This window comes from Pseudophryne corroboree, chromosome 1, assembly GCF_028390025.1.
Source record: "Pseudophryne corroboree isolate aPseCor3 chromosome 1, aPseCor3.hap2, whole genome shotgun sequence".
Taxonomy (NCBI): Eukaryota; Metazoa; Chordata; class Amphibia; order Anura; family Myobatrachidae; genus Pseudophryne; species Pseudophryne corroboree.
Genome location: NC_086444.1, coordinates 88,041,460 through 88,185,638, shown reverse-complemented (window position 1 = coordinate 88,185,638; position 144,179 = coordinate 88,041,460). Strand labels below are relative to the sequence as shown.

Here is a 144,179-nt window from a genome sequence, read left to right as displayed (position 1 = left end):
CCAGTGGAGTACCCCAGGGATCTGTACTCAGACCAGTTCTCTTTAATATCTTTGTTGGTGACATTGCAAATGGTATTGAAGGGAAAGTATGCCTTTTTGCAGATGATACAAAGATATGCAACAGGGTAGACACACCAGGAGGGGTAAAACAATTGATGACCTAGCTAGGCTTGAAAAATGGTCAAGAACATGGCAACTACAGTTTAATGCAAAAAAATGCAAAATCATGCACTTGGGTCTCAAAAACCCAAAGGCTAAATATAGTATCAAGGGTACTATAATGGAAACTACTGAGGAGGAAAGGGATTTAAGAGTCACTATTTCAAGTGACTTAAAGGCAGGAAAGCAATGCAACAAAGCAATGAGAAAGGCAAGTCAGATGCTTGGTTGCATAGGGAGAGGAATCAGTAGCAGGAAAAGAGAAGTAATAATGCCACTGTATAGGTCATTGGTGCGGCCTCATCTGGAATACTGTGTCCAATTCTGGAGACCATATCTCCAGAAGGATATAAATACATTAGAGAGTGTACAAAGAAGGGCAACTAAAATGGTGCATGGCCTACATCACAAAACTTACCCGGAAAGGCTAAAAGATCTTAACATGTATAGTATGGAGGAGAGAAGGGAAAGGGGAGACATGATAGAAACATTCAAATAAACCAAAGGTTTTAACAAAGTTCAGGAGGGAAAACATTTTTCAAAGAAAGAGAAGTATTAGAACTCGAGGACATACACTGAAACTGGAGGGAGGCAGGTTCAAGGGAAATTTAAGGAAAAATTATTTCACAGAAAGGGTAGTGGATAAGTGGAATAGCCTCCCATCAGAGGTGGTAGAGGCTAAGACTGTAGAGCAATTTAAACATGCTTGGGATAGGCATATGAATATCCTTACAAAGAATTAAGGTTCAAAAAGGGTTGCGATTACCTAAAGGATAAAAAAAATGGGCAGACTAGATGGGCCAAGTGGTTCTTATCTGCCGTCAAATTCTATGTTTCTATGTTAATCACTGGGAAAATGGCGCAGCGGACATTTTCCTGGTGTTGTGCGTATGCGCAGTAGGAAAATGGCTGGGAAAATGGCCACCATGCCATTTCCCTGGAGACATGCAGTAATGCGCTCCGTGCTAGAGAGGAAGGTCCCGGACTGCACATGGGCCCCCTCCTTTCTTAATACGCCCTTGCTGTAACTTGATATATTTTTTATTATGAGCAGTATATGGTGGTAAGGCTTAAAGCTGCACTCTCACCTAGTAGAAGGTTTGACTAATACCCTCACCTCCTTCCCAGCTGGAACCTGAGGCCTCCTTACAACAGTTACTCCTGGCGGTCCTTTGCACTGGGGGGAGTTATTGAGCAGGAGTACCAATCATGAGCCGTACTCAGGAGTATTCATGTTTTAATTGGTTGCACTGGATGGCGAACAAAGCTCATTTCCTGTTTCCTGTTATATACAGTCCCCAAGGCTCGGGCTAGGAGTAGAGGCAGCTTTATCAAATCTTTTACCTAGGGGGCAGGGCAGCTTTAACATTCAGTCAGTTTATCATCGTTAAACTTTCACCCTTTAAAACATACATTACTTTGTGGCTGTGTATTGTCCCCTAGTTCCACATAGTAAACCAAAAGATGACTTTATTTGGATTGACCATGAGTAAAATGTTAAACTAGACGTGAATAATTCCTCACACAATGATACAATGTAAGAGGCCCATTGCATGGTAATAATCCTGTCTGATCGCTGCTTGTACTGTAATGAATGATGCCATTAAACTCTAGTACTTAGTGATTTCTGTACAGTATTGTCTGTGCAGGTCAAGGCCCGCATAGGAAAATATTAATGTGCTTTTGTGTAATAAATTCCACTTGCACTTTCCCTGTGCAGAGGGTCTCTGTAAGCGGAACTGTTATGCGGCAGGAAAGGCAGTGTATTATGCGTTCTAGTAATATAAGCTGGTATACAATGCTGACATACACAGATATAATGAAAGTGTCAGGGCACCATGAAAAATGACCTCAGTAGCTGTCCTACTCTGCAGGCAGCCGTCAGCGCCACCTCTCCTCAGTTACTATAATGTCCCTTCTGCAAGATGAAGTCTATTCCAAATTCTCAGCAATGGCAGTGGAAAGTGAGTCACGCTCCCACCCTTCCTGATTATATTGCCTGGCTTTTCACGAGTAATGAAGAGGAACCTCTATTTTTAAATGTCATTCGTGAGCAATCACATTTTTGTAGGCTTTCTACTGGTACTTTACAGAGGACCTGTTCAGGTTTCTACTTTTGGTTTATGTAGATTATGCTCCTCTTAATGCTGTATGTAATATTGTTTATATTCCATTTAACTCACTAAGGGCGGGATGTATTAAAATACATCTCAGCCCCTCGTCGCCTACCGCAGCTATGTACTAACATATGCTATTAACATCGCAATGCGGTGATGGAGGCCCCCTACGATACCTGTGAGAAGGTGTGCGGGGGTCTCCGTCACCTCTCAGGCTGGAAAGCAGGCAGCAGTCAGTCCCAGGCGCCTCCTCCTCCTCCCTGCAGCAGAAAGGATCTCCGACTGTGTTGCTAGGGGAATGAGGAGTTTGGGTTCCAGGACCAGGGTGAGGGGGGGGGGGCGTGAGCGGGGCGGCGGAGCCAGCGGGATGCAGCGGCCGGCGGTAAGAAGCCCATAGGCTTCAACAGGGTATCACCCTCGGTGGCAAAAACCCGGTAGCCGGGGGTTGGTACATATGAAAATGCAGTAAAACCCCCGAAAATGGGGGTTTTACCGCATTTTCCCTTTAGAACATCCCACCCTGATACCTTTATTTTAAGATGAATTAGCAAGCCTCGATCTCTCACAGCATTCTTCATCAGTCATACGGTTCCTTGTAGACCTAACTGTATTTTCTCTATCGTCCTAGTGGATGCTGGGGTTCCTGAAAGGACCATGGGGAATAGCGGCTCCGCAGGAGACAGGGCACAAAAAGTAAAGCTTTAGGATCAGGTGGTGTGCACTGGCTCCTCCCCCTATGACCCTCCTCCAAGCCTCAGTTAGATTTTTGTGCCCGGCCGAGAAGGGTGCAATCTAGGTGGCTCTCCTGAGCTGCTTAGAATAAAAGTTTAGTTAGGTTTTTTTATTTTCAGTGAGTCCTGCTGGCAACAGGCTCACTGCATCGTGGGACTAAGGGGAGAAGAAACGGACTCACCTGAGTGCAGAGTGGATCGGGTTTCTTAGGCTACTGGACACTAGCTCCAGAGGGACGATCACAGGTTCAGCCTGGATGGGTCACCGGAGCCGCACCGCCGTCCCCCTTACAGAGCCAGAAGAGACGAAGAGGTCCGGTGAAATCGGCGGCAGAAGACATCCTGTCTTCAGACTAAGGTAGCGCACAGCACCGCAGCTGTGCGCCATTGCTCTCAGCACACTTCACACTCCGGTCACTGAGGGTGCAGGGCGCTGGGGGGGAGCGCCCTGAGACGCAATATAACGGAATACCTTAGGTGGCAAAACAGAATACATCACATATAGCTCCTGGGCTATATGGATGTATTTTAATCCCCTGCCATTTTACACAGAAAAGCGGGAGATAAGGACGTTGTGAAGGGGCGGAGCCTATCTCCTCAGCACACAAGCGCCATTTTCCCTCACAGCTCCGCTGGAAGGACGGCTCCCTGACTCTCCCCTGCAGTCCTGCTTCAGAATCAGGGTAAAAAAGAGAAGGGGGGGCATTTTTGGCAGCAAATAACGATAATAACAGCAGCTATAAGGGAATAACACTTATATAAGGTTATCCCTGTATATATATATATATAGCGCTGGGTGTGTGCTGGCAGACTCTCCCTCTGTCTCTCCAAAGGGCTAAGTGGGGTCCTGTCCTCTATCAGAGCATTCCCGGTGTGTGTGCTGTGTGTCGGTACGCGTGTGTCGACATGTATGAGGAGGAAAATTATGTGGAGGAGGAGCAGTTGCCTGTGTTGGTGATGTCACCCCCTAGGGAGTCGACACCTGACTGGATGATTGTATTTAAACAATTAAGTGATAATGTCAGCAATTTGCAGAAAACTGTTGACGACATGAGACAGCCGGCAAATCAATTAGTGCCTGTCCAGGCGTCTCAGACACCGTCAGGGGCGCTAAAACGCCCGTTACCTCAGTGGGTCGACACAGACCCTGACACAGATACTGAGTCTAGTGTCGACGGTGACGAGACAAACGTAATGTCCAGTAGGGCCACACGTTACATGATCACGGCAATGAAAGAGGCATTGAACCTTTCTGACACTACAAGTACCACAAAGAAGGGTATTATGTGGGGAGAGAAAAAACTACCAATATTTTTTCCTGAGTCAGAGGAAATAAATGAGGTGTGTGAAAAAGCGTGGGTTTCCCCCGATAAAAAACAGCTAATTTCTAAAAAATTATTAGCATTATATCCTTTCCCGCCAGAGGTTAGGGCGCGTTGGGAAACACCCCCTAGGGTAGATAAGGCGCTCACACGTTTATCAAAACAAGTAGCGTTACCGTCTCCTGATACGGCTACCCTCAAAGAACCAGCTGATAGAAGGCTGGAAAATATCCTAAAAAGTATATACACACATACTGGTGTTATACTGCGACCAGCAATCGCCTCAGCCTGGATGTGCAGTGCTGGAGTCGCATGGTCGGATTCCCTGACCGAGAATATTGATACCCTGGATAGGGACAATATTTTGTTAACTATAGAACATTTAAAGGATGCACTACTATATATGCGTGATGCACAGAGGGATATTTGCACCCTGGCATCTAGAGTAAGTGCGATGTCCATCTCTGCCAGAAGAGCGTTTTGGACGCGACAGTGGTCAGGGGATGCGGATTCCAAACGGCACATGGAAGTATTGCCGTATAAAGGGGAGGAGTTATTTGGGGCTGGTCTATCGGACCTGGTGGCCACGGCAACGGCTGGAAAATCCACCTTTTTACCCCAGGTCACTCCACATCAGCAGAAAAAGACACCGTCTTTTCAAACTCAGTCCTTTCGTTCCCATAAGTACAAGCGAGCAAAAGGCCACTCTTTTCTGCCCCGGGGCAGAGGAAGAGGAAAAAGACTGCACCATGCAGCCGCTTCACAGGAGCAGAAGCCCTCCCCTGCTTCTGCCAAGTCTTCAGCATGACGCTGGGGCTTTACAAGCAGACTCAGATATGGTGGGGGCCCGTCTCAAGAATTTCAACGCGCAGTGGGCTCACTCGCAAGTGGATCCCTGGATTCTACAGGTAGTATCGCAGGGGTACAAACTGGAATTCGAGGCGTTTCCCCCTCGTCGTTTCCTGAAGTCTGCTTTACCAAAGTCTCCCTCCGACAGGGAGGCAGTTTTGGCAGCCATTCACAAGCTGTATTCCCAGCAGGTGATAATCAAGGTACCCCTCCTGCAACAAGGAAAGGGGTATTATTCCACGCTGTTTGTGGTACCGAAGCCGGACGGCTCGGTGAGACCAATTTTAAATCTGAAATCCTTGAACACTTACATAAAAAGGTTCAAATTCAAGATGGAGTCACTCAGAGCAGTGATAGCAAACCTGGAAGAAGGGGACTATATGGTGTCTCTGGACATCAAGGATGCTTATCTCCACGTCCCGATATACCCTTCTCACCAAGGGTACCTCAGGTTTGTAGTACAAAACTGTCATTATCAGTTTCAGACGCTGCCGTTTGGATTGTCCACGGCACCTCGGGTCTTTACCAAGGTAATGGCCGAAATGATGATTCTTCTAAGAAGAAAAGACATTTTAATTATCCCTTACTTGGACGATCTCCTGATAAGGGCAAGATCCAGGGAACAGTTAGAAGTCGGAGTAGCACTATCTCAGGTAGTGTTACGTCAGCACGGGTGGATTCTAAATATTCCAAAATCGCAGCTGATTCCAACGACACGTCTACTGTTCCTAGGAATGATTCTGGACACAGTCCAGAAGAAGGTGTTTCTCCCGGAGGAGAAGGCCAGGGAGTTATCCGAGCTAGTCAGGAACCTCCTAAAACCAGGACAGGTCTCAGTGCATCAGTGCACGAGGGTCCTGGGGAAAATGGTGGCTTCTTAAGAAGCGATTCCATTCGGAAGATTCCATGCAAGAACATTTCAGTGGGATCTACTGGACAAATGGTCCGGATCGCATCTGCAGATGCATCAGCGGATAACCCTGTCGCCAAGGACAAGGGTGTCTCTCCTGTGGTGGCTGCAGAGTGCTCATCTACTAGAGGGCCGCAGATTTGGCATTCAGGATTGGATCCTGGTAACCACGGATGCCAGCCTGAGAGGCTGGGGAGCAGTCACACAGGGAAGGAATTTCCAGGGCCTGTGGTCAAGCCTGGAAACGTCTCTTCATATAAACATTCTGGAACTAAGGGCCATTTACAATGCCCTAAGTCAAGCAAAACCTCTGCTTCAGGGTCAGGCGGTGTTGATCCAATCGGACAACATCACGTCAGTCGCCCACGTAAACAGACAGGGCGGCACGAGAAGCAGGAGGGCAATGGCAGAAGCTGCAAGGATTCTTCGCTGGGCGGAAAATCATGTGATAGCACTGTCAGCAGTATTCATTCCGGGAGTGGACAACTGGGAAGCAGACTTCCTCAGCAGACACGACCTTCACCCGGGAGAGTGGGGACTTCACCCAGAAGTCTTCCACCTGATTGTAAACCGTTGGGAAAAACCAAAGGTGGACATGATGGCGTCCCGCCTCAACAAAAAACTGGACAGATATTGCGCCAGGTCAAGGGACCCTCAGGCAATAGCAGTGGACGCTCTGGTAACGCCGTGGGTGTACCAGTCAGTGTATGTGTTCCCTCCTCTGCCTCTCATACCAAAAGTACTGAGAATCATAAGAAGGAGAGGAGTAAGAACTATACTCGTGGTTCCGGATTGGCCAAGACGGACTTGGTACCCGGAACTTCAAGAGATGCTCACGGACGAACCGTGGCCTCTACCTCTAAGAAAGGACCTGCTACTGCAGGAGCCTTGTCTGTTCCAAGACTTACCGCGGCTGCGTTTGACGGCATGGCGGTTGAACGCCGGATCCTGAGGGAAAAAGGCATTCCAGAAGAAGTCATCCCTACTCTGGTCAAAGCCAGGAAGGACGTAACCGCAAAACATTATCACCGCATTTGGCGTAAATATGTTGCGTGGTGTGAGGCCAAGAAGGCCCCTACAGAGGAATTTCAACTGGGTCGTTTCCTTCATTTCCTGCAAACAGGACTGTCTATGGGCCTAAAATTAGGGTCCATTAAGGTTCAAATTTCGGCCCTGTCGATTTTCTTCCAGAAAGAACTGGCTTCAGTACCTGAAGTTCAGACATTTGTAAAAGGGGTCCTGCACATACAGCCTCCTTTTGTGCCTCCAGCGGCACCTTGGGATCTCAATGTGGTGTTGAGTTTTCTAAAGTCACATTGGTTTGAACCACTTTCCACTGTGGACTTAAAATATCTCACATGGAAGGTGTCGATGCTGTTAGCCTTGGCTTCAGCCAGGCGTGTGTCAGAATTGGCGGCTTTATCATATAAAAGCCCTTACTTAATTTTTCATTCTGACAGGGCGGAATTGAGGACTCGTCCTCAATTTCTACCTAAGGTGGTTTCTGCATTTCACATAATCCAACCTATTGTGGTACCTGCGGCTACCAGGGACTTAGAGGACTCTAAGTTGCTTGACGTTGTCAGGGCCTTGAAAATATATGTTTCCAGGACGGCTGGAGTCAGAAAATCTGACTCGCTGTTTATCCTGTATGCACCCAACAAGCTGGGTGCTCCTGCTTCTAAGCAGACGATTGCTCGTTGGATTTGTAGTACAATTCAGCTTGCACATTCTGTGGCAGGATTGCCACAGCCAAAATCAGTAAAAGCCCATTCCACAAGGAAAGTGGGCTCATCTTGGGCGGCTGCCCGAGGGGTCTCGGCTTTACAACTTTGCCGAGCAGCTACTTGGTCAGGGGCAAACACGTTTGCTAAATTCTACAAATTTGATACCCTGGCTGAGGAGGACCTGGAGTTCTCTCATTCGGTGCTGCAGAGTCATCCGCACTCTCCCGCCCGTTTGGGAGCTTTGGTATAATCCCCATGGTCCTTTCAGGAACCCCAGCATCCACTAGGACGATAGAGAAAATAAGAATTTACTTACCGATAATTCTATTTCTCGGAGTCCGTAGTGGATGCTGGGCGCCCATCCCAAGTGCGGATTATCTGCAATACTTGTACATAGTTACAAAAATCGGGTTATTATTGTTGTGAGCCATCTTTTCAGAGGCTCCGCTGTTATCATACTGTTAACTGGGTTCAGATCACAGGTTGTACAGTGTGATTGGTGTGGCTGGTATGAGTCTTACCCGGGATTCAAAATCCTTCCTTATTGTGTACGCTCGTCCGGGCACAGTATCCTAACTGAGGCTTGGAGGAGGGTCATAGGGGGAGGAGCCAGTGCACACCACCTGATCCTAAAGCTTTACTTTTTGTGCCCTGTCTCCTGCGGAGCCGCTATTCCCCATGGTCCTTTCAGGAACCCCAGCATCCACTACGGACTCCGAGAAATAGAATTATCGGTAAGTAAATTCTTATTTTTGGAATCTCTAGTTTCATGACACAAAGGGGGAGATGTATCAAAGCTTCAAGGGGGATAAAGTGGTTAGAGATAAAGTACTAACCAACCAGCTCCTAACTGTCATTTTTCAAACACAGCCTGTAACATGGCAGTTAGGAGTTGATTGGTTGGTACTTTGTCTCGCTCCACTTTATCTTAGGCTTAGTAAATAGACCCTTTTATATCTCTCTCCACTTTATCACTCTCCAAGGTTTGTTAAATCTCCTCCCCGTAAACAAAATAAGTAAGAGCCATTAAAATCTATGACCACATGTGAGTTTTATGAATGTTCTAGTAAGAAATGATCCACATAAAAGCCAGATATTTAAAGTGACAATTACAGTGACAAATTGTGGTGGCGACGGCATCCTCTCCTTCTGGAACTGGGTTTCTGGTACTTGGCTATGACATTATGTCAGTGTTCTAGACGCCATCTGACTATTGGTGTCAGAGGCAACCTCCTAGGTAGCGCCAGCCCTGCCTGCAGCATCTGGCACACTGCAGCTGGGCATGAATAATTACTGACTACCCAGTAATTAAACAGCATTATAGTTTTGTGACACTGCAGCTAAATGGCAGCTCTTCTTTAAAAAAAAAAAAAAAAAAATTAATATCAAATATTCTGTGTGATCTAAGACTAACTGGGAAGAGCGGACATTCAGCTGAGGTCTTTCTAGTAGGTGCATTGTACGCTGACAGCATCTGATAAGGGAGGAGGGACGTTTTGTGTTCCCTGGGAATGCGTCTATAATTTGCACACAGGACACGCTGATGTCAGCTATTTACATGTCTTACTGTACCTTCCTGCCAAGTGTATTATCGTCATTTCCAGCTATTTACTAAATTAGGCACTTTAAAATAAGCAAGAATGCAGAAAAATATGCTGCAAATGTGGAAATTACGTACAAAGGAATTGGTTTGGTTTCTGTTTTCCTTGTGTTGTGTTCACGTTCACGGCATAATAAGATGCAATTCTGGGTGTGTGCATCTTAATAGCACCTCACAACTCCCAGCATTCAGAATCATCAGAACATTCTTATTTTCAGAATTTATTATCTGTATAGCACCGGAAGAGTTCCGGAGCGCAGAATACAGGGATAGAATGTACCATAAAAATGACAAAACTACAAACTCTTATGGATAAGGGCACACATTTCTAGATATATATCTGGGATGCAGTTAAGTTCCTGACAGTCGGGATCCCGAAGGTCGAAATACCAATGCCGGAATCCCGACAGCAGCCAAGATGACGGCGGTCGAAACCCCAACCGCCACCCGGTATTCCCACTAGGGTGGTGGTCCACGCCTCCACCCAAGGGGGAATATATTAGTGTGGCGAGTAAACCTTGCCACCGGAAGCTCGCCACCGAGCCATCGAGGGGACATGCTGCACTTGATGTCGGGATTTTGACTGTCAGGATTCGGGCTTGGGCCGGCATAGCTTGCCACACTATTTTATTCCCCCCCCGGGTGGTGGTGTGGACCACCACACGAGTGGGAATACCGGGCTTCTGTCGGGATTCTGGGCGTCGGCATTTACACGTCTGTCGGGATTCGGGCGTCAGGATCCTGAACGCTGGGAGAGAGGGCCCTGCTGGAGTGAGCTTACATCCTAGAGGCCTGTGTAAAGAACTAATTAAATTAAAGCAGACTGAAAAGAAATGAAAATCACAACAGCATTTACTGTACGTTTCTTTTATCTCAGTTTATTGTTTGTCTCTTCCATCGTCTTCTCCCTTATATTTTATCTGTTATTATCACATTTACTGTCATTCGTCAGTCTTTCTTGTTATTGCTGTGCTATTGAACATCTCATTGTAAATGTTCTGTATTGATCCCTGGGTGGAGTTTGTATATTCTCCCCCTGCTTACATGGGTTTCCTCCAGGTACTCCTGTTTCCCCCCACACCCCAAAAAATATACTGGTAGGTAAATTGTCTCCCACTAAGAATTTACCCTAGTATGTGTGTGTACATGTGGTAGGTTATGTAGATGGTAAGTTCCACTGGAATATGTGTGCACTATATAAATAATAAATAAAATATTCACCATTGTTGTGTATTATATTTGGTTGGTAGAGGTAACATGGAAAGTGGAAGACTGGGTAACGGAGGTGTTTGCGATAATTTAGTAATCTTTGTGGCTATTGATTCACTTATTAACAGTATTTATACATAATGTTAACTTAGTAATGTTAGTCATCACATTTTAGCAAGTCTTCTGCTGACGACGAGTAAAACGGGGGCACAGCAGGTTAACCATGAAAAAAACAGAGCTGTTTCCTGGATATAGGATACATTGTAACACCGGATAATCAGCACTATTTTTCAGCACCATGCAGGCAAATCTGACGATGGGATGTACTGTAAGTGTTCTCCAGCTGTCAGGTGACCTGTATCATAAATCTTCTTGTTTGTAGATGGAAGTCAGTATGTGCTGTGTGTTCATTGTGCTGTATTGTGATAATAGTAATTACTAATGAGAACAGATTCAGTTGTCCGCAAAAACAATATCAGTCCTGTATTGTGAAATTAGAACACTCTGAATGCGGAGAGTAGATTTTCTCATCATATTAGTGTAGAAATAGGAGCATTTTATTCTGCACTGTGGCAAAGTGGTTAGTAACACCCCCCGCCGCCTCCTCCAGCTTCCCCTAGTACCTAACCCTTCCTAATGCCTAACCATAACCACACACCATCTCCACCCCACCAATATCCACAACCCTAACAGTTACCCTGATACTTACCTTAGGGACGTTGGCTGTCTGTGTTCCGGCGCCGGTCTCTCGAGTGGTGTCGGGATTCTGGTGTCGGTCACTGAGCTGGTTACTGGACGCCACTTTGCCTAATCCTTGTCTGCTAAGCTCTGCTGCTTGTGTTTGACCCTGACACTTCAAGACAGGTGATCAGCATCTCTCTTTTTTTTTTTGTATCTGTTTGGTTGCTCACTTCATATTGACATATTTTAAAGTATGTCCCTGCCATTGGGGGTCTACCAAGGTAGTGCTACTTGCCTGTGCTGTGACTCATTCGATGGAATGCTGTCAGTAGTGCTTGTGTGTCAGCACTGAGTAAAAACAGCGACAATAATCTGTTCTGGATTTTACCTACCTTCTTGTGCACATTTCACCCGCAGGGTCTCTTAAAAGTCGTGTTAGGAGCCTGGGTCAATAATCTATATTTCACAGCTGTTTAAGCCTGTTCTGAGCCTGCAATGCCGCGCCTGGTGTTAATTGCTGCTAGCGTTAATAGATTTTATTGATTTTGTCATCTCTGAAAACTAACAAACCCTCTAAAGCAGGCCTGGCCAACCTGTGGCTCTCCAGGTGTTGTAAAACTGCAAATCCCAGCATGCCCTGCCACAGTTTGAGCATTCCCTAATAGCAAAACTGTTGCAGGGAATGCTGGGATGTCTAGTTTCACAACAGCTGGCGAGCCACAGGATGGCCATCCCTGCGCTAAAGAGGTCAAGTGGAGGTGCTGCACTTAGCAACCAATCAGATTCTAGCTACCATTTAATAGAACGTAGTAGATAAATAATATCTTGAATTTGGTTGCCATTTGTTCTCTTTAGAAGGTGGTCTTATAAATCTCCCCCTTTGCACTAGTTTGGGCACAAAATAAAAGGTTTTCATTCCACTATGTATTTTCTCTGTGTCCAAAAGAAGAGATAATTGCTGAAAACTGTTCGACACGGTGCTGACATTGTTATATAGGAACCGGTGGCTAGACTCCTGCACAGGGCACACTTATTCCTTGTTAGCGTGGGCTACTGTAGTTACACAGTGTGTGCATTTATGACTTCAGTTAGAGCAATGGATTCAGGCTTTTATCTTCTGGCTGTCCTTCATCCCTTCAGCACTGGCCCCTTATTGTCATTGTTTCAGCTGAAAGCTTGGCCAGCCTGAATTCAGTTCTGCGTAGTCATGAGGATATTGATGTGCACTGCGTTATCTTTCAGAGAAGCAGAGTGTGGGGGTTGCTCTGTGGAGGAAACTGCTTAGCGGTCGGTCTATACACTTCTTACTGTCTTTCGGACACCCGGTGTATTTATTAGAGATGAGCGGGTTCGGTTTTATTCGGTTTTACTCGGATTTACTCGGTTCTCAAAACGGCATCTTATTGGCTCACGGATGTCACGTGTTTTGGATAGCCAATAGAAAAAATCCGGATAAAACCGAACTGGCGTTAATTCTGGCGTTAAATCCGAACCCGCTCATCTCTAGTATTTATGTCACCTAGCTGGCAACATTGCTGGAGGCTGGTGGCTCCTTCCATCTCTGATCTATTGTCTTCTTTCACCAAGTCCATGTTTGTCATCAGGTATAGACAAACATGAACTCAGGATTTCTGGTATGTACAGCCATACCTGGGGACATATTTATGAAGCTAATTCTGACCTTAAACATGCAGAACCGACGTTCTTCGTATGTTTGAGGACAGAATTAAGTGTTGCTAGAAAGTAGAAAAATAGAAAGCAGAAGATATCTCCTGTGTTCTCAATGCCAGACACTGCAAGGGGATGCGGTCACCGACGCCACTCAGAATCCCGGCGTCGGAACAGTATCGGTATACCTGTTAGGTATAGGGGGGTTAGGGTTAGGCACTAGAAGTGGTGGTGTGGGGGGCGGGGAGGGGGTGGGTGAAGGTTAGTCATATCCGCCAACCCATGTGTCTGAGACCTATTATCTGACACTCCCTGCGTCTTAGCCCTAGCTGACAGCCCCGGTATCTTAGCCCTAGCTTCCACACCCACTATCTTAGCCCTAGTCACCAGACACACTATCGTAGCTCTAGCGGCCACCCATGGCAGGTTAGGATAGGGGGCAGGGGAGGGTAAAAATAATAATAAAAAAATAATAATTACCCCATCCCCTGTTGGCATTCTGAAGGGATGCCAGTTTTGGTCATGTGACCACCGGCATCCCGACCGCTGGCCACATGTATCACAGCCATTGCAGGAACTATACCCATAGTTATCTATGAGGATGACATTAAGAGGCTGTTTCCTGAGCTTGCCTGCGTTGGCTAACGCCATGTTTAGATGGTCTGAGACCGTTTACTTTAATGGAACAGTCTTGCCAAGGAGGACCGGAGCTGATCGCAGTGCCCATCGCAACTTTATTGCATTGCACACGCGTGGTCGGACGATGCATACCCATGAAAACATTCTTTATTGCTGCAATTTGAGGCAATAACCAATTTTCATTATCTGGGTCACGTTGCAGTTTTTAATAATTATACCCCATGGGCAAAATATTTTTCGGCACATACAATAGGTGTCTAGTGTGTTACATAGCATTCTCATCTTTTTGTTGTTGTCGATTTTCAACTGACACACACAAAAAATAAACTACTGTAATAATAATTCTAAAAGGATTCAGACATTCTACGTTCCTGATTATCCATGGTAAATGAGTCAGGATCCGGTCTGAAGATCGACAGTGTATAGGTCGACAATGTTTAGGTCGACCACTATAGGTCGACAGTCACTAGGTCGACAGGGTCAGAATGTCGACAGGGTCAGAAGTCGACATGTTCTAGGTCGACAGGTCAAAAGGTCGACATGAGTTTTTTTTTACTTTTTCATACTTAACAATCCACAAGGACTACGATTGGAACGGTAATCTGTGCCGAGCGAAGCGGTAGCGGAGCAAGGCACCTTGCCCGAAGCATGGCGAGCGTAGCACTAATTGGGGTTCCCGGTCACTCTACGAAGAAAACGACACAAAAAATAAAATTAAAAACTCATGTCGACCTTTTGACCTGTAGACCTAGAACATGTCGACCTTCTGACCCTGTTGACCTAGTGACTGTCGACCTATAGTGGTCGACCTAAATATTGCCGACCTAGACACTGTCGATCTAATGATCCACACCCAAATGAGTCGCCTCCTGGGATAAAAAAAAACAAATGCACTTTTGCTTGTGTTCATGCGCACGATTTGCCACATACAAGTTGACGTTAAATCTTTCTATCGTAAAAGGTAAAATCACTACATAGCTCTAAAACGAACAAACATGTAATAGAAGGTGAATTATCTTTTATTGGGAGCCAGTGGAGGGATTTGTGCATAATTATTTATACATGGAACAAAAAGGAGACATTGGGGTAGATTTATCCAACCAGTGATATACTTATATCACTCGTTACAAATTATAAATGGTCCTCCAGCCAATCAGCTCCTATCATGTGTTTGAAAACTGACAGGAGCTGATTGGCTAGAGGCAGTGTCGTGTACGCCTTGGTAAATATATAATAAACCATATTCTTGTGAAGCATAATGTCATACCCTCCAATATTTTACACATAAAAATCGGTACAAATTAGAAAAAGGGGCATGGCCACGGGTAAAGGGCGCCCCTTTTCCTATACTTTCAATGGAAGTTTGGAGAGCCAAAAATCGGTACAGACCATAAAAAAAGGTACTGTACCTATTAAAAAGGTACAGTTGGACGGTATGTAATGTAACATAAGTATAATGTATAATTCAAGTGCACAAGGATAGTCTGGAACCTGATCCCTAGAGGAGGAGGAGGGCCCACAGGACGTGCGGCCCACCAGTAGTTTCCCCGGTTCCCCTGTGGGCCTGTCCAACCCTGGCTAGAGCACCATTTATCGTTTGTAACGAGTGATAAAAAAAATATCACTCATTGATAAATCTGCCCCATTGTTTTTAAGGAAAGATCGTTATAATAGAGAGATGGACAGTGCAAAATTGAGACACTGCATGCAATGGTTTGGAAATAAACTGTTGAATGAAATATTGTGCAGGACATCTACTGGTGTGAGTTGATAACAGAGAGCAGGAAACTAGAATCACATTTGCTAGTCCTTTCTGTAACCTGTCTGTGCAGGAGAAGTGCCCCCCCCCCTGCCTGTGTCCCTGGCCAGCTGCCATAACATCTTCTGACCTCTCTTTCTGGTTTTAGCACCGTTTGTTCCCAATTTCCTATTGAACTAAAAGCTCCTGTTGAGTGACTGTCAGGGCTTGCCATATGGCCTCTTGCATGTTTATTAGTGAGCTGGCCCACCAAGCCTCTGGATGGAGAATGATTGTCTTGCAGAACTGTACTGTACACTATGTTACACTACAGTATTGAAGTATTTCATGTTGTTCTTGTTTGGTTGCCGTAAAATGTGCTTTTTCTAGGCGTTACACACAGAACTCAAGACAAGGATTTACTCAACAATCTTGAAAAAATAAAAACTAGACAGTTAATTTCCTTAATCAGCAAAGCCTAAAAATATCCAGACATATAGACATCTGGAATATTTACAGCAGTACAGAGTATTTCAGGAGGTGGATGTGCCGATTCTTGGAGACAGTGACTTCTCCACTTATGTGCATTGTTAGCGAGGACAGGTCTGCATGTGACAGGAGCAGTACAGTAACTTCAGGGGGATGAATGTATGTCATACCTGCTGCTCGGGAACGTCAAAGATACTCCAGAATTTAATAGAAATCCATCTGGACTCCTAGAGTGGCATAATACACTCCCCTGCATCTTTCCTTCCCTAGTGGTCGGGCATGATGACACCATCACCCACACCCCTGCAGTCACCACTCAGCAAGTACAGTACATATTTCATAAGAAGTCACAGACTTATTGTTGCAGTTAATCAATATGTCAATGGTCCAGGTAAGCAATACTCCCGCAGACCAGAAACATATTGATAATTTACTTGCAGTTGTGTTTATGTGGTAGATAATATAGGATGTAAGTAATCTAGAGGGGCAGATCTGAATGATGGAATATTCTCTGTAAATCAAATTGGAAGACGCAATTTGCATTGATTTGCGCCATAGTGTCCCTGTAAAATTATGCAAATTGCAGCATTAAACGGTTGAGAGCAGGACTATAAGCAAGATCCGTGCAACTGCTTTCAAGTACACATCGAGGGTCGCAGACCCTTTGGTAATCAACTTCCGGTAACCCTATGGTCATGCAGAATGGGCGAGGGAAATGAGAAGCTGGCACCATGTTTTCTGTGGATGGAGTGGCAGTTGTAGGCCGTCACTCCCTGATAACAGCCCCGATGGGCCTGCGTTTTTTGCAGCCGCTCCCCGCTACCTCCACAAACGCTCCCTAAATATTAATGACTTTGCATATAAATCCTCAGTGCGACCATCATCGCTAAGGTACCTTGGTGCGCAGTACAGTGGTAACGCATAAACAGCCAGCCAATAATCGCTCAACTCTGTAAATATTGGCATTGCATATATATCCCTGATTCAGCCCCCAAGCTCTAGAAGCACTGTATAATATAGCGGCACTTAAAAAATAAACAAAAATATTCATAGGTAGCAGGCAAAGATGAGCAACTTGGCTGTGAAATTTGCGATTTTCAGAACAAACAGTTCCAGTGAAGCGATCTCCAAGTTCCCCATTCGGCTGTGTATTTGTAAATGCACATTCTGCGGAATGTTTAGTCTATGAATAGAAGCTGGGTACGACAACCGTCAATTAATTCTTCTGTGTGGTGCAGTTGGGGTAGGACTGGGCACAAATTCCGCTGGTGAAAAATGAAGAGCAAGGTGAATATTTTGGAAAATGTCGCTGATGTCCTGCAATAAGTATGCATTAACTCTAGAAATTATCTTGAACTTAGTCCACATGTAAAACAAGTCCTGCAGCCAATAAAAGTATACGCTTTGAACTAAACCCATGTAGGTAGGCATGACTTACTGCCAATGGAAAGTCTTTTATAGTTTTGATTGAATTAACATAATTTAACAACATTGTGGTTTGTTCTCAAGTCAATAACTACACTTTACATCACGTCTTCTGTAAGTTTATAAGTTTATAGATGAGTCAGCCTTTTTCTTTTTAAGAAATTGCTGAAACCACTGTGAAGAACCAGATTCTGTGGTAGAAAACAGTCATGTACAGGGCACTATCACAGGGCTGAACTTGTACAACAATCTGCCTGCTACTACTACAGTGTTTAAAGACCACAGGTTCTCAAACTCGGTCCTCAAAACCCCACACGGTTCATGTTTTGCAGGTCACCTGTACATTTTTAAAATGTGACAGTTGGTGATACACAGTGCACCTGCTGGGTGACATGGAAAACGTGAACCATGTGGGATCATGCGGACCGGGTTTGAGAACCACTGGTATAGGCACATAGGAAAACGCAGGGAGGGGGGTTTCGGTTGCCAGGAAACCTTCCTCCTCTTGGCGAGTAGCTCAAATTATGACAGTGGTAAGTTTAAGGGACAGAGTAGGGGTTCACTACGATATGCCGGCGGCCGGGCTCCCGGCGACCAGCATACCGGCGCCGGGAGCCCGACCGCCGGCTTACCGACAGTGTGGCGAGCGCAAATGAGCCCCTTGCGGGCTCGCTGCGCTCGCCACGCTACGGGCACGGTTTTTATTTATTTTATTCTCGCTCCAGGGGGGTCGTGGACCCCCACGAGTGAGAATAAGTGTCGGTATGCCGGCTGTCGGGCTCCCGGCGCCGGTATTCTGGTCGCCGGGAGCCCGACCGCCGGCATACTGAAGACCACCCCAGAGCATAGCTGCTGCACATGCCCAGTGGTAGCAGCTTCGTCTACCAAGTTTGCTGTGAATGTGGATCTAAGTTCTCAATCAGTGCACTGGACCAGAGAGTAGCTACCAGGAAGAAGAGACAGGACCCTTATCATGAGGTGGGAGAATGTGATCTTAGAAAGTGCAGTACTGGTTCTATTATGTTTGTGCATTCATTTATTATGGTATGTTTAACTTTTCCTGACCACTTATTTATATTATTTAAATGTTTGATACAGCCTATACTAGAAGTCATCTATAGTGTAAAATATTAATACTGAATTCCATGCAGTATCTAGTGTATAAAAAGACCAATGTGTACACTAATGTTAAGGGTCGTTACTAGGTTCTTCTAAACCTCCCCCAGAATCCTGCATTTACTCTAATGTTCCACAGAGTGGGAGATTGTAGCTTTCATTTGGATAACCCCCTTCTAGAAATCCTGCGTATGATACTGTATAGACGTACATACTGTATCTTACGGGGGTCATACACTGAAGCATACCTTCCAACATCTTTAGGAGGAAAAGCGGGACCTTATCACGCACTGAAGCCGCACTCATCCGGAAGGGGCGTGGCCTGTGGAGAAGGGGCGTGGCTTCACTCTAGTGCTGCGATCGCGAGCCGAGCCCCGTTTTCATCACTGAGGGGCATGTCCGGCGTTCTGCGAGCTGCTGGCATGCCCCCAGTTCTTCTCTGTCCCGTGAATAGACACTGCCCGCACGGGACAGCGGGACATTCCCAAGAAAACAGGGCAGTCTCGCGAAAATCGGGACAATTGGGAGGTATGCACTAAAGTATGCCTACTATGTTATGAGGTTCCTTCATCAGTGCTGTGCTGAGAAATATGCAGTAGGGGGATATTTCCAGAGCCATCAGCTTATTACTACCAGAAGACTAGACTGCACTGGTATGATGTGCCCTGTGGTGTCTGGGTCATTTCTTTTTATATTCCTTCTAATTGGTGAAGAGCTACATTATTCTGGTTTAAATGTTTGTCTATAAATACCCTGCACCCATCAAAATGTGTAAATACCCAGTGTGTGTGATGACCTAAACATAAAATAGTTGGTATGGTCAGGACTTCCCATAGGGGGGAACAGGCTGGACACATGTCAAGGAGGTCAGCAGAATGAGGGGCTTTGCCTGCAGGCCCATTGACAGGGACATACTAATGTGATACATGTACTGGGCTTCTGAGCTTTCAGGTGACCCTGGGGCAAACACCCCTAACCACAACAGGGCCATATACCAACCAGCTACCTGCACCCCATAGGCTTTGCTTTACTACGGAGCGACACCACTATCACAGGAATAACTATAATTGCCATTGCATAGCTTGCAGAGCTGTTGGGGTATATTTGTTATAGTGCGGATTTTCAGAAGTGGAAATCTTGCCAATAGCAATCAATAATATTCGACTTATTTTTCTAGCACCTTCTAAAAGGTAATAGCTAGAATCTGATTGGTTGCTATGGAAAACATCTTCACTTTGGAAAACCAGCACTGTAGTAAATATTCCCCCTAGTTTCAATTCAGTTACCACTGCAAGAAGATGGAGCTAGATGGGACTTGATGGGCAGATGGATGAGTGAGCCAGCAGTTTAAATATGATTGTTATATGCAAATAATGAGGGCATTACTGTTAGCATATCAGAAATGGAGCTCTTTCTGTTGTTATAGTATTAATTGGAGGCACTAGTATTTGGTATGATATAAAACGGTGGCACCATGTGAATTGAGGGAATTAGTGTGTGTCAAAAATGTAACATACTGACACTACTGGGCATAATGTGAATTGGGGGCACCACTGCATGGCTTAATGTGAATTGGGGGTACCACTGTCTGGCATATTGTGAATTGTGGATACCAGTATGTGGTATAATGTGAAATACTGACAATGCTTGGCATAATGTGATTCGGGTGCACAACTGTGTGGTATGATGTGACATTGGAGCATGACTCTGTGGCATAATGTGAATTAGGGTCACCACTGTGTGGCATAATGTGACTTTTGGGCACCACTGTGTGCTGTAATGCAATATGGAAGCACCACTGTGTGGCATAATGTAACTTAGGGGCACCATTGTGTGGCATAATGTGACTTAGGGGAACCATAATGTGGTATTCTGTGACTTAGGGGAACCACAGTGTGACATGATATGACTTGGGGGCACCACTGTGTGGCAAAATGTGACCTAACAAATCTGCATTGCTTTTAAATTGTTTTGTACTCTTTCGGACATCGGGGGTAATTCTGAGTTGATTGCAGCAGCAAGAAAGTTAGCAATTGGGCAAAACCATGGGGGTCATTCCGAGTTGTTCGCTCGTTATTTTTTTCTCGCAACGGAGCGAATAGTCGCTAATGCGCATGCGCAATGTCCGCAGTGCGACTGCGCCAAGTAAATTTGCTATGCAGTTAGGTTTTTTACTCACAGCATTACGAGTTTTTTTCTTCGTTCTGGTGATCGTAATGTGATTACAGGAAGTGGGTGTTTCTGGGCGGAAACTGGACGTTTTATGGGTGTGTGTGAAAAAACGCTACAGTTTCTGGGAAAAACGCGGGAGTGGCAGGAGAAACGGAGGAGTGTCTGGGCGAACGCTGGGTTTGTTTGTGACGTCAAACCAGGAACGACAAGCACTGAACTGATCGCAGATGCCGAGTAAGTCTGGAGCTACTCAGAAACTGCTAAGAAGTGTCTATTCGCAATTCTGCTAATCTTTCGTTCGCAATTTTGATAAGCTAAGATTCACTCCCAGTAGGCGGCGGCTTAGCGTTTGCAAAGCTGCTAAAAGCAGCTTGCGAGCGAACAACTCGGAATGACCCCCTATGTGCACTGCAGGGGGGGCAGATATAACATTTGCAGAGAGAGTTAGATTTGGGTGGGTTATTTTATTTCTGTGCAGGGTAAATACTGGCTGCTTTATTTTTACACTGCAAATTAGATTGCAGATTGAACACACCACACCCAAATCTAACTCTCTCTGCAAATGTTATAGCTGTCTCCCCTGCAGTGCACATGGTTTTGCCCAATTGCTAAAAAATTTCCTGCTGCGATCAACTTGGAATTACCCCCATCATTGCTACTTTAGAGTGGGGGTTCAACAAACTTTTACAAATTCTGGGGCAGATTTGTTAAGCCTGGTGACGTGATAAAGTGGAAGATGATAAAGCACCAGCCAATCAGCTCCTAACTGTCACAGGCTGGTGCGTTATCACCTTCCACTTTATCACTTCTCCAGGCTTAATAAATCTGCCCCTAAAAAAACACTTCAGGTCCACATTAAGACAAGAAAATGTTACAACTTGGCAGTATTATCTACAGAACATAAATTAGCACAGTTGCAATAGAACAATCTGTCTCCTCAAAGAACTGATCGTTCAGCACGCCTGCTCCTACATCTTCTGCTGCACCTGCTTCTTGACCAGCCTTCAGTTTTTCTGTTTTTCATATTCTATACTTTATGGGGTATATTCAATTAAAGTAAGATCTATTCCGACATGCGTTTGTCGGAATGGATCCGACAAGGGCTATTCAATGAGCGGGCAAATCCGACTGTCAGATTTGTCCGTTCCCGGTGTCCCTTTCGCGCTGTTGCTGACAGCACTTAGCTGCTGTCCCATCCTCCTCCTAGCTCGTCCTCATCATCACTGCCGAGAGAGGAGCCTGGCCGGGGGGACGCCCATCGGAGGTAGTGCCCTGCAGCCTGCTGCCCTGCTCCCCCATCTCATGTCCTCAATCCGACTTTTTTTAAAGTCTGATTGAGATTGTCGGAAAGGGGGCCAAAACCTGTCGGATTTGCCCCGTTTCCGACAGACCACGTGCTTTCCGACAAGTCGAATTTCCTGATTTGTCAGAAAACTGAGGAGGGAGTTGAATAGGTCGGAACCCCTTCCGACCTGAAAAAGTCGAAACCTGGCGTCTTTCCGACAAGACGGCAGGTTTCGACTCTAATTGAATATACTAAAAAGCTTTGTGTAAATGGTAATGTTTTGCTGCATTTGTTTGCTTTGTTCACCCCAAAGCATGATAAAAGTGTTCTAAACTTTATTATTTAGTATGATCCCTACTATGTGTATTATGTGTATGGTTAGTGCGATCCCTACATTTCCTTATAACATAGCAGCTCTCCACTTAGACTGTGCTAGATACACAGCTTGCAGCATTATACACAGTCGACTTACATTATTATGATCACCACCTACATTTGATGTCGGCAGCGCGTAGCCCATGAAGTAGGTCACGTGTTGTGCGCTGGCTTGGTGGGTGTATAAGGTGCGATAGGCCGTCTGCACACATATCACTCGTTACTGTCATGGGTAAAAGGGGCGATTTATCAGAGTTGCAAAAACAGATGATTATCGGCTTTCAGGCCAAGGGTGGCAGTATTTTTGAAGCAGCGCAGTGTGTGGACTGCTCGCGTGCTGCTGCGGTGAAGGTGTATCGTGACTGGACAAATGGCACCATTGCAAATAACCGACGTGGAAACTGTGGAGCACCGCGTGCCATTGATGTGAGAGGTGAACGTTGGCTACGAAGGTGCATGAGGGCCGACACGCTACAGTGGAGCAGCTCACCTTCACATGGAACCTGGGGGCTTACAGACGGGTGTCTAAAATGACAGTTCAGTGAACCCTGCTGCGTATGGGGCTCCAAAGCGGTTACTCTGGATATTAGCTAGTGGTCATAATAATGTGACTCCGCCGTGTTTAATATATTTTGTTTTCTATCTGTAAATAATTTAATTTTCATGATGTTTTATTTTTTTTACATTTTTTTTTTTTGTGTGTGTACAAATGTACAATTAGAGACCCATAACTGGGTGTCCGGGCTTCCGGCGATCTGGATCAGACACGTGCGGATGGGACCAGGACTGGCTGGCTAAGCAGTGTATCCCTGCCGCTGCCAGTCAGCAACGCTGGCGAGTTGAGTATCGCTCTCCATCCAGGACAAACACTTCTGGAAAATAGGATCAATAGAAGATGTTCTTTTTCCACAATAAGCAGCCATAGAAAAGTCTTTGCTATTGGCTCTAATTAATAATTAGACCTCGTAAGTGCTTCTTTAAGAAATTAAAGCGTTACTGCAATCAAAATCATTTCATAGGGGTGTGGCTCAGTAGGTCGACATGAGTTAGGTTGACATACTTTGGGTCGACCATGTTTGGTTGACATGCATTAGGTCGACACGATCACTAGGTCGACATGGTCACTAGGTCGACATGGTCATTAGGTCGACATGTGCTAGGTCGTCATGGAAAAAGGTCGGCGTGAGTTTTTTGTCTGTTTTTGGTGTCGCTTTCTTCGATAAGTGATGGGGAACCCCAATTAGTGCACCGTGACACCTCGCATGGCGAGCGAAGGCACGGTGCCTCGCTCCGCTACCACTGCGCTCGGCACAGGTTACCATTCACAATAGTAGTCCACGTGGATCGTTAAGTATGAAAAAGGTAAAAAAATGAAAAAAACTGTGAAAAACTTATGTCGACCTTTTCCCATTTCGACCTAGTACATGTCGACCTAATGGCCATGTCGACCTAGTGATCATGTGTCGATACAATGCATGTCGACCAAACATGGTCGACCCAATGTACAGTTGTGCTCATAAGTTTACATACCCTAGCAGAATTTGTGATTTTCTGGCCATTTGTCAGAGAATATGAATGATAACTCACAAACTTTTCTTTCACTCATGGTTAGTGGTTGAGTGAAGCCATTTATTGTCAAACAACTGTGTTTACTCTTTTTAAATCATAATAACAGAAACTGCCCAAATGACCCTGATCAAAAGTTTACATACCCTGGAGATTTTGGCCTGATAACATGCACACAAGTTGACACAAAGGGGTTTGAATGGCTACAAAAGGTAACCAACCTCACCTGTGATCTGTTTGCTTGTAATCAGTGTGTGTGTATAAAAGGTCAGTGAGTTTCTGGACTCCTGAAAGACCCTTGCATCTTTCATCCAGTGCTGCACTGACGTGTCTGGATTTTGAGTCATGGGGAAAGCAAAAGAATTGTCAAAGGATCTGCGTGAAAAGGTTATTGAACTGTATAAAACTAGAAAGGGATATAAAAAGATATCCAAGCAATTAAGAATGCCAATCAGCAGTGTTCAAACTCTAATTAAGAAGTGGAAAATGAGGGATTATGTGGAAACCAAATCACGGTCAGGTAGACCAACAAAAATTTCAGCCACAACTGCCAGGAAAATTGTTCGGGATGCAAAGAAAAATCCACAAATAACTTCAGCTGAAATACAGGACTCTGAAAAAAAGTGGTGTGGTTGTTTCAAGATGCACAATAAGGAGGCATTTGAAGAAAAATGGACTGCATGGTCGAGTCGCCAGAAGAAAGCCATTACTACGCAAATGCCACATAGCATCCCGCAGACAATACTCCAAACAGCACAGAGACAAGCCTCAAAACTTCTGGAACAAAGTCATTTGGAGTGATGAGACCAACATTTGGAGAGGAGTCAACAAGGCCTATGATGAAAGGTACACCATTCCTACTGTTAAACACGGAGGTGGATCGCTGATGTTTTGGGGATGTGTGAGCTACAAAGGCACTGGAAACTTGGTCAAAATTGATGGCAAGATGAATGCAGCATGTTATCAGAAAATACTGGAGGAAAATTTGCACTCATCAGCCCGGAAGCTGTGCATGGGACGTACTTGGACGTTCCAACATGACAATGATCCAAAACACAAGGCCAAGTCGACCTGTCATTGGCTACAGCAGAATAAAGTGAAGGTTCTGGAGTGGCCATCTCAGTCTCCTGACCTCAATATCATTGAGCCACTCTGGGGAGATCTCAAACGTGCAGTTCATGCAAGACAGCCCAAGAATTTACAGGAACTGGAGGCTTTTTGCCAAGAAGAATGGGCAGCTTTACCATCTAAGAAAATAAAGAGCCTCATCCACAACTACCACAAAAGACTTCAAGCTGTCATTGATGTTAAAGGGGGCAATACACGGTATTAAGAACTGGGGTATGTAAACTTTTAATCAGGGTCATTTGGGCAGTTTCTGTTGTCATTATGATTTAAAAAGAGTAAACACAGTTGTTTGACAATAAATGGCTTCACCCAACCACTAACCACGAGTGAAAGAAAAGTTTGTGAGTTATCATTCATATTCTCTGACAAATGGACAGAAAATCACAAATTCTGCTAGGGCAGGCATTCCCAACCGCGATCCTCAAGGCACACCAACAGTGCAGGTTTTATTGATATCCAGGCTTCAGCACAGATGGTTAAATCAAAGTAACTGAGGTACTAATTAAGTCACCTGTGTTCAAGCCTGGATATCACTAAAACAAGGACTGTTAGTGTGCCTTGAGGACCGTGGTTGGGAAACACTGTGCCAGGCATACTTGCCTACCTGACCCTCTCCGTGAGGGAGAAAATGCTCTGTTCCTAGACTTTCCTGGTAATGTATGATTGCCATCACCTGTGGTGAGCTAGTTAATTGATAAGAAAGGTGTTTCACCACAGGTGATGGCAATCATACATTACCAGGAAAGTCCAGGAACAGAGCATTTTCTCCCTCATGGAGAAGGTCAGGTAGGCAAGTATGCTGCCAGGGTATGTAAACTTATGAGCACAACTGTATGTCGACCTAACTCATGTCGCCCTAATGACCGCCATCCATTTCATAGACCCCTGACATCACCATCAGACTCATTTTCTGCTTATTTATGCTGACATTTGTTTCCTGAAGGTTGATAGGAGTTTCTTATGCAATTTGCAATGGAACTGATGTTGTAGTGCTGGAAGGGGACATAATGTTTCAAAGCAGAATTCTTATGTAATACTGACAGCTGTTCTGAAGTTCCAGTCCCAGGAGTTTATATTCCAGCAACTCGGTTGGGCTGGAAACTGTTTACAACAGTAGTGCCTGGACTATAGAGCACGGTTTCCTTGTTACATCAATATGAATGGTGATTCTAGGAAATTTCCAGTCTGTGCCCCATATGTGACTCGTTGTTTATATTGTGTAATATCACGAGTGCATTTAATTGGATATTCAACCTTTTTATTTATTGTTTGGTGTGTGCTTTTACTTGTCACGTTGCTTTATGTGACTGTCTTCTGTAAGGTCTTTGCATATCTTAATGCAGATCCGTTTAATATATTTGCTCTTGGATACAATACAGTTTCTCTGTGAATACAATTGTATAGAATCCATAGATCTAAGCACAGTGGTGTCCTTGACAAGGGCAATAAATGATTCTGCCTAACGATATAAAATGCAAGCCAGAAAAATCGGTTGATCGATTAATTAAATTAAAATTGCAGGGGGGCTTGTACATACTAGTAATTTTATGTGAAGGAGGAACACACTTTAATTAGCACTTTTACAGCCTCACAAGAACAGCCTTATCCATTGCATTAAAAAACAAAACAAAAAAACCCTGTACATATTAAGGAGAATCAGTTCCATGACCTCTCATTCCATTTCTGGTTGATAGGCAATTTATGTTTGCAGCAGAGGAGATGGTGGGAATAATAGCCATCCCTGGTCCTGCTGTAATACACTGCCCTGCTCAATCTTCCCATGGTACCATCCCTGGTCCTGCTGTCCTACACTAACCTGCTCAATCTTCCCATGGTACCATCCCTGGTCCTGCTGTCCTGCATTACCCTGCTCAATCTTCAAATGGAGCCATCCCTGGTCCTGCTGTCCTGCACTACCCTGCTCAGTTTTACCATGGAGCCATCCCTGGTACTGCTATCCTACACTTCCCTGCTCAGTCTTCCCATGGTGCCATCCCTTGTCCTGCTGTCCTGCACTACCCTGCTCAGTTTTACCATGGAGCCATCCCTGGTACTGCTATCCTACACTTCCCTGCTCAGTCCTTCCATGGTGCCATCCCTGGTCCTGCTGCCCTGCACTACCCTTCTCAATCTTCCCATTGTGCCATCCCTGGTCCTGCTGCCCTGCACTACCCTTCTCAATCTTTACATTGTGCCATCTCTGGTCCTGGTGCCCTGCACTACCCTTCTCAATCTTCCCATGGTGACATCCCTGGTCTTGCTGCCCTGCGTTACCCTGCTCAATCTTCTCATGGTGCCACCAATGGTACTGCTGCCCTGCACTACATTGCTTAATCTTTTCATGGTGCCATCGCTGGTCCTGCTGTCCTACACTACCCTGCTCAATCTTCCAGTGACGTTATACGTTGACTGGCTGTTCTGCAGGATCAACTGGTGATGACCCTTGCAGTTTACAATTTACCTTGTTCTCTGGCGCTGGCAAAACCTGTATATTAGTATATTGAAATTTAAGTTGACAGTTTAGGGAACCGTTTCAAATGATTTATACTACAGTAGCTGCTGATGAATATGTTGGAGCTGCATATACTCACAGACGCCACTCAGGCAACAGACACAAGAGCAGACACAGCTGAGTTCATCACTGAATTAGGGATCAAACGTCGATTATTCAAAATCATTGATGGTCTATGACCAATGTTGAATACTTTTACCATCGATGGCAGAGAACCAGATGGTTTCCCGCATTGATGGTCCAGAACCACCCAATGTTTTTTGTGTTTTTTTCTACAAGGTGCCGGAAAACGAAGCATAGCTCCTCCCTTCGATGCACCAGTGAAACCCCGCCCCCAGGCTCTGATTGGCCCACAGCCCAGTGAACAGTAAAGCAGGGATGACCATCGGTGATTTCAACCAATGGATGCTTCCCATGCAGATGGTTTTACACCATCAAGGTTAGCCATCAGTTTTACCATCAATGGTGACCATCGATTGTTAACCTACTAATGGCCATCCCTACCTTGAATCAGGTCCTATAAGAGCAGCCCTGCCTTGATGTTATTAATGTGTGATATCTACCCTGAGCACTAATGTAAAAACCAGCAGAGACTCACATCTGTAACATAGCGGAGTTTTCCTAAACAATCGATTTTCCTTACATGTCATTTCGGAGATTTAGAATCATCAATATATATATTATCTGCTTAATGCTTTCAATATCTGAAGATTACCATTCATCCTCATTGCTATGGTCATTACATGCATGTGGTTTATGTTATAGAATGTACTGTAATGCACAGTAATAATGTCCCTATGTAGAAACCCATAAGTGCTCACACCATTCTTGGCTACTATTTAGGACTTCCCCCTCAGAGATTCCTGAGAGGACTGGGACATGAAGGGTCCACTTTAAGAGTGTGGCCAGCATCCAGAGGGGGTGTGGCCAGCCACCACAGGATTTGCTAACCATTAGAGAGTGCCTGGTCTGGGCTCCTTGATAGATGTAGTAAATACTGCTAGTGCATGTATGATAATATACCAGATTAATAACAGCAATGCACTGTAGTGAATACACCACTGTCCTGTGCAGTATAACATAGCATATGTATAATTCAAGTGCACAGTCCGGGACCTGATCACTAGAAGGGGGGAGTGTGTGTGTGGGGGGGAGTGGACCCATAGGCAGCAGAACCCACCGGGAGTTTCTCCTATACCCCTGTGGCCAGTCCAGTGAGTCCACCCATGATTTCCAGCATTGAATAGCGAAGGATGGTCCATGTTGACATGATTTGAAGAGAATTGCGCTGTCAGGGCCACCCACTTGATTGTGTAATTGGATGGGATCCACGTGTGTGGTCTCCTCCCTCAGCAGTCTCCTGGGTGTTCTGGGAAAGTAGGCAATCGTGACTCATAAAACACAGTCACTGAAAGCCCCACCTATTAAAAGCACACTAGTTATTAGCAGAGCATTTACATTTAATAAAGCATTTGATAAGCACTCCAATAGAATTACATTGAACCAAGTGTTAACACTCATGAATGCTGCACACAACCTTAAAACTAACGCCAAACGAGCGGTTGTCAGAAAACGCATGCGTACAGGGCCTTTCGCTTACTTTTCTTTCTGAACTAGCAGTGTAAGGGCCTGAGTTAGATATATATGCAATGCGAGTGATCATCGTCCGACTACGCATACGTCATGGTCGCACTGCGCATTTGCCAATGTACCTTATTGATGCTGCTCGCAGTGAGGACTTATTTGCAAAGTGACTGACAGTCAGGGACCATTTGGTGGAGGCAACGGGGAGTGGTGGCAAAACGCAGGTGTCTTGTGACTGTTTCTGGGACATATCTAATCCTACAACTACGATCACGTATGCACAAAACATGGTACCAACATCTCAATTCCCACGGCCTTTCTGTGAGGACATAGGGTAACTCAGACAGTCAACTATCGAAGGATCCGCAACCACCACTGCATATTTGTATGCAGCTGCTTGGATCTAAGAAGCCACCGGTGGACATCTCAATAGAAATCCAGGTATCGGTGTCATTTGCATATTTCCGTACATTCACTGCATACGGGATCACAGCTGAGAATGCATTTGTGTACATCTCTGAATAGCAGGCCTGAAAAGCGTATTTGATAGACTTTGCCAAACATTGCAGCCATGAGACTGCATAGACCCCAATAAAATATAGGTTGCAGATATGGTCTTTTGTTTTTATTTTCTTCATATATGAGACAGCTAGCTGTAAAAATACAGATAGGGTGTCTGTAGCACGCTACAGAATGGCGCAGTCTTTAATCTTTCCACACAAACACCATCAGCGTGATCTCATGTTCAACAGCGTCAAATGGCACAACAGTGTCAGGACTGGGCACTTACAGTATCTGCAATGCACATGTTCCGCCTGTTATAAATGAGACCCTCTTTTGTGTGCCTGACATGACCCCTAACTCAAAGCAGCCATCTTCATTCAATGCCCATTGTATTTACTCATGCACCAAGAAATATTGCTTCATGTGATATCATTCTGTCCCGCTCGCTAGTAATATAAACCAGACAGAATATTTTATCAGGGAACATAAATCAGCCTGGTTCCCAGAACGTTCCCTATGCACCACGGTGAGCTGTGTGTACTGTGTGATGGTGTGAAATTGTGTCATGGCTGGAGACTCGGTTTTATGACATGACATAATTTTCCAATGCATATTGTTAATAAGCCATTAATATATATTAAAGCAGACACTACATGAAATTATTCATACTGTGTGTTATGTTGCATAGTTACAGTGTTACTTCTCCATCTATCGGGATCCCAGCGCTTGGGATGCCGACAGTCAGAATACCGACTGCGGCATCCCAACGCTCAGAGGGGGTCATTCCGAGTTGATCGCTCGGTAGCTGTTTTTAGCAGCCGTGCAAACGCTATACCGCCTCCCACTGGGAGTGTATATTTAGCTTAGCAGAAGTGCGAACGAAAGGATCGCAGAGCGGCTACAAAATAATTTTGTGCAGTTTCAGAGTAGCTTTAGACCTACTCTGCGCTTGCGATCACTTCAGACTGTTCAGTTCCTGTTTTGACGTCACGAACACGCCCTGCGTTCGCCCAGCCACGCCTGCGTTTTTCCTGGCACGCCTGCGTTTTTTCGAACACTCCCTGAAAACGGTCAGTTGACACCCAGACACGCCCACTTCCTGTCAATCACTCTGTGGCCACCAGTGCGACTGAAAAGCTTCGCTAGACCTTGTGTAAAAAATACATCGCCCGTTGTGAAAGTATGTCGCGTGTGCGCATTGCGCCGCATACGCATGCGCAGAAGTGCCATTTTTTGCATCATCGCTGCGCAGCGAACATTTTCAGCTAGCGATCAACTCGGAATGACCCCCAGAATTCATACACCTAACCCTAACACCCCCCTCCCACATCCACCGCTGTCTAACCCTAACCCTCCCCAGTGGTGCCTAACCCTAACCCCTCCTCCCCGCAGCCTAAACCTAACCTTTCCCCCCTCCCCCCACCTCCCCGCAGCCTAACCTAACCTTCCCCCTGCAGCCTAGACTCTCCCCACCCCTGCGGCTTACCTCTCATAAATCCCATCACTTTGCTCATTATCTCTGCGTCAGTATTCCGAGCAGTGTCAGGATTCCAGGGTATTCCAACTGCCGGGATTCCAAACGCCAGGATCCTGACCGGATCCCATCTGACCCTGTGTGTGTGACAATGTGACATACTGTACTGTATGTTGAATGTCCCTCTTCACTTGTGTAATGTTAGTATGTATCATGACTTTTACAGAATATTTCGGGATACGGTCATTAGGTCGACAAGACTTAGGTCGACAGTCATTAGGTCGACCACTATTGGTCGACATGCACTAGGTCAACGTGGTCATTAGGTCGACGTGGTCATTAAGTCGACATGAACAAGGTCGATATGAGAAAAGATTGACACGAGTTTTTCATATTTTTTTATTTTTTCAACTTTTTCATACTTTACGATCCACGTGGACTACAATTGGGAACGGTAACCCAAAGCATGGTGAGTGAAGCGAGCCATGCGAGGGGACACGGTGCACTAATGTAGGGTTCTTCGTCACTTTACGAAGAAAACGGCACCAAAAAAAGTAAAAAAACTCATGTCGACCTTTTTCCATGTCAACCTAGTACATGTTGACCTAATGACCATGTTGACCTAGTGACCATGTCGACCTAATGCATGTCGACCAATAGTGGTTGACCTAATGACTGTCAACCTAAAGGTCCATACACACTTGCCGATAAAATGAGCGGCGTCGCTCATTTCCCCCATCCCTGAGCGATGTCGTTCATTTTATCGGCAAGTGTGTATGCCGCCAGCGATGACCGATGCGCAGCCCCGCGGGTCAGCAACGATCGTCGCTGTCGGTAGTGCATGCATTACAGGATCTGGACTGTCGTCCACGACCTGCATTCAGAGTTATATCGTCTAATGTGTATGGACCTTAAGTGTGGTCGACCTAATGACCCGAATACTTCATGTGCTGTCATTACGTTATTTTATTATGTTTTTTTCTTGTGTTTGTCAAATCAAAAAATGCAGTTTCATGAGGTAATACTTGTTGCATATTTCACCAAGTATTTGGCGGTCACACATGAGGGTCATTTTCTGAAGCACTTCTTTACAACATATATTATTTGTATTGGCTTGTAGGTGTAAATATGACTTTCTGCTGAGGGTGGATTTTTGGGAGACCCTCTGTCACTGATAGATTGTGTCTTGAATGATCCTGATATTTTGAGGTCGTCCTGCAAACATGTCTACTGATGTAGAATCCAGCACCAGTACCACCGCCGATGTGGCTCCAGCCGCCAAGCCTGCGGTAAAGAAGGAAAAGAAAAAAGGTACAGTCAGAATGTTCTATGTTCCATACTGCAGTGTATCATGCTTTAAAATAAAATTACACACAGGTAATAAACAAGCATGACTGTGGTGCTGTACTCACTCGCCACGGCAGTACTACCCCAGTGCGGTATTGGTTAGCTTACCATTTCACCAGGGCCAGTATGAAGGGATATGCGCAGGTGTCACTCGGATGGCTGGTACACACCTGAGCTGGGGATTTAGGGGTCTATTCATGAAGCAGTGAAAAGTGTGTAGAAGTGAGTCAGTGGAGAAGTTGTCTATGGCAACCAATCAGCTGCTCTGTATAATTTTATAGTATGCAAATTATAAATGTTACATCAATGCTGATTGGTTGCCATGGGCAACTTCTCCACTGGCTCACTTCTCCACACTTTTCACTGTTTCATGAATAGACCCCTGTAAAGTACAGATTTTATTTATTTATTTATTTATTACCAGTTATTTATTTATTTATAGCGCTGTACAGAGAATATTTTGGCCATTCACATCCGTCTCTGCTCCAGTGGAGCTTACACTCTATGGGGCAGATGTATTATTCTGGAGAAGTGATAAAGCAGTGATAAGTGCAAGGTGATAACGCACCAGCCAATCAGCTCCTAACTGTCATTTTTCAAATTCATAATGATTGGCTGGTGCGTTATCACCTTGCGCTTATTACTGATTTATCCCTTCTCCATACTTAATACATATGCCCCTATATTCCCTTCCACATGCGCAGGCACACACTTACACACTAGGGTTAATATCTGTAGGGAGCCAATTAACCTACCAGTATATTTTTGGATTGTGGAAGGAAACCCACGCATGGGAAGAATATGCAAACTCCACACAGTTAGGGCTATGGTGAGAATTGAACCCATGACCTCAGTGCTGTGAGGCAGCAATGCTAACCATTACACCATCCGATTTTAATTCATGAAACAGTGGATAAACCAGTGGAAAAGTTGCCCATGGCAACCAATCAGCATCTCCCTTACATTTTATAGAATTTACTTGATTAAGGCTTCCTTCAAAACTGATTGGTTGCCATGAGCAACATCTCCACTGGACCTTTTCTTTCCCTTTGGGGTCTATTCATGAAGCAGTGGAAAGAGTGGAGAAAAGGACCAGTGGAGATGTTGCCCATGGCAACCAATCAGCTTTGCAGGAAGCCTTTATCAAGTATATTCTTTAAAATGTAAGGGAAATGCTGATTGGTTGCTATGGGCAACTTCTCCACTGGTCTGTTTCTCCGCTCTGTTCACTGCTTCGTGAATTGATACAAGAAGCCCTGTTGTTGGCAAAAACACAGTTTTCACCAGAATTAGGAATTTTTGTCTGTCAATACTTAGATCCCGTAATGTGTTTCAGTATACTCAAGCATCATCAAGAGTGATGTTAATAAAGGAATCCGGCGGTCACCATGCCGACGCTGGAATCCCGACCGCCTACTAGCCCGACAGACGGCATGCTGACTGACAGGGACTATTCCCACTGGTGGGTGTCCACGACACCCTTAGAGTGGAAATAGAACCTGTGGCGAGCGCAGGGGGCTTTGTTGCACTTGACCCCCCGCGGCATTCTGCTGTCGGTATCCCGGGGTCGATATACTGACCGCCGAGATCCCCAGCGCCGGTCACAGCCCCAACCCTTGATAACTGTATTGGAGTTAATGCAGTGGTCTACGTGAATTGCTAGTTTTGTCACCCATTGGGGCAGATGTATTAAGCTTGGAGAAGTGATAAAACAGTGATGAGTGGAAGGTGATAACGCGCCAGCCAATCAGCTCCTAACTGTCAATTTACATATTGGAGCTGATTGGCTGGTGCACTTATCACTTTTTTATCACTTCTCCTGGCGTAATACATGTGCCCCATTGTTCAGCCATTAGATTAGTGAGAAGAAGGGGAAATGCAGTACAAGTAGCTGTATATTATGCCACCATAAAGCCACAAGTTTTTACTGACCAAAACTACTTAATATACAGTAGCGGATCTTGCCACGGGCAAGCAGGCTTTTGCCCGGGGCGCTGCCTTCCGGAGGGCGCCGGCGCCATCCGGGGGGCGCCGGCACCATCCGGGGGGCGCCGGCACCATCCGGAGGGCGCTGCACCATGGCAAGATCCGCTACTGCGCCCCCCGCTGGTCCCCCGCTGTGAAGGGAACCAGACGCTACGTGTCTAGTTTCCCTTCGTGGAGGGGACCTTTGCTGTGCGGTGCACAATGACGTCATCACGCACCGCACAGCTTTGTGGCACAGACGCTAGGGGTCATAATTGACCTCTAGTGTCTATGCTGATCCGAGGAGAGGAGCGGCGTCGGCAGATGTCTGCAGCGGTCTGGAATCAGGAGCGGGGATAGTAAGTATACATTTTTTTTTGTTCTCTTTCAACGGCGCTACAGGGGGCACAAATGGGGGCGTATCTGACCACGCCCCCGTATGAAGCCACGCCCCTATCGTTTTGCCCGGGGTGCCACAAGGGCAAGAACCGGCCCTGTTAATATACAGTGTAGAAGGTACTTGATATACAGTGTAGCAGCCTACACAGCAAAGAGGACACTATGACATTTATATGGTTAATCCAACCCGTGTGCGCTAGAACCCACAGACATCTGGCTTGCATGTAAAGTGTTGAATGAACTCCCCACTGAGACCATAGCAATGTGATAGGCTTTCTGGGCAGATTTACAGTCTCTGTGCTGCCTGTCAAGGTTTATAGCACAACGCTGGATCATTACAATATAGTGTTATGCTAAAATGTACAGCGTCCATAGGTTCTGAAATTGCTTATTTTCCATGATATTTAATAGACGGGAACAAAATTATCTTTTTCTCATTAACTTTGTCTTTTACGATATTTGAAAAATAACTATTAAACCCATTATCACAGTTTGAGAAGCCGGAAATTGCAGTAATTTAGTAGAGATGAACAACATTTTTGAAATCAGTTCTTTATAATATTCATCACGATGGCAGAATTTTGCACGTTTCACAGGCGGAATCACTATGCACATGAAGAAGAGTAAGCAACACATCACTGTGGCCCAGATTTATCAAGCCTTGGAGAGTGATAAATTGCACTGTGATAAAGTACCAGCCAATCAGCTCCTAACTGCCATGTTGCAGACTGTGTGGTCTATTCATGAAGCAGTGAAAAGTGTAGAGAAGTTGCCCATGGCAACCAATCAGCATTGAAGTAACATTTCTAATATGCATACCATACAATTGTACGGAACAGCTGATTGGTTGCTATGGGCAACTTCTCCACTGGCTCACTTCTCCACACTTTTCACTGCTTCATGAATAGACCCCTGTTAGGAGCTGATTGGTTGGTACTTTATCACCGTGCAATTTATCACTCTCCAAGGCTTGATAAATCTGGGCCTTTAAACCTGGGAAGAGCCTTAATAAGCAGCTACACCATGGTGCATTGCATCTATACATAATGATTGTTACTGCTGCGCATAATAAATAGACCCCAAGATCCCATAAAAACTAGAATTTCCACAGGATTTAGAACTCCGTCCTATTTATCAAGCCTGTAGCCTTCAGTGACCATCACTATCGCCCATTCCATAGCTTCCTTACGCTTAGCTTTTTACTGCATATTTAAGAAAAACATTTCTCCAATGCAGATATGAAAATTATGGAAAATAAAATCTTACTAAAATACAGTATTTTTTCATGTTTAGGGCGGGATGTATTAAAATACTTCGCCGCCCCTCGCCACCTACCGCAGCAATGTTGATCGCATATGTACTAACATATGCGATCAACATCGCAATGCGGTGACGGAGGCCTCCCGCGATACCTGTGAGGTGGTGTGCAGAGGGTCTCCGTCACCTCCCAGGGGTCTCCACACTGCCCGCACGCCGGGAAGCAGCAGTAGGCTGCCCCCTGCGCCTCCTCTTCCCCCCTGCACCCGGAAGGACCTCCGAATGCGTTGCTAGGGGGAGGAGGAGATTACCTTCCGGGACCAGGGCTGCCTGAAGGAAGGTATGCCAGGGTAGGAGGGGGGCGGCGGGTTGCGGTGGCCGGCGATAAGAAGCCCATAGGCTTCTATAGGGTATCGCCATCCAGAGATGGCGATACCCTAGGCGTCGAAAAACCGGCGGTGGGGTCTTAGTACATTTAAAAGTGCGGTAAAACCCCCGCAAACGGGGATTTTACCGCATTTTTCCCTTAGTACATCCCGCCCAGAATGGTAATTGAACTTCTATTTTTTTATTATATAAATAGATTTCTTTAGATAGAACATAGTGAAAAGGAAATTTAGGGGAGGGGATACACTGGGCTTGTTACATGCTGATTACACATCCTTCATGGGCTGGAAACAATCGCTCTAAAATCAAACATTGGTAATCCCCATCCAGAAATCCTGCGTTTGCCTCTGTTTGCACCCCCTGCACTGAAACATGGTTTGTTCCAGATACAAAGTTCTAAACTCACTAACGGGGCAATCTGAGCATTGCCCCATATGTTACTTACATTAACCATATTAACCAAAATACAATAACAATAATAAAATATCGACACAGACAACAGTGCTGGTGTTTTAAAGTAATGTAAAATTTTATTGACCAATACATAATTAACTTGGTGCCAGCATTAAAGAACAGACATGAGAGATACAACCAGCCACGCAAATCAAACATTGGCGTTCAACCCTCCCAATAACAGAAGCCACGCGTTGAGGTGGTGTAGCCATTTCCCAGTCAGGACAGTTGGCCTACTATAGAGCACATCGTGAGAAGGAGAGCAGACCCACTAAAACTAAACTACTGTAAACATTAACAAGCCACAAACCGTTCTCTAGCGCTGAAAACAACTCAACAGGCAAATAGGATAGATGGGATGGTGAATAGGAACAAAAAGGCAGTTAAACTGCATAGTAACAACTAAGAACCCCCAAAACGCCCCTTAAAAGATCTTATAGGACAGGAAAATCCACAACTAGAATACAAAATCTTAAAGGAGAAACCTCACCAGCATAATAATATAAGGCCAGTATTCAATTCCTATCGGAATGCCAGACAGGTCTAAAAAAACGTCCGTTTTCTACGTTTTTAGGGCGAATTTTGATTTGCTCTATTCAAAGAAAGGCCTGTTTCTTCGACTTGTTGGAAATTCCAACATGTCGAAAAACAGGTGGATCGGCGAATTCGCCCGCCGATCCACCTGTTTTGTCGAATTTGCAGGCATTTCCGACAGGTTTTTGTCCCGTTTTCGACAATGCCGATTCGACTGGGGCAAAAACCTGTCTGTAATGCCCACAAATTCAATAGTGAAGTGTTGGATCCTCTCTGTTGGAGAGGATCCGACTCTAATTGAATATACCCCTAAAGGGGCAATGCACGGAAAACACCTTGTGGTTTACCCTCCTTCATGTTTATTGTAAAAGCTTCAGTCCCATCTCCTTGTTTTTGGTTGTTTGCTTTACTTCCAATTCTGAGTGAGTCCTATAAAGTATAAAAAAGGAGCAGGAAAAGGATTGAATAAAGAAAGAAGAGTGAAATGGAGAGAGCAAAAACTAGAAAAAAGAGTAAGAAAAATAGGAGTAGGAAAAGCAGAATGTGAGAAAAGAGTGAGATATTTAGGCTGCCTTTACATGTGGCTGCCTATTTGTAAAGATACCTGTTCCGTTATCTTAATCTCAGGATGGGAATAACAGACCACAACCATTTAAAGAAAATTATTTAAATAAAATGTCATCACATTTTCATTCATCTCTATAGTTTAGGAGTATTATAGACTGAGCATGCATCTCTAAGCTACAGGAATAATGCAATGGATTTGCAGTGACTGACCAGGATTACCAGCGAGGCTCAGTGGTTTGTGGGGGATAATTTCATGGTTTCTGGATAATTGCAGGTCCAGAGAAAACAGATGAATTCCTTTTGGCCAGATTTAAAGGAGATGGTGTACGTTACAAGGCGAAATTAATTGGAATTGACGATGTTCCTGAAGCGCGTGGAGATAAAATGAGCCAGGACTCCATGATGAAGCTTAAGGTAAGCGTTCTGCCTTACATACTCGAGGAGCAATGTTTCCTGTTGCCGTCAGCATCTTTCATATTAGAGATAACAGTTTCCTTGTTTGATATCATTTCTCTTTGTCATGTGCGGTGGGCACATTTAGACCTTATAGTGAACAAAAATCATGTCTGCTAGAGGAGATGTTTCACAAAAAAAAAGCGGAATGTTTCAAAGAACAGCCTATATATATTATTTTAGAGATGTTTGGTATTACAGGAGAAATGTCTCTTGTTGGCAGAGGTTTCTTCTTTTGAGTTCTATAGTAGGTGCAAGACATGGGTGCTATTGCAAAAAGAAAAAAGTTTCATAATTGGAAAAGTAATGTGCATGCTGGGAGAGGCCCAGATTTATATTATATGAATCCCTATATCTTTGTGTTGTGTACTTATCATGGCACATCCCCTACTTCCATCCCATCTTATTTCCAGATCAGACAGCATTGATAAGTGCATTTTGGGTCGATATCTTGACCTTCAAGGACCGTTAAACCAGCCTACGGTCTTGACAACGTGTATCGCAGGAAAATCTGTCTTTGTGGCCCTGCCTCAGCAGTGGGTGTGGCCACATGTGAGAAACATACCCCTAGCAGAGGTGTCGCTGAGTCTGGTGACACCCGGTCCGCATAATTTAGTCGCCGGTGATTGCTCTAAAAAGGGTTTGTGGCCTCACAGGAAACCCTGGTTTCTCTCCACCCAGGGCTTGGCCTTGAGGGAAGGAGGCATGACCTTGCAGAAAGCCCCCCAATTGCATCACTCGGGGGCATGCCTTGCATTCCCAGAGATGCCGCGCTGCCACCAGAAACTCGTCTGCCTATACAGGCAGCTTCTCCTCTGCGTCAGGAGCCGGGCACTGCAGGAACATGTCACACTGCAGCACCAGGTTCCTGTCACTGCGGGGGAGCCGGCATTTTGGTATCACCCCTTTGAGGGTGACATTCAGGTATGGTCCACACGCCTATACAGTCATCACTGTTAGGGATGCTACTGTCAGTTTTCTTCTATACAGTATTTCAGTGCTCAGTCTCTCAATCAGCTATTACTCAGCTACAGATTAGCTAACATATCGCAAAAACTTATTCTCACATCCACGTTCATCTCTGCACTGCCACCACTCCCTATCAGGGAGTACCTAACTTATTTACAGATGCATAGACTCAGTATACTCTATGTTCCTGGTGATAAAGGGGTAACAGTTCTCTGACTAGGACACAAAGTGTTAAATACTTTGCAGTCTAGCATCCATTTCTAATCAGGACTATCTTTAATTCAGTGTCTTCTAGTTCACTTAAAGCTGTCAAAGGCAAACGTATTGAATTGTAGATTTTATATATATATATATATATATATATTTATATACACACTGCTCAAAAAAATAAAGGGAACACTTAAACAACACAATGTAACTCCAAGTCAATCACACTTCTGTGAAATCAAACTGTCCACTTAGTAAGCAACACTGATTGACAATCAATTTCACATGCTGTTGTGCAAATGGAATAGACAGCAGGTGGAAATTATAGGCAATTAGCAAGACACCCCCAATAAAGGAGTTGTTCTTCAGGTGGTGACCATAGACCACTTTTCATCTCCTATGCTTTCTAATATAAATCTGGGCCTCTCCCAGCATGCACATTACTTTTCCAATTATGAAAGTTTTGGTCACTTTTGAAAGCTGGCGGTGCTTTCACTTTAGTGGTAGCATGAGACGGAGTCTACAACCCACACAAGTGGCTCAGGTAGTGCAGCTCATCCAGGATGGCACATCAATGCGAGCTGTGGCAAGAAGGTTTGCTGTGTCTGTCAGTGTAGTGTCCAGAGCATGGAGGCGCTACCAGGAGACAGGCCATTACATCAGGAGACGTGGAGGAGGCCGTAGGAGGGCAACAACCCAGCAGCAGGACCGCTACCTCCGCCTTTGTGCAAGGAGGAACAGGAGGAGCACTGCCAGAGCCCTGCAAAATGACCTCCAGCAAGCCACAAATGTGCATGTGTCTACTCAAACGATCAGAAACAGACTCCATGAGGGTGGTATGAGGGCCCGACGTCCACAGGTGGGGGTTGTGCTTACAGCCCAACACCATGCAGGACGTTTGGCATTTGCCAGAGGACACCAAGATTGTCAAATTCGCCACTGGCGCCCTGTGCTCTTCACAGATGAAAGCAGGTTCTCACTGAGCACATGTGATAGACGTGACAGAGTCTGGAGACGCCAAGGAGAACGTTCTGCTGCCTGCAACATCCTCCAGCATGACCGGTTTGGCAGTGGGTCAGTAATGGTGTGGGGTGGCATTTCTTTGGGGGGCCGCACAGCCCTCCATGTACTCACTAGAAGTAGCCTGACTGCCATTAGGTACCGAGATGAGATCCTCAGACCCCTTGTGAGACCATATGCTGGTGCGGTTGGCACTGGGTTCCTCCTAATGCAAGACAATGCTAGACCTCATGTGGCTGGAGTGTGTCAGCAGTTCCTGCAAGATGAAGGCATTGATGCTATGGACTGGCCCGCCCGTTCCCCAGACCTGAATCCAATTGAGCACATCTGGGACATCATGTCTCGCTCCATCCACCAACCCTTGTTGCACCACAGACTGTCCAGGAGTTGGCGGATGCTTTAGTCCAGGTCTGGGAGGAGATCCTTCAGGATACCATCCGCCACCTGATTAGGAGCATGCCCAGGCATTGTAGGGAGGTCATACAGGCACGTGGAGGCCACGCACACTACTGAGCCTCATTTTGACTTGTTTTAAGGACATTACATCAAAGTTGGATCAGCCTGTAGTGTGTTTTTCCACTTTAATTTTGAGTGTGACTCCAAATCCAGACCTCCATGGGTTAATAAATTTGATTTCCATTGATAATTTTTGTGTGATTTTGTTGTCAGCACATTCAACTATGTAAAGATCAAAGTATTTAATAAGAATATTTTATTCATTCAGATCTAGGATGTGTTATTTTAGTGTTCCCTTTATTTTTTTGAGCAGTGTATATATATATATAAAGAAATGACAGAAGAATATTTGCAAACTAAATAGAATATAAAGAAATTCAGAATCTAGACTTGCATTTAAGTTATATCACTGGAACAGGAGCTTGCAGGAATATGGACCTCTTCCACTCCTGAAAATGGGTCCCTTAAGGCCTGCAATGTTACAGGCCCATTTAACCACTTGGTGACACCTGTTTCCAGTCAGTAGCTGGGTGAAATTCTCGTGAGCAAGGCACGGGCACCAGCCTGCTCATGGGTCCCCTCCTCTCTTAAACTGCCCCTACCCCTCGACTACATTAAATAGCCTTTGAAGCTATTGTTCCTTTTTTAAAAGGTTCCCGTTATGTAAGGACAGATAATGTAATAGCAATTAACTCATTTCCTGCCCTTGATGAGTTTTTATATTTACGTGAACAAATTAACCTATTTACACATTTCTCATTTGGAAATAGTCAATATTATTATTTGAAGACATTTTTCGTGATGTGTCCTCCTGACTGTCCCCTGACCTTCACACCATGGTTACACAATTAACAGCACTATGTCATTAGCACCTCCCACCTGGGCCTCCCCTTTTGGGATATTTCCAGCGGTCACCTGTACAGAGGGCCTGATTTGTACTGTGAGTAAAGCAAAAAAGCAAGCACCTGGACAAACCCATGCTGCACTGCAGGTGGGGTAGGTGTAACATGTGCAGATTGATTTAGATTTGGATGGGGTGTGTTCAAACTGAAATCTAAATTGCAGTGTAAAAATAAAGCTGTCTGACATTTGTGGACTACACGCAGAAGCAGCCAGTATTTACCCTGCACAGAAAACACATAACGCATCCAAATCTTATTCTCTCAGCACGTTACATCTGCCCCCCTGCAGTGCAACATGGTTTTGCCCAGTTGCTTGATAATTTGTTTACTTACAAATTTGAATTAGGCCCAAAGTCAAAGAGTATGAGTTGGATGTATGAACTTATACGTAGAGCGGATCGTTTGAACCCACTGTCTTCCTGCATCAGTTTCACACGAGCCGCACTTATTATTTTGCAGTCTACGGGGGACATGTACTAAGCAGTGATAAAAGTGGAGAAGTGAGCTAGTGGAGAAGTTGCCCATGGCCACCAATCAGCTGCTCTGTATATGTTTATAGTATGCAAATTATAAATGTTACGTCAATGCTGATTGGTGGCCATGGGCAACTTCTCCACTGACTCACTTCTCCACTTTTATCACTGCTTAGTACATGTCCCCCTAACTCTTAGTCGGTGGCTTCAAACTTGCCTGCTTTCCTCTCATCACACCGTGACATGTCCCTGTCACACAACATCACCACCCTCTTCCCCTGAAATACTTTGTGCTGCTGTGAGCTCAAGCTGTTATACCACAGCCCCACTTAAAAACTGAAGATATCTTGGATAAGCAGAAGATATAGATTTAATTTTACAAAGTCATATGACCCTATTTAAAGTCACCTTAGATATGGAGGAAAGCCGTCCCATAGCTGCGTAGCACAAGCTCTAGCTTCTGTTTATCTGTTACTACAGCGCCCATTTTAGGTCATACTTCATTACGGCTAAAGAGTCACAAACATAACGTCCTTTACATTCATTCACTACAATAGTCACGTTAGTACATACCGAAGCCCTGCCAGAACGGTAATACATTTCACATTTGTTCACACACTGAATTGGATCAATATCTGCAAAAGCCTCTCTGCTTCCTTCATTTCTTCCTCCATCAAAGTTACCCCAGCCAGACACTACATTAATCACAGTATACTCAGTACTTCTCGGGGATTAATGGTGATACAGTATATCATATAATGCTGGGCTTCTGGGAGGGGTGGGAGGGGGAGGGGGGGAGTGCCATTTCCCAGGGAAGTCAGTATTGCTGCTGAACCTATCGCCACGTAGACTAGTAAAAATATATAGAATAACTACAGTCTTAACACTCTTTAAATAAATTGTTTAGGCAACAATAAATGTTAATTGCACCTTTTCATTATGTGCGCACTAATAGTGCATTATTTGATCCAAGCAGATGCCCATTGACATAGTCTAAAGGGTTCTAAGGGACATTGAATAATTGCCCTGTAAAAGTATTTGACAGCATTCCACAGACCTGACATCATGCGCAGAGTATCCATAGACATGGGTTATATTTGAATTACAATTAGATAAAACGTTCATTATTTCTAACAATGGGCAATGATTTGTGACGTAGGGGTGATTTATAATGGTCTTATGTTCCCTTTAAAGCGAGTGGAATTGTTAAACTGCAGGATTCAGGCTGCCCTAGGTAGATTCACGGCCAGCCTATTTATAGACCCAGTAATGACTGTATATATTTTAGACTTAATGTAAGTGCTGTTATAATATGAACGTTTTTTCTGTCTGCTGTGAAATATAAAGATCTCCTTCTATTTATTTCTTATGTACAGGGAATGGCGGCAGCAGCACGCTCTCAGGGACAGCACAAGCAAAGAATTTGGGTCAACATTTCCCTTTCTGGCATAAAAATAATCGATGAAAAAACTGGTGTAAGTTTTATTTACTGTATGTCTTTAACTTATCATCTTGAAAGTTCCTTTTTTGTTATGCAAACACAAATATAACTGAATTCTAATTAGTTTTAGTGATACATTTGCAATGAGCACTAGCTTTCTAAGGCGCGTTAATTCAGTTAGGCGCAATGGCATGGAAGTGCCAGGGTTCCGCCCGTTTATCTGGTGCCTTGTGACCACCAACATTCCCTCACACCCAATAAAAATTCGTCGGAATATCTGCAATGTTGCTGTACTGTAATTATTGGGATGAGTGCAGCTGAACATCTCCAGGAGTTGAATATGGGACCCCAAAGTAGATTTACCACTAGACTTCTACCTTTGAATCTTGTGGTAGAGCCATCAACCATCAATGGCAAAACTCATGGTTCTTCACCAATGATGGTACAACCCCCTAGCTAGTGCTAATACACGGGGCCTAGTTCCGCGCCACAATTCACCCACAAAGCCCCGCCCCCAGGTTCTTATTGGCCTACAGGTCAGTGACTGAATAGCCGGTGGTCACCCAAATCTAATGGTACCCAAGGCAGAGGCCTTCCTTGCCTAACCCAGCACCAGTGTTTTGAACCTTGGAGAGTAACTTCTATCTGTGGAGGTAAGGGTGACTTTCTCAGGAAATGTACAGCTCCTACACATGGAGAAGCTGTGGTTCTGCCAGTTTGGGAAGGAAGGTTGGTTTATAAAATAAGTTGACCTAAAGTTCATTTTGAAAATGATGGAAACCACAAGCCAAATTTCAATATTTGTTTGTGATTGGTTCAGTAGCATGACGTACCTGATTGAATAGGGTGTCCAAAGACTGGATGTGTGTATCACATGATTAGCCAAATGAAAAATATATTTTGATCTTACAGGGAGTTTCAGACCATTTTAAAGGTATACTGAGGCAGATATACTAAGCCTTAGAAAGAGATAAAGTGGAGAGAGATAAACTACCAACCAGTCAGCTCCTAACTGTCATTTTCAAACATAGCCTATAACATGGCAGTTAGGAGCTGATTGGCTGGTATTTTACCCCTCTTCACTTTATCACTCTCCAAAGCTTAGCACCCCACCCATCCACCCACTGTATTATAGGAATGTTTTCTGCTGGAGGATGTTGGATAAAACAGGTTACCACTGTAACAGGATGACAGTAACCCCTGTGCCGGCCTCGCTCCTAAACTTGTGATGTCATGATGCCATACCTAGGGGGCAGGGCAGCCAGCTCTTGTAAGTAGAGCACTGTATAGGCTGCAGGGTGCCTACCCAGAGCGTCCTACTGGCTGCAGGGTGCCAATCCAGGCACTGTGCAAGCCCCATGCAGGTACTGTGGGACAGCGACAGTGCCACCCCTTGTGCAGCAGTACCGCTCACACACCCCTAGCCGGAGCTCAGTTTAGTAATTATTTTATGACTGGGTTTTGCTCAGGCTATTCCAACTAAACAAAATATTTTGCTCTTAGTGGGCTTTAAAATGTAATACCCACCTTAGTCTTCATTAAAAAAAAGTCCATAGCGATATATTGTTTTCGGAGGGGGTAATTTAAACCGTATAGCTGCAGCGGCAGCGATCGCAGTCTGAATCACTTTGTGGAGTGCGCACTCCGGGAGCCCAGTGAGATGCTAACAGCATCTCACTAGTGCGATCACCTCTGACTGATTGACAGGCAGAGGCGGCCGCGGAGTGGGAGGGGGCGTGACAACGCCGTTAGATCGCCATTGGCAGGGCACAGTTCGGACAGCGGAGGCATGTCTGGACCGGGGGGGGGGAGGCGGGCCACGGCAGCTGCGTGATGTCACGCAGCCGCTGCGACCCGGGATGCGGCGAGTAGCGGCCTTCCAGCGCACATGAGCTGTGTTGGCAGGGAGCTACTCGCCAGGTACAAAAGCATCGCCGGCGTGCAATGATTTTGTACCTGTGCAGGGGGGCCTGACATGCGTCGCAGATAAGCCCTGCACTGGGCGTCCCCACGTATGTCTGTGTAAATGATCGTAGATGTGCTAAATGTAGCACATCTACGATCAGATCTGAATGACCTCCAGGATGTAAGTTTAGGTGTAATAAAAAAATAAAGGCAAAATAATTCTATCTTACGGGGGAAATTGTACATCTGAGTCTCTCTGGACCATGGGAGTTATAGATTTATGCGAATATATATATATCTATATAAATGACGTGTTTATTGAAGCCTTTCCTGGCTGTGCTGCTAAGACCTGTACAGAGCCATGTCCAAAACATCCACCCTCTACATTTTTTTGGAATGAAAAAAAAAATGAAGTAAGAAAACATTTTGAACAGAAATATTCTAACACTTGCGCCAGCTACAGCCTTAGTCATTTGCAATGTGACATTCCAGTAAATGCAGCTTTTATGCTGTCACTGGACACTTTAGCTGTTAAAGTTTACTAACTTTTATGTTCCACAGCTGTTTAAATATTGCATGAAAAGATGGCGTGAGCAAGGAGCCTGCTTTCAAAAAAAACATTTGAGCTTTAACATATAAAGGTAGTAACGCAGCACGTCGTATAATCGGGACACTAAAATAGCACTACATTTCCACTAATATGGCTGTGTTCAACTTGCATGACCCTTTTAGAGCATTTAAGAAACTGTCTAAAATCCAAATTCTCCATATGTACTGTAAAAAGCCACAGAAAATGTGTTAGGTTCAATTGCGTATGGAGTTAAGGTATTTGCTTCACTCAAGCATCAATGCATCCTATTGCATATCATCTGTACACAATATATCAATGACTACTGATTAACAAATTAACGCTAGTGTAATAGGGCAGCGGTTCCTAAATCCAGCCCTCAGATACCCCCAACAGTTCAGGAAGAAATCTTTATGAACTCCAAATGAGGCTCAATGTGGTTATGCATACATCCAACCTGTAGAAAGACTCATCACTGATCTCTATGGGGAATTCAGTACTCAACAATAAATTAATAAGGCTATTAACCAACCAGCCTCGTTCCCAGGGCCGGGGACGGAGGGGGGGGGGGGTCAAAGAGGACACCTGTACCAGGACCAAAGGATTAGAGGGGCCCAAAGGATATGTCACTTAGTGCCCGGCAAGGATGTGATCTGTCTTGTACAAATCGGGCTGAAAGCTGTAGGCGGTGTGTACACAGCCTCAGAGTGACAGGAGCCTCTCACACACAGTGACTGTGCGGCGTGAGTGTGCACCCGTTCTTCTGGGTCCAGCTCTGTTACAGGCAGCTATGGTATATGGCAGATGCTCTGCTGGCCAGTATCCCCGTGTCCTGCGCTGGCCTCTTCTGGTGGAGTGTGAGGGCTGCATGGTACCTGCTGTGCGGTGTTTGGGTCTGGATACTGGGGAGTGCAGCGCAGGTAAGTCTCTGCCTGGGGTAAGAATGGATTTGTGAGGGGATACAGGGCTTTGGGATGGGGTGAGGGAGCTGGGAATGTAGCATGGAGTCATTGGGGAGAGACACACTGTGCGGTGTGTAGGAGGAAGGAGAGAGGGAGACACAGACTCTGGTGTGTGGGGGAGAAAGGAGAGATATACATATTTATATATGTGTTTAGATAACAAATATATATATTTTATTTATTAATAGTTTCTTATATAGCGCAGCAAATTCCGTTGCACTTTAATATATAAATATAATATGGGGGCCCCAAAGATATCTCTGTACTGGGCCCCAATATTTCTGTTGCCAGCCCTGCTCGTTACAGCCACATAACACCTGTTCTCTAATCCCTTTGCTGCCTGCCTGTAAGACTGACTCACTGACTTTCAAAGCCCTACATGACCAGATACCTGAATGAGCTACTAATTCCTTACTGCACCGCGCACTTACTGCGATCTGTAGATGAAGGACTATTATCAGCATCTAGAATCTCCCTGAATTCATCTGGGTGTCAAGATTTCATCTATGCGGCTCTAACTCTGTGGAACTCTCTTCCCCGCACAGTGCGCGAGTACCCCACTCTAGAACCCTTAAAAAATAGACTCAAGCCTTTCCTGTGTACTGACGCGTTTCACTAATGTCCCCTTTCAAGCTTATTTGAATTTTGTGTTGTAAAGACAACTGTAAAGCACTATTGGGAGACAAGTGCTATATAAATAACATCATTATTATTATTATTATTATTATTATTATTATTATTATTATTATTACAAAGTGACTGGCCACTGTAACCAGCTCAGTGTGTGACTTTTTGGTGTTGCAAATGTTTGGAACAGTATCAGCAAATGAAAACAAAATGATGTGTATTTTTTGTTGTTATTGAATAAATCTTTGAGTGTTGTTTGTAGCAGAAGTACATTTAGTAGTAGAGGACGATCTGTCTTCATCTCCACAATCAGCTTGTGTACTGAGCACATTACTCAGAAGCTGTGAAAGATAATTCTATATATTGAATTTTTAATAAATGACCGTGTTATGGTCAATGGATGTTACAGTAGGCTTTTTGTTACTTTCTGGATACAGATTGATCGTTCCTGGTGTAAACCACAGACCCAGCGGCATTATAAGTTTAGTAATCTCTTTGCTAACACTGAGTAGATAGTAGGTGTGAGTGGAGGGCACCAGATTATCTCTTTATAGCTCATTATAAATGTATCAGTTCTTCTAAAGATGGAGAACTGATCAGGTGGAGAAGTTGACCAATCAGTGCCTAGCAAACATTTATCACGTAAATTCAATAAAATGATAGGTAGATGCTGATTGGTTTCTGTGGGTAACTTCTCCTCGTGTTAATTTTTCTGATTTTTAGAAGATTGGACACATTTCACCCTTATGACAGTGGTGAGATGGGGTCTATTTACTAAGCTATTTACTAAGCCTTGATAGAGATAAAGTGGACGGAGATAAAGTGCCAAGCCAACTACTGTAGCTCCTAACTGCATACCACCCAACTTTGTGTAGGTAGGAAGCGGGACTCCGGCGCTGCCTGGGAAAAGGGAATGTGGCCTTAGTAAATGGGTCGTGTCTTCACGGTAATGCCACGATCGTGAGTCTCGCCCCTGGCAGTATGGGGCCATGGCGAGCGGTCTGTGACGTGCGCACAGCATCTATTCAGGAGCCTCCCAACTGCCCCCCCCACTGCGGGACACTGCGGCCCATGTGTGGGACAGCAGGACAGTCCCCAAAAAATGGGTCTGTCCAGTGAAAATCTGGACAGTTGGGACGTATGTAACTGTCATTTTTCAGCCCGGCCTGTGACATGACAGTTAGTTGCTGATTGGCTGGTACTTTATCTCCATCCACTTTATCTCTATCCCAGGCTTATTAAATAAACCCCGGGCTACAAGTAGTGGCCAAACATGGTTTCTCTAGTCCTCATATTAAAAGCATATGTGCCGCCTAGAAATGATTGGGCCTTCACTGCAAATGCCCCTGACCTGCTCATACTCAGAAAAGACCTCTTTTGAGAGAAGAGCTGGGGACACGTAAGAGTGACCAACCCACAATTGCTGGATCCCCTCATCTACTTCCCCCATAGCAGCTGCACTAGTGTCAATTAATAATAAGCCAATTAACCAATAAGATGTTTTGTTTGGTTGTTTCGGGTCACTGCACATCTTCCATGTGCACCAGTATTCATAAATGTCCCTCTATTGCCCACTGCGAGGGAGAGTATCATTACAGCTGGAACCTGCAGTATATGAAGTGGTCCTACTTTCTACAGTGTTTAACTCTTATGCTGAATTTTGTCCGTCATTACTCAAACCCTTTATTGCATGCAAGATGGATCCTGAGGTTGTCTGCTTTTTAATTACTTTCCAGGTAATTGAGCATGAACATCCAGTTAATAAGATTTCTTTCATTGCCCGGGATGTGACAGACAACCGAGCATTTGGCTACGTCTGCGGCGCTGAAGGACAACATCAGTTTTTTGCCATAAAAACAGCACAGCAGGTAGAGTATGACAGGAGGAGGAATAGGGCTCACGAAATGCTCATTGATTTTGGCCTGGTACAGAATTATTATCTTTATTGGAACATGTTTTTTTAGTTGTTTTATATTTTACTATATTTAATTATACAGGGTTCAACTAATACGCCATGTTTTATTGTGATGTCATCTGTTCGTACAATTGGAGCAGATCTCCGTTTCCTTTCCATGGCGCACCCCTGTGCAAATGCCACACAATTACACATTAAAATGGTATTACCGGGAGAGATATTCTACTGACCCGGGTGTTTAACAATCCCCTAACCCTTCCCACTGCTATAATAAGGTAGTACTTTGATATTGATGAAAAAGATGTGAGTATTGGGGTCATTCCGAGTTGTTCGCTAGCTGTTTTCGTTCGCAGCGCAGTGATTAGGTTAAAAAGCGTCACTTCTGCGCATGCGGCGCAGTGCGCACATGCGACGTACTTTCACAACAGCCGATGTAGTTTTACACAAGGTCTAGCGACGCTTTTCAGTCGCACTGCTGGTCGCAGAGTGATTGGCAGGAAGTGGGCGGTAACTGACCGTTTTTGGGGAGTGTGTGTAAAAACGCAGGCGTGTCAGATACAAACGCGGGCGTGCCTGTAGAAACGCAGGCATGGCTGACTGAACGCAGGGCGTGTTCGTGACGTCAAAACAGGAACTAAACAGTCTGCAGTGATCGCAAGCTAGGAGTAGGTCTGGAGCTACTCAGAAACTGATCGAAAATATTTTGTAGCCGCACTGCAATCCTTTCGTTCACACTTCTACTAATCTAAAATACACTCCCAGAGGGCGTCGGCTTAGCGTTTGCACGGCTGCTAAAAGCAGCTAGCGAGCGAACAACTCGGAATGAGGGCCATTGTCTCTCTAAGCTACATAACAAGCCACATAAACGAAAGGCACCAACCGAGACAGCTGTGTATTATGCAAACTGTTAAAAATGAATGCAAATTACTTTTGAGATGACCAAATAAAAAAAGACTACATCTGGTGTCAAGTTATAGTGCGTAACTGTAGTGTGTGCATAGTGACAGAGCTGACTGTTTTACACGTCAGGGTTAAAGATAGGGGATTATAGCAGATCAGACTCTGGTCCATTTCTGGTAAAACGTGGCCGATCTCTGAGATGACTTCTGGTGTTCTCTGCGTCTTATCAGATTATCTTCCACTAATAAGGACCTGTTTATTTTTGTGTCCAGGCTGAACCTTTAGTCGTGGATCTGAAGGATCTTTTCCAGGTCATATATAACGTAAAGAAAAGGGAAGATGAAGACAAGAAGAAGGTACGTTCACCTACTTCATACAATCAATGTTTTGGGTGCACCAGCTAAGTATGAAAGCTACTGTACATGCTTAGTGGTTACTCCTGTGTGTGACTGAGCGGTACCTTCCTGTGTGTGACAAACTGTTCCATCCTGCGTGTGACTGAGCTCTCCATTCTGCATGTGACTGAGCTGTACCATCCTGCGTGTGACTGAGCGGTACCATCCTGCGTGTGACTGAGCGGTACCATCCTGCGTGTGACAAACTGTTCCATCCTGCATGTGACTGAGCTCTCCATCCTGCATGTGACTGAGCTGTACCATCCTGCGTGTGACTGAGCGGTACCATCCTGCGTGTGACAAACTGTTCCATCCTGCATGTGACTGAGCTCTCCATCCTGCATGTGACTGAGCTCTCCATCCTGCATGTGACTGAGCTCTCCATCCTGCATGTGACTGAGCTGTACCATCCTGCGTGTGACTGAGCTCTCCATCCTGCGTGTGACTGAACTCTCCATCCTGCATATGACTGACCTGTACCATACTGTGTGTGACTGAGCTCTCCATCCTGCATGTGACTGAGCTGTACCATCCTGCGTGTGACTGAGCTCTCCATCCTGCATGTGACTGAGCTGTACCATCCTGCGTGTGACTGAGCTCTCCATCCTGCGTGTGACTGAACTCTCCATCCTGCATATGACTGACCTGTACCATACTGTGTGTGACTGAGCTCTCCATCCTGCATGTGACTGAGCTGTACCATCCTGCGTGTGACTGAGCTCTCCATCCTGCATGTGACTGAGCTCTCCATCCTGCATGTGACTGAGCTCTCCATCCTGCATGTGACTGAGCTGTACCATCCTGCATGTGACTGAGCTGTACCATCCTGCGTGTGACTGAGCTCTCCATCCTGCATGTGACTGAGCTCTCCATCCTGCGTGTGACTGAGCTCTCCATCCTGCATGTGACTGAGCTCTCCATCCTGCGTGTGACTGAGCTCTCCATCCTGCATGTGACTGAGCTGTACCATCCTGCGTGTGACAAGCTGTACCATCCTGCATGTGACTGAGCAGTACCATCATGCATATGACAAGCTGCACCATCCTGCGTGTGACTGAGCACTCCATCGTGCGTGTTGCTGAGCTCTCCATCCTGCGTGTGACTGAGCTTTCCATTCTGCGTGTGGCTGAGCTGTACCATCCTGCATGTGACTGAGCTGTACCATCCTGCGTGTGACTGAGCAGTACCATCCGGCTTGTGACTGAGGTCTCCATCCTGCGTGTATCTGAGCTCTCCATTCTGCATGTGTCTGAGCTTCCCCATCTGGAGTGTGGCTGAACTGCACAATTTTGTGTGTGACTAAGCTCCCATTCTCTGTGACTCAGCTGTGCCACTCTGTGCGTGACTGAGCTCCCATTCTCTGTGTGTCTCAGCTGTGCCACTTTACGCGTGACTGAGCTGTCATTCTCTGTGATTCAGCTGTGCCGCTCTGTGCGTGACTGAGCTCCCATCCTATGTGTGACTCAGCTGTGCCACTCTGCAAGTAACTGAGCTCCCATGCTCTGTGTGACTCAGCTGTGCTACTCTGCGTGTGACTGAGCTCCCATTCTCTGTGTGACTCAACTGTGCCACTCTGCGTGTGAATGAGCTCACATTGTCTGTGACTCAGCTGTGCGGCTTTGTGCGTGACTGAGCTCCCATCCTATGTGTGACTCAGCTGTGCCACTCTGCACGTAACTGAGCTCCCATGCTCTGTGTGACTCAGCTGTGCCACTTTACGCGTGACTGAGCTGCCATTCTCTGTGATTCAGCTGTGCCACTCTGTGTGTGACTGAGCTCCCATTCTCTGTGTGACTCAGCTGTGCCACTTTACGCGTGACTGAGCTGCCATTCTCTGTGACTCAGCTGTGCCGCTCTGCGTGACTGAGCTTCTATCCTATGTGTGACTCAGCTGTGCCACTCTGCACGTAACTGAGCTCCCATGCTCTGTGTGACTCAGCTGTGCCACTGTGCGTGTGACTGAGCTCCCATTCTCTGTGTGATTCAGCTGTGCCACTCTGCGTGTGAATGAGCTCCCATTCTCTGTGACTCATCTGTGCCGCTCTGTGCGTGACTGAGCTCTCATCCTATGTGTGACTCAGCTGTGCCACTCTGCAAGTAACTGAGCTCCCATGCTCTGTGTGACTCGGGTGTGCCACTCTGCGTGTGATTGAGCTCCTATTCTCTGTGTGACTCGGCTGTGCCACTTTACGCGTGACTGAGCTCCCATTCTCTGTGACTCAGCTGTGCCACTCTGTGCGTTACTGAGCTCCTATCCTATGTGTGACTCAGCTGTGCCACTCTGCATGTAACTGAGCTCCCATTCTCTGTGTGACTCAGTTGTGCCACTCTGCATGTCACTGAGCTCCCATTCTATTTGTGACTCAGCTTTGCCACTCTGCACGTGACTGAGCCCCAATCTCTGTGTGACTCAGTTGTGCCACTCTGCATGTCACTGAGCTCCTATTCTTTTCGTGACTCAGCTTTGCCACTCTGCACGTGACTGAGTCCCTATCTCTGTGTGACTCAGTTGTGCCACTCTGCATGTCACTGAGCTCCTATTCTTTTTGTGACTCAGCTTTGCCACTCTGCACGTGACTGAGCCCCTATCTCTGTGTGACTCAGTTGTGCCACTCTGCATGTCACTGATCTCCCATACTGTGTAACTCAGCTATGCCACTCTGCGCGTCACTGAGCTTCCATTCTATGTGTGGCTCAGTTGTGCCTCTCTGTGCATGACATGCGAGCTCCCATGCTCTGTGTGCCTCAGCTGTGCCACTCTGCGATTGACTGAGCTCCCACCCTGTGTGTGACTGAACTGTGCCATTCTGCGCGTGACTGAGCTGCACCATCCTCTGTGTGACTAGCTGCACCATCCAGCATGTGACTGAGCTGAGCCACCATGCATGTGTCTGAGCTTTGTCACCCTACATGTGTCTAGGCGGTGCCACCTTGCAAGTGTCTGAGCTGTACCATCCTGACAGTATATTTAGTGTGTGTGTTCCTGATGCAGCTGTGTGAAGCATATCTCCTGGTACAGTACTTACAGTAGGTGTTTACGTACATCTTTCCATTACCATTTGGTAGCTATAAATACTCAATACAAATAAGTGACATTTTCAAAACTGTTCTATGGAATTTTCATCACATTTGGCATTTGGGTATTTGGGTGTGAATTTTGCCTTACTTGTTCCATGAGGAATGTGTGTTTCATTTCTAAATGACAGTGCAGAGCAGAGTGAATTAATACTGTCATTGTCCCAGCTCTTTGTGTCTACTACAAATTCTGCGAAATGCGTAATCTGCTGTGAAACGCGTAATATATCAGTACGTTTCAGAAGGAACAAGCAAGGGCATAACTTGAATGCTGTGTCATTGGAACATCACACCTCTGTGAAATGGCCTGTTCTGCTGCAAAACTGGATTTTGGCCATCTTTGCTGTAATTGATTGAAATGAAAATACTCCCAGTTAGTTATTCTCCCTGATAGGTGCTGAGCCACTTGCCCTTCTCTGCTGACAGTATGGGTACAGGGAATGGTGTTGGCACATCATGATGAGTAGCATGTGCCGTGGCGAACGGACCAATCAGCTTACACTTGTGATAATTGTTTTTTTTTTTTTCTTCTTTGGTTTTTCTTTTTTCTTTAATTATAGCTTTTTGGCTTATCTAGCGCTACTCATACAACTGTGATTTCTTTAAATGAATAGATAATTCAATAAGTGCTTTTCAGTTACCACAGAAGAACTGTAACAGCCAGTTAATTGGCTTTTGTTAAGACTAGCATTGTATATACTGATGTAGCCAAAATATCTGTTCCCTGACTGTACATGTTGATGATAATTGAATGTTACCTAAGCTAAGGAGAACATAGCATCCAATGATGGTGGTCATTCCCAGTTGTTCGCTAGCTGCATTCGTTCGCTGTGCAGCGATGAGGCTAAAAAATGGCACTTCTGCGCATGCGTACGCGGCGCAATGCGCATGCGTACGCGGCGCAATGCGCACGTGCGACATACTATTACAACGAACGATGTCGTTTCACACAGGGTCTAGCGATGCTTTTCAGTAGCACTGGATGCCGCAGAGTGATTGACATAAAGTGGGCGTTTCTGGGTGTCAACTGACCGTTTTCAGGGAGTGTTCGAAAAAACGCAGGCGTGCCTGGAAAAACGCAGGCGTGGCTGGGCGAACGCAGGGCGTGTTTGTGACGTCAAATCCGGAACTGAATGGGCTGAAGTGATCGCAAGCGCTTAGTAGGTTTGAAGCTACTCTGAAACTGCACAAAATTATTTTGTAGCCGCTCTGCATTACAATCGTTCGCACTTCTGCTAAGCTAAAATACACTCCCAGTGGGCGGCGGCATAGCGTTTGCACGGCTGCTAAAAACAGCTAGCGAGCGAACAACTCGGAATGACCACCGATGTACGTAAGTGCAGTTAGCGCCCGCCTCTTAGTCAGGTGCACAGTCCTCCTTTCAATAGGCCATCTAGTCTCTGAGAATGGGACTATGGGGGTCATTCCGAGTTGATCGCTCGCTGCCGATTTTCACAGTGCAGCGATTAAGTAAAAAAAGGCAAAAATGCGCATGTGCATGGTACTTAGCGCGCATGCGCTAAGTACTTTCACACAAAACTTTGTAGATTTACACAAGCTCGAGCAACGTTTTTTCATCGCTCGAGTGATCGTAGTGTGATTGACAGGAAGTGGGTGTTTCTGGGCGGAAACTGGACGTTTTCATGGAGTGTGCTAAAAAAACGCAGGCGTGCCAGGTAAAAACTCAGGAGTGGCTGGAGAAACGGGGGAGTGGCTGGACGAACGCAGGGCGTGTTTGTGACGTCAAACCAGGAACTAAACGGACTGAGGTGATCGCAGTCTAGGAGTAGGTCTGGAGCTACTCAGAAACTGCAAGAAATTATTTAGTAGCAGTTCTGCTAACCTTTCGTTAGCAATTCTGCTAAGCTAAGATACACTCCCAGAGGGCGGTGGCCTAGCGTTTGCAATGCTGCTAAAAGCAGCTAGCGAGCGATCAACTCGGAATGACCCCCTATAAGGAGAGGAGCTGGAATATTGCTATATCATTGTCTCAGGCCAGGTCCCTTACATCTCAATGCTTTCCAATGCAGTTCACCATTAAACTATACGACAACAAGGGGTTAATATGTTATGTAGAAAGAGTTACTCGTACCCTGGTGCGTAGCATTCGCTGCTGAGGTTTTTCTCTGAATACAGCCATTATAGAACTACATTCCTTCCACCAATTACATCCTGGCCCAGCGTCCCTTGGCCTAAGTGTTAAGAATACAAGTTTTGCAATGTACTGAGCTGGGGGACTAGGCAGGGGTCATTTTGGGTGTGGAAGTGAAGTTTTCAATAAAAACTAAATCGGGCCAGAAAACATGTCAGGGGATAACCAATCACACACACAAAGTACGGTCCACTGGTTACAAAGATTATTATTATTACCAGTCATTTATATAGCGCACACATATTCCGCAGCGCTTTACAGAGATTATTTTGGCCATTCATCTCCGTCCGTGCCCCAGTGGAACTTACAGTCTAGATGTGTATTTTATATATATTTATTTTACCTATGTACAGCACATACAGTATTAAGGGGTTATGTATAGAAATATGTTTTACATAGACCTTCTCTTTCATGACGGTCTTACCAAGTTATCTTGTTGAGATCACGTTTTAGTACAGTTCCATTGTTTGCTTTCACTTTCACAGAAACAGAACTGTAGTCTAATTGAGGTGTGATAAGCCTCAGCTCTGTCCATAATCTTGTTGAACTAGAGGAAACATGGTGAATTTATAAATATATTACATTTTTATCATGGCCACTGCTTTTTATCTATGAGAGAAACAAGCCGGTACTCCGCCATGTTACAGGCTGATAAGATGTATAGCGGCTCCCGCACTATGGGTAAGTGGCCGCTGCTTATTCCATTCATTTCTGAAATGACTTCACTGATTTCTTCCTCTTTCTGGAACTAGTTATAAGAATTAAATATTAGACCAAAAGAAAGGTGGTGGCCCCGAGTACCCCGGAGTACCTCCACTAAAAAGCGCTGTTCATAGCAGTTTTTAACACTATCGGCAGGATATTGGCCCTCATTCCGCTCGTTAGCTGCTTTTAGCAGCCGTGCAAACGCTAAGCCGCCGCCCTCTGGGAGTTCATCTTAGCTGAAGTGCGAACGAAAGGATCGCAGAGCGGCTACAAAATAATTTTGTGCAGCTTCAGAGCAGCTCCAGACCTACTCCTAGCTTGCGATCACTTCAGACTATTTAGTTCCTGTTTTGACGTCAGGAACACACAGCCACGCCTGCGTTACTCCAGGCACGCCTGCGTTTTTACACACACTCCCCGAAAACGGTCAGTTACCTCTCAGAGACACACACTTCCTGCCAATCACACTGCGGCCAGCAGTGCGACTGGAAAGCGTCGCTAGACCTTGTGTGAAATTGCATCGGTTGTTGTGAAAGTACGTCGCGCGTGCGCATTGCGCCCCATACGCATGCGCAGAAGTGCCATTTTTTTGCCTGATCGGTGCACTGCGAACGAAAGCAGCTAGCGATCAACTCGGAATGACCCCCATAATGCCAACCGAGAACGGCAGCCATGCAGGATGGTGGCCGAACTCGGACATTATTTTAAAGGGCCAATCACTTACAAGGCAAAACTGTGCCTTGTAAGTGATTGCCCCTTTAAAAAAATGGCCGAGTTCAGCCGCTATCCCGCATGGCCTCAGGACTCGGGTGGCATTATGTCCCGCCGCATAAAGGGACTATTATTTGGGAATAGGTTTGTTGGGTCGACCTTATTTAGGTCGACACTTGTTAGGTCGACCACTATTAGTCGACAGGCACTAGGTTGACACCTGGAAAATGTCAACGTGGTCGGCTGGTCGAGATGGAAAAAGGTCAACATTTGTTTGTTTGGTGTTGTTTTCTTCGTACAGTGATCGGGAACCCCAATTAGTGCACCGTGTTCGCTCATTATGCTTCGGGCTATCCCCAAGCGTAGTCCATGTGGATTGTAAAGTATGAAAAAGTAAAATAAAAATAAAAAAAATTGTGAAAAACTCATGTATACCTTTTTATGTGTTGACATTTGCCATATCGACCTAATGCCCAGGTCGACATTTTTCAGGGGTCAACCTAACGCATGTCGACCAATAGTGGTCGACCTATTGACTGTCGAACTAAGGCCCTCATTCCGAGTTGTTTGCTCGTTGCCGAGTTTCGCTATATTGCGATTAGTCGCTTACTGCGCATGCGCAAGGTTCGCAGAGCGCATGCGCATAGTTATTTTACTCAAAAGTTAGATATTTTACTCACGGCGTAACAAGGAATTTTCATTGTTCTGGTGATCGGAGTGTGATTGACAGGAAGTGGGTGTTTCTGGGCGGAAACTGGCCGTTTTATGGGAGTGTGCGAAAAAACGCTGGCGTTTCTGGGAAAAACGCGGGAGTGTCTGAAGAAACGGGGGAGTGTCTGGGCGAACGCTGGGTGTGTTTGTGACGTCAAACCAGGAACGAAACTAACTGAACTGATTGCAATGGCTGAGTAAGTCTGGTGCTACTCAGAAACTGCTAAGAATTTTCTATACGCAAATCTGCTAATCTTTGTTCGCAATTCTGCTATGCTAAGATACACTCCCAGAGCGTGGCGGCCTAGCGTGTGCAATGCTGCTAAAAGCAGCTAGCGAGCGAACAACTCGGAATGAGGGCCTAAGTGAGGTCAACCTAAGCACCGTATACCTATTATTTGATACCAACTACAAGGCCACAATTATTTGGAATGCTAAGAAACTTTCATGTTTCATCATTTGGTAAAATCTTTTCTTGGTCCCCATATTAAAATAAATAGCGGGTACTGTATGAAGACCTAGAGTATACTAAATGATATCTGATTAATTCTACTACATTGTATATACTTTGTATGTAGTGACATACTGTGATTAGAGATATATAGTTGTCAACAGTTGTGATATGGGTGGTCATTCCGAGTTGATCGCTAACTGTTTTCGTTAGCAGCGCAGCGGTTAGGCAAAAAAGCGGCACTTCTGCTTATGCGGCGCAATGCACATGCGCGACGTACTTTCACAACAGCCGATGGTTTTTTACACAAGGTCTAGCAAAGCTTTTCAGTTGCACTGCTGGCCACAGAGTGATTGACATGAAGTGGGCATTTCTGGGTGTCAACTGACCGTTTTCAGGGAGTGTTCGAAAAAACGCAGGCATGCCGGGAAAAACGCAGGGGTGGCTGGGCGAACGCAGGGCGTGTTTGTGACGTCAAAACAGGAACTGAATGGTCTGAAGTGATCGCAAGCACTGAGTAGGTCTGAAGCTACTCTGAAACTACTCAAAAATATTTTGGTGCCGCTCTGCGATCCTTTCGTTCGCACTTCTGCTAAGCTAAGATACACTCCCAAAGGGCGGCGGCTTAGCGTTTGCACGGCTGCTAAAAGCAGCTAGCGAGCGAACAACTCGGAATGAGGGCCGTTGTCATTTCTAAAATGTCATAGTTGAGCATATTGGCATGTGCAGAATGTCACATGTTCACATTGGGCTCAATTCAGTAAGGATCGCATACTGCATTTGGCCGATGCTGGAGTTAGTGCGCATATGCAGAATATGACCTGCGACCCCGTCACTAAAATGTGAATGCCTCTGCCTGATTAACTGGCAGTGGCATTTGCGGGGTGGGGCGGGGGCAGCTGGCGTTCGGGACATGCTCCCATTTTTCAGGTGTGGTGAGGCCAAGGGCTGTGTCGCGTACGTACTATCCTTGGCCTCGCAGTCCCCTTAGCGATGGCAAGGCTGAGTAAATGGAAGCTTACTCATCCTGCCATTGCAGATGAAACATTGGTCGTGATGTTCATCACATATGCGTTAGCTTCGCAAATGTAGGTAGGAGGTGGTGTGCAGGGAGGAGGCGGTGTGTAGGGAGGAGGTGGTGTGAAGGGAGGAGGTGGTGTGCAGGGAGGAGGTGGTGTGCAGGGAGGAGGTGGTATGCAGGGAGGAGGTGGTATGCAGGGAGGAGGTGGTATGCAGGAAAGAGGTGGTATGCAGGGAGGAGGTGGTATGCAGGGATGAGGTGGTACGCAGGAAAGAGGTGGTATGCAGGGAGGAGGTGGTATGCAGGAAAGAGGTGGTATGCAGGGTGGAGGTGGTATGCAGGGAGGAGGTGGTATGCAGGAAAGAGGTGGTATGCAGGGAGGAGGTGGTATGCAGGGAGGAGGTGGTATGCAGGGTGGAGGTGGTGTGCAGGGAGGAGGTGGTAGGCAGGGAGGAGGTGGTATGCAGGAAAGAGGTGGTATGCAGGAAAAGGTGGTATGCAGGGAGGAGGTGGTAAGCAGGAAGGAGGTGGTATGCAGGAAAGAGGTGGTATGCAGGGAGGAGGTGGTATGCAGGAAAGGGGTGGTATGCAGGGTGGAGGTGGCGTGCAGGGAGGAGGTGGTGTGCAGGTAGGAGGTGGTGTGCAGGGAGGAGGTGGTATGCATGGAGGAGGTGGTATGCAGGAAAGAGGTGGTATGCAGGGAGGAGGTGGTATGCAGGGAGGAGGTGGTATGCAGGGAGGAGGTGGTATGCAGGAAAGAGGTGGTATGCAGGGAGGAGGTGGTATGCAGGGAGGAGGTGGTATGCAGGGAGGAGGTGGTATGCAGGAAAGAGGTGGTGTGCAGGGAGGAGGTGGTATGCAGGAAAGAGGTGGTATGCAGGGAGGAGGTGGTGTGCAGGGAGGAGGTGGTGTGCAGGTAGGAGGTGGTGTGCAGGGAGGAGGTGGTATGCAGGGAGGAGGTGGTATGCAGGGAGGAGGTGGTATGCAGGGAGGAGGTGGTATGCAGGAAAGAGGTGGTGTGCAGGGAGGTGGTGGTATGCAGGAAAGAGGTGGTATGCAGGGAGGAGGTGGTATGCAGGGAGGAGGTGGCATGCAGGGAGGAGGTGGTATGCAGGAAAGAGGTGGTGTGCAGGGAGGAGGTGGTGTGCAGGGAGGAGGTGGTATGCAGGGAGGAGGTGGTATGCAGGGAGGAGGTGGTATGCAGGAAAGAGGTGGTGTGCAGGGAGGAGGTGGTGTGCAGGGAGGAGGTGGTATACACTGCCTCCTGCATTTGCTTTGCTAAGGATTGCAAATGCAAAATTGCTGCATGCAACTTTGAATTTGCAATCCTTAATGAATCAGGCCTTATGTCAACATGTAAATTGCAAATATTCTGCACTGACAAGCAGTGGAGAGTTAGGGTTAGGCTGTGTGAGGGGAGGTTAGGGTAATGCAACAGGGGAGGGTTAGGGCTAGGCTGCAGGAGGGAAGTTTTGGATAAAGCACTAGGGTAGGGATATGCTGAGTTAGGGGAGGTTAGGGTAAGGCACAATTGGTAGCGTTAGGGTTAGGCTGCAGGAGGGGAGCTTAGTCTAAGTGACTGGAGGAAGGATAGGGTGAGGCTGTTGGAGGGGAGGTTATGGTAAGGGGGTATTAGGCTGTCTGAGGGAGGATAAGGTAAGGCACTCGGAGGAGGGTTAGGCTGCAGGAGGGGAGGGTTAGGATTAAGCACTAGGGGGAGAGGTAGACTTTGGGAGGGGAGGGTTAGGCTTGGGCACTAGGGGGAGGGTTTGGCTACGGAAGTGGAGGGTTAGTCTTACACACTAGGAGAAGGGTTAGGAATTAGGCTTCAGGAGGGGAGGGTTAGGATTAGGCACTAGGGGGAGGGTTAGGGTTAGGCTGCAGGAGGTGGTGGTTGGGGTTAGGCATTAAGGGTAGGGTAAGGGTTAAGCTGCAGCAGGGGAGGGTTAGGCTTAGGCACTAGGAGGAGGGTTAGGCTGCAGGAGTGGAGGGTTAGCGTTAAGCTGCAGGAGGGGATTGTCAGGGTTAGGCACTGGGGGGATGGTTAGGGTTAGGCTGTGGTAGGGGAGGGTTAGGCACTAGGGGGAGGGTTAGGGTTAAGCTGCAGGTGGGGAGGGTTAGGCACTAGGGGGATGGTTAGGGTTAGGCTGCAGGAGGGGAGGGTTAGGCACTAGGGGGAGGGTTAGAGTTAGGCTGCGGTAGTAGAGGGTTAGGCACTAGGGGGAGGGTTAGGGTTAGGCTGCAGGAGGGGAGGGTTAGGCACTAGGGGGAGGGTTAGGGTTAGGCTGCGGTAGTGGAGGGTTAGGCACTAGGAGGAGGGTTAGGGTTAGGCTGCGTTAGGGCAGGGTTAGGCACTAGGGGGATGGTTAGGGTTAGGCTGCAGGAGGGGATTGTTAGGGTTAGGCACTAGGTGTATGGTTAGGGTTAGGCTGCGGTAGGGGAGGGTTAGGCACTAGGGGGATGGTTAGGGTTAGGCTGCAGGAGGGGAGGGTTAGGGTTAGGCACTAGGGGGATGGTTAGGGTTAGGCTGCAGGAGGGGAGGGTTAGGGTTAGGCACTAGGGGGATGGTTAGGGTTAGGCTGCAGGAGGGGAGGGTTAGGCACTAGGGGGAGGGTTAGGGTTAGGCTGCGGTAGTGGAGGGTTTGGCACTAGGGGGAGGGTTAGGGTTAGGCTGCAGGAGGGGAGGGTTAGGCACTAGGGGGAGGGTTAGGGTTAGGCTGCGGTAGTGGAGGGTTAGGCACTAGGGGGAGGGTTAGGGTTAGGCTGCGTTAGGGCAGGGTTAGGCACTAGGGGGATGGTTAGGGTTAGGCTGCAGGAGGGGATTGTTAGGGTTAGGCACTAGGTGTATGGTTAGGGTTAGGCTGCGGTAGGGGAGGGTTAGGCACTAGGGGGATGGTTAGGGTTAGGCTGCAGGAGGGGAGGGTTTGGCACTAGAGGGAGGGTTAGGGTTAGGCACTAGGGGGATGGTTAGGGTTAGGCTTCAGGAGGGGCGGGTTAGGGTTAGGCATACTCACCACTGCAAATGCAGCTGGATCCACCTGATTTCAGCATCAGCTCACTGTCGCACCTGGAAGACGCTATATGAGCTGGCAACCCACAATTCCAGGTAATGAATCATGTCGACATTTCATCAGTGTCAACATGATGACTGTTGATCAGGCCAATGCCGACATTGCACGAGCATGTCAACATTATGACTTGTTGGCAACCTCATGTCAACATTATGAAGGTCGGTATGATGAATGTTGACAAAATACACCACACCCCTGTAAATATATATTGAATGAATTCATATTTAGAATTACACGTAACTTGCAGTTGTGGCTCCTGACTCTTTCTGCATGCTGTGGCCCGCGCTACAGCTAATGGAACTACAAGCACGCCCATGACTGGCCCAACCTCTGGGCCCCCCGTGGTAGCTGCACTTCTGGCGCCCATAAGAGTTATGGCCCATTGACAAACGTCCCACTTCTCCTTAAGAGATGAGTTTAAAGAATATTTTATCTCATCTCTAAGCATCTGATTAATAAAAGTTTTGAACCATTATTTTACCTGCTCGGCCAATCACAAGCAGCCACCATGGGAAAACCGCTACATCCGGGCGCTGAACCCTTTGTTATTCCTGTGTTTGCTTGTGCAGGAAAATAATGCTGGAATTCTTCTATTTCTAATTGAGTCATCTCTGTCTGTTCAATCACCAAATCCACCAAAACAAGGTTCCGTCATGATGTTTGCAATTTTTTAATAGTGGGTGTATTTTCAGACACACTTTTTACGAGGGTTATAAAACTGTTCACTGTAATTAGCATGGCAGACTGAGTAACACAGTGAAGGGCGGATTATTCTCAGTGACTCTTACAGCCATTATAGTCCGTAGCAGTACATGCTGTACAAGTCCATACCTGCCGCAGAGCACAGACCACGGTATTTCCTTACAGATGAACTGTGAACTGCAGATACGGATACATTTTTTTATATGGAGGTTGTGCATTCATGTGTGTTACTATGTTTATGATATTAAGCTACATATAATATTATCCTACATATAAAGGGGCCCATTTATCAACCAGTTTTAGCTGTTTACAACTCATAGCGCATGATATATGGTGCCCCAGCCAATCAGCTCACAAATGTCATTTTTGAAACACATGACAGTTGGGGGCTGATTGGCTGGAGAACCATTTATCATACTGTTATAAATGAAGAATCTTCTTTCCGAAGAGTCTAGGGTTTCTAAAGATCTTCTGGGCAATGACCCTTGTACACCCCAGGCTAAGACTCGCAGAACTCACCAGCGGGTCTTCTAGCCTATAATAGCCGCTTTTCCCATAAGGCGTGATGTGCCTACCGGTACTTGGATGCCACCAGAACTTACGCCACTGGTGGTACTGCGAGCTTAGCTCCCAGTGACCCAAGTCAATGCCGATAGAATGAAAGACCTATAGAAGAAACTAGTAGCTCTAAGACAAAAGACAAGAGAAAGAGAATGGCACTACAGTGTCAGGAGATCCAAAGATATAAAGACTAAAGGGTAAAAGACAAGGACAAGACAGGAGTAGCAAGGTATGGAATGTAATGAGGATATGAGAGCACACGACAGAGAGAGCTCGGAACCAGCAGGTGGAATTACTTGAAATGGGAGTACAGGAGAAAGAAACACAGAAAAGCACAAAACACTACAATAAATTGACGAGAGGTAGAATTAGCAAAGATTGCAAACAATCAGTGTGACAGATTATGCAACTGACACAGGAACTCTGCAGGAGACGTTCGGAAGGTAACCGGGCAGAGGAATCCACAGGCTAGTACTAGAACCAACAGACAAGGGCTCCTGCTGCAGCCAGGAACTATAACCAGCACAGAGTGAGAGGCAGACCAGGAAGATGAAGGGAGCATGAGCCAATTAGCAACTCAGTGAAGACAAACCTCCCCTTAATTACATACAGCTGCCCCACTACATGTCCTGCTGTCCTGTGAGTGCCTGGCGTTTGTGTAACCAGGCAACTCAATAGGACGCAGAGCGGAAGTTCCCCCAGCCCGCCACATGAGCTAAGTATCCCGGTAACTATTGAGCCGGAGGTCGAGGATGGAAGGACGTGCCTGACAAAGACCGGACGCTGCAGGAGACACGGGTCGCAGCCCGTGACACATACGCAATGAGTTTTAAATAGCTAACACTCATTGATAAATGTGCCCCAATAATATGCAGACTAACAACGTGACAGCCAAGGGTGGCTGATGATGAGTTAAACATATGTCTATCAGTGGAGCGTATTTTGCATGTTTTCACACTGTGCATCCTCCGAAATGGGGAACTGAGTACACGCAAATGCAGGTGATACAGTGCAGGATGTACTCAACGGAAAATGCGATGATGATGATGACCTATGATCTGCTGGTACTTTGTAATTGTCCCTTGGGTCAGTAAAATGCTCAATAGGAACGTTAGTGTTCCCTTCCTCACTAAGGCAGAAAACCGAATAATGAGAGTGAAAAAATACTAACAATATAAACAAATCTATAATTTATATATATATATATATATATATATATATATAAACTGTATTGTATATATATATATATATATATATATATATAAACTGTATTGTATAATGTTCCGTTTTTGGAGACTGGACCCAATCATCGTGGTTCTATTAGTTGACCCCCTCCTTCCAGTCAGTAATGGTCAGTATGGGTATAAATAGAGAGATATAAATGGCATTTATAGTATTATGTTCAAACTGGAGCTGTTTACACACATTAATTAGATTCTGTTCTGTGCCAGACAATACCCTATCATTTTACTTTTGTCCAAACAAAATTAGATCTCTGGAATAGCTGCATTCTTTTATTCCAAAACCTTGTGAGTATGGTTAGTTCTGTGTTATTACCCAATCAGAACACAAACATAATTCTCTGTATAAATACTTATTACTGCTCTGTGTAGACATCATCCAGTTATGAACGTAATTTCTATTATACCATGAAAATCAAAATATATCTTTTCTTTTCCTAAAACCCCAAAACACTATAAATCACAGTATTAGAGCTTTATATTAAACGGGAGGTACATGCAATTGCGAGGTTTAAGCTGGGTACACACTAGGCGATATATCGCAAGCCCAACGGCGGGTGTGTACACCAGATATATCTGTGAATGTCTCTCATAGAGATATTGTGTCGGCTGTGCAGAACAGCTGAAGGCCAATCACCTTTACAATTGCTGTGGGGGCTGATGTTGCAGTTCGGTGGGCAAAATATTAAATGCCCGTCCAGCTGGATGAGAGGACCGACACATTGAGTGGCCGATTGGTAAGTGTGTATACTTACTTGAATCGGCGGCTCTGTATACTTAACTGAATCGGCCGCTCGTGTCGGCGGGTCCACCGACATGTCTGTTGTCTGTATAGTAGTGTTGGCTGTAAGTTTATTTACACTGCGGAATTCTGCATCTTAATGTAACAGTAAAAAGAACAAGCGCCACCTAATGCAGTATTCACAGATTCATTGGATTCATAACTGAAAGTACCAGATTTAGGTAAATTGTACCAAAGTAACAAAAAGAAGTCATAGTTTATTTACGAAGCATCGACTTTTCATTTAATAATATTGCCCTTTTGAATACAGTGGTCCCAGTATATGTCCTTCCTTAGAAGGTGGAATCCTTAGGCCCTCCAATTAGGATATTAGAAATGACATCAGTATAATGCAGTAATACAGGGGGTAATTGACTATAATTCAGACCTGATCGCTGGGCTGCTAACTTTGCTGTCCTGCGCTCAAATAGTCGCCGCCCAAGGGTAGTCTAAATTAGCCCCGTGCAATTGTGTAAATTCGCATCCTGTGCGTACACCGAGTTGCAAAAATCCAGCGTGTGCAGTCTGTGCGCAGGCCAGGACTTACTGCTACAGTGCAATGAGAACAGGCTAGTCGGGGCTAGAGCTGACATTACACACCCTCCCTGAAGACGCTTGGGAACGCCTGCATTTTCCCTGACACTCCCAATAAATGGTCAGTTACCACCCACAAGCAGCCTCTTCCTGTCAATCGCCTTGCGAACGCCCATGCGATCGAAATGTTTGCACCATCCTGTCTCTGGACGGAGATGCCTGTTGTTGTTTGGCGACGCACGTGCGCATTTGCGGTGCATGCACAGTCTATCACTGATCGCCCGCTGTGCGAAAACGCACACCAGCGATCAGATCTGAATCACCCCCATAGTGTCATACTTTTTAAAAGTTATATATAGAAATAAATACCGTATTTACTGTATGTAAAGTGCAGTGGAATATCCTGGCACTGTATATGTAAATGTTAATAATATTCTAGAGATCCAAAGATTTGAGGTTTTTCTGGTACATAGGTGGTCATTCCGAGTTGTTCGCTCTGTAATTTTCTTCGCATCGCAGCGATTTTCCGCTAACTGCGCATGCGCATTGTTCGCACTGCGACTGCGCCAAGTAAATTTGCTATGCAGTTAGGAATTTTACTCACGGCATTACGAGGTTTTTTCTTCGTTCTGGTGATCGTAATGTGATTGACAGGAAGTGGGTGTTTCTGGGCGGAAACAGGCCGTTTTATGGGAGTGTTTGAAAAAACGCTACCGTTTCTGGGAAAAACGCGGGAGTGGCTGGAGAAACGGAGGAGTGTCTGGGCGAACGCTGGGTGTGTTTGTGACGTCAAACCAGGAACGACAAGCACTGAACTGATCGCACTGGAAGAGTAAGTCTCGAGCCACTCAGAAACTGCACAGAGAAGTCTTTTCGCAATATTGCGAATCTTTCGTTCGCAATTTTGATAAGCTAAGATTCACTCCCAGTAGGCGGCGGCTTAGCGTGTGCAAAGCTGCTAAAAGCAGCTTGCGAGCGAACAACTCGGAATGAGGGCCATAGTACAATTTCTAATATATATATATATATATACAGAAATGGTGACTCCGGCACTCCACTTGAAACAGCTCACACATGCAATACTTGCTCCTGTGCCTTCCCACCGGGGGACTCCCCCTGAATAACACCAAACAAAAGAGGCGGCACTCGAAGTCGGTGAACAAATATAAATATATTGTGATAGAGCGTTGACGTTTCGGGGACGTGCTCCCCTTCCTCAGAACCTGAGGAAGGGGAGCACGTCCCCGAAACGTCAACGCTCTATCACAATATATTTATATTTGTTCACCGACTTCGAGTGCCGCCTCTTTTGTTTGGTATATATATATATATATATATATATATATATTTATTTCTGCTCCAAGTAGCTCCAAAGAAAAAGTCATTATAGGATAGTAGTATTAGGTTTTTTTTAAATAAATTTTAGAAAAAAATACAATTAAGAAAAGATAAAAATAACGTAATGGAAATGTAATAGTCTGCGAGCTGCTGGAGGTGCAGGACTTTGTGCGAGTCTGCCTCTATTTTTATAAAGCAGCAATCATTTACAATGCACCTCTGGCTGCTTGCAGACTATTACATTTAGGCCCTCATTCCGAGTTGATCGCTCGCTAGCTACTTTTTGCAGCCGTGCAAACGCATAGTCGCCGCCTATAGGGGAGTGTATTTTCGCTTTGCAAGTGTGCGATCGCCTGTGCAGCCGAGAGGTACGAAAACGTTTTTTGCAGTTTCTGAGTAGGTCTGAACTTACTCAGCCCTTGTGATCACTTCAGCCTGTCTGGCCCCAGAATTGACGTCAGACGCTCGCCCTGCAAACGCCTGGACACGCCTGCGTTTTCCCTACCACTCCCAGAAAACGGTCAGTTGACACCCATAAATACACTCTTTCTGTCAATCTCCTTGCGATCGGTTGTGCGAATGTATTCGTCGCTAGAAGCATTGCACAGCAACGATGCTGTTTGTACCTGTACGACGCGCGTGTGCATTGCGGTGCATACGCATGCGCAGTAGTAACCTGATCGCTGCGCTGCGAAAAACGTCAGCGAGCGATCAACTCGGAATGAGGGCCTTAGTCTCCTAAATGAAGAAATCTGGATTATGGACAATGTGAAAGATTTCCACAAGGTGGCGCACTTCTACACTCATCTGATGATTGTTAAACATTTTAACTGCTATCCAGATTAGTGAAGGTAACATCATGAAATCCAATAAATCCAGGGAAGGTACAGTATGAGTAACGACTCCTTACTCTTACAGAAATAAAAATGGATGGGAAGGGTGGAGCAAGCATAGGTGTCCGTGTGTTCCTTTAAATGCGACCCAGGTAGACTCGGACACAGACACATACAGTATGTGCCTGTTAGGAGGAGTATATTTCCTGGATACTCAACCCCTTGTGTAAATTACGCACCGATGCTGTTTCTGATTGGCTGGTTGTATCTGGTGTCCTGCCTCTAATACAGTGGTTCCCTCCTTAAGGACCCCCAACATGTTTTCCAGGTCATCTAGCAGTGCAAAGACTGCTTCCCACTGAAATCCCTATTAATGTTCCCAACCTGGACCCATTTCACACAATGGAAATTCTCCCAACTGTATTACAATTTTTTTTTTAATTGATGTAACAATATATGTTTGTTTCTTTTTTAGAGTGATGAAAGTGGTCAGCCAGTCGAGGTAAGATTCCAGATGAGGAATACGTGTCCTTTCTATGGTGTGCTTGTCTCTGAAACCCTACAGAAAACAGTAAAGCGTACCCGCTAATAAGTAACATCAATAAATGTAATACAAGTAAAAGAAAAACATACTTGCCCACTCTCCCAGAACCTGCAGGAGACGCCCGATTTTTCAGGTAGTCCCTCACACCTCCAGAAGAGTGGGCACTCATCCCGCATTCCACCCACTTCCTAAATTGAAGAAATGCCGTGGATCCACAGTCCTTCAGCAGGGGCCTAGTGACGTGATTCTATTGTAATTGTGTCATTTTAGCACCGCCCCCTTTTCAAACGTGTGAGAATCGCGGCATTTTAAGCCGCCCACCTGCTTCTTCTCTCCAGGCTTCTCCCAGAGAGGAAACTTAAAGTGTCGGCAACAATATTTTAAGCAAGGGTTACAAACTATAAAAGGGAAAAAATGCTCTGCGCACCAAAAATCACTTAGAATTAATTAATTGATTAATTAAGTGCAGTCTAGCAAGTAGAATGATTGACTCAATGATGCTTGACCTTTTTTAAATAAAAAATATTTTATCAAACAATAAATGACACAAAACAAAATATATAGAACAAACAATACATATATATATATATGGCAGTTTAAAAACCAGAGGTTTTCACCTCTTGTATATATAAACAGAAACACTGTATTAGGCTTTATAAACGTGCTGTTTAAACAGCATACAATGTATCTAAAATGCAGATCAGATATCTTAAGTAAAAGAAGCTCTCTACAGAGAACAACAATTGATTCTGACACTGGCGTCCCAGTGTGGAATCATATATAATGTCCACAGATAGCTCCACAATGTGAAATTATTAAAAGCAAAGCAAACGGTAATAATTACCCCCGTGCTGATACCTGAGATGTAATGCAGAGTCCTGTATGCATTTGCACGAGGAAGATGTAAAGATTTGTGATTGCTGCCACAATATTAATTAAAGGACAGACTTGCTGGAATACTAATTCTCCGTTGTGAAAAGCCGTCAGTTGACCATCAGATGATGAGATATAGGGAGTTTCCCAGCGAGGGACGTGATCCGTATAGCTAGCAGTAACAGCATGAAACGGCAGCTGATGGCTGGCGCCGCAATGGTCTCACAGCGGAGATCCGTCTGTGTCCAGCTGATCGCTGCAGGACTCTGATGCAGGAACGCCGTTAGCAACTGAACTCCCTTTAACCTCACTGCGGAGGTAGGATCTTGTAGGTCACTTGGCTTAGATGTAAACAAAACCGGAGTATCGGAGCCGAGATAATAGGAGCCCGTCTGTGGAGTAACAGATATCCACTGCACTGAACTTGTAAAAAGGGGCGTCAACGCGTTTCGTCTCCTAGCAACGGAGACTTCCTCAAGAGGTTAAAGGGAGTTCAGTTGCTAACGGCGTTCCTGCATCAGAGTCCTGCAGCGATCAGCTGGACACAGACGGATCTCCGCTGTGAGACCATTGCGGCGCCAGCCATCAGCTGCCGTTTCATGCTGTTACTGCTAGCTATACGGATCACGTCCCTCGCTGGGAAACTCCCTATATCTCATCATCTGATGGTCAACTGACGGCTTTTCACAACGGAGAATTAGTATTCCAGCAAGTCTGTCCTTTAATTAATATTGTGGCAGCAATCACAAATCTTTACATCTTCCTCGTGCAAATGCATACAGGACTCTGCATTACATCTCAGGTATCAGCACGGGGGTAATTATTACCGTTTGCTTTGCTTTTAATAATTTCACATTGTGGAGCCATCTGTGGACATTATATATGATTCCACACTGGGACGCCAGTGTCAGAATCAATTGTTGTTCTCTGTAGAGAGCTTCTTTTACTTAAGATATCTGATCTGCATTTTAGATACATTGTATGCTGTTTAAACAGCACGTTTATAAAGCCTAATACAGTGTTTCTGTTTATATATACAAGAGGTGAAAACCTCTGGTTTTTAAACTGCCATATATATATATATATATATATATATATATATGTATTGTTTGTTCTATATATTTTGTTTTGTGTCATTTATTGTTTGATAAAATATTTTTTATTTAAAAAAGGTCAAGCATCATTGAGTCAACCATTCTACTTGCTAGACTGCACTTAATTAATCAATTAATTAATTCTAAGTGATTTTTGGTGCGCAGAGCATTTTTTCCCTTTTCTTGTGCTTCAATTAGTTGTTCAGCCTAACCAGCTGTTTTGCTCAGCAGCCCATTAGGTCACGATTTTTATTGATTACCATCTGGTAAATTATCACCATATATTGTATTTCAGCGCCAGATATATATACAGTTTGAGATCTATCTCTAGCTGTATGTGTTTATAATTTTTTACAAACTATAAAAAACAAATCTGATAATAAAGCAGGAAGGATCTGGTGAAAGCTCAGAGGGCCACATGCAATTCTGGGGCCTCCAGTTGTCCGTCACCTCCTTAGATCTTTCACCATGATGGATTCAGCTGACAATGTACAGTACCACCTAGGGTGTAAGCAGTAGGCAAATTTGAAAAGGGCTAAATGGGCACATACAGATGTGTCCTCTTACATCCTTGCTGCAGTCACACTAAACAGCCCTTAAAGTCGCATTGTAAAATAATGTAAAAGGACGCACAAGCAGCTTCTGCTGATTAAAATGATATGTGACATGCCTATATTCTGTGTGTACTTGCGGCTGTATCTGCATCCGAAATGCCACGTTTACATTGTTTTCCATGAAAACACTGTAGCATAGCATTTTGTATGCAAATACATTCGCAGTGACACACAGGGGGGAATTCAAATGTTTGAAAAGTCTGTTGAGTGTCTGTTTTTTCTGTCTATTAGATAGGAAAAAACAGACACCCAACTGACTTTTCAAATAATTGAATATCCCCCACAGAATATAGGCATACTGCATATCATTTTAATCAGCAGAAGCTGCTTGTGCGTCCGATTACACTATTTTGCGCATTAAGACACATTTTAACGTAAAAAAAACTCTTGTAGCGTATGGAGTAAAGATGTAAGAGGACACATCTGTTCCTCTGCCAGTTGAAGTCATTTAAATAAAATAGTATACAATATTTAAGCTTTGAACCTAAAGGAGTTTTCAGGAATTCTTCTCGAGCCTGAAATCAAATTCTTTAATGTGGATATACAGTACAAACAGTAAAACAGACCATGGTACGTTGTAACAGCTAACAGTGCGTTGTTTTGTTTCTAGAACGGAAGCGATGCTTTGCTCAGTATTAACGAGGATGTCGACAAAACCAAATTAGTAAGTAAAATGATGGTCATATTTTTTTACTTCAGTATTTTATATTTTCATATAGCATGTTGTCATCAATGGGATGCGGTCATGTGACCGGCGCTCGGGATCTCGGCTCTGATGCGCTCACACACCCCTACCACCACCCCACCTCCGTCGGCATTCTGCGCCGGGATCCCGAGTCCCCAGTTGTGTTTGGAAAAGCCATCACGTGGTACAATTTCAGTGCATTTAAATTTGACTTCATGTATCCTTGTATTTAGCATGTGCATATAGTAAACCAATTTCTGAAAAGACAATACCTATTTTTTATTCGGGTATGGTAAATGTTTCTTAACCAACGCATTTCAGTTTGTACAAATGCAACCCAGTTGCCGGACTAACGCATACATAGGTGCCATATTTGGAGAATCACAGCACTTACTCCTAGCTACAGAAATGTCTTTGCCTTTACTTACGTTTTCCCGTTCTCTATTGAGGCTCTGCAGATCCCTCTGTATTGGAAGCAGCCTCTGATATTCCTATTACTGTCTTTATAAGTGTATGAATTTTCTGTTTGATTTATAGTTATAGCGCCTGTTGGTTATTCTTTTGTTCCAGCTGGGAACCCGAATGGTCAGAAGAATAAAAATGTCACTGAAAATTTCTCGCCACAATTGTTTTTTCATTTTTCTTTTGATATATTGCTCAGTTGAGCCTCATTTATAGCCTCTATAAATCACGAGAGAGCAAACTTCAGGTCTCTATTTATGACGTGCATTACTGTATTTGAGAGGTTTTTTCATACATTGGTGGGGATGTGACTAGAGATGACTTTTGCCTTACTTCGCTCCCCTGGAACTGGAAGTTGTAAAAAGGATTCTCATTGAAAGTGTAGGCCGGAGCCTGATCGCCTTCACTTCAGAAAATAACTTAAAAGTCTAGCACTTGCGTTGTTCCTGTAATTAGCCATTGACTCTCATTTAAATATTTTGTCTGACAAAACAAAACGCAGGATTTGCATGTGGGCACAATGCCCTGTGCGCCTAGCTTGCACTTCATGCTCTGCCCAACTACTCCCGTAGGAAGGTACTGCCATCTTGTCACACAGATCTATGTGCGGCATGTAAAGTCTGAGGTAATTTGCACTAAAGAAGGCCAACATTTATTCAACTTCATAAATGAGCTTCACTGTTGACAAACGGTATAATGCTTTTTATATTCATCTTTGTGTTTGACAAATGGGGATAGTTGTCTACACTCCAGGAAAAACTGAGACCTCCTGGTCTCCTGTGAGAGTAGGCAATCTTCCTGACAGGGCACTTGCCTGTGCAGAAGGCAGGAACATGGCATGGCCCACTGACCTCAGCAAAGACTGGCAATTCTGGGGCTTCCAGTGCACTGCGCATGTGCAAAACTGGTATAGCTTAACTGCCCCAGTGAACATTCCTTGTTAAACTGCGGGGGCAAAAGTGACACCTTAGAGTTGTTTGGCTCTGCTAACACGTCGTCCTACTGTTATGCCACATGTATGTCAACGCAATGGATGTGCTGCCCGCAGGAAACTTTGAACAGGTCTTACACCTTATGTTATGCTGATTATGAGAATGTAGGCATCAGATGTCATTCAGGCCATGTGTGTGGAGACCACAAATCATCAGCCAGTCACTAGTCGTCATGGAATTTAAACATTTATTTGATACAGGTTGAGTATCACATATCCAAAATGCTTTTTGGATTTTGGATATCGGATTTTTCCGTATTTTGGAATAATTGCATACCATAATGAGATATCTTGGCGGTGGAACCCGAGTCTAAACACAGAATGCATTTATGTTTCATATACACCTTATACACACAGCCTGAAGTTAATTTTAGCCAATATTTTTTATAACTTTGTGCATTAAACAAAGTGTGTGTACATTCACACAATTCATTTATGTTTCATATACACCTTATACACACAGTCTGAAGGTCACTTAATACAATGGGGTCTATTCATGAAGCAGTGAAAAGTGTGGAGAAGTGAGCCAGTGGAGAAGTTGCCCATGGCAACCAATCAGCATTGAAGTAACATTTATAATTTGCATACTATACAATTGTACGGAGCAGCTGATTGGTTGCCATGGGCAACTTCTCCACAGGCTCACTTCTACACTCTTTTCATTGCTTCATAAACAGACCCCAATATTATTAATAACTTTGTGTATTAAACAAAGTTTGTATACATTGAGCCATCAGCAGTGGTGCAAGTAGAAATATTTTCTTAGTGGTACTGAGTACTGAAAAATGGGCGTGATCATGTGTTGTGAGGGGGCATTGTCATATGCCACTAGTGGGAGTGGCTACATGACACTAGCGGCGTAGCCACACAACACAGCTCCTTTTCTTTGCACTCTGGAGGCTAGGCTAGAAATATATAGTAATGTCTCCAGTATAATAGAAGTATATAGTAATAACCCCAGTATAATAGAAGTATATAGTAATGCCCCCAGTATAATAAATATAGTAATGCTCCAAATTTAATAACAATATATATTAATGCCTCCATTATACAAGGAAAATAAACTGTAGTAGTGCCCCTAGTATAATAGAAATATATAGTAATACCCCCATAATAATAGAAATATATAGTAGTGTCCATATTATATTAGAAAGTAATTACCCCACATAGGGAAGCCAGAGACATGCCGGCAGCCCAGCCTGTGAAGAACAAAAGCCGCTCAGTGCCGACGCGTTACACGAGCCGAGTGAATGGAGAGTGCTGCACTGCTGCTCCCAGCAAGGGACGCTGCGGGAAAGTGTAATCAGGCTCCTCTCCTCACGCCAGCCACAGCCGCCAGAGGAGAAAGCGTGATGGGACGTCATGATGTTACTGTTGCGCTCCCAGTAACCTTGACAAAGTGGGAGGTGCCGTCATGCTGCTTTGTGGCGCATTATAATTGTGGTAATGGCGATCATGGGTGCAAAGTGTTTGGCAGGTGGTACTGCATAACCGCTGCCAAATTCTTAAGGGTTCTCCGTACCCGAGCGCACCCGCATACTTGCACCACTGGCCATCAGAAAACAAAGTTTTCACTACCTCAGTCTCACTCAAAAAATGTCCTTATTTTGGAATATTTGGATATGGGATACTCAACCTGTAGTAGCTAACAGCAAAAAAAAACACAAAAAAAACCCATATCCAGCGGAGGATTAGTGTGTATAACACATTTGTGGTGCTGGGATTATTTACACATTATACTTTCTAATAACATCGCCAGGCTATCATATTGACAATTTTATTACTATGGGCACCCAAGTTAGTTGTCCTGCGGCCACCCGCAAATCTTAATCCGACCCTACCCAAAACATTCAGATTCTGTCTATCATTTCTCTACTGCATCCTAGAAAATGATAGAAAGAATCTCATTGGTCGCTATGGGCAACATCACCACTTTTCATTTTTAGAACCTTTAGTAAATTTACCCCTAAAGGGTAATTTACTACAAAAATATAGGGCAATTCTGTTTTGTGATGACGACCCACACCAACTTTTATGTAACTATCAGTTTTTACATGTGCGTATTTGGATATATGGGCCACAATATCTGCAGTTACATCACCTTTTGTTTTTAGGGGTAATTTCATGCTTAGTGGAATTAAGCACCTATATATAAAAAAAAAAAAAAAAAAAAGGTTTTGTTTTGCTAGATCACATTATTTAAATGAGATTATGGGGTCTATTTACTAAGCCTTGGATGGAGATAAAGGGGGTCATTCCTAGTTGTTCGCTCGTTGCCGATTTTCGCAACGGAGCGATTAAGGCAAAAATGCGCATGCGCATGGTACGCAGCGCGCATGCTCTAAGTATTTTAGCTCAAAATTTAGTAGATTTACTCACGTCCGAACGAAGAATTTCCATCGTTGAAGTGATCGGAGTGTGATTGACAGGAAGTGGGTGTTTCTGGGCGGAAACTGACCGTTTTCTGGGAGTGTGCGGAAAAACGCAAGCGTGCCAGGATAAAACGCGGGAGTGTCTAGAGAAACGGGGGAGTGGCTGACGTCAAACCAGGAACGAAACGGGCTGAGCTGATCGCAGTGTAGGAGTAAGTCTTGAGCTACTCAGAAACTGCTAAGAATTTACTATTCGCAATTCTGCTAATCTTTCGTTCACAATTTTGCTAAGCTAAGATACACTCCCACAGGGCGGCAGCCTAGCGTGTGCAATGCTGCTAAAATCTGCTAGCGAGCGAACAACTCGGAATGACCCCCAAAGTCGCTGGAGATAAAGTAGCAGCCAATCAGCTCCTAACTGTCATTTTTCAAACACAGCCTGTAACGTAACAGTTAGGAGCCGATTGGCTGGTACTTTGGGGGTCATTCCGAGTTGATCGCTCGCTAGCAGTTTTTAGCAGCCGTGCAAACGCTATGCCGCCGCCCACTGGGAGTGTATTTAGCTTAGAAGTGCGAACGAAAGGATCGCAGAGCGGCTACAAAATAATTTTGTGCAGCTTCAGAGTAGCTTCAGACCTACTCCTATCTTGCGATCACTTCAGACTATTTAGTTCCTGTTTTGACGTCACGAACACGCCCTGCGTTCGGCCAGCCACACCTCCGTTTCCCCAGCCACACCTGCGTTTTTATCTGGCACACCTGCGTTTTTCCACACACTCCCTGAAAACGGTCAGTTGACACCCAGAAACGCCCTCTTTCTGTCAATCACTCTGCGGCCAGCAGTGCGACTGAAAAGCTTCGCTAGATCTTGTGTGAAACTACATCGTTTTTTTTAATAGTACGACGCATGTGCGCATTGCGCCGCATGCGCAGAAGTGCCGATTTTTTGCCAGATCGCTGCGCTGCGAATGAAAGCAGCTAGCGAACAACTCGGAATGACCCCCTTTATCTCCAGCGACTTTATCTCCATCCAAGGCTTAGTAAATAGACCCCTATGTCGTGATAAGGAAAATTTAGGACAACTCTCTGCTTCTTTCATACCCCGCAAAATGAATGAATTCAGCCATTTTCAAAAAGATTCATTTTGCGCCTTCCAGTTTGCTGAACCTTTGCATAGAAGCAGATTTTTAGGTGCACTCTGGTGATGAATTCAGGACATAGATGACGTGCGGTAAATCAAAGCAATATTGTAGGGGAAAAATGTAAATACTTATACTGTGTCCACCTAGCCTTTATTGTATTCAGACAGAAAGCCCTTTATCATGGTAGTCTGATGGACCAGAACCTGTGGCTTCTTAGTCCTTAGACCTTATAGTAAAATTTTAAATGGTATTTAAATGAAAAATCATCACAGAATATGTTCTATGGAGCAGGTATTAATCTTGGGTATGGGTCGTTGTTTGGAACTTAATACATTTCTCTCTTCTTCTCCAAAATTGGGCATCGCTAATATTTCTTTGCAAGCCCATGTCCAACCCTCTCCCCCCCCAACTCTCTACTAAATCCTAATCTCTCCTTCCCTTGTCAGAACAAAAACAAAGCTTGTTAAGGCTGCAAATATGTGTCGGTAAGTGTAATAGTACAAAGTGCAATAGTGACATAACTCAAAAGTAAAAATTGATTACAGCATAAAATAGAATACAGTGGGTGACATGACGTTTCCACACGGAACATTCAGAAAAGTGCTCTTTAAGTGGGACGTTGTGAAAATACTCATGTTAAACACTGTCTTTAGTGGCAAAAACCACTGTGAAGTATCCTCATGACCTTCTGCGGTCTTAGCCCCAATCATGTAAGTCGAATTTGTAACAAACCTGAATAACCCCTTAGTACAGAAAGACGAACCTTCATGATATATGAGGAGACCACAAGTCTTATGAGAACCTCCATCACTTCCTTTTAATAATGAAAAAAAAAAAAATCTTATAGTAACCAACATAAACATACTGTAAATAAGACATCGATGTAGAACAATATGCACAGCAATACAGATTTATACATTTTAGTGTATAGTAATTTGCTTTCCTGGCATAGCTATTAGAACCAATTAGATTGTTGATGCGTCTTTTCCTCTGAAATAAATGGTTTCTGCAAAAAGGTGAACTAAAGCCTAACCCATCTGTAATGACAGGTGATCATGTAACTTCCCCCATTTTACCAATATATAAATATTTCCTTCTATTTTATGTCACTATTGCACGAGGCACTGCTGTGTATCACAGGTTTGATCACATTTATAATTTTAGTTTCCATTACTATTATTAACATATTTTTTTTTAGGAGGCTGCTTAAAAACTATTTTATTTTCTGTCCATTTGGTGCTTTTAGTCATAAATCTCATTCAGAATATCTCGAACAGCAGTTCTTATTTACAGATCATCCATTGCCTATGGGTCGTGGTGGCCAGCTGACATTTCTTGAATAACAGTCTAGACCAGAGGTTCTCAAATGCAGTCGTCAAGGTACCCCAACGGTTCAGGTTTTAAGTTTATCCATGCTTGGCCACAGGTGACTTAATTAGCACCTCAGTCAATGTGATTTAACCATCTGTGCTGAGCCATGGATATACCTAAAACCTGGACCGTTGGGGTGCCTTGAGGACCGCTTTTGAGAACCTCTGGTATAGACACAAAATGGCTGCCATTGTCTGTAGGCTATGGGTGCACAATAGTCAAACTGCAGTAATCAAAGCCCGGCAACGTGGCCATGATGTAATGAGGGAACAGGAAGTGACGCAATTTTAGGTTGGCTTATTTTGGCTTTTTATGATTGCAGTTTGAGAACCTCTGAAAACCATTTACATTCACTGGTTTTAGTACTTTTGTGGACACCTCACTATTCTTTGCGTTTTTCCATTTTTTTTAAAGCATGCTCATTTTCTGTTGAAAGAAAATTTTCTGTTGTTTACTGTGTAGCTGCTCCTCATCTAAGGAGAATCCTTGTACGGTATAGACCTCCAGAACTATGACATGTTTGCCCAACTTTTGAAAAGTTATTCCATATTAATTGTGGATATAAAACACCACAGGGGGACATTTATAACTATTGCGAAGAAAAGGTGGAGTTGCTTCTCGTAACCAATCAGAAACTTACTGTTATTTAATACATTGCGCTAGTAAAATACTATGTCAGCAGCCTCTTTTCTACATATTAGTTATATTATAAATGTCCACCGTTGAATGCTGCATTACATTCCAACTTTACTTTGACTTTATTATAAAAAACCTTGAAGTTGGCAGAATAGCATTGTCTTTGTGGCACAATCTAGGGGCAGGGTTACTAAAACATCTAGAAAGTAAAAGTGGAGGGGTTGCTCAGATTTTACATATTATTTATCTAGTACATTCTATAAAATTATAGGTAGAATTGGGATGAGGTTACATTGCCGGCAGTTGGGATCCCGGAGGTCAGGATACCGACGCCGTAATCCCGACCACTGACAATGCCTAGAGCCGGAATCCCAGCTAACAAGGGCTATTCCCACTCGTGGGTGTCCACTCATTGCACTCGTCCTCCTTACGGCATTCTGGTGGCCGGGATCCCAGCTTCGGTATGCTGACCGCCAGGATCCCGGCCACCGGCATACCATAAGCACGTGTAGCATCCGATTGGTTGCTATGGGTAACACCTCCACTGTTACCATTTATCAGCGGCAGCTACAGACGTGGGGCTACAGCGCAGTCCACAATTCAAATAGGGTCACACCAACTGCCAGTGAGTCTTTGCTGGTGATGTTTGGCAGCGTTTGGGGTGGCAGTTGGTGTGACTGTGCTGCAGCCCCAACTTTGGATCCTTTAAGTGTCACCTATACTGCTTTTATCTTGCTAATGTTAAAATAGACACAATGCACCGCAGTTACCCATTTTGTAAACTGCACAGACATAAGGGAGCTGGTTTAGGGTTAGACCAAATACAGGTGCAGGGTGTGTGGCATATACGGGCCCCTGGGTCAAGGGCGGCCCAAACCATACACCCATTGCATTTACTTACCTTGCCATTCTGCCAGCCACCCGCTCTGCCAGCTGCTTGCACTATTGGTTTATCTACTTAAAATGTCTACATGGAAAAGCCCCAGGTTCTGTAAATTGCACTGGTTTTTGAGTTGCAAGAGGAACCTGGCCAAGCAGAACTCTAAAATGAAGCATAAACAGAGCAGACTCTTCAGTCGGGTACACATCAGGCTCAGGCTGACCGGCAATCTTGCCGATGGTCATGATGAATTCCCTTCATCCCGGACTGTGCAAGATTGCCGGTAAACGCCACCCAATGTAATCAACAACAGAACAACATCTTGTTCCGTCCTTCATTAACTTGCATAGCGCCACTTACGATATCTCCTGGTTGGCCGTGCAGCACGGCTGCACAGAAGATGTCGCATGCAAACCACGGGAGCGTGCAATTGAGCACACACACTAGGCGATATGCACAACTTCTTGCACCGATACGGAAAATCGTTATCACTCCAGTGTGTACCAGGCCTTACTTCAGCTGCTGTTGATTGAAGAAATCATATTTATTCATATAAACGTAATTTAATAAATTCTGAATTCTAAATATATATTCATATCTAGCAGAAGAATTTTTTAAATGAAAAATTATGGCAATAAAATAAAATATTTTTGTTCATCTGTACAATATTGTACCAGTACGTTTTATAGTAGTAAGTCATTTTTTTAACTTTATTTTTAAAGGGTGTTGACCAGATGAATTTATTTGGTGATATGTCCACCCCACCAGACCTCAACAGTCCATCGGTAAGTACAGAACCATCATCTTCCAGGTTATTCTTTCATGTGTGAAACGGAGACACCTCAGTTAAGTGCGAACATGTAGAGGTACTAAGAAATAACACTAGAAATGTATCACTCCAAGGAGATAGATTACGATTGTTCTTTACTCTCTGACCTGTGCACACTTGTTACATTTTAGACATTATGGTTAGTGTGTAGTGTGTATTCTTTAATATTGCACTTAGTAACTTTGTAACTAGATTCGTTATTGATTAACCCATGACCATGTGAGATAGGAGCTGTCCAGTCGTTTGTGTACTTGGAACAATGACCAGAGTTCACCTGGCACATATTGCTCAAGTTTGCAGGAAATTTGGTTAATTTGATATTTTTGTAACTGTTCTTGGCTACAGAGGTGATGAGTGTTAATGAACCCAGGAGCTCAGGGTACATTTCCAGACTTGTGTACACTAATTTAATAATGCTTTGTTAGTTCTGAAAGAATCCTAAAGATTCCCTTTTATAAGTCATGTTATTGAGACCGTACATCACAGCTATTCCTATTTTCAACCCACTTACAGTACTCGTGTTACACAGTTTTTTTATATCAATTATCATTTACTTGCAATTTATTATTGTAGAATATCTGCTATTTGTCTGAATATTGAGTCTTTCGGTTATCTCACGTTATCACTCTGTGGGGGTCATTCCGAGTTGATCGCTAGCTGAAAATGTTCGCTGCTCTGCAATTAAGTTAAAATCCGGCACTTCTGCGCATGTATATGCAGCGCAATGCGCACGCACGACGTACTTTCACAACGGCCGATGTATTTGTACACAAGGTCTAGCGAAGCTTTTTCAGTCGCAATGGCCGCCGCAGAGTGAAGTGGTCGTTTCTGGGTGTCAACTAACCGTTTTCGAAAAAAACGCAGGCGTGGCAGGAAAAACGCAGGCGTGGCTGGGCGAACGCAGGGCGTGTTTGTGACGTCAAATCCGGAACTGAAGTGATCGCAAGCGCTGAGTAGGTCTGAAGCTACTCAGAAACTGTACAATATTTTTTTGTAGCCGCTGTGCGATCCTTTCGTTCGCACTTCTGCTAAGCTAAGATACACTCCCAGAGGGCGGCGGCATAGCGTTTGCACGGCTGCTAAAAACTGCTAGCGAACGATCAACTCGGAATGACCCCCTATGTGCTAATCCTTGGAGAGGACAGAGATAACGTACCAGCCAATCAGCTCCTGTCATTTTTCAAACACATCCTGTAACATGGCAGTTAGGAAGCTGGTTTATTACATTATCACCATCCACTTTATCTATCTCAAAGCTTTGATAAATCTCCCCCATAAGACAAATAAATGCAGCAGATTAGATAGAAATTCATACACCTTATCTCAATTTGCCTGATCAGGATTATTATTACTAGTACTGGTCGTAATTCATTTTTGCCCAGTGGTTAGTTGATTACACATATACTGATCATAGTGAAAAATGAACGGTCCTTATTCTATGATATGTCACCATTATCACTGTCTTGTAATTAGTTACACCTTGTTGTCTTTTTGCATTTTCTTGCTGCATAGATCCCTCCTGTTCTGTAATGTACTGGTTAGCTGGAACCCAAATTATTTCTTTCCGCTCCAGAGCAGTATCGTCTTTTGGAGATTTTAATAATAAGTGATGGCAATAGGTGATAGAAAATCAGTCCTATCACCAGCGGTCATTCAGATGGGATTCTTATTGAGCGTGCCTGAACGGGTCCTGCAACGTTGCAAGCCACCTGGCATCAGACTGTCAGTGATTGACAGTATTATGCCGTTTCTAGGAGTGGGGTGGGGGTGGCCACGGGCTCCATTTAGAAAAACGGAGGCATGTTGCCACCATTTAGGGGGAGGGAAGAGGTCGGGGATCTCCGTCCTTGGACAGAGATTTCCTTGCCTCTGAGACTGGCATATTAAGCGAGCACCATGGGCATCTTAACAGCATTGTAGACCCTGGGCAAAGCAATGCCCTGGGGCTCATACACACCAATTAACAGAAACTAATAAAATAAAATCATAATATGCCCCTCCTGCGGTCCTGTGCCGTATCTCCACATGCTACCTTACAGTGATTGGCTGTCAGCTATCTGATTGATGGATAGCTCCAGTCATCCACCAATCAGCATGCTGACAGCCATTCACTGTCTAGCTGCAAGCTGGGAGGCGGTAGGGAATGCTGCCTCACCACTCTGATTGTGTGACCACCACCCACCCCTGCTCGGAGGCCCCTAGAATTGTGGGGCCCTGTGCAACTGCCTAGTGTGCCCATACATTAAGATAGCCCTGGACACTACTTCAAATGCAGCAGAAAAATATGACATTATACTGTCACACTAACCCCCTTGTGTTGCTTGCTGAGAAATAGTTTTTGTATATTCATCTAAATTATGTTACTAAGGGGCCATTTTAACAATTAAAGGATATCCTCGAAAACCCCTTTTTTCAGGGGGTACCCATTAATATTAAGTATCCTCCTGATGTATGTATGTATGCATGGGGGACTGCAGCAGATTTTGTAGCAAAAGCAGCCACTATAGATTTCTATGGGGCCTGCTTTACTGCTGAATTTACCAAACTCCGGTGTTAGCCATTGCAGCCTATAGGCTACAGTCCACAAACAGTACAGGGAGTGGGATCTGTATGACAGCAGGCCGCAGATGCACAGTAATGCGGTAGTCCCTGGTGCGATCACTTTACAGGTTCCTATTGGAGTCTATGGGGGACATGTACTAAGCAGTGATAAGAGTGGAGAAGTGAGCCAGTGGAGAAGCTGCCCATGGCAACCAATCAGCTGCTCTGTATATGATTATAGTATGCAAATGATACATGTTAAATCAGTGCTGATTGGTTGCCATGGACAGCTTCTCCACTGGCTCACTTCTCCACTTTTATCACTGCTTAGTACATGTCCCCATATGTCCCAGCATGTCTTTAATGATACATGCCAGCAGTATAAAAAACCCAATAAAGAATAACTAGGCCCCTAAAGAACATATGTCTGTGGAGGTGAGGAGACACAGACAAATGTTTGTGTATATAAAACCTAAATGTATTATTTATTAACTTGTCCAGAACACTGTTCATTGATTTGTGGGTTATTTACAAACATTAGGCCTTATTCAGGTTTGTTACCCACCCAAAAAAAGCACACTAATGGGCAAAACCATGTGCAGTGCAGGTGGGGCAGATGTAACATGTGCAGAGAGAGTTAGATTTGGGTGGGGTGTGTTCAAACTGAAATCTGAATTGCAGTGTAAAAATAAAGCAGCCAGTATTTACCCTGCACAGAAACAATACAACCCACCCAAATTGAAATCTCTCTGCACATGTTACATCTTCCCCACCTGCAGCGCAACATGGTTTTGAACATTTAGTGTGCTTTTTTGGTTTGCTAACAAACTGAATAATCCCCATTGCTCGGTGGTGCAAATTTGACCTGAACCTAAGCAATTAGTGACCATTTTTTTTTACCTGTCTACAGTAGTTCTCAATGAAAGGACAACTCTGATTGTTTCTATTGTTTTCCATTCCTGTTTTTTTCTTATTCATAAACCAGGGATGGCATCCAAAAAGAAAGTGCCTGTAGCTTATTAGTAAACTAGTATATTGGGACTGGCATATGTCGGGTCACCTCAGTGTATGGTACCCTTCGGCCCCCCCAACCCATCTTACCCTCAGGTCTGTCTGGTACCACCCCCTCCACCCCCCCCCCCCCCCCCCACCCTCACCCCTGTCTCTGCTGTTTCCCGCTCCCATACTTATCCCGTACCCGGCACCCGGCCCTCCTTTCCTAAATGTGTGCCATTGGAGACAGGACAGACCTACCGGTATTATTACATAGATTACACTTATAAGTAAATATGTAATTAGTCATATAGCACCTCTCCCTAGTTATTACATTTCTGATGCCCCACACTATATACTGTAGGGTTGTTCACCCTTCCCCTTTAATTGCCGCTGTTACTTTGTAATCTCTGGTGGTTCCCCCTATAGCATGTGACTGGGTGGCCCACCTGGCCAGTGTAGTGCTGGATTTGCTACATACCTGATGCAAGTGTCAAGTTATTCTCTGCAAATATAGAACTGAGGTCCTTCTTATTGCATTTTATGTACATCGCTGATTGCTCCTTGCTTCTTTACACATCAACTATCTATATTAACAATACACATTGTTATTAAAATCCTGCTGTATATGACAGCCCTACTGTGATTATTTTAATCCAATATGCATGTGGATTTTTGAAACCAGCTAAAATCAGCATTTCATGATCACTTTATCAAAGTTATGATAATGATTCCTTTAAAAAAATTATAATAATAATGCTTTGCTTTATTTTGAATATTGGGGGTGATTCAGACCTGATCGCTGCGTTCGGATAGTCGCCGCCTCCAGGGGGAGTGTAAATTCTCTTTGCAAGTGTGCGATCCCATGTATACGCCAAGCTGCAAAAATCCAGTGTGTGCAGTCTCTGCGCAGCCCAGGACTTACTCCTACAGTGCGATGAGAACGGGCTGACATCAGACTCCCTCTCTGAAAACGCTTGAATATGCCTGCGTTTTTCCGGACACCGTTACCACCAAGAAACGGCTTCCTCCTGTCAATCACCTTGCAAACGCCCATGTGATCGGATTTTTTGCACCATACCGTCACTGACCGACGATGCACTTTGTTGTTGTGCGCATTGCGGTGCATACGCATGCGCAGTTACTACCTGATCGCCCGCTGAGCGAAAACACATAGCAGCTATCAGATCTGAATCACCCCATTGTCCTTGCATTCTTGTGAGATGTCTCTTTTTTATGTTAATTTAGGAGTAGATAGATAGATAGATAGATAGATAGATAGATAGATACATAGATACATAGATACATAGATACATAGATACATAGATAGAATATACAGATGGGTCCACGTTTATCTTGGCCTTTAATAGGATTAACTGAGCCAGGTCAGTCAGACTTAGGGGTATATGCAATTGCGGTCGAATTCCCGAAATTGTCGAATTTCGGGACTTTTTCGCCAAAAAAAAAAAATCGTCAATGCAATTCAGTACTTTCCGTCAAAAAAACGGACTTTCAAAATTCGACTTTTTGAAATTCGACTTTTGTCAAATTCGACTTTTCTGCAATGATACAAGTGTTGCAATTCGACCAAAGTATATTCAATTGAAGTTTGGAAATTCGACAACAGTGCTTTTAGACAGTAAATTCAACATTTTCAATCCGCCACACTTTGGTGGGTGAAACTAATAAATAAAAATTAAAACATGTTTTTTTTAGTGTTTTTTTTTGTTATTGATAATAGCATATCTTTTTATATTAGAAGAGATTAGGTACTTGGTTTGTTTTTTTTGGAGGCACAAGTATTATTTATATATTTTTTAAAATAATTTTTTTTTATTTTTTTTAGATGGAATGGTAAAATTCAGAAAAAAAATGGCGTGGGGTCCCCCCTCCAAAGCATAACCAGCCTCGGGCTCTTCGAGCTGGTCCTGTTTCTAAAAATCCGGGGGGAAAATTGACAGGGGATCCCCCGTATTTTTAAAACCAGCACCGGGCTCTGCGCCTGGTGCTGGTGCAAAAAATACGGGGGACAAAAAGAGTAGGGGTCCCCCGTATTTTATACACCAGCATTGGGCTCCACTAGCTGGACAGATAATGCCACAGCCGGGGGTTACTTTTATACAGTGCCTTGCGGCCGTGGCATTAAATATCCAACTAGTCACCCCTGGCCGGGGTACCCTGGGGGAGTGGGGACTCCTTCAATCAAGGGGTCCCCAGCCACCCAAGGGCCAGGGGTGAAGCCCGAGGCTGTCCCCCCCATCCAAGGGCTGCGGATGGGGGGCTGATAGCCTTGTCAAAATTGAAAGAATATTGTTTTTCCCAGTAGTACTACAAGTCCCAGCAAGCCTCCCCCGCAAGCTGGTACTTGGAGAACCACAAGTACCAGCATGCGGGCGAAAAACGGGCCCGCTGGTACCTGTAGTACTACTGGGAAAAAAATACCCAAATAAAAACAGGAGACACACACCGTGACAAGTACAACTTTATTACACACTGCCGACACACACATACTTACCTATGTTGACACGAAGCAGTCGGTCCTCTTCTCCAAGTAGAATCCACGGGTACCTGAAAATAAAAGATAATTATACTCACCTGATCCAGGGTCCAGAGATAAATCCACGTACTTGTCAAAACAACAAAACGAACACCCGACCAGCGGACTGAAAGGGGTTCCATGTTGACACATGAGACCCCTTTCCACGAATGCAGACACCCCCGTGACAGCTGTCACAGAAGTGTCTCTTCAGCCAATCAGCGAGTGCAACGTCCTTGCACTCTGCTGATTGGCTCTGTGTGCGTCTGACCTCAGACAGCGCATCGCAAAGCCTCTCCATTATATTCAATGGTGGGAACTTTGCGTCAGCGGTGAGGTCACCCGCGGTCAGCGGCTGACCGCGGGTAACCCCACCGCTACCCGCAAAGTTCCCACCATTGAAAGTAATGGAGAGGCTTTGCGATGCGCTGTCTGAGGTCACACGCGCACAGCCAATCAGGTGAGCGCCACGGAAGTAGCGCTTCCTGATTGGCTGAAGGGACCTCAGTGACAGGAGTCACGTGGTGTCCCATCATTCGGGGAAAGGGGTCTGATGTGTAAACATGGGACCCCTTTCAGTCCGGCATGGTCGGGTGTTCGTTTTCTTTTTTTAACAAGTACGTGGATTATCTCCCGGACACTGGATTGAGGTGAGTAATTTTTTTCACAGGTACCCCGGATCGTCGGAGACTGTGGCAGTCGGCGGGTCAACATAGGTAAGTATGTGTGTGTCGGCAGTGTGTAATAAAGTTGTACTTGTCACGGTGTGTGTCTCCTGTTTTTATTTGGGTATTTTTTTTCCAGTAGAACTACAGGTACCAGCGGGCCCGTTTTTCTCCCGCATGCTGGTACTTGTGGTTCTCCAAGTACCAGCTTGCGGGGGAGGCTTGCTGGGACTTGTAGTACTACAGGAAAAAACAATATTCTTTACATTTTCACAAGGCAGCCCTTGGATGGGGGGGGGGACAGCCTCAGGCTTCACCCCTGGCCCTTGGGTGGCTGGGGGAGGGACCCCTTGATTGAAGGGGTCCCCACTCCCCCAGGGTACCCCGGCCAGGGGTGACTAGTTCGATATTGAATGCCACGGCCGCAGGGCACTGTATAAAAGTGACCCCCGGCTGTGGCATTATCTGTCCAGCTAGTGGAGCCCGATGCTGGTGTATAAAATACGGGGGACCCCTACTCTTTTTGTCCCCCGTATTTTTTGCACCAGCACCAGGCGCAGAGCCCGGTGCTGGTTTTAAAAATACGGGGGATCCCTGTCAATTTTTTCCCCGGATTTTTAGAACCAGGACCAGCTCGAAGAGCCCGAGGCTGGTTATGCTTTGGAGGGGGGACCCCACGCCATTTTTTTTCGGGTTTTTCCCGTTTTTCCCCGTTTTTTTAAATTGCGGCAAAATCCGGCAAATCGTCCGTTTTTCGCCCGCGGGACTGTCGAATCCGTTTTCCATTGAATATGGTGAATTTCGGCAACCACTTGCCGAAATTGGACGGTCGAATTGTGTCGAATTAAAAAATGGCGATAATTTTCCGCGATTCGCCGCTAATTGCATATACCCCTTAATCCCCTGCTGTAATGATTTAATCCCCTGCTGTATTGTTCTCTCTGTATTGTATTGCAGCTGAGAACAATAGATGAAGGGTTTATGTTAATAAACCATGGTGTGCCTAGACGCAGCAAAGAAGTCAAGATAAAGGTGGATCCATCTGTATAGTGCCTTTCTCAAATAAGACTGTAGGGACTTTATATAGATATATACAGTATATGTGTGTGTTTATATGCTTGCCATTGTAAAATTGTGATTTTCATGCTGTGCATGTTCCATTTTATAATGTTTCATCTAATTTCTCTCCACATCAATAGGAAAGTAATGATATCCTTTTAGTGGATTTAAACACTGAAATCGACACCAATCAGAACTGTGTTAAAGGAAATCCTTTTTTATCCAATGGTATCCATCACACTTCTTCTATTCCTCATCCCAACGCACAGTCTCCTTTCTTACCTGAAAACTCATCTTCTACCAATCTCAGCTTCTTCCCTGCACCTAATCCAGATCCCTTTTGTGATGATCCTTTCTCCGCTCCAGATCAGTCAACTTCTTCTTCACTTGATTCTTCAAAACCTGTCAATCGTAAAATGGAAAATGTAAAATGCGTAACAAACGGTCCCGACAGCAATGGCATTCTAACGAATGATATTGAGTTTGGGCAGCAGTTTGACCAAATCGCCGGCCAGTCCGGTAAACAAGAAGTAAAGTCAGACCAGTGGCCTTTTAAAGCTAGCCAGTCAGCGCCCATTACACGGACTCTCAATGGTGTACTAGGACAGAAATATTATGTGGGTTCACTAAGCAAACCAAAGCCAAATCCGTTTACTGAATGCCCATCCAAAGGAAGGGATGGGCAAAATGGAGTAAGAAGGAACTCAGAGGGGAATTCCAGTTGCAAGAGAGACAATGCCAGCCCTCTTTCATCCGACCCTATAACTATTAGCCCTCCGCCACAAAGTGCCAAGCCAGGAAGAGGAAGGAGAAGTGTAAAGGTGAATTTTTTAAAAACTTTTTGTATAGCGGGAAACTTTTTTTTTTTTTTTTTTTTTTATAATAATAGCATGACACAACATTCCCCACTTTCCTGAGACATCCTTCTTCTATCTTATCAATAGGTGTTCAAATATTGCACAAATATTTAACACTTATAACCTCAAGGTAATGCTAGTTAATTATATTATTTATTTGTTTTTATAATTTTCCATGAAAACACTTTGCATGACCCCTTCATTGCATGTAATCTCCTTTTATAGGGATGTCCAGGCAGACCAATATTACAAATGTAAAAACCTCTTTTCACTTTGCAAAGCATTCTCTGATGGGTACCCTTTATAAATTCCGTCTCATGAGAGATGTCCAGGTTTGGATTTAACTCCAAATTAGTTCAGATTTATCCAGAGTTTTTTATACTGGCCATCCAAAACACATGACAGCCGGATAGCCAATAAGATTCTTCTTTGAGATCCGGGTAAATCTGGGTAAATCCGAACCCGCACATCTGTAGTTACCAGGATAACAGAAATCATTCATGGCAGAGTGGTTATTGGTGAAGTTACTAGGAACTCCATTGCTACTTCTTGTCGAGCCCGGCAAACTCAAAATATAAATTTGGAAAAGAGTAGAGAGCAGGTGTTTACAATATTGTAATATTGGTTTTGGTGGACATGTCCTTTAAGACTTATCTCTATCCAAACATTTCTTGGAATTGTAATTCACATATGGAAAGCTTGAAATATTTTTTATTGTTCTGAAGTATTTACAAAAACAAAATGCTTATTATTGCATTTCAATGCTTATAGATGACGTCATTAGTTACTCTGATACATGGCAGCCCCGGTTATAGTTAAGGGATGGAAAGATTGGAGCAGTGCAATATTATAGCAAGTCTGTGTAGCACTTAGCAGATGTACGTTGGCTATAGAGGATATCCCAGGACTCAGATTGGATGTGAGAATCACGTGATGATGACTTTTAGAAGTGGAGCTATTATCTTCTAGAAGGTGCTAGATAAATGATAAGTAGAATCTGATTGGTTGCTAAAAACCGGCACCTTAGTAAATATACCCCATGGAATCCTATTTATTCCAGTCCACTAGTGACATAATGCACTCACTATTTTGATAGTTGCCAAACCAACATTTTGGGCCAATACTTAAGATAGAATGATAATTTTACCATATTATAGTATGGGCTGTTTTAGTCAAAACACAAATGAAGTCTGGATTCAAACTTCAATAGCTGTTTAATTCTGATACTTAATGGGACATAGGTAACACTTTTTGTATGCTGTATTTAATATTCTAAGTACTCATCTTTTAAGAAAGACTAACTTATTTTATCTCTGTTGCTTAATGCTTCCATGTGTGTAGTCACGGTAAGTACAGTAGTTTGGTGTCTTTATTTGAGTATTGTCTTTCATTTAATAATGTAAAATTAACTGGCTTATGTTGCTTGTTACGTGTAATTGTCAGCTGTAAGGTTTGTGTGTTTAGTGTCACAGCTAAATTATATTACTATAGATGTTTGTCTTATTGATCAAAACAATTAATTATGAAAAGTTTTTATAATTACCAATTTAATTATATATATTAACATTATGCTGGGTATTTGTCACTATACATTTTGGATTGTTTTTAATCGGTTATTTCATTATATATATATATGTTTTAAGAAAACATTACACTTCATTAAAGAGCATTAAAGGATGACATATAATTCATAGTTGTCAATGGGAAATGCAGTAAAATTCTATGAATAGTCAATAGCATAAATATAAGCTAGAGGAGCGTTGCTCAACTTTTTTTCTTATACTGTAGCTGCGATGCCTTATATCAGCGTTCCATCATTCTGGGACACCAATGGGTAATGTAATGAAGAGCGATTGGTCAAAATCGTAGATTTTGTGTGATTTTTGCAGCGGAATTTAAAGCTGGAAATTTTTGAGGTTTTTCCTTGTGCAAAATTGACGATTTAAAATCTTGCAGCGAAAATCACAGTTACTGATTCCAATGATACATGAGAGAGTTCAGTGAGGATGGCAGTGATATCTAACAATGAGCAATAAAAATATAGCGAGAAATGACAGGGCGCAGTTAGGATGGCAGAATGATTATCATTGTTACTATTATCCTTTATTTTAGGGCCCCACAAAGTGTCTGCAGCGCCGTATAGGGTATATACACACAGTAACAGTAAAACATGACCTGTCAATAGTATGGTAACTGTAAGTTGACATACGATGTGTCCTCATTTAATATATTCATCCAGAAGGAAATTTGCATTTCTTTTTAATGATATGCTTGACATTCATAAGGTATCACAAGTTAGTTCAGTACTAGATTTCTATAGAATAAGCTTGTGGCACCTTGTGCTGAATCACTCTATACCACCCTGACTAAGGGGGAGATGTACTAAGCAGTGATAAAAGTGGAGAAGTGAGTTAGTGGAGAAGTTGCCTATGGCAACCAATCAGCATTGACGTAACATTTATAATTTGCATAATTATCAAAATATACAGAGCAGCTGATTGGTTGCCATGGGCAACTTCTCCACTAGCTTACTTCTCCACTTTTATCACTGCTTAGTACATGTCCCCCTAAGTTATGTCTGCACAGAAAGTTTAGAACACGGGTCTTCAACCTGCAGCCCTCCAGCTGCTGTGGAACTACACATCCCAGCATACTCTGCCTCAGTTTTAGAATGCCTCAATAGCAAAACTGTGACAGGACATGCTGGGTAGTTCAACAGCAGGTGGATGGCCACAGGTTGAAGACCTATGGTTTAGAAGAACACAGCTCAATGAACCAACAAACTAGACAGGACACGGACTAGAGGCAAGGTTTGGGGAACTCACTATATCTTGACAGGCAAGTGTCGATGAGTCACTGAAAGGGGAATGACGTCCAGCACTCATCATGATCCTGTACCCAAGGAAGGGCAAATACTGAAAAGAACAAAGAACAATAGCTGCAAGGATAGTGTTGAGGAGGAACATGAGAAAGGAGGTCCTTGCCCATAAAAGCTTACCCATGGACAACTGAGGAACACAGGACAGGGGATGAGAGAATAGTAGATGTTTAGGAGGGAGGCTGGTAGGCTTCGATGAAAAGGTGAGTTTTGAGTGAACATTTGTATCTGTCAAGAGTCATAGAAGTATAACTTAGCGATTTAGTGAGTTCCAGAGGAGGGGAGCAGAATGGGACTAATCTTGTAGGTGGGCATGAGAGGAGATAACCTCTGTGGAACCAGTAATTGGTGGAAGAGCAGAGGTGACTGGAGGGAGTATGGACAGAAATTAAGTTGGAGACGTAGGAGGTCCAGAGTGATTTAGTGAGGGTCAGGAGTTTTAACTGGATAACTGAGGGTGATGACACATCTGTACAGTATCTTTGGAACATTTGAGAGAGGGGAGGGGCAATGACAATGGCAATAGGAGGGAAGAAAGTGGACGACAATGACACATGAAATGGGGAACACTTGATTCACATATATTTATATCTTGATTTCTCTTATGTTCCATTAGAATCGCTGACCGCATATCTCATCTCTCTCATCACTATTGTCAATGCCCCTATTATATATAATTTCCTTTACTCATTCTCCCTTCTCATGTCTCATTGCCCCCTTGCCCTTTGATGCCAGTTGCCCCTGCTCATACTTCATAACCATCCTCGTACATTGCCCCCTTCTCAATTCTCATTGCCATCCAATTACCCCTTCTTACCACACTATACCTCCAACCACAAACACACACCATAGCACGCATTCTGCCATGATGTTCTGGAACTGGCACATCTAAGACTGTATTCCCATATTTGTTGGAAATCTTGGGCTGCATCCAAAAACATGCCTATCAATATTTCCACTTTCTGCATATTTTGATCATTTTGGTTAAGACGCTTGATAAATCCAGTTATATCGTAAAGGACAGTGATAATGCCTTTAACGATGACATTTTAGGGACTGTCTAGTCCAATATCATTTAGCAACAAGGAGTTAATAGATCATTAAATGAAGAGGTTCTTTGTTGACGATAACAGAACAAGGTTGTCATACAAGAACATATTAGAATAGAGAACACTTTTCATGTCAACGATTCTCAACAAGTAACTCTCCACCCTCCAAAGAGTAGAAACACCGTTCCAGAAATACAGTAAAACCTTTCCCTTAGTGACATCAATCAAGAGCTAGTAGAAAGATTACAGGGGCCTTAGTGCTGGTGTGGAGCTTTGTAGTCAAGTTACTCTGTTTTATTATTAGGGTCTGTAAGTGATATACTGTAAGAGTAATGATGTAGGCAAGGTTTCTTGTGTTGGTGTTGACCTGTGAAAATGAAACATCCCTTAATTTTATGTTGTCCTGTCAATAATTGGAAGTATTTGACCAAACTAAAGGTCTCTGTACATCAAAGCCCTATTTTCCTAATTCCCCGATCCGACAGCACTGCCGATCTGTTGACCGGTTCAGCAATCCATCAGGAAAATTAGGTATGTTAAAAATCCAGATTTGCCGATCCCAACCGTTTTCAGTAAGGAACGAGATTTTTAAAAATGTTTAATATTCTCGATTCCCTGACCCGGGCATAAGGAGATTGGGAAATACACCGTTGGTGTATGGGGGCCATTACCTTTTTAGTACTATGGGCCTAATTCAGAGTTGATCGCAGCAGCAAATTTGTTAGCAGTTGGGCAAAACCATGTGCACTGCAGGGAGGGCAGATATAAAATGTGCAGAGAGAATTAGATTTTTCTCTAACGTCCTAAGTGGATGCTGGGGACTCCGTAAGGACCATGGGGATAGCGGCTCCGCAGGAGACTGGGCACAAAAGTAAAGCTTTAGAACTACCTGGTGTGCACTGGCTCCTCCCCCTATGACCCTCCTCCAAGCCTCAGTTAGATTTTTGTGCCCGAACGAGAAGGGTGCACACTAGGTGGCTCTCCTGAGCTGCTTAGTGAAAAGTTTAGTTTTAGGTTTTTTATTTTCAGTGAGACCTGCTGGCAACAGGCTCACTGCATCGAGGGACTAAGGGGAGAAGAAGCGAACTCACCTGCGTGCAGAGTGGATTGGGCTTCTTAGGCTACTGGACATTAGCTCCAGAGGGACGATCACAGGCCCAGCCATGGATGGGTCCCAGAGCCGCGCCGCCGGCCCTTTTACAGAGCCAGAAGACAGAAGAGGTCCGGAAAATCGGCGGCAGAAGACGTCCTGTCTTCAACAAGGTAGCGCACAGCACTGCAGCTGTGCGCCATTGCTCTCAGCACACTTCACACTCTGGTCACTGAGGGTGCAGGGCGCTGGGGGGGGGGCGCCCTGAGACGCAATAAAAACACCTTGGATGGCAAAAAATGCATCACATATAGCTCCTGGGCTATATGGATGCATTTAACCCCTGCCAGAATACATAGAAAAACGGGAGATAAGGCCGCCGATAAGGGGGCGGAGCCTATCTCCTCAGCACACTGGCGCCATTTTCCCTCACAGCTCCGTTGGAGGGAAGCTCCCTGGCTCTCCCCTGCAGTCACTACACTACAGAAAGGGTTAAAAAAAGAGAGGGGGGCACTAATTACGCGCAGTATTAAATAAAACAGCAGCTATAAGGGGAAAAACACTTATATAAGGTTATCCCTGTATATATATAGCGCTTTGGTGTGTGCTGGCAAACTCTCCCTCTGTCTCCCCAAAGGGCTAGTGGGGTCCTGTCCTCTATCAGAGCATTCCCTGTGTGTGTGCTGTATGTCGGTACGTTTGTGTCGACATGTATGAGGAGAAAAATGATGTGGAGACGGAGCAGATTGCCTGTAATAGTGATGTCACCCCCTAGGGGGTCGACACCTGAGTGGATGAACTGTTGGAAGGAATTACGTGACAGTGTCAGCTCTGTATAAAAGACAGTGGTTGACATGAGACAGCCGGCTACTCAGCTTGTGCCTGTCCAGACGTCTCATAGGCCGTCAGGGGCTCTAAAGCGCCCGTTACCTCAGATGGCAGATATAGACGCCGACACGGATACTGACTCCAGTGTCGACGGTGAAGAGACAAATGTAACTTCCAGTAGGGCCACACGTTACATGATTGAGGCAATGAAAAATGTTTTACACATTTCTGATAATACGAGTACCACCAAAAAAGGGGTATTATTTTCGGTGAGGAAAAACTACCTGTAGTTTTCCTGAATCTGAGAAATTAAATGGATAAAGCGCTCACACGCTTGTAAGGGCTCTACCCTCTCCTGAGATGGCCGCCCTTAAGGATCCTGCTGATAGAAAGCAGGAGGGTATCCTGAAATGTATTTACACACATACTGGTGTTATACTGCGACCAGCAATCGCCTCAGCCTGGATGTGCAGTGCTGGGTTGGCGTGGTCGGATTCCCTGACTGAAAATATTGATACCCTAGATAGGGACAGTATATTTTTGCCTATAGAGCATTTAAAAGATGCATTTCTATATATGCGTGATGCACAGCGGAATATTTGCCGACTGGCATCAAGTCTAAGTGCGTTGTCCATTTCTACCAGTAGAGGGTTATGGACACGACAGTGGTCAGGTGATGCGGATTTCAAACGGCATTTGGAAGTATTGCCTTATTAAGGGGAGGAGTTATTTGGGGTCGGTCTTTCAGACCTGGTGGCCACGGCAACAGCTGGGAAATCCACGTTTGTACCCCAGGTCGCCTCTCAACATGAGAAGACGCCGTATTATCAGGCGCAGTCTTTTCGTGGACAAGCGGGCAAAAGGTTCCTCATTTCTGCCCCGTGACAGAGGGAGAGGAAAAAGGCTGCAGAAATCAGCCAGTTCCCAGGAACAGAAACCCTCTCCCGCCTCTGCCAAGCCCTCAGTATGACGCTGGGGCTTTACAAGCAGAATCAGGCACGGTGGGGGGCCCGTCTCAATGAATTTCAGTGCGCAGTGGGCTCACTCGCAAGTAGACCCCTGGATCCTTCAGGTGATATCTCAGGGGTACAAATTGGAATTCGAGACGTCTCCCCCTCGCCGTTTCCTAAAGTCGGCTTTACCGATGTCTCCTTCTGACAGGGAGACAGTTTTGGAAGCCATTCACAAGCTGTATTCCCAGCAGGTGATAATCAAGGTACCCCTCCTGCAACAGGGAACGGGGTATTATTCCACACTGTTGTGGTACCGAAGCCGGACGGCTCGGTGAGACCGATTCTAAATCTAAAATCTTTGAACACTTACATACAGAGGTTCAAATTCAAGATTGAGTCACTCAGAGCAGTGATTGCGAACCTGGAAGAAGGGGACTACATGATGTCTCGGGACATCAAGGATGCTTACCTTCATGTCCAAATTTACCCTTCTCACCAAGGGTACCTCAGGTTTATGGTACAGAACTGTCACTATCAGTTCAGACACTGCCGTATGGATGGTCCACGGCACCCCGGGTCTTTACCAAGGTAATGGCCGAAATGATGATATTCCTTCGAAGGAAGGGAATTTTAGTTATCCCTTACTTGGACGATTCCTTGATAAGGGTAAGATCCAGGGAACAGTTGGAGGTCGGTGTAGCACTATCTCAGGTAGTGTTGCGGCAGCACGATTGGATTCTCAATATTTCAAAATCGCAGCTGGTTCCGACGACTCGTCTTCTGTTCCTAGGGATGATCCTGGACACAGTCCAGAAAAAGGTGTTTCTCCCGGAGGAGAAAGCCAGGGAGTTATCCGAGCTAGTCAGGAACCTCCTAAAACCGAGCCAAGTCTCAGTGCATAAATGCACAAGGGTTCTGGGTAAAATGGTGGCTTCCTACGAAGCAATCCCATTCGGCAGATTCCACGCAAGAACTTTCCAGTGGGACCTGCTGGACAAATGGTCCGGGTCGCATCTTCAGATGCATCAGCGGATAACCCTGTCACCAAGAACAAGGGTGTCCCTCCTGTGGTGGTTGCGGAGTGCTCATCTTGTAGAGGGCCGCAGATTCGGCATTCAGGACTGGGTCCTGGTGACCACGGATGCCAGCCTGCGAGGCTGGGGAGCAGTCACACAGGGAAGGAATTTCCAGGGCTTATGGTCAAGCCTGGAGACATCACTTCACATAAATATCCTGAAGCTAAGGGCCATTTACAAGGCTCTAAGCTTAGCAAGACCTCTGCTTCAAGGTCAGCCGGTGTTGATCCAGTCGGACAACATCATGGCAGTAACCCACGTAAACAGACAGGGTGGCACAAGAAGCAGGAGGGCAATGGCAGAAGCTGCAAGGATTCTTCGCTGGGCGGAAAATCATGTGATAGCACTGTCAGCAATTCCGGGAGTGGACAACTGGGAAGCAGACTTCCTCAGCAGACACGACCTCCACCCAGGAGAGTGGGGACTTCACCCAAAAGTCTTCCACATGATTATAAACCGTTGGGAAAAACTCGACAGGTATTGCGCCAGGTCAAGGGACCCTCAGGCAATAGCTGTAGACGCTCTGGTAACACCGTGGGTGTACCAGTCAGTGTATGTGTTCCCTCATCTGCCTCTCATACCCAAGGTACTGAGATTGATAAGATGGAGAGGAGTAAGCACTATATTCATGGCTCCGGATTGGCCAAGAAGGACTTGGTAAACCGGAACTTCAAGAGATGCTCACGGAGGATCCGTGGCCTCTACCTCTAAGAAGGGACCTGCTCCAGCAAGGACCCTGTCTGTTCCAAGACTTACCGCGGCTGCGTTTGACGGCATGGCGGTTGAACGCCGGATCCTGAAGGAAAAAAGGCATTCCGGATGAAGTCATCCCTATCCTGATCAAAGCCAGGAAGGATGTAACCGCAAAACATGATCACCGCATTTGGCGAAAATATGTTGCGTGGTGCGAGGCCAGTAAGGCCCGACGGAGGAAATTCAACTGGGTCTATTCCTACATTTCCTGCAAACAGGAGTGTCTATGGGCCTGAAATTGGGGTCCATTAAGGTTCAAATTTCGGCCCTGTCAATTTTCTTCCAAAAAGAACTAGCTTCAGTCCCTGAAGTTCAGACGTTGTAAAAGGGGTACTGCATATACAGCCTCCTTTTGTGCCTCCAGTGGCACCTTGGGATCTCAATGTAGTTTTGGGTTCCAAAAAGTCACATTGGTTTGAACCACTTAAATCTGTGGAGTTAAAATATCTCACATGGAAAGTGGTCATGCTGTTGGCCCTGGCCTGGGCCAGGCGCGTGTCAGAATTGGCGGCTTTATCCTGTAAAAGCCTTATCTGATTTTCCATTCGGACAGGGCGGAATTGAGGACTCGTCCTCAGTTTCTCCCTAAGGTGGTTTCAGCGTTTCACCTGAACCAACCTATTGTGGTGCCTGCGGCTACTAGGGACTTGGAGGACTCCAAGTTGCTAGACGTTGTCAGGGCCCTGAAAATATATGTTTCCAGGACGGCTGGAGTCAGAAAATCTGACTCGCTGTTTATCCTGTATGCACCCAACAAGCTGGGTGCTCCTGCTTCTAAGCAGACTATTGCTCGTTGGATTTGTAGTACAATTCAGCTTGCACTTTCTGTGGCAGGCCTGCCACAGCCAAAAATCTGTAAATGCCCACTCCACAAGGAAGATGGGCTCATCTTGGGCGGCTGCCCGAGTGGTCTCGGCTTTACAACTTTGCCGAGCAGCTACTTGGTCAGGAGCAAATTCGTTTGTAAAATTTCTACAAAATTGATACCCTGGCTGAGGGGGACCTGGAGTTCTCTCATTTGGTGCTGCAGAGTCATCCACACTCTCCCGCCCGTTTGGGAGCTTTGGTATAATCCCCATGGTCCTTACGGAGTCCCCAGCATCCACTTAGGACGTTAGAGAAAATAAGAATTTACTTACCGATAATTCTATTTCTCGTAGTCTGTAGTGGATGCTGGGCGCCCATCCCAAGTGCGGATTGTCTGCAATACTGGTACATAGTTATTGTTACCAAAAAATCGGGTTATTGCTGTAGTGAGCCATCTTTTCTAGAGGCTCCTCTGTTATCATGCTGTTAACTGGGTTTAGATCACGAGTTGTACGGTGTGATTGGTGTGGCTGGTATGAGTCTTACCTGGGATTCAAAATCCTTCCTTATTGTGTACGCTCGTCCGGGCACAGTATCCTAACTGAGGCTTGGAGGAGGGTCATAGGGGGAGGAGCCAGTGCACACGAGGTAGTTCTAAAGCTTTACTTTTGTGCCCAGTCTCCTGCGGAGCCGCTATCCCCATGGTCCTTACGGAGTCCCCAGCATCCACTACGGACTACGAGAAATAGAATTATCGGTAAGTAAATTCTTATTTTTTGGGGGGGGGTGTTCAAAATGAAATCTAAATTGCAGTGTAAAAATAAAGCAGACAGTATTTACCCTGCACAGAAACAAAATAACCCAACCAAATCTAATTCTCTCTGCACGTTATATCTGCCACACCTGCAGTGCACATGGTTTTGTCCAACTGCTAACAATTTGCTGCTGCAATCAATTCTGAATTACCCCCTATGTGTTGTATACGGTATTACTGTAGTTAATGATTGATCAAATTTGTACTTAATTAGGAACTCTATAAAGTCTCGAATAATATTTTTTTATACAGCCAAGCTCTGATGACTTGTTTGGGTCAGACCTCTTTCCATCAAACTCTGGAACAAATCTTGGACCAGCCTCGTCAGTAGCCGTTCCATCCCCACCAAACTCACTACAGCCTAATCCTCTGGATCTTTACAATTCTGCCAGCCTTTATGGTGTTCCAAATATAAGAGGTCCTGGTAAGTGAAGACCGTGAAGCTGAGTTGGCCAATATTTTGCCACAAATCTTGGGGTGAAAAATTAATAATTACAAAAAGCTGAAATTGTGTGTATGTACAAATGCAAAAACATAATTAGAAATAGAATTACAAATAGCTTTACACATGTTTATGTTATTTTCCAATAAGAACTGTCCTTTGTGATGTGGGGACTTCTTTGTTTATGCCCCGGGACTCTCAGGGATTTATGCAGAAAGATGCCCAAAGGCTTCTATTAGACAATACCATCTATAGATGGCATTGCCTTATTGCCTTATCGGGTACAAGCTCTGAAAATGTTTGCTTTCCAGGTCCTTGATACATATGAGGAATGCATTTTGCCATTAGTACATCCTGCCCGTTTTTTTTGCTCTATTATCTTTCTATCCCACAATCTCATCTGTCTCTAACAAATTTTACTGAACAGCCCACTGGGAAAGGAAATGGTTCTACAAATCCAATGTGCCAGCCCTCCCAATGTCTACTTATAAAATTAATACAGAGTGGAGCTTAGTCTGCCACTTGTCCTGCCAAGTAATCATCTTACCTACTAAGTGATCACCAATGGCAAATTCTACAGTTTGACTTAATGCTTGAAGCAGATCAAAATCGATTTAAAAAAGTTGTCAGAGTTTATAAGTTCATTTCAGTCTACTATACATATTTATACAATTTCTTAGGAATTTGAAATCAATAAACATGACTACAATGCTATTTTCTAATGCAGGTCCTCTACCGCAGAATTCATCTCAGACTCAGCAATGGAATCCACAGCCTCTTCTTTTTAATCAACCCGCAACCACACATCCTAACCCAATAATGGGTGCTCAGACTACTTTCAGTCCAAATGTTCTTTCGGCTCCACCAGCAATGGTATCCTGGACTCAGCCAACTACCATTGCAGGTCTTCCACCTCTACAGAATATGACATTGTGGAACAACCAGCCAGTAAGTGCCCAGCCTCAAGGATGGCCTCAACAACCAAGTAACCCATTCCAAATGAACATGTTTCCACCTAGGCCAATGACATTGCCTTCTGGATTCATTCAGTCGGGTCCAGTTTTAGCAAGCCCTCCTCAGATACCACCTAGACCAGCCCCACTGGAGGAGTCGCCTAAGAAAGAAAGTAATGCTTTTACTGCTCTTGATCCACTGGGAGAGAAGGAAAGGAAGAATGTGAAAGATATGTTTAAGGACTATCAGCTTGCTAAGCCACCGGCCGTCCCTGCCAGAAGAGGAGAACAGCAGAACAACTCTATGAGCACTTCTGGAGCTTTTACCAATTATTTTAACAGTAAAGTTGGAATTCCCCAAGAAAGTGTGGACCACGATGATTATGAAATTAGTCAACTCTCTTCTAAAATTAATGGTAATATGTTGTTTCTAGGTTCTTGGTTGAGTTTCCTTTAAGAATCATGCTTTTAAAGTTTGGGTGTGCAAAACAAGTATCTTCTCATAATACACCTGGCCAATACATTTTCATTTGGTATATAGAACAAAACGCCCACTGGCCTTATCTACTAAATAGTGTGAGATGTTTTTTTTTTTAACCTCTGAAGAAGGTGAGTGGAACACCTTGGATGCTTTGGCAACCAGTGTCCATTTAATATAAATTGTAATTGGGCCCAATGCAGTGTTTTGGTTAAGAAAATAAAAGCATAAGGCAGAGATTTATCAAAGCTTGGAGAAAGAAAAAGTGGTGAGATATAAAGTACCACCCAATCAGCTCCTAACTGTCATGCCGGGAGCTGATTGGTTGGTACTGTATCTCTCTCCGTGCTATTTTTCTCCAAGCTTTGATAACTCTCCCCACAAAAATGTGAAATTTTTCTAAAGGTAGGACGACAAAGGCAACAATGAGTCTGGGCTGATTATGAGTCAGACCCAGCCACGACCACAATATTTGGCCAGCGCCAGTCTGTTACTTTGGGAATCATTCCGACCTGATCGCACGCTGCAGTTTTTAACAGCGGTGCGATCGGGTCAGAACTGCGCATGCACCAGCACCGAAGTGCACCGGCGCATGCCAGATGGCCGACAGACTGTCAATCAGGCAGAGGCAGTCGCTGGGCGAGAGGGGGTACCATGGCGGCATTTGGCTGCCGTTTTCGGGGGGTGGTCTGGCCAACGCAGACCGTGCGGGGGGGGCACAGCGGCTGCATGACGTCACGCAGCCGCTGCGACCCTGGCAGCGACAAGTAACTCCCAGCCGCAGGAGCTGCGCTGGCTCGGAGTTACTCTACAAGTGTGGTGGGGCCAGCCCAGACATGCTGGTCGGACTAGCCCTGTGCTGGGCGTCCCCGCGCATGTCTGTGTCAGTGATCGTAGCTGTGCTAAATTTAGCACGGCTACGATCAGGTCGGAATGACCCACTTTATACAAATGCTGCTACAAAGACTTTCCCTGGTGCAAGGAACGACGCACCCACTGTCAGCATCTGTACATGCTGTAATACCGATTGGTGCATATGTATACACCACCATCGGTCGCACCAACTCACACCACTCCCATGGCAGCTGCAGTTTCTCCATCCAAGTATGGTGTCCTATGTGAGCAGTTGAGAGGCTTTGTACATTGCCAGTTTCACCGACACGCCCATAACACGGACCATCTCCATGCATGCGCTAGGCCACCTCCCTGCCGCAGCCAATGAACCCCCACTACTTTTTCAACACATTTCTGAGACCGTGCGCCTCAATTGCAGCTCCGCCTCTGGACTCATGCGCAGTGTGGGATAGACACAGCAGAAGAAGAAGTTCCTACACTGCGTCCGACATCGGCAGTGTGTGAGAATCAGGCTCTGTATCTTTCCAACTACTAGTGAAAGTTATATTTGCAATGTCTTTTTTCTTTAAACTCATTCATTACACTTTTGTTCCTCCAATAATATTTGTATGCATGTGCCTCCTTGATAGAACCGCCAAAGCCTGCACCAAGAGCACATTCACTGCCAGTATCCAAACCTACGGAAGGGTTGTTTGAAAATCCATTTGGATCAGACTCATTCGGTTACATGGGACATTCTGTAAGTAACTCGTGTTTACAGGCATTGCCTCCTGTTTGTTTTAACTGCACTTCAAGAAGCTGTATTTTGAAAATTATATCCTCCACCTGGGTTGGGTTTTGGAGACTGGTGGTCGGGATCCCGGCGCTGAACGTGCTGACGCTGGGGTCCTCGCCACCAGCATGCCGGCGGGGAAGGGGGGCGGGTGAGTGCAGGCTCGGTGGCTCGCTGCACTTGCCACAGGCCAGGTTCTACTCCCGCTCTATGGGTGTCGTGGACACCCACCAGTGGTAATAGCCCTCAGACCCCTGCCGGCATTCTGGCGGCCAGGATTCTGGCGTCATTATACTGACCGCTGGGATCGAGACTATATCCTCCCACCTAACTAGTATAGTTTGTAAAATACTCTAAGCAGAGCAAATCTGACCGTACCTGCAATGTGAAACTGTCTTTCTTGTCCAGGGTCCACCTGTATTTACTCTGTGAATGTGCCCTTGCCAAAGTCTGCATATGAGACCTGTGGGATGGCTAGCTTTGCATGCTGTGGACTTCTGCAGATAAATTGTGGTGATGGTGGTGAGAGGGTTGGGTGCGGCATGTAAAGTCAAGTTTACATAACCGTGTAGGCCAGGAGCAAGCTAAAACTATGTCAGGAAATGCTGGAATGTGTAGTTCCACAGCAGTTGGAGTGCCACTGATTGCAGACCCCCCCCCCCCCATAGCCTACCCCCAGAGCTCCTCCCCGGGCTCTAACCCTAGTAGTCACCCAGATACTTCTGGATTGTGGCGTTCCAGCGCCGGGATTCCGGGTGGTGTCGGGATTCCAGCGTTGGTCACATGACTGCCAGCAACCCTCTTCAGGTACCCTGCAAGCTTGAAAAGGATGACCTGGGCAGCGGCTGCGGTTGCATGCACCTCACTGCTACTATTACACCAGTCTTTACTGTCTACTGCGCATGCACAATATCACCAGGGCATCGACAGAGATATGGCATCTGCGCCCGCTCGGTCACATTAGATCTCAATGGAAATATGGTGCCTGTGGCCATCCTGTCAGATTGGTATACAGTATATACACTGTATACAGCTCCGATGTCCTCCCTGAATCCGTGCCTAAACCTGACAACCTCACCTGTTGGGAGTATTGGACAGAGGGGCATATGTATCAAAGCTTAAAGAGAGATAAAGTGCCAGTCAACCAGCTCCTAACTGTCAATTTTCTAACACAGCCTGTAACATGGCAGTTAGGAGCTGATTGGCTGGTACTTTATCTCTGTCCACTGTATCATTCTCCAAGCTTTGATATATATTCCCTAAAATGCGGGTGATCTAGCAGCTTATGTACCAAGCACTGAAAACAGTGGAGACATGGGGCCTAATTCAGCAGCTACGATCAGTAGTTACTCAGTCATGTGGGGGGACGCCCAGCACGGGGCTAGTCCACCCGCATGTCAGGCCGCCCCACCCTCCCCCTGCACAAGTACAAAAGCATCGCACAGCTGCGATGCTTTTGTACTTGACAAGTAGTTCCCTACCAGCACAGCTCCTGTGCGCTGCCAGGGAGCCACCCGTCACTGTCCGGGTCGCAGCGGCTGCATGTGACATCACGAAGCCGCCGCTGCCCGCCCCCAACGTTGCCTGGACCGCGCCCCCAATACAGCGGCCAAAGGATGCCGGCCCGACCCCTCCCACCCAGCGACTGTCTGTCAATCAGGCAGAGGCGATCGCAGGGCTGAGATGGCCATCGGCTGTCTGGCATGCGCCGGCACACTGCGGCGCCGGTGCATGTGCAGTTCAGACCTGATCAGCTGCTGTGCGACAACGCACAGCAGCGATCAGGTCTGAATTAGGCCCATGGACCACTTGCCCATTGCAAACTATCAGCTTAATTTTATAGAATGTGCATGATAAATGCTACCTCAATGCTAATTGCTTGTTATGGGAAACTTCTCCACTCTTTTCACTGCTTGATAAATTAGCACCGGACATTTTTCGGGTTTTGGTTTTGGATTCGGTTCCGCGGCCGTGTTTTGGATTCGGACGCGTTTTGGCAAAACCTCACCGAAATTTTTTTGTCGGATTCGGGTGTGTTTTGGATTCGGGTGTTTTTTTCAAAAAACCCTAAAAAACAGCTTAAATCATAGAATTTGGGGGTCATTTTGATCCCATAGTATTATTAACCTCAATTACCATAATTTCCACTCATTTCCAGTCTATTCTGAACACCTCAAACCTCACGATATTATTTTTAGTCCTACAATTTGCACCGAGGTCGCTGGATGGCTAAGCTAAGCGACACAAGTGGCCGACACAAACACCTGGCCCATCTAGGAGTGGCACTGCAGTGTCAAGACAGGATGGCACTTCCAAAAAATTGTCCCCAAACAGCACATGATGCAAAGAAAAAAAGAGGCGCACCAAGGTCGCTGTGTGACTAAGCTAAGCGACACAAGTGGCCGACACAAACACCTGGCCCATCTAGGAGTGGCACTGCAGTGTCAAGACAGGATGGCACTTCAAAAAAATTGTCCCCAAACAGCACATGATGCAAAGAAAAAAAGAGGCGCACCACAGGTATAGAATGTAGATGGATAGTATACTTAATGACGACACAGAGGTAGGTACAGCAGTGGCCTTCCGTACCGTACTGCTATATATAGTATACTGGTGGTCACTGTGTCAGCAAACTGCAAAACTAAAATGCACCACAGGTATAGAATGTAGATGGATAGTATACTTAATGAATGACGACACAGAGGTAGGTACAGCAGTGGCCTTCCGTACTGCTATATATAGTATACTGGTGGTCACTGTGTCAGCAAACTGCAAAACTAAAATGCACCACAGGTATAGAATGTAGATGGATAGTATACTTAATGAATGACGACACAGAGGTAGGTACAGCAGTGGCCTACCGTACTGCTATATATAGTATACTGGTGGTCACTGTGTCAGCAAACTGCAAAACTAAAATGCACCACAGGTATAGAATGTAGATGGATAGTATACTTAATGAATGACGACACAGAGGTAGGTACAGCAGTGGCCTACCGTACTGCTATATATAGTATACTGGTGGTCACTGTGTCAGCAAACTGCAAAACTAAAATGCACCACAGGTATAGAATGTAGATGGATAGTATACTTAATGAATGACGACACATCGGTAGGTACAGCAGTGGCCTACCGTACTGCTATATATAGTATACTGGTGGTCACTGTGTCAGCAAACTGCAAAACTAAAATGCACCACAGGTATAGAATGTAGATGGATAATAAGAATTTACTTACCGATAATTCTATTTCTCGTAGTCCGTAGTGGATGCTGGGGACTCCGTAAGGACCATGGGGAATAGCGGCTCCGCAGGAGACTGGGCACATCTAAAGAAAGCTTTAGGACTATCTGGTGTGCACTGGCTCCTCCCCCTATGACCCTCCTCCAAGCCTCAGTTAGGATACTGTGCCCGGACGAGCGTACACAATAAGGAAGGATTTTGAATCCCGGGTAAGACTCATACCAGCCACACCAATCACACCGTACAACTTGTGATCTGAACCCAGTTAACAGCATGATAACAGAGGAGCCTCTAGAAAAGATGGCTCACTACAGCAATAACCCGATTTTTTGGTAACAATAACTATGTACCAGTATTGCAGACAATCCGCACTTGGGTGGGCGCCCAGCATCCACTACGGACTACGAGAAATAGAATTATCGGTAAGTAAATTCTTATTTTCTCTAACGTCCTAAGTGGATGCTGGGGACTCCGTAAGGACCATGGGGATTATACCAAAGCTCCCAAACGGGCGGGAGAGTGCGGATGACTCTGCAGCACCAAATGAGAGAACTCCAGGTCCTCCTCAGCCAGGGTATCAATTTTGTAGAATTTTACAAACGTATTTGCTCCTGACCAAGTAGCTGCTCGGCAAAGTTGTAAAGCCGAGACCCCTCGGGCAGCCGCCCAAGATGAGCCCACCTTCCTTGTAGAGTGGGCATTTACAGATTTTTGGCTGTGGCAGGCCTGCCACAGAATGTGCAAGCTGAATTGTACTACAAATTCAACGAGCAATAGTCTGCTTAGAAGCAGGAGCACCCAGCTTGTTGGGTGCATACAGGATAAACAGCGAGTCAGATTTCCTGACTCCAGCCGTCCTGGAAACATATATTTTCAGGGCCCTGACAACGTCTAGCAACTTGGAGTCCTCCAAGTCCCTAGTAGCCGCAGGCACCACAATAGGTTGGTTCAGGTGAAACGCTGAAACCACCTTAGGGAGAAACTGAGGACGAGTCCTCAATTCCGCCCTGTCCGAATGGAAAATCAGATAAGGGCTTTTACAGGATAAAGCCGCCAATTCTGACACGCGCCTGGCCCAGGCCAGGGCCAACAGCATGACCACTTTCCATGTGAGATATTTTAACTCCACAGATTTAAGTGGTTCAAACCAATGTGACTTTTGGAACCCAAAAACTACATTGAGATCCCAAAGTGCCACTGGAGGCACAAAAGGAGGCTGTATATGCAGTACCCCTTTTACAAACGTCTGAACTTCAGGGACTGAAGCTAATTCTTTTTGGAAGAAAATTGACAGGGCCGAATTTGAACCTTAATGGACCCCAATTTCAGGCCCATAGACACTCCTGTTTGCAGGAAATGTAGGAATCGACCCAGTTGAATTTCCTCCGTCGGGCCTTACTGGCCTCGCACCACGCAACATATTTTCGCCAATGCGGTGATAATGTTTTGCGGTTACATCCTTCCTGGCTTTGATCAGGATAGGGATGACTTCATCCGGAATGCCTTTTTTTTCCTTCAGGATCCGGCGTTCAACCGCCATGCCGTCAAACGCAGCCGCGGTAAGTCTTGGAACAGACAGGGTCCTTGCTGGAGCAGGTCCCTTCTTAGAGGTAGAGGCCACGGATCCTCCGTGAGCATCTCTTGAAGTTCCGGTTACCAAGTCCTTCTTGGCCAATCCGGAGCCACGAATATAGTGCTTACTCCTCTCCATCTTATCAATCTCAGTACCTTGGGTATGAGAGGCAGAGGAGGGAACACATACACTGACTGGTACACCCACGGTGTTACCAGAGCGTCTACAGCTATTGCCTGAGGGTCCCTTGACCTGGCGCAATACCTGTCGAGTTTTTCCCAACGGTTTATAATTATGTGGAAGACTTCTGGGTGAAGTCCCCACTCTCCCGGGTGGAGGTCGTGCTGAGGAAGTCTGCTTCCCAGTTGTCCACTCCCGGAATTGCTGACAGTGCTATCACATGATTTTCCGCCCAGCGAAGAATCCTTGCAGCTTCTGCCATTGCCCTCCTGCTTCTTGTGCCACCCTGTCTGTTTACGTGGGTGACTGCCGTGATGTTGTCCGACTGGATCAACACCGGCTGACCTTGAAGCAGAGGTCTTGCTAAGCTTAGAGCCTTGTAAATGGCCCTTAGCTTCAGGATATTTATGTGAAGTGATGTCTCCAGGCTTGACCATAAGCCCTGGAAATTCCTTCCCTGTGTGACTGCTCCCCAGCCTCGCAGGCTGGCATCCGTGGTCACCAGGACCCAGTCCTGAATGCCGAATCTGCGGCCCTCTAGAAGATGAGCACTCTGCAACCACCACAGGAGGGACACCCTTGTCCTTGGTGACAGGGTTATCCGCTGATGCATCTGAAGATGCGACCCGGACCATTTGTCCAGCAGGTCCCACTGGAAAGTTCTTGCGTGGAATCTGCCGAATGGGATTGCTTCGTAGGAAGCCACCATTTTACCCAGAACCCTTGTGCATTGATGCACTGAGACTTGGCTCGGTTTTTGGAGGTTCCTGACTAGCTCGGATAACTCCCTGGCTTTCTCCTCCAGGAGAAACACCTTTTTCTGGACTGTGTCCAGGATCATCCCTAGGAAAAGAAGACAAGTCGTCGGAACCAGCTGCGATTTTGGAATATTGAGAATCCAATCGTGCTGCCGCAACACTACCTGAGATAGTGCTACCCCGACCTCCAACTGTTCCCTGGATCTTACCCTTATCAGGGAATCGTCCAAGTAAGGGATAACTAAAATTCCCTTCCTGCGAAGGAATATCATCATTTCGGCCATTACCTTGGTAAAGACCCGGGGTGCCGTGGACCATCCATACGGCAGCGTTTGAACTGATAGTGACAGTTCTGTACCATAAACCTGAGGTACCCTTGGTGAGAAGGGTAAATTTTGACTTGAAAGTAAGCATCCTTGATGTCCCAAGACATCATGTAGTCCCCTTCTTCCAGGTTCGCAATCACTGCTCTGAGTGACTCAATCTTGAATTTGAACCTCTGTATGTAAGTGTTCAAAGATTTTAGATTTAGAATCGGTCTTACCGAGCCGTCCGGCTTCGGTACCACCACAGTGTGGAATAATACCCCGTTCCCTGTTGCAGGAGGGGTACCTTGATTATCACCTGCTGGGAATACAGCTTGTGAATGGCTTCCAAAACTGTCTCCCTGTCAGAAGGAGACATCGGTAAAGCCGACTTTAGGAAACGGCGAGGGGGAGACGTCTCGAATTCTAATTTGTACCCCTGAGATATCACCTGAAGGATCCAGGGGTCTACTTGCGAGTGAGCCCACTGCGCGCTGAAATTCATTGAGACGGGCCCCCCACCGTGCCTGATTCTGCTTGTAAAGCCCCAGCGTCATACTGAGGGCTTGGCAGAGGCGGGAGAGGGATTCTGTTCCTGGGAACTGGCTGATTTATGCAGCCTTTTTCCTCTCCCTCTGTCACGGGGCAGAAATGAGGAACCTTTTGCCCGCTTGTCCACGAAAAGACTGCGCCTGATAATACGGCGTCTTCTCATGTTGAGAGGCGACCTGGGGTACAAACGTGGATTTCCCAGCTGTTGCCGTGGCCACCAGGTCTAAAAGACCGACCCCAAATAACTCCTCCCCTTAATAAGGCAATACTTCCAAATGCCGTTTGGAATACGCATCACCTGACCACTGACGTGTCCATAACCCTCTACTGGTAGAAATGGACAACGCACTTAGACTTGATGCCAGTCGGCAAATATTCCGCTGTGCATCACGCATATATAGAAATGCATCTTTTAAATGCTCTATAGGCAAAAATATACTGTCCCTATCTAGGGTATCAATATTTTCAGTCAGGGAATCCGACCACGCCAACCCAGCACTGCACATCCAGGCTGAGGCGATTGCTGGTCGCAGTATAACACCAGTATGTGTGTAAATACATTTTAGGATACCCTCCTGCTTTCTATCAGCAGGATCCTTAAGGGCGGCCATCTCAGGAGAGGGTAGAGCCCTTACAAGCGTGTGAGCGCTTTATCCACCCTAGGGGGTGTTTCCCAACGCACCCTAACCTCTGGCGGGAAAGGATATAATGCCAATAACATTTTAGAAATTATCAGTTGTTATCGGGGAAAAACCACGCATCATCACACACCTCATTTAATTTCTCAGATTCAGGAAAACTACAGGTAGTTTTTCCTCACCGAACATAATACCCCTTTTTGGTGGTACTTGTATTATCAGAAATGTGTAAAACATTTTTCATTGCCTCAATCATGTAACGTGTGGCCCTACTGGAATTCACATTTGTCTCTTCACCGTCGACACTGGAGTCAGTATCCGTGTCGGCGTCTATATCTGCCATCTGAGGTAACGGGCGCTTTAGAGCCCCTGACGGCCTATGAGACGTCTGGACAGGCACAAGCTGAGTAGCCGGCTGTCTCATGTCAACCACTGTCTTTTATACAGAGCTGACACTGTCACGTAATTCCTTCCAACAGTTCATCCACTCAGGTGTCGACCCCCTAGGGGGTGACATCACTATTACAGGCAATCTGCTCCGTCTCCACATCATTTTTCTCCTCATACATGTCGACACAAACGTACCGACATACAGCACACACACCGGGAATGCTCTGATAGAGGACAGGACCCCACTAGCCCTTTGGGGAGACAGAGGGAGAGTTTGCCAGCACACACCAGAGCGCTATATATATATATACAGGGATAACCTTATATAAGTGTTTTTCCCCTTATAGCTGCTGTATCTTTAATACTGCGCGTAATTAGTGCCCCCCCTCTCTTTTTTAACCCTTTCTGTAGTGTAGTGACTGCAGGGGAGAGCCAGGGAGCTTCCCTCCAACGGAGCTGTGAGGGAAAATGGCGCCAGTGTGCTGAGGAGATAGGCTCCGCCCCCTTATCGGCGGCCTTATCTCCCGTTTTTCTGTGTATTCTGGCAGGGGTTAAATGCATCCATATAGCCCAGGAGCTATATGTGATGCATTTTTTGCCATCCAAGGTGTTTTTATTGCGTCTCAGGGCGCCCCCCCCCCAGCGCCCTGCACCCTCAGTGACCGGAGTGTGAAGTGTGCTGAGAGCAATGGCGCACAGCTGCAGTGCTGTGCGCTACCTTGTTGAAGACAGGACGTCTTCTGCCGCCGATTTTCCGGACCTCTTCTGCCTTCTGGCTCTGTAAGGGGGCCGGCGGCGCGGCTCTGGGACCCATCCATGGCTGGGCCTGTGATCGTCCCTCTGGAGCTAATGTCCAGTAGCCTAAGAAGCCCAATCCACTCTGCACGCAGGTGAGTTCGCTTCTTCTCCCCTTAGTCCCTCGATGCAGTGAGCCTGTTGCCAGCAGGTCTCACTGAAAATAAAAAACCTAAACTAAAACTTTCACTAAGAAGCTCAGGAGAGCCCCTAGTGTGCACCCTTCTCGTTCGGGCACAAAGATCTAACTGAGGCTTGGAGGAGGGTCATAGGGGGAGGAGCCAGTGCACACCAGATAGTCCTAAAGCTTTCTTTAGATGTGCCCAGTCTCCTGCGGAGCCGCTATTCCCCATGGTCCTTACGGAGTCCCCAGCATCCACTTAGGACGTTAGAGAAAGTATACTTAATGAATGACGACACAGAGGTAGGTACAGCAGTGGCCTACCGTACTGCTATATATAGTATACTGGTGGTCACTGTGTCAGCAAAACTCTGCACTGTACAATAAAGCAGCACACTGAGCACAGATATGGAGTGTTTTTCGGGCAGACAACGTATACTGGTGGTCACTGTCAGTAAAACTCTGCACTGTACTCCTGCTATATAATACAGCTGCTCCCCAGTCCCCACAATTAAGCAGTGTGAGCACAGATATATTATGCAGCACACTGAGCACAGATATGGTATGGAGCATTTTTTTCAGGCAGAGAACGGATAAAACTGGTGGTCACTTATCAGCAAAACTCTGCACTGTACTCCTCCTAACAGCTGCTCCCCAGTCCTTCCCACAATTAAGCAATAAAGCAATCAAGTTCAACAATAAACGGAGAGGACGCCAGCCACGTCCTCTCCCTATCATCTCCAATGCACGAGTGAAAATGGCGGCGACGCGCGGCTGCTTATATATAATCCGAATCTCGCGAGAATCCGACAGCGGGATGATGACGTTCGGGCGCGCTCGGGTTAGCCGAGCAAGGCGGGAAGGTTCGAACCTGCCTCGGACCCGTGTAAAATGGGTGAAGTTCGGGGGGGTTCGGTTTCCGAGAAACCGAACCTGCTCATCACTAATTACTATACAGGGTTACTGTGTAGTAATGACAGCATCTGTCAGTCATGGCAGGATCACCGCTTCAGTGAAGAGACACTGTGGGGGGTATTCAGTTGTTTGAAATGTAAGTTGGGTGTCTGTTTGTTCCCATCTAATAGACAGGAAACCAACCTTTCAAACAATTGAATTCCCCCTTCTGAGGCAGTAACCACCATACTGGAAGTTAAATGATACATATCTGTGTCCCAACATTCTATGGGGGGGAATTCAAATGTTTGAAAAGTAGTTGGGTGTCTGTTTTTTCCTATCTAATAGACAGGAAAAAACAGACACCCAACTGACTTTTCAAACATGAATTCCCCCCTATGGTCGGTATTCAAATGATATATCACGCCCAATCTCCTTTCTAAAGTGATCCCCGTTATCACGCATATCGCGCCCATATTAATCAGGTTTAGCTGCGTAAAGGGATGGGCGCCCTCGCTACCCCGGGGTTAGCGAGCTGAAAGGATTATACCACGCCCGTCAGCAAAAACAGAACGGGTGTGGAAGGGGGTGAAAATAATTGAATACCACCCTATATGTAAAAAAGGCGAAGATGTATCAAGCCTTGGAGAGCGATAAAGTGAAGAAGTTGACAATAACAATTAGCTGTGATTTAGTCATGGGTGCGAGTAAGTGCAGCTATGGGCCACACTTACGGTACTGCTGGATTTGCAGATTTTTGTTAACAGCCCCATAGGGCTGCGTACAAAGGTCTGCACATCTGGGGTGAGATAGGGCCACGAGGGGTGGTGAGTTCCTATGCTGTTGTCAGAGTTTACACGCAATCGAATCAGCAACTCGCCCAATCATGCTTGCAACCGAGAGGGGATGGGGGGCGAGTAAATATACTTGGCCCTAACTGTCATTTATTTAGCACAGTATTTTAAATAAAAGTTAGTCGCTGATTGGGTGATTTGGGCAACTTCTCTCCAAGTGTTGAATTATCTCCCCTGCTGTTCATTTACTGATTCAGCGCCTGCTGTGTTTCACGTAGAGTTCATGAGTCGTTTTGTAGTTATATTGGGAATGATCTGTTTGCCGACTGTCTAAGGTTAAAGTACATGTTGTGCACAGTGTGGCTGAAATATATTCCGTAAATAAATCACAAAAATTAACTGTAGGGCTAATTCAGGTTGGATCGCAATAAGCGATCGAACCGCAATTTATGAGAAAAAGATGTGGGTGCATGCGCCCACATTTTCTGCAGGGCGGACGCAGAAAATGGCGATCACGGGGGAGGGGGGGGGACAGGCAACGCTCCGTTTTCAGGGAGGAGGCGGAGCGTTGTGGAGGCGGCCGAGCGGGGGGAGGTGCGGTGCGAATGGGGTCGTGATCGTGGCGGCTGCGCGACATCACACGCAGCCGCCATGATGTGTAAGATGGCGCCGGGTCTCCTGCGGCTGCAGCTAAGCTGCGCCGGCAAGAGGCATCAATAATTTTTACGATGAAGCAAAAATTGCGAGGCGATCGCAATTTCTGCTTCATCAAGGGGGGAGGCGCCGGTCATAATGCTGGGCCTCCTTGCCCAGCGCTGGGCGGCCCCCAGCTTGCGACCCAAATGACAGCAAATTCTGCTGATTTAGCAGAATTTGCTATCCTTACTGAATTAGCCGGGAAATCTTGAAGGCAACCTATTCGAGTTTGAGCTTGTCTTCTATGTACTAATTAATCTGCTATCCAGAACTAAAAAGTTTAATAGTACTTGTATTAAAATACATGACATGGTAAAGTATTTTTAACAAGACAATTTTACTTTTAGTGGTAAACCCAGTGTCCAGTGCCTGGAATCAGGGCTGTCTTTTCGTATGGGCTCAATGGACTCTTGCCCAAGGGCCCCAGGAATATAAGGGCCCTAGACTGATAGCTGAGGGTCCCCTTTCTCCAGGGGTACCAGATTTTTGAAAATAGGCCCTGGGGAACTGTAGATATCCGACTTGAAAGCAGTGGTCCCCAGCCAAGCCTGTTAATTGCTCTTCCCAGCCAGATATCTCGGGTTCTGTCTGACTAATAGGCCCTACACACTGGCCGATTTGTTTGAAAGATATGAACGATCTCGTTCATAAATGAACGAGAACTCGTTCATATCTTTCAGTGTGGAGGCTCCAGCGATGAACGATGCGCGGCCCCGCGCTCGTTCATCGCTGGTCCCCCATCGGCTGTGCATGCAGGTCAATATGGACGATCTCGTCCATATTTGCCTGCACTGCTATGGAGCCGGGTGACGGGGAGTGAAGAAACTTCACTCCCCCCGTCACTGCCCCCCCCCCCCCCCCGCCGCCGGGTCGCCCGTCGGCCGTATCGGCCGTCGGGGCACCTCGGTGGCGGATCGGCATGTCTGTAGGGCCCATTAGAGTTTTTCTGAGGGTATATTCCAAAAGCTGGGACTCTCCCCTACTATGCTCAGAACCAGAGATATCAGCCTTCCAGCAGCTGGTCCCTGCTACAGCTCCACACTCCTAATATGCAGTTTTATATTTTCGTTGGTGAATTGCTCTGGCTCCTGAACTCTGATCCCCAAGTCCCCAGAATCTTCTGAAAGGTGGGACTCTATAGTTTTTTTTATCCCATTCAAAGCTAGAAATATATTTTCAGGAACTTGAGATATCTGCAGTCATGTACCATGGCTTCTTCATTCAGCCCAATACCCCCTTTTACAGTTTAGCCCCATCTGTGCAGTAAAGGAGTAATTAGCAGAAATTACTGCTCCAGGTTCTACATGCTGAGCGGAAGACAGAACACCCTCTACCGCCCGTGGGACATCAAAGCTGCCGCTGATAGCACCCAACACCCCTACCCCTGGAGGATGGGTAGTGGCCCAGTGTATTGCTGTGCCCAGGGGCCTACACTGCTGTTAAGACGGCCCTGTCTGGAATAAGCATCCATTTTTTCATCACTATAACTGTGCTGTGTATAATGCGACACATCAGCGCAGTGCTCAGATACTCCGATCTCACATGGATCATATTTACTCAGCAGTACACACAGGTTTGCACAAGATAAAGCATTCTCTCAGTATCAGCAAGGTGATCAGATGTTTACAGCTGCCAAAACTCTTCTTGTGAAATAACTTTATGAGAGAAGAGACAAAAAGAGGTTGCTGACATTTTATACCATGGAATTATGTACAGACTATTTCTCAATAGAGATTTGTACCGGAAATTTTTCGGGTTTTGTGTTTTGGTTTTGGGTTCGGTTCCGTGGCCGTGTTTTGGGTTCGAACGCGTTTTGGCAAAACCTCACCAAATTTTTTTTGTCGGATTCGGGTGTGTTTTGGATTCAAGTGTTTTTTTTTTTAAAAAAACCTAAAAAACAGCTTAAATCATAGAATTTGGGGGTCATTTTGATCCCAAAGTATTATTAACCTCAATAACCATAATTTCCACTCATTTTCAGTCTATTCTGAACACCTCACACCTCACAATATTATTTTTAGTCCTAAAATTTGCACCGAGGTCGCTGGATGACTAAGCTCAGCGACCCAAGTGGCCGACACAAACACCTGGCCCATCTAGGAGTGGCACTGCAGTGTCACGCAGGATGGCCCTTCCAAAAACACTCCCCAAACAGCACATGACGCAAAGAAAAAAAGAGGCGCAATGAGGTAGCTGTGTGACTAAGCTCAGCGACCCAAGTGGCCGACACAAACACCTGGCCCATCTAGGAGTGGCACTGCAGTGTCACGCAGGATGGCCCTTCCAAAAAACACTCCCAAAACAGCACATGACGCAAAGAAAAAAAGAGGCGCAATGAGGTAGCTGTGTGAGTAAGCTAAGCGACCCTAGTGGCCGACACAAACACCTGGCCCATCTAGGAGTGGCACTGCATTGTCAGGCCGGATGGCCCTTCCAAGAAATACTCCCCAAACAGCACATGACGCAAAGAAGAAAAAAAAGAGGCGCAATGAGGTAGCTGTGTGACTAAGATAAGTGACCCTAGTGGCCGACACAAACACCTGGCCCATCTAGGAGTGGCACTGCAGTGTCACGCAGGATGGCCCTTCCAAAAAATACTCCCCAAACAGCACATGACGCAAAGAAGAAAAAAAAGAGGCGCAATGAGGTAGCTGTGTGACTAAGATAAGCGACCCTAGTGGCCGACACAAACAACTGGCCCATCTAGGAGTGGCACTGCAGTGTCACGCAGGATGGCCCTTCCAAAAAACACTCCCCAAACAGCACATGACGCAAAGAAAAATGAAAGAAAAAAGAGGTGCAAGATGGAATTGTCCTTGGGCCCTCCCACCCACCCTTATGTTGTATAAACAGGACATGCACACTTTAACCAACCCATCATTTCAGTGACAGGGTCTGCCACACGACTGTGACTGAAATAACGGGTTGGTTTGGACCCCCACCAAAAAAGAAGCCATTAATCTCTCCTTGCACAAACTGGCTCTACAGAGGCAAGATGTCCACCTCATCATCATCCTCCGATTCATCACCGTGTACATCCCCCTCCTCACAGATTATCAATTCGTCCCCACTGGAATCCACCATCACAGCTCCCTGTGTACTTTGTGGAGGCAATTGCTGCTGGTGAATGTCTCCATGGAGGAATTGATTATAATTCATTTTAATGAACATCATCTTCTCCACATTTTCTGGAAGTAACCTCGTACGCCGATTGCTGACAAGGTGAGCGGCGGCACTAAACACTCTTTCGGAGTACACACTTGTGGGAGGGCAACTTAGGTAGAATAAAGCCAGTTTGTGCAAGGGCCTCCAAATTGCCTCTTTTTCCTGCCAGTATACGTACGGACTGTCTGACGTGCCTACTTGGATGCGGTCACTCATATAATCCTCCACCATTCTTTCAATGGTGAGAGAATCATATGCAGTGACAGTAGATGACATGTCCGTAATCGTTGGCAGGTCCTTCAGTCCGGACCAGATGTCAGCATCAGCAGTCGCTCCAGACTGCCCTGCATCACCGCCAGCGGGTGGGCTCGGAATTCTGAGCCTTTTCCTCGCACCCCCAGTTGCGGGAGAATGTGAAGGAGGAGATGTTGACAGGTCGCGTTCCGCTTGACTTGACAATTTTCTCACCAGCAGTTCTTTGAACCCCTGCAGACTTGTGTCTGCCGGAAAGAGAGATACAACGTAGGTTTTAAATCTAGGATCGAGCACGGTGGCCAAAATGTAGTGCTCTGATTTCAACAGATTGACCACCCGTGAATCCTTGTTAAGCAAATTAAGGGCTCCATCCACAAGTCCCACATGCCTAGCGGAATCGCTCAGTGTTAGCCCCTCCTTCAATGTCTCCAGCTTCTTCTGCAAAAGCCTGATGAGGGGAATGACCTGACTCAGGCTGGCAGTGTCTGAACTGACTTCACGTGTGGCAAGTTCAAAAGGTTGCAGAACCTTGCACAACGTTGAAATCATTCTCCACTGCGCTTGAGACAGGTGCATTCCACCTCCTATATCGTGGTCAGTTGTATAGGCTTGAATGGCCTTTTGCTGCTCCTCCAACCTCTGAAGCATATAGAGGGTTGAATTCCACCTCGTTACCACTTCTTGCTTCAGATGATGGCAGGGCAGGTTCAGGCGTTTTTGGTGTTGCTCCAGTCTTCTGTACGTGGTGTCTGTACGCCGAAAGTGTCCCGCAATTCTTCTGGCCACCGACAGCATCTCTTGCACGCCCCTGTCGTTTTTTAAATAATTCTGCACCACCAAATTCAAGGTATGTGCAAAACATGGGACGTGCTGGAATTTGCCCAGATTTAATGCACACACAATATTGCTGGCGTTGTCCGATGCCACAAATCCACAGGAGAGTCCAATTGGGGTAAGCCATTCTGCGATGATCTTCCTCAGTTGCCGTAAGAGGTTTTCAGCTGTGTGCGTATTCTGGAAAGCGGTGATACAAAGCGTAGCCTGCCTAGGAAAGAGTTGGCGTTTGCGAGATGCTGCTACTGGTGCCGCCGCTGCTGTTCTTGCGGCGGGAGTCAATACATCTACCCAGTGGGCTGTCACAGTCATATAGTCCTGAGTCTGCCCTGCTCCACTTGTCAACATGTCCGTGGTTAAGTGGACATTGGGTACAACTGCATTTTTTAGGACACTGGTGAGTCTTTTTCTGAGGTCTGTGTACATTTTCGGTATCGACTGCCTAGAGAAATGGAACCTAGATGGTATTTGGTACCGGGGACACAGTACCTCAAACAAGTCTATAGTTGGCTCTGCAGTAATGATGGATACCGGAACCACGTTTCTAACCGCCCAGGATGCCAAGGCCTCAGTTATCCGCTTTGCAGCAGGATGACCGCTGTGATATTTCATCTTCCTCGCAAAGGACTGTTGGACAGTCAATTGCTTGGTGGAAGTAGTAAAAGTGGTCTTACGACTTCCCCTCTGGGATGACCATCGACTCCCAGCAGCAACAACAGCAGCGCCAGCAGCAGTAGGCGTTACACTCAAGGATGCATCGGAGGAATCCCAGGCAGGAGAGGACTCGTCAGAATTGCCAGTGACATGGCCTTCAGGACTATTGGTATTCCTGGGGAAGGAGGAAATTGACACTGAGGGAGTTGGTGGGGTGGTTTGCGTGAGCTTGGTTACAAGAGGAAGGGATTTACTGGTCAGTGGACTGCTTCCGCTGTCGCCCAAAGTTTTTAAACTTGTCACTGACTTATGATGAATGCGCTGCAGGTGACGTATAAGGGAGGATGTTCCGAGGTGGTTAACGTCCTTACCCCTACTTATTACAGCTTGACAAAGGCAACACACGGCTTGACACCTGTTGTCCGCATTTCTGTTGAAATACTTCCACACCGAAGAGCTGATTTTTTTGGTATTTTCACCAGGCATGTCAATGGCCATATTCCTCCCACGGACAACAGGTGTCTCCCCGGGTGCCTGACTTAAACAAACCACCTCACCATCAGAATCCTCCTTGTCAATTTCCTCCCCAGCGCCAGCAACACCCATATCCTCCTCATCCTGGTGTACTTCAACACTGACATCTTCAATCTGACTATCAGGAACTGGACTGCGGGTGCTCCTTCCAGCACTTGCAGGGGGCGTGCAAATGGTGGAAGGCGCATGCTCTTCACGTCCAGTGTTGGGAAGGTCAGGCATCGCAACCAACACAATTGGACTCTCCTTGTGGATTTGTGATTTCGAAGAACGCACAGTTCTTTGCTGTGCTTTTGCCAGCTTAAGTCTTTTCATTTTTCTAGCGAGAGGCTGAGTGCTTCCATCCTCATGTGAAGCTGAACCACTAGCCATGAACATAGGCCAGGGCCTCAGCCGTTCCTTGCCACTCCGTGTGGTAAATGGCATATTGGCAAGTTTACGCTTCTCCGACGACGATTTTATTTTAGATTTTTGAGTCCTTTTTTTACTGATATTTTGTGTTTTGGATTTTACATGCTCTGTACTATGACATTGCGCATCGGCCTTGGCAGACGACGTTGATGGAATTTCATCGTCTCGGCCATGACTAGTGGCAGCAGCTTCAGCACGAGGTGGAAGTGGATCTTGATCTTTCCCTATTTTTGGAACCTCAACATTTTTGTTCTCCATATTTTAATAGGCACAACTAAAAGGCACCTCAGGTAAACAATGGAGATGGATGGATACTAGTATACTTATGGATGACGAGTGACTGACGACACAGAGGTAGCTACAGCCGTGGACTACCGTACTGCGTCTGCTAGTATAGAGATGATAATGATATAAAAAATATATATATATCACTACTGCAGGTATATATAATATAATGACGGACCTGCTGGACACTGTCAGCAGACTCCTAAACTACTAGTATGAAGAAGAAAGAAAAAAAAACCCCACCACAGGTAGGTATACAATTATGGACGAGCACTGACGACACAGAGGTAGCTACAGCCGTGGACTACCGTACTGCGTCTGCTAGTATAGAGATGATAATGATATAAAAATATATATATATATCACTACTGCAGGTATATATAATATAATGACGGACCTGCTGGACACTGTCAGCAGACTCCTAAACTACTAGTATGAAGAAGATAGAAAAAAAAACCCACCACAGGTAGGTATACAATTATGGACGAGCACTGACGACACAGAGTGTTATGCACACCAGTGCCTGCAGGAAAGTACTAGTGTCAGAACTGTTATGCACTCCAGTGTCTGCAGGAATGTACTGGTGTTTGAACTGTTATGCAAAACAAATGGACTCACAGACAAACTGGGGAATATGACATAACGTACACAGAAGGTGATAGGGTAACAAAATACACACACAGTGAACAGAGAAGCCCAGAGGCTAAGGAACTGGGTATCTCCCTTGTATTAGAACTGCTCAGATGTAAAAAGCAAGATGTTGTGTTTTAATACGTAGAGAACCCGAAATGCTGTTGCTAAGGGCAACAGCAAAACCCTAAAGGGTTAACAACGGGTGTGGCAGTAAACTCCTTGGTCAGAGATGGAATGATAGACACAAGGAGAGCCTCCACAATCCTGATTCTCACTTGCAGTGCACAGGTTTAAGCTTACTGCCACTAAACTGACCCCTGACACCTAGCACAGTGAGACAGGATTAGACAGGCAAGTGTTAGAATACAGCCGCAAACTTGCTAAGTTCACAGAGTAATAACAGAACCCCAGCAAGCTAAACGACTGACTCCAGTCTTACTGCTAGGTCTGGATTGGCAGAGTGTAATACCAAATCCCCAGGCCTATTTGCAGTAAGCAACAAACAAATACAAAGCTACACAGTACTGGCTAACTTTCATGAACTGACTAACCAACAGAGATTCAGCAGCATCTGCTTACCCTGAAAAGAGGCCTTATAAAGCAGGTGCTGTCCACGCCCCACTCAGACCTCACAGACTGTGAGCACAAAAACCAGCACCGGATCCCCTGCCGTGCACAGAGCCTATAACCACTGCACAGCAAAAGACCCGAACCGGAGTATCAGCTGCGCTCAGGTTACTCCACTAGCACTTGTCTCCCGGTTGCCATGACGACGTGGCAGCACAGGGCAGGAGACCCTAACAGTACCCCCCCTCTGACGAGGGGTCAAAGAACCCCTACCACCGGGTTTATCGGGGAACTGCGAGAAGAAAGAGCGTATCAGTCTGGGGGCATGAAGATCACAACTGCGCACCCACGACCGCTCCTCCGGGCCATACCCCTTCCAGTGCACCAAAAATGACAGCCGACCCCGAACCACCTTGGAGTCAAGAATCCTTTCAACAACAAACTCCCTCTGGCCACGTATCAGAAGAGGGGAAGGTCTTCCACTGGAAGAAGGATTACTAATCGCCCGTTTTAAAAGGGAACAATGAAATGTTTTATTGATACCCAAAGAACGGGGCAGATCTAACTGAAATGCCACCGGATTGATAACCCTGGTGATCTTATAAGGGCCGATGAACCGGGGCCCTAACTTATGAGATGGCTGTCTCAACTTCAAATTCTTGGTAGACAACCAGACGAAGTCTCCTAATTTGAAGCTGCAGGGTCTTTTCCGCTTATCAAAAACCCTTTTGGTCACTAATGACACAGACACAAGGGCTTTCTTCACTTTCCGCCAAATACCTCTAAGGACCGAAACCACAGAGGAACCACCAGGCGTGGAGTCCAGGGGGTCAAAAGAATTGGCCTTAGGATGATGCCCATACACACAAAGGAAGGGAGAGATCCCTGTAGCAGAGTGAGCCGCGTTGTTATAGGCAAACTCCGCCATGGACAGATGAGCAACCCAGTCAGTCTGACACTTGGAGACATAACACCTGAGGAACTGCTCCAAGGACTGGTTCACCCTTTCAGTCTGCTCATTAGACTGCGGATGGTAGCCTGACGACAAGCTGACAGAAATCTGGAGATCGGAACAAAATGCCCTCCAGAATTTGGCCACAAACTGGGATCCGCGGTCAGAGACCACATCAAGTGGCAACCCGTGGAGACGCACAACATGCAGCATAAATAATTCAGACAGGCGTCTGGCTGATGGCAGCCCAACCAGTGGAACGAAGTGCGCCATCTTCGAAAACCTGTCAACGACAACCCAGATGGCTGTCATCCCCGAGGATTTGGGCAAGTCCACCACAAAATCCATTGAAATGTGGGTCCATGGCTTAGATGGGATAGAGAGTGGATGTAATGGGCCAACAGGAACCCCTCTAGGAGTCTTATTTCGGGCACAGATGTCACATGCCCGAACCCACTGATCCACATCCTTAGCCACCGAGGGCCACCACAACGCCCTAGATAGCAACTCCCGAGTTCTGGCAATACCCGGGTGACCTGCCGACTTCTTGGCATGGAATTCCAGGAACACTCGCTGTCTTAACCTAGGAGGCACAATCAAAAGACCTACCGGAAGGTCTGGAGGAGCCTGCTCCTGTGCTCTAAGGACTAATGATAAGAGGTCCTGGGTAATGCCCACTTTAATACATGATGGGGAAACAATGGGCAACGGCTCCTCGGTGGTCTCCTGGATTGGAGCAAAACTCTGCGAGAGCGCATCAGCCTTGATGTTTTTTGACCCAGGGCGATATGTTATCAAAAAATTAAAGCGAGCAAAAAACAAAGCCCATCGTGCCTGCCTGGCATTGAGACGCTTCGCTGACTCTAAATATGCCAGATTCTTATGGTCAGTGAGAATTGAGACCACAAACTTAGCCCCCTCAAGCCAGTGTCTCCACTCCTCGAGTGCATCCTTAATAGCCAACAATTCCCGGTTACCCACGTCATAATTCATCTCGGCAGGCGAAAATTTACGGGAAAAGTAAGCACAGGGATGAAGGCGATTATCAGACACTCCCATCTGAGAAAGCACTGCCCCAGTACCCATCTCAGAGGCATCCACCTCCACCACAAAAGGACGCTCTGGATCTGGGTGTCGCAGCACCTTGGCCGAAACAAATGCCCTTTTGAGACGGGCAAAAGCCGCTTTAGCCTCACAAGACCAGTGAGCAACATCCGCCCCTTTCTTAGTGAGTGCCACCAAGGGCGCCACTACAGACGAAAATCCAGCGATAAATCGTCTATAAAAATTCGCAAAGCCCAGGAAACGCTGAAGCGCCTTCAAACTAGTAGGCTGCACCCAATCCAGGACTGCCTGTACCTTGGAACCCTCCATTTGGAAACCTTCTGGGGAGATAATATATCCTAGAAATGCGATTTGCTGAACTTCAAATTCGCACTTCTCCAGCTTCGCCCCAAGCCGGTGGTCTCTGAGTTTCTGGAGGACTAAGCGTACATGCTTCCGATGTTCCTCCAGGGAATGGGAGAAGATTAGGATGTCATCTAAGTATACAACTAAGAATCTATCCAAATATTCCCTGAGCACATCATTCATGAAATCCTGGAAGACTGCCGGGGCATTACAGAGCCCAAAAGGCATCACCAAATATTCATAATGCCCTGAGTGGGTATTAAAGGCAGTCTTCCATTCATCCCCCTCTCTTATTCGGATTAGATTGTACGCACCGCGTAGGTCAATCTTAGAAAAAATGGTGGCAGTACGAAGCTGGTCAAACAAGACCGAAATGAGAGGCAGTGGGTATGAGTTTTTAATCGTGATACGGTTCAATTCCCTGAAGTCGATGCAGGGTCGCAACGAACCGTCCTTTTTACCCACGAAGAAGAACCCCGACCCAACTGGAGACTGTGAAGGTCTGATAAATCCCTTAGCCAAGTTCTCCTGAATGTACTCTGCCATAGCCTGAGTCTCAGGACGTGACAGGGAGTACAACCTGCTCTTGGGAAGCTTAGCATTTGGCAACAAATCAATGGCACAGTCATAGGGGCGATGGGGAGGTAGTACCTCTGCAACTTTTTTGGAGAACACGTCCGCAAAATCTGCATAACACCCTGGCAATCCTGGCAAACTTAGCTGCGAGAGCCTGACTGGAAGGCTCAAGCAACTCCTGAAACAATCAGTACCCCAACTAAGAATCTCCCCAGAGACCCAGTCAAATTGAGGATTGTGGGCCCTTAACCAGGGTAACCCCAACACCAATGGGGCAAAAGTACAGGCAGTCACATAAAAGGACAATTTTTCAGAGTGTGTGGCTCCAATAAACAAAGAAATCTGGCTAGTGCAAGAGGTAATTTTACCTTGGGATAATGGTTCCCCGTTTAACCCACAAATCTCAATTTCCGATGCCAAGGGTACTAAGGGAACAGAGTGTTTTAGGGCGAATTGGCGGTCCATAAAAACCCCGTCGGCCCCACTGTCCACAAAGGCCTCAGTCTTGACAGTTTGACCGAGGATCTTCAAGGTCACCGGAATGATAAAAGTCTTCTTGGGAAATTCTGACTTCTGGCCTGACAGGATATTTCCCATCACCCTCAGGCCCTGAAGTTTTCCGGCTTTTCTGGGCATGATACTACCACATGACCTTTATTCCCACAGTACAAACACAACCCCTGCTATCTCCTCCGCGTCTTCTCACGCGAGGAGAGGCGGGTAGCCCCAATCTGCATAGGCTCCTCAGAAAATTCCTCAGAGTCTGAGGTTCCCTTGGGAAGGAAGGAAATCTCAGTCTCCCTTTCAAGCCTACGCTCTCTCAGCCGTCTATCCACCCGGATGGATAACTGCATGAGCTGATCCAAGCTATCAGGCAAGGGATATTGTACCAGTTGGTCCTTTATCTGGTTAGAAAGACCTCTTCGGTACTGGTGTCTCAGGGCTGGGTCATTCCACTGGGTATCATGGGCCAACCTCCGAAACTCCGTACAGTAAACCTCAACTGGCCTTCGCCCTTGCTTAAGGATCGAAATCTGAGCCTCGGCTGAGGCCGTCTTGTCAGGGTCATCATACAACATGCCCAGTGCCGTAAAAAAAGCATCAACACTTTTAAGCGACGGACAGTCAGGCTGCAACCCATATGCCCAGACCTGTGGGTCTCCTTGTAGCAAGGAAATCACTATGCCCACCCGCTGAATCTCCGACCCAGAAGACTGAGGCCTAAGCCGGAAGTATAGCTTGCAGCTCTCCTTGAAACAAAAGAACTGCGAGCGATCTCCAGAAAAACGATCCGGGAGATTTACTTTCGGCTCCTTAACCCCTGCAGGTGCTGCTGCTGCGGGAGCTCCGCCAGCAGCCTGGGAGGTGTGCATTTTAATGGACAAATCATTAAATTGTCAAGTCAGGACCTGCACCTGATCGACCACCTGTTGCAACGTATTTTGAGGGGTATGCTCCATATTCCCACAAAATTTCAACAGGAGTATTAGGCTGCTGAATATGTTATGCACACCAGTGCCTGCAGGAAAGTACTAGTGTCAGAACTGTTATGCACTCCAGTGTCTGCAGGAATGTACTGGTGTTTGAACTGTTATGCAAAACAAATGGACTCACAGACAAACTGGGGAATATGACATAACGTACACAGAAGGTGATAGGGTAACAAAATACACACACAGTGAACAGAGAAGCCCAGAGGCTAAGGAACTGGGTATCTCCCTTGTATTAGAACTGCTCAGATGTAAAAAGCAAGATGTTGTGTTTTAATACGTAGAGAACCCGAAATGCTGTTGCTAAGGGCAACAGCAAAACCCTAAAGGGTTACCAACGGGTGTGGCAGTAAACTCCTTGGTCAGAGATGGAATGATAGACACAAGGAGAGCCTCCGCAATCCTGATTCTCACTTGCAGTGCACAGGTTTAAGCTTACTGCCACTAAACTGACCCCTGACACCTAGCACAGTGAGACAGGATTAGACAGGCAAGTGTTAGAATACAGCCGCAAACTTGCTAAGTTCACAGAGTAATAACAGAACCCCAGCAAGCTAAACGACTGACTCCAGTCTTACTGCTAGGTCTGGATTGGCAGAGTGTAATACCAAATCCCCAGGCCTATTTGCAGTAAGCAACAAACAAATACAAAGCTACACAGTACTGGCTAACTTTCATGAACTGACTAACCAACAGAGATTCAGCAGCATCTGCTTACCCTGAAAAGAGGCCTTATAAAGCAGGTGCTGTCCACGCCCCACTCAGACCTCACAGACTGTGAGCACAAAAACCAGCACCGGATCCCCTGCCGTGCACAGAGCCTATAACCACTGCACAGCAAAAGACCCGAACCGGAGTATCAGCTGCGCTCAGGTTACTCCACTAGCACTTGTCTCCCGGTTGCCATGACGACGTGGCAGCACAGGGCAGGAGACCCTAACACAGAGGTAGCTACAGCCGTGGACTACCGTACTGCGTCTGCTAGTATAGAGATGATAATGATATAAAAAATATATATATATCACTACTGCAGGTATATATAATATAATGACGGACCTGCTGGACACTGTCAGCAGACTCCTAAACTACTAGTATGAAGAAGATAGAAAAAAAAAACCCCACCACAGGTAGGTATACAATTATGGACGAGCACTGACGACACAGAGGTAGCTACAGCCGTGGACTACCGTACTGCGTCTGCTAGTATAGAGATGATAATGATATAAAAATATATATATATCACTACTGCAGGTATATATAATATAATGACGGACCTGCTGGACACTGTCAGCAGACTCCTAAACTACTAGTATGAAGAAGATAGAAAAAAAAACCCCACCACAGGTAGGTATACAATTATGGACGAGCACTGACGACACCGAGGTAGCTACAGCCGTGGACTACCGTACTGCGTCTGCTAGTATAGAGATGATAATGATATAAAAAATATATATATATATATATATATATCACTACTGCAGGTATATATAATATAATGACGGACCTGCTGGACACTGTCAGCAGACTCCTAAACTACTAGTATGAAGAAGATAGAAAAAAAAAACCCACCACAGGTAGGTATACAATTATGGACGAGCACTGACGACACAGAGGTAGCTACAGCCGTGGACTACCGTACTGCGTCTGCTAGTATAGAGATGATAATGATATAAAAAATATATATATATCACTACTGCAGGTATATATAATATAATGACGGACCTGCTGGACACTGTCAGCAGACTCCTAAACTACTAGTATGAAGAAGATAGGAAAAAAAAACCCACCACAGGTAGGTATACAATTATGGACGAGCACTGACGACACAGAGGTAGCTACAGCCGTGGACTACCGTACTGCGTCTGCTAGTATAGAGATGATAATGATATAAAAAATATATATCACTACTGCAGGTATATATAATATAATGACGGACCTGCTGGACACTGTCAGCAGACTCCTAAACTACTAGTATGAAGAAGATAGAAAAAAAAAACCCACCACAGGTAGGTATACAATTATGGACAAGCACTGACGACACAGAGGTAGCCACAGCCGTGGACTACCGTACTGTGTCTGCTAATATAGAGATGATAAAGATGATAGAGATGAACAAAAAAAATATAACACTACTGCAGGTAAATATTTATATAATATAATGAATGACGGACCTGCTAAACACTGTCAGCAGAATGCGTTTATAGAATTAAAAAAAAACACCACAGGAGTGTTTAACTTTTTCAGGCAGACAATATACTGGTGGTCACTGGTCAGTCACACTGGCAGCAAAAGTGTGCACTGTACTCCTGCTATAACTGCACCCCAGTCTCCGCCACAATTCAGCTGTGTGAGCAGTGAGCACTCAGCACAGTCAGATATACATAGATGATATTATCATGCAGCACACTGAGGCTGAGCACAGATATGGTATGTGACTGTGTATCGTTTTTTTTCAGGCAGAGAACGGATTATATTAAATAATAAATAAAACTGGTGGTGGTCACTAGTAACTATCAGCAAAACTCTGCACTCTGAGTACTCCTTATGCTCCCCAAAATTACTAAGTTAGTAGTAAATCAACTCAAGTGTCTCTATCTATTCTAACGGAGAGGACGCCAGCCACGTCCTCTCCCTATCAATCTCAATGCACGTGTGAAAATCGCGGCGACGCGCGGCTCCTTATATAGAATCCGAGTCTCGCGATAGAATACGAGCCTCGCGAGAATCCGACAGCGGGATGATGACGTTCGGGCGCGCTCGGGTTAACCGAGCAAGGCGGGAAGATCCGAGTCTGCCTCGGACCCGTGTGAAAAGGCTGAAGTTCGGGGGGGTTCGGATTCCGAGGAACCGAACCCGCTCATCTCTATTTCTCAACACTGCTTTTCATAGCTAAACCAAGATCTCAACGTGTTTTGGCAAACATTGGGATGAAATGATAAATGATAAGACTTGTACAAGGTACAAAGGGCTGTGGAGGCTGGGAGAAAGGCAGTACAAATAATATTTACAGGTAGCGGACAAAAAAAAGGAAGAATTATGTTTTCTAGGAACAAGTGAGTCATTTAAGGTAATGCTTGATTAATATTCATGAGGCAGGACATATTCGCTAGCTTCTGGTCTCCAGTTACAGTAGTTCATTGTTTAATAGTTCAGCCAATTAAATTAATTCTTCCGCTCGTAGGTGGAGGTAGGTGTCTTTGCACGCCTCAATCACAATGTTAGCCTGGCAAACTGGCAGATTACTGATCCATGTACGAGTGTCTGGCGATACCTCATGTGCTGTAATTTTAGCATTGATTCTGACCATACTTAGTGACAACGGTATTAGGTGCACCAACGCTCTGGCATTAACCATGACTCTGCTTGTTAATAATCCTCTGAATTCCAAGTGCACCAACGCTCTGGCATTAACTATGACTCTGCTTGTAAATAATCCTCTGAATTCCATGTGCACTAACCCTATCGTATTAACCTTGATTGCGCTCTTATCACAGTTGCCAAGGCTTGTGTGGCCTCCAACCATTGGGATCAATTAGTGAAAACAAGAACACTACAAATAATGTGGAAATTACATTACAGAATAAGCTGACCCTATATGATGGATTCAACAGAACTAGCAGTGGTGAAAACACTCCAAATGTTTCAGGCAGAGTCATGGCTATAATTTACATGCTCGCAAAAAGTATAGTGTACATTTATACATATACTCCCGAATATAGACATGTTTAAATATTCCACTATTAAAGAGAATTATTTTACAATTAATCTTTTTTTAATGTGTATTCTGTTGTTTATGAGATCTATTCCCCTGGAACAATGTCGTAAGTAGACATTTTAGCGCTGTGTGCAAAAAAATAGGTGTGCGGACAAAATATAGGGGCGTGGCTTCATGGGGAAGGGATGTGGCCACAAAATAATACCAATTTATATCACGTGCACAGTAGTCTCCATTATTCAAATTACGCCACATAGTAGCGCCACTACACCATGTAAAGCCCCTTTTACACATTACGGCGGACAGATTCCCCTTTTTACAAATTACGGCAGACAGTGTCCCCTTTTTACACATTACGGCAGACAGAGTCCCCCTTTTACACATTACGGCAGACAGAGTCCCCCCTTTTACACATTACGGCAGACAGAGTCCCCCTTTTACACATTACGGCAGATACTCCCCCATTTTACACATTACGGCAGACAGCGTCCCCTTTTTACACATTACGGCAGACAGCGTCCCCTTATTACACATTACGGCAGACAGTCTCCCTTTTTACACATTACGGCAGACAGCCCCCCTTTTTACACATTATGGCAAACAGTGTCCCCCTTTATACACATTGCGGCAGACAGCGTCCCCCTTTTTACACATTACGGCAGACAGCTTCCCCTCTTTACACATTACGGCAGACAGCGTCCCCTTTTTACACATTACAGCAGATAGCGTCCCCCTTTTTACACATTACGGCAGACAGCGTCCCCTTTTTACAAATTACGGCAGACAGCGTCCACCTTTTATACATTACAGCAGATAGCGTCCCCCTTTTTACACATTACGGCAGCCAGTCCCCCTTTTACACATTAGGTAGACAGGATAGATAGATAGATAGATAGATAGATAGATAGATAGATAGATAGATAGATAGATAGATAGATAGATAGATAGATAGAATAGATGATAGCATCTCTCCGCTGGCTCAGGCAGTCAGGCTCTTTGGTGCTGGCAGCTCCGGAGGCAGGGGAGAAGGAGGAGGAGGGAGGGGGACTCGGGAGCTGCAGCAGCGCATTGTAATTGGTGGTGGTGCCGCTGCAGCTGTCCCTCTCCTTCCGCATTGGCTGGCCGCCGCCGCTGTGAATGCTGGGATGAGGGAAGCGCATACCAGCATTCACAGCGGCGGCGGACAGCCTATCTGGAAGGCGAGGGACATCTGCAGCGGTGCTGCTACCAATTACATAGCGCTGCTGCGGCTCCCGAGTCCCCCTCCTGACTTTAGGGAATGCGGGCAGTTGCGCCCTCAGGGCGACTGCGCTGTGTGCCAGGCACACCTGGCACACACATAGTTACGGCTTTGCCCTGGAATTTACACATTATGAATTAATCTGACCCTCTGTTACTAAAGCCTTTGGAGAGACATTATAAAATAATGTAAAAAATAAAGTAGAAATAAAGCAGCCAGTATTTACCCTGCACAGAAACAATATAACCCACCCAAATCTAACTCTCTCTGCACATGATGCATCTACCCCCCCCCCCCTGCAGTGCAACATGGTTTTGCCAAATTGCTAACTTTTTTGGTTTGCCTACATCTCTGTTAACCCCTCCTAGTTCAATACCCTAAATTTTCTGTGGTTTCTATTAATTGGACTACTAAAGAACTGTGGGGCAGATTTATTAAGCTCGGTGAAGTGATAAAGTGGAAGGTGAAAAAAGGACCAGCCAATCAGCTCCTAACTACCATGTCACAGGCAGGGTTTGAAAAATGACAGTTAGGAGCTGACTGGCTGGTGCTTTATCACCTTCCACTTTATCACTTCACCGAGCTTAATAAATCTGCCCCTGTGTTATAATAAGAATTTACTTACCGATAATTCTATTTCTCATAGTCCGTAGTGGATGCTGGGAACTCCGTAAGGACCATGGGGATTAGCGGCTCCGCAGGAGACTGGGCACAAAAGTAAAAGCTTTAGGACTACCTGGTGTGCACTGGCTCCTCCCCCTATGACCCTCCTCCAAGCCTCAGTTAGGATACTGTGCCCGGACGAGCGTACACAATAAGGAAGGATTTTGAATCCCGGGTAAGACTCATACCAGCCACACCAATCACACCGTACAACCTGTGATCTGAACCCAGTTAACAGCATGATAACAGAGGAGCCTCTGAAAGATGGCTCACAACAATAATAACCCGATTTTTGTAACAATAACTATGTACAAGTATTGCAGACAATCCGCACTTGGGATGGGCGCCCAGCATCCACTACGGACTATGAGAAATAGAATTATCGGTAAGTAAATTCTTATTTTCTCTGACGTCCTAGTGGATGCTGGGAACTCCGTAAGGACCATGGGGATTATACCAAAGCTCCCAAACGGGCGGGAGAGTGCGGATGACTCTGCAGCACCGAATGAGAGAACTCAAGGTCCTCCTCAGCCAGGGTATCAAATTTGTAGAATTTAGCAAACGTGTTTGCCCCTGACCAAGTAGCTGCTCGGCAAAGTTGTAAAGCCGAGACCCCTCGGGCAGCCGCCCAAGATGAGCCCACCTTCCTTGTGGAATGGGCTTTAACAGATTTTGGCTGTGGCAGGCCTGCCACAGAATGTGCAAGCTGAATTGTACTACAAATCCAACGAGCAATAGTCTGCTTAGAAGCAGGAGCACCCAGCTTGTTGGGTGCATACAGGATAAACAGCGAGTCAGATTTCCTGACTCCAGCCGTCCTGGAAACATATATTTTCAGGGCCCTGACTACGTCCAGCAACTTGGAGTCCTCCAAGTCCCTAGTAGCCGCAGGCACCACAATAGGCTGGTTCAAGTGAAATGCTGAAACCACCTTAGGGAGAAATTGAGGACGAGTCCTCAATTCTGCCCTGTCAGAATGAAAATTTAGGTAAGGGCTTTTACATGATAAAGCCGCCAATTCTGACACACGCCTAGCTGAAGCCAAGGCCAACAGCATCGACACCTTCCACGTGAGATATTTTAAATCTACCGTAGACAATGGTTCAAACCAGTGTGATTTTAGAAATCTCAACACAACATTGAGATCCCAAGGTGCCACTGGAGGCACAAAAGGAGGCTGTACATGCAGTACCCCCTTGACAAACGTCTGAACTTCAGGAACTGAAGCCAGTTCTTTCTGGAAGAAAATCGACAGGGCCGAAATTTGAACCTTAATGGACCCTAATTTTAGGCCCATAGACAGTCCTGTTTGCAGGAAATGTAGGAAACGACCCAGTTGAAATTCCTCTGTAGGGGCCTTCCTGGCCTCGCACCACGCAACATATTTACGCCAAATACGGTGATAATGCTGCACGGTTACATCCTTCCTGGCTTTGATCAGGGTAGGGATGACTTCATCCGGAATGCCTTTTTCCTTCAGGATCCGGCGTTCAACCGCCATGCCGTCAAACGCAGCCGCGGTAAGTCTTGGAACAGACAGGGCCTTTCTTAGAGGTAGAGGCCACGGGTCCTCTGTGAGCATCTCTTGAAGTTCCGGGTACCAAGTCCTTCTTGGCCGATCCGGAGCCACGAGTATAGTCCTTACTCCTCTCCTTCTTATGATCCTCAGTACCTTGGGTATGAGAGGCAGAGGAGGGAACACATACACTGACTGGTACACCCACGGTGTTACCAGAGCGTCCACAGCTATTGCCTGAGGGTCCCTTGACCTGGCGCAATACCTGTCCAGTTTTTTGTTGAGGCGGGACGCCATCATGTCCACCTTTGGTTTTTCCCAACGGTTCACAATCATGTGGAAGACTTCTGGGTGAAGTCCCCACTCCCCCGGATGGAGGTCGTGTCTGCTGAGGAAGTCTGCTTCCCAGTTGTCCACTCCCGGAATGAACACTGCTGACAGTGCTATCACATGATTTTCCGCCCAGCGGAGAATCCTTGCAACTTCTGTCATTGCCCTCCTGCTTCTTGTGCCGCCCTGTCTGTTTACGTGGGCGACTGCCGTGATGTTGTCTGACTGGATCAGCACCGGCTGACCTTGAAGCAGAGGTCTTGCTAGGCTTAGAGCATTGTAGATGGCCCTTAGCTCCAGGATATTTATGTGAAGTGATGTCTCCAGGCTTGACCACAAGCCCTGGAAATTTCGTCCCTGTGTGACTGCTCCCCAGCCTCTCAGGCTGGCATCCGTGGTCACCAGTACCCAGTCCTGAATGCCGAATCTGCGGCCCTCTAGAAGATGAGCACTCTGCAACCACCACAGGAGAGACACCCTTGTCCTTGGTGACAAGATTATCCGCTGATGCATCTGAAGATGCGACCCGGACCATTTGTCTAGCAGATCCCACTGGAAGGTTCTTGCGTGGAATCTGCCGAATGGGATTGCTTCGTAAGAAGCCACCATCTTTCCCAGGACCCTTGTGCATTGATGCACTGAGACTTGGCCTGGTTTTAGGAGATTTCTGACTAGTTCGGATAACTCCCTGGCTTTCTCCTCTGGGAGAAACACCTTTTTCTGGACTGTGTCCAGGATCATCCCTAGGAATAGGAGTCGGGTAGTCGGGATCAGCTGAGATTTTGGAATATTGAGAATCCAACCGTGCTGACGCAGCACTATCTGAGATAGTGCTACCCCGACTTCCAACTGTTCCCTGGATCTTGCCCTTATCAGGAGATCGTCCAAGTAAGGGATAACTAAAACTCCCTTCCTTCGAAGGAGTATCATCATTTCGGCCATTACCTTGGTAAAGACCCGGGGTGCCGTGGACAATCCAAACGGCAGCGTCTGAAACTGATAGTGACAGTTCTGTACCACAAACCTGAGGTACCCTTGGTGAGAAGGGTAAATTGGGACATGTAGGTAAGCATCTTTGATGTCCAGAGACACCATATAGTCCCCGTCTTCCAGGTTTGCAATCACTGCTCTGAGTGACTCCATCTTGAATTTGAACCTTTGTATGTAAGTGTTCAAGGATTTTAGGTTTAAAATTGGTCTCACCGAGCCGTCTGGCTTCGGTACCACAAATAGTGTGGAATAGTACCCCTTTCCCTGTTGTAGGAGGGGTACCTTGATTATCACCTGCTGGGAATACAGCTTGTGAATGGCTTCCAATACTGCCTCCCTGTCTGAGGGAGACGTCGGTAAAGCAGACTTTAGAAAACGGCGAGGGGGAGACGTCTCGAATTCCAATTTGTACCCCTGAGATACCACTTGAAGGATCCAGGGGTCCACTTGCGAGTGGGCCCACTGCGCACTGAACTTCTTGAGACGGGCCCCCACCGTGTCTGCTTGTAAAGCCCCAGCGTCATGCTGAGGACTTTGCGGAGGCGGGAGAGGGCTTTTGTTCCTGGGAACTGGCTGTTTGTTGCAGCCTTTTTCCTCTCCCTCTGCCACGGGGCAGAAATGAGGCGCCTTTTGCCCGCTTGCCCTTATGGGGCCGAAAGGACTGCGCCTGATAATACGGCGTCTTCTTAGGTTGAGAAGCTACCTGGGGTAAAAATGTGGATTTTCCAGCAGTTGCCGTGGCTACCAGGTCTGATAGACCTACCCCAAATAACTCCTCCCCCTTATAAGGCAATACTTCCATGTGCCTTTTAGAATCCGCATCACCTGACCACTGCCGCGTCCATAAACCTCTTCTAGCAGAAATGGACAGCGCGCTAACTCTTGATGCCAGTCGGCAAATATCCCTCTGTGCATCACGCATATATAGAAATGCATCCTTCAAATGCTCTATAGTCAGTAATATACTGTCCCTATCTAGGGTATCAATATTTTCAGTCAGGGAATCCGACCACGCCAGGCCCGCACTGCACATCCAGGCTGAGGCGATTGCTGGTCGCAGTATAACACCCGTGTGAGAGTATATACATTTTAGGATATTCTCCAGCTTTCTATCGGCAGGTTCCTTTAGGGCGGCCGTATCAGGAGAGGGTAGTGCTACCTGTTTTGACAAACGTGTGAGCGCTTTATCCACCCTAGGGGGTGTTTCCCAACGTGCCCTATCCTCTGGCGGGAAAGGGTACGATGCCAACAACCTTTTAGGAATTATCAGTTTTTTATCGGGGGAAACCCACGCCTCATCACACACTTCATTTAATTCCTCGGATACAGGAAAAACTACAGGCAGTTTTTTCTCACCAAACATAATACCCTTTTTAGTGGTACTTGTATTATCAGAGATATGCAATACATTTTTAATTGCTTCAATCATGTAACGTGTGGCCCTAGTGGAAGTCACGTTTGTCTCATCATCGTCGACACTGGAGTCAGTATCCGTGTCTGTGTCTGCCATTTGAGGTAACGGGCGTTTTAACGCCCCTGATGGCGTTTGAGACCCTTGGACAGGCACAAGCTGAGTAGCCGGCTGTCTCATGTCGTCAACTGTCTGTCGTAACGAGCTGACACTGTCACGCAATTCCTTCCATAAGCTCATCCACTCAGGTGTCGACTCCCCAGGGGGTGACAACTGTATAATAGGCAATTGCTCCGCCTCCATCTCATTTTCCTCCTCAAACATGTCGACACAATCGTACCGACACACTGCACACACACAGGGAATGCTCTGATAGAGGACAGGACCCCACTAGCCCTTTGGGGAGACAGAGGGAGAGTATGCCAGCACACACCAGAGCGCTATATATAAACAGGAATACCACTATAAAATGTGCTTTTCCCTTTATAGCTGCTGTTAGTATCAAAACTGCGCCAAATTAGTGCCCCCCCTCTCTTTTTTACCCTTTTTTGTAGTGCAGGACTGCAGGGGAGAGTCAGGGAGACGTCCTTCCAGCGGAGCTGTGATGGAAAATGGCGCCTGTGTGCTGAGGAGATAGGCTCCGCCCCCTTCTCGGCGGCCTTTTCTCCCGCTTTTTTGTAAGTTCTGGCAGGGGTTAAAATACATCCATATAGCCCTGGGGGTTATATGTGGTGTATTTATGCCAGCCAAGGTGTTTTACATTGCTGCTCAGGGCGCCCCCCCCTAGCGCCCTGCACCCTCAGTGACCGGAGTGTGAAGTGTGCCTGAGTAACAATGGCGCACAGCTGCAGTGCTGTGCGCTACCTTGTTGAAGACTGATGTCTTCTGCCGCCGATTTTTCCGGACCTCTTCTTGTTTCTGGCTCTGTAAGGGGGCCGGCGGCGCGGCTCTGGGACCGAGCTCCGAGGCTGGGCCTGTGTTCGGTCCCTCTGGAGCTAATGGTGTCCAGTAGCCTAAGAAGCCCAATCCACTCTGCACGCAGGTGAGTTCGCTTCTTCTCCCCTTAGTCCCTCGATGCAGTGAGCCTGTTGCCAGCAGGTCTCACTGAAAATAAAAAACCTAAAACTAAAACTTTCACTAAGAAGCTCAGGAGAGCCCCTAGTGTGCACCCTTCTCGGCCGGGCACAAAAATCTAACTGAGGCTTGGAGGAGGATCATAGGGGGAGGAGCCAGTGCACACCAGGTAGTCCTAAAGCTTTTACTTTTGTGCCCAGTCTCCTGCGGAGCCGCTAATCCCCATGGTCCTTACGGAGTTCCCAGCATCCACTAGGACGTCAGAGAAATAGCCGAAGTTTGTGGAGGTCATTGCTTGACTCGTTATTGTTTCTTTAAGTTCCATATCAGTAGTATGCCCCCGCATTAAGACACCTCATTCATATACTAATGGCCTTCACCAGCCGTTGACCATACCTTCAGGTCCCTGGAAAGAGTTTACTATGGATTATATTGCTGAGTTGTCACCTTCATGGAACTTTGCAACCAATTGGGTGGTTGTGTATCAGGGCCCTCATTCCGAGTTGTTCGCTCGTTCTTTTTCATCGCATCGCAGTGAAAATCCGCTTAGTACGCATGCGCAAAGTTCGCACTGCGACTGCGCCAAGTAACTTTACTATGAAGAAAGTATTTTTACTCACGGCTTTTTCTTCGCTCCGGCGATCGTAATGTGATTGACAGGAAATGGGTGTTACTGGGCGGAAACACGGCGTTTCAGGGGCGTGTGGCTGAAAACGCTACCGTTTCCGGAAAAAACGCAGGAGTGGCCGGAGAAACGGTGGGAGTGCCTGGGCGAACGCTGGGTGTGTTTGTGACGTCAACCAGGAACGACAAGCACTGAACTGATCGCACAGGCAGAGTAAGTCTGGAGCTACTCTGAAACTGCTAAGTAGTTAGTAATCGCAATATTGCGAATACATCGGTCGCAATTTTAAGAAGCTAAGATTCACTCCCAGTAGGCGGCGGCTTAGCGTGTGTAACTCTGCTAAATTCGCCTTGCGACCGATCAACTCGGAATGAGGGCCCATATTACTAATCTGGCAGATTTTCGTGCAATTATCAGCACCTCAGACAGCTCAGTTTATAAATTACACGGCTATCCAGATTTGCTCATGGGGCCTAATCCAGACCTGATCGCGAGGGTGCGTTTTTTGCATCCCTGCGATCAGGCAGTCGCCGCCTAGAGGGGGGGGGGAATCGCTGTGCAGGGGAGCGATCACATGTGCAGAGAGCTGCACAAATAGAAGTTTGTGATGTCTCTGCACAGCTCAGGACTTACTCTTCCAGTGCGATGATCCGGCCCGGAGCTGACGTCAGGAACCCTCCCTTCCAATGGCTGGACACGCCTACGTTTTTCCGGACACTCCCTGGAAACGGTCAGGTGACACCCACAAATGTCATCTTCCTTTCAAGCTTTTTGCGATCGCCGGTGCGCTTTCTTCGTTCATCCTGTCACTGTCCGGCGATCCCCGTCGCTGGGGGGCGACATGTCTGAGCATTGCGGAGCATACGCATGCGCAGTTCCGACCTGATCGCAGCGCTGCAAAAAAAGTAGCATGCGATCAGGTCTGAATGACCCCCATGGTCAGATGAAGAGCTATGGCTTACATCATGATTTTGAAAGGATTTTCGTCTCTCCATATTACCTTAGATTTTCCTCAGCATCATCCGCTGTTGAATGGCCATATAGAAAGGCTTGACCAATGTTATGAGCGATATTTAAGAGTTTATGTTGGATTTCAGCTAGATGATTAGATGCAATCAATCTCCACTATGGAAGTTGCAATTGCATACAGCTTTCTTCTGTAGTTCAACACAACAAAGCCAGTGCTTAGCTAATGATGGGTATCATCTTGAAATTGTTCATTCTGTAATTTTGGACAGTGCCACGCCTTGGGGGTGGGGCAGATCTTCACAAGAGGTTGCAACTCAACCGGAAACTTTTATCAACTAAACCTTGTGCCTCAGTGGAAGATAAGGGGCAGGATGTAATGAAGTCCGAGTTCAGCAATCATGTACAAGGCATGCGGGATACCGGCAGAACTTGGACTTTTTTTAAAGGGGCGATCATTTACAAGGCTAAACTATGCCTTGTAAATGATTGCCCCTTTAAAAAACACCCGAGTTCAGCCGGCATCCCACACGGCCGCTAAATTCGGACATTATTACATCCCGGCCAAGGTCTGATTTTCTCTAGGTATATACAGATGGAGCCCTGCTCATCTATCCCTTTAATAGGATTAACTGAGCCAGTGCTGTCGGACTTAATCCCCTGCTGTATTGTTCTCTGTATTGTATTGCAGCTGAGAACAATAGATGAAAGTAGAGATGAACGGGTTCGGATTTACTCGGTTCTTTACACCAGAATTTTCGCCATTTCTTATTTTCTGGATTTTTTTTATTGGCTAACCAAAACACGTGACGTCCGATAGCCAATAAGGAGATTCGGGTAAATCCGAGTAAAACCGAACCCGCTCATCTCTAGATAAAAGGCTTATGCTAATAAACCTTGGTGCACCTAGGTGCAGAAGAGAAGGCTAGATGAGCGAGGCTCCATCTGTAGTCCAATATAATTTTGTTTTATGACTCTTTAAACATCTGGGAGCTAGCATAAAATTGTAGGCTTTGCTAAGCACCACTTGTGCTCGATCCGGTAAAAAATACTTTTGCAGTTCCTCTGAATTCTGAGGTGCTGACCCGGCAGTATGTGATGTCTCCAAGAATTCTGGAGATTGTTATGATTGGTAATTGTTACAGAGAACTTTTTTAAAGTCTTGTGTCACTTATTGCCAAAAGAGTGATATAGTTGTTAGGACTTTACAGTGTCTTATTGTTTTCTTTGGATACACACCCATTGCCTGTTACATTTGTGTTGCTTCATTTCTAAAACAAAATAAAGTTGTTAAGGAAAAATCCAATAGGTATGGATAAGTAGTAAAATTGTCGTTTGGCCAGTTCCCTCCAGTGGCATTTGTGTGAGGTCATCAGCCAGCCAGGAAGGGACAGGCAGAACCGTCAGATCTACAGTAAAGATCCAGGTGCTTTTGGTGACACATTAACATCCAGTTCTAAATGATTGTATTCAGGGGCGGATCCAGAAGAAAATTAAAGGGGGGGGCACCATGATAGGGGAACGGTAATAGTTATATTTACATGCACCTAAGGCACGCGTGCTCCCAGATAAGGGGTGTGGTATCACAGGGGCGTGGCCTCACAGAATATGCCACCAGATAATGATTGGCTGTAGGAGCGCATCCTGGTTTACTGCCAATGTTTCACCCTGATGAAAAGGCTGATTGGGCCTTGAAATGTTGGTCACCTGTTCCATTAGTTATGGGAGCCTGGAAGGCACCTCAGCACAATATAATTATTACAATTTTTAGTTGGTGGTGGCAGGTGCAGCATACCTTGTTTTGGGCACTGCAGTGAGACTCAGACTGCAGGACACGAACTGCCCATCTTTGATCAGCAGAAGCAGCCAGCTGGATCTCCAACAAGCAGCATAAGACATCTGCAGGACAGCCCTGTCACAATCAAACGGGCCACCTTCTCAAAGCTGAGGCTGAGTGTGACTGCTCCTAGCATGGTGGTAAAGGAAGTGGAGGAGGAAACGCTGGAAACTGTGGTGCAGTGAGGGCTGATGAAGCCTTCTGAGCCGTCATAAGTAACAGTCTTACTCCATGCTGGCATTTGAACCCCGCGCCTGGGCTGGACTCTGGCTGGCTGGCAGTGGGGGAGGTAGGTTGCGGTGTGAGCAGGTGGAGCCTCCCCATTGGTTTCCACACAGACTTGCTGTCAGAGCTGCGGCGGGTCCTAGTGCCTGCCGGCTCTTTTATAAAATCTGACTGACGGAAATAGCAGTAGTGCTGCTGCTGTCCTCCTTTTGAAAAAAAGAAGAAGTCAGAAACGACAGGGGGTGGCCCGGGCGCGCCCCCCTCCTGGATCCACCTATAATTGTATTTGGATACCACTGTCTATAGATAATTTGTATATACTGTAGATGCAGCTTTTCATCAATCTTCCGATTACATGGTATATGGCATGCGTACTCCTGTTTGTCCGAGGACTTACAGTGCTGCAAGCATAGTTTTATTAAGTAAACTGCAGTTACAATATGAAAGATCAACTCCTATTTTAGGCCCAGATTTATCAAGCCTTGGAGAGTGATAAATTGCACAGTAATCAAGTATCAACCAACCAGCTTCTAACTGCCATGTTACAGGCTGTGTTTGAAAAGTGACAGTTAGGAGCTGATTGGCTGATACTTTATCACCGTGCAATTTATCACTCTCCAAGGCTTGATATATCTGGGCCTTAATCTGAAACCTATTGAATATCACTGTATGATGGTATCACAAGTGCAATTTGGGTGACTGATTGGATTACTCCTGATCATAATGGCAGAACATTTGTCATTCTGTGACTTTAATTCCAAAACCTGAGTGCAATGAATTAGATTGTATCCAGTATCACAAACATCAGGTTGGATGGCATCCTATGGCACTAGAGGTGGTGGGAGCATGTGCTACCAGATTCGCATTACGACCTGGCTAGCCCTAATGCTGAGTTCTGTGTGATACGGGCAAAGGGCTAGCAGGTCCAGTCATTCTGCAGTAAGCCCAATAACTGGCTGCAAACATGTATGACCGGCGTTACAAAATATCCTTTGCCATGGTAATAATTTCTATTTTAGGCTTTGATCTTCCATATTGACATATTTAATCTCTTTTTGCAAAATATAATATGCTCTTTTTTTAACAGAATTCCACGGCACAGCAAATAACATCTTCTGATCCATTTGGGGATCCATTTGGAAATCCATTTGCTTAGGAATGTGTCTTTTGTTTTTGTTGTAAGTAATCCTTCCACGTAAAATAGCAGCAGCATATTACTTTTTTACTTTAACAATATAGGGGTCGATTCAATTCTTTGACAGTTGAACAGCGCCGGGAATTAGCTCCCGGTGCTATTCAATACAGCGCCAAGTGACACTCAACTGTCGGGAATTCTTCTCTCACCCCCGGGGGATGCGAGAGGAAATCCGACAAAAGTGCTGCCGCGCGGCCGGCGCAAGGCTGATTCTGTCGGGAATCAGCATGGCGGCGGGGTGTTAAGTCGGAGAATGCCCGTTCTCCTGACAAATATACCTGTTAAGTCTGGGAGAGCGGGCATTCGCCGACTTAACTTGAGCTGAATTGAATAGCGACAGGAGCTAATTCCCGGCGCTATTCAACTGCCTGAGAATTGAATCGACCCCATAGATAAAAAAAAAAAAAGACGAAAGAATTGTTTTACCATGGTGTGATCAGTGTCACATTAGGGCTGCAGTGTGCCTGTGCAGGCCCCGCCCCTAAACCCATGACATTATGGTGTCACATCTCTAGGGTGAGGCCACCTCATCTGGGATGTAGAGCACTGCCCAGAGTGTCCTGCAGCTCCACAGCCTGCAGGGTGCCTGTCCGGAGTATCCATAAAATCAAGTTCAAGCAAACTTTTGGCCTTCTGCTCCACAAGAAGAGGTAAAGGTAGCCACAAACGATTGTTTAGCATAATCACAACCCAATATGGAATGTTCAAATGTTAATTGAACTAATCTGAAAATCTGGTTGATCATTGTTAGATTCTCAAATTGTTATTTTTTTTCAGTCCCCATTTTGGGACCCTCCTGATTGGACAAGTCACAGAATTGATTTGCATTGTGAAAAACTGGAGAATAGATTATAAATCATTTGGAACTGTCAACTTTTCATAGATGGCACTCTTGTGGTTCTACATACCAGGCCATGGGAAATTTTCCCTAAAAGTAGCCAGGAGACTCAAGTCTTCCTTTAAGACATGCATCTCTTTGGCGGGAAGATGTATCTCTCTTCAAGACTTAATACATCTCCCCCTGGGTCTCTAAACCTGTTGCCTCTCATGTTGGACGTCACACGTTACATACAAAGAGGGAGTGTAACCAGTGAGCTACTACCCATCATTTTATATCTGTTTATGGCAACTTGTCCACTTCTCCTCTCTTTAGACATCTTGGTACATCTTCCCCTAGACCTGGGATGGGGAACCTTTTTTCTACCAAGGGCCATTTGGATATTTATAAAAACCTTCGGGGGCCATACAAAAATTATCAACCTAAAAATTAGCCTGCCCCCATTATATTTGACCCCTAGTAGCACCACTTACACACACACACACACACACACACACACACACACACACACACACACACTAAAAGAAAGAAAAAACACAATACTCACCAGCCCCGCTCCTGCTTCCGGACCCTTGCCCTCTGCCTGGCTGCCCACTCCTCAGAACTATGGGAGAGACGTCATGACATCTCTCCCATAGCACCGCACAGGCACACACGCACACTGCCAGAGCTGGAAGCCAGAGCTCAGGAGTGAGCTGCTGAGGGGAAGAAGCCGGGCGCCCGCTAGTAACAAAATCTCAGCAGGCGCTTGGCATCTCCCTTGGTTAGGTGAGCCTGGGAGGGCCGGATCAAGTGGCTTTGTGGGCCTTATACGGCCCGCGGGCCTGAGGTTCTCCACCCCTGCCCTAGACCCTTATAAGCAGATTGACTCTTAGTGGTCTATTTACTAAGACTTGGACGGAGATAAAGTCGATGGAGATCAAGTACCAGCCAATCAGCTCCTAACTGACATTTTTCAAACCAAGCCTTTGACATGGCATTTAGAAGCC

The 144,179-nt window shown here is 45.8% G+C and overlaps 1 protein-coding gene and 1 long non-coding RNA gene across 3 annotated transcripts; one reads left to right on the top strand and one right to left on the bottom strand.

Annotated features, from left to right (window-relative positions):
- Positions 1 to 32,180: 32,180 nt before the first annotated feature.
- On the bottom strand, positions 32,181 to 89,627 carry LOC135056303 (uncharacterized). The gene is made up of 3 exons (XR_010243945.1): positions 89,539 to 89,627; positions 85,478 to 85,583; positions 32,181 to 32,264 (listed from the first exon to the last, which is right to left on the bottom strand). It is a non-coding gene; the product is annotated as an uncharacterized LOC135056303 (long non-coding RNA).
- Positions 32,204 to 142,371, top strand: DAB2 (DAB adaptor protein 2). 2 transcript variants are annotated; one of them, XM_063961258.1, is made up of 13 exons: positions 32,204 to 32,291; positions 38,164 to 38,303; positions 43,746 to 43,844; positions 49,609 to 49,740; positions 50,960 to 51,043; positions 69,445 to 69,471; positions 72,705 to 72,758; positions 81,356 to 81,418; positions 89,397 to 90,077; positions 100,614 to 100,785; positions 101,531 to 102,172; positions 103,719 to 103,828; positions 142,245 to 142,371. In XM_063961258.1, the coding sequence occupies exons 1-13, from the start codon at positions 32,204 to 32,206 to the stop codon at positions 142,311 to 142,313; spliced, it is 2,361 nt and encodes a 786-aa protein (XP_063817328.1). In that variant the 3' UTR covers positions 142,314 to 142,371. The 2 variants fall into 2 exon arrangements, with proteins under 2 accessions (XP_063817328.1, XP_063817338.1); XM_063961268.1 differs by lacking the exon at positions 89,397 to 90,077.
- Positions 142,372 to 144,179: the final 1,808 nt, after the last annotated feature.

Excerpts from the sequence above, each read along its gene's own strand:
- DAB2 (XM_063961258.1), top strand. The coding sequence starts at position 32,204 with ATGTCTACTGATGTAGAATCCAGCACCAGTACCACCGCCGATGTGGCT. Across the intron at positions 43,845-49,608 it reads TAATCGATGAAAAAACTGGT|GTAATTGAGCATGAACATCC; the intron begins GTAAGTTTTATT and ends ATTACTTTCCAG. Across the intron at positions 102,173-103,718 it reads ACTCTCTTCTAAAATTAATG|AACCGCCAAAGCCTGCACCA; the intron begins GTAATATGTTGT and ends CCTCCTTGATAG.